Raw genomic sequence first — 144,179 nt, forward strand, 5'->3', positions numbered from 1 at the left:
AGAAGAAAAGGGGTCTGTTCTGCAATATCCCCCCTGATTATCATCCTTCTTCCCTCGGAGCCCTTTCTGTGTGGCAGAAGAAACTACTTCTGAGGCAACTTATTCCATTTTTAGATAGTCTTATGTTTTAAAACAAATTAATAAAATCTTCATCTTTTAAATTCCACCCAGGTTTCTAGATGCAAAACAGACTAAAGATTTCCATGAGTTGAGGTAGAATGAAAATTGACTTATCTTCAAAATCTTACCATCAAGAGTTGGGTCTGGGTTCCACCAATCCTCTATGGGCATGTTGTGTAGACAAAGTTATTATGTCTCACTTCAATTTGTTGTTGATTTATTGGTAGTCATATATAACTTGGTAATAAAATACCTAGCTCACAGGTTCACAGGTTGTTGAGAAATTTATATGTGAAAAGCTCTGCAAAATGTCTTAAAGATAGCATTCTCTTCCTCTTCCAGGTATTTTAGTGTTGGTCCTTAAAATACTTCATTAATTACAGCAATTTTATTAGGTATCCTTGTATTGCACTTTCCCAGGCTAAAATATCAATCTGTCTTACCTACACAGTCACTATGATGTCAACCCTAAATGCTCATATGCTATAAATATTTGTTTGTTTATGAATTTCCCAATATGAAAATGCCCTTGGAGAAGTAGCATAAAACACCACCAAGAGCCAAAAAAGATGAGTTGAAATCGATAGGAAATCAAGTAAAAAACAAAAGAAACAGAATATCGTATAGATGTTTGTACTGATAATTCAGGAAAAGGAAGAGGTAGGTCTATAGGCAATAATGAACAGGAGTTTATAGGGGGAATGAGTAGGCATCAAAGATAATTTTCATTTCTTTCAATTTTGCAAAGATCATATACTAAGTTATAAATCCTTATAAATATTTTCAAGGTCTTAGAGCTCATTTCTTTAGGCTCAAGCCTCCAATACATACCTATTAAATGCAAGCACACACACAGACACACACACAAGTAGTTAAGACACCTCTACTAAAAGTTATATGACAGATATATAAATTACTAAAACTAAATACCTACAATCCTCTTCTTAAAAGTCCTTTACCCTGAGAGTTGTGTTACTATTCTTATCCCTGTGTAGTTCAGCTTTTCATAAATTTTCTTATTTATTTTCTAGATGTTTCTTTCCCAATACCTACCTCCATTCTTCCAACCCTGGACTCTTCTCTCATCTCATGTCCCTGGTCCTCAGTTTTGTGGAGTCCCTCTTCTTTGGCTCATGACTGCTACTTCTAAAATCAGTTCTTCACCCTTGATCATGTGGAACACTTCAGCACTCTACTTTCAGATAAATTGCCTTACCTACTTTTTTTATATCCAAAGGTTTAGTAACACGCTAGGTGAAATAAAGGGGTCGATCTACTCTAAATCTCACCCTTTAGGCACATAAACGTGCTAGAGAAAGGCCTTGACATTTCACGTTCACCTTTTTTCTTCCCCTACAATATGAACTTGTCATTTGGCCCAACCCAACAACACAGGGCAAGGAAATGCAGTTCTATTCTGTGCCTGGGAGGAGAATAGTAACAATGACTACCATGATTAGCAGAGATTATAAAATTGAGTGATGATTCAGATTCACACTTCATTCTGTGGGCTCCAATCACTAATATCCTATTTCTCTATATGAGAAAAAGATATTAGCTCAACCTCTAACTTGCTGTAGTAAATGTGAGCAAATCTTAGAGCACAGGTGCCTAACTTGATTATGCATAATAATCCTCTGAGCAGTTTTTCAAAAGTGCAGTTCCCAGGCCACCTCCCAAGAGTGCTATTCAGTAAAGTAAGAGTTTTTTGAAAAGACACCTTGATCCATAGCTAGCTTTGGGAAACACTGATTTAGTCAGGCTGTGCAATTTTTTTCTCATCTGTGAAAATAAGATCAGAGTTACAGAACACAGCATGATCAAACCTAGGGTCCTCATAAAAAATACAGTTTATCCGATCCTTTCCCATAAAATTAGATTCAGTACATCCTTGAGCCTTGGTACTCAGAGTGAGGGGGTGAACCAGCATTTTCACCTGAACATTAAAGGTGAGAATCAACCTCCAGCTCAGAAGCGTTCAGGAAACTATTTTGGAAAAGCACGTCAGGAAATTCTTATGATCAGAAATTTGAGAGCCCCATCTAAAGTATTGATTATTTATTTGTTTGTTTATTGCTCCTAAATTGTATAACCAGCTGTTTTTCTCTCCTATTAGAATGCAAATTACTTAAACACAGGGACTGTACCTAGTATTTCTTTTCCTCCTTACTTGCCAAAAATAGTGAATTGTGAATGGTCACTGCTGAATAAATATTTATTGTTGGGAGTGGAGACAGGGATGATGAAGAGAGGGATTTTTTCACCATAGGATATTTTAATAATAATTAATATTATTAAATAATATTAATAAGGCAGACATGGAAAGACAAGGGTGGATTTTTTTGTTCCTCCCTATGATGCCACAAAATGGGTTTATTTATAGTGACTATTGCATAAATATTTGCTCCGTTAATCATGATGGAAAGAATGAGTAAGAGAGATAAGAAAAAGGAAGTATTTACCATGCTATGAGCATTTTGCTTATTGGGGGTATTTTCATTACTGTGGATAGTTGCTTTTCAAAGATAAATTAACATTCAATTTTCAATTTTTTGTCAGATAGTGCAGGAGATGTAAAAAAGTAAATTTTGTGTACATCTGAAGTTTAAATAGGCATGGTGTTAGAATATTCAATAGGGGAACCATGATAGATAAGTTGTCAAAGAGAACTTCAGAAAGCACTCAATGATTTTTTTTTTAAAAAGATAAATATACAGTTTTATCTTCTGATGTGAAGACTCTTTCAACTGCACTTTTAAATGTGTGTGACTAAAACCTTACTGCTTTATCCTAGTCAAACCACAGGAATGGAAGTTCCTTTGCAGAGACTTGTAAACCAGCAGACTGAGAATAAAAATGCAGTCAGAACTCATCGGAGTATTGGGGGAGGAGGTGGTTGATGAAGGATAATGAGCTAAAAGCAACCTCTTTCAAGGAAAGATTTCCATGGTCCTCTGTAGTCCTAATGTGCAGAATTCAATGTAAAATGTCTTACTCATCTTTGAGTAGCTAAATAAAGAAAAAAAAAGCCCTAAAATCTGAGTATTTCTTAATATTTAAATACTTGGAATTGTTTGAGGCAGGGTGGGAAAGCTAAAGTTTGAAAGGCTTTACTTCATTCTGGTTTGGAAGTTTGACCTGAGGTAGACACTCAAAGGACAGCAGAGTTAATTAACTAAAGATGAAAGGGTTAAAGATACCCAACACATATTGGTCCAGTGTCATTATGTTCAGGGACAATTTTAACTGTCTAAAGTGAGCAATTTGAGGAGCAGTTTAAGTGCAAAAATGATATTTTTTCCCTTCACAAAGTCTCTAAGCTGCAAAATTGAACATTTCTGTGAAAATCACATTTTTCAGCACAGTGATGCAGTTGTGAAGGACAGGGCAATTGAGTGTGCTGTGAAAAGTTAATGCGTTCTACTGACATGGCACTCAGAGGCCAAGTAGATCAACCTCTTTTACCCTGAAATTTAGTACCATCTTTCTGTAGGCCTAGGGAATTTTTTACCATTTTTAGGATGCACAGGTGACCACATATCTCTGAATGTGAAGTAGTGTGCATTTGGGTAAGGAAGGCTTTCACCTTGTCTCCACCTCTTAATCTCCATCTCACAGAGAATTTAGCATCTCTGAATACCTAGGCAGGTAGTAGAATCTAACTACATAATAAATGTGAAAAACCATTTTTTCTAATCAGCTAGTTTGACCTCAATCCATTTTTTCTAATCAGCTAGTTTGACCTCGTGTAGTCCTCTTCCATTCAATGTTGACCTTTTTCTTTTTTATACATTCCTTCCTGAATCAGATCCCCTTTCTTTGTTTCATCTCCATTCAACCTAGGGCCAAACATTTTAATGTCCTGATTCAGGATAGAAAATACTGATGCATTCATTTAGCACAGGCAAAATATAGAAAAGGAGGGAAAAAGAGTTGCTATTTAGGAGTTCCTCTTACATAAATACCTGAAAACGTTTATTGTCTATAACATAACATTTGCCTCTTAATCATGTACTATATTTTCATGTTAATAGTTCAATGAAAGTGGATTCTGTTTTTCTAAGTAAAGAACACATTTCATAAAGGCAAGTGTATTATGGGGTACTTTTTGTTTTAATTCCTCATCAGGTCTAGCTCATAATGTGGGATTTTAAAAAAAAGTTTTTGTTGAATTCCACTCAATTACCAAACCATATTTTAAAATACCACTTAAAAAATCTGTGTATTAAACATTTGGATAAAGAAAACTAAAGTGAAGTATTTTTAAAAATAATAGTAGAATAAGTTTCAGTACATAACTAATGCCAATTAAAGCTAGCTGATTTATTCTTTGTTATAGGAGAAATTGTCAGGTAAAACAGTGTTTTACAAAAATATGTGCAGGTTATTGCAGGTTAAGTCTCCAGCATGGAGAGAAGCATACACGTAAAATACCACCTCAGGGATTTTAAAGTAAGAGGAGACATTAAATTTTAATGAAAAATTAAGTTTAGGATAAATGGGTGAAATTTTTTAAATGAAAATGAGGTACAACAAGGCTTTTTTTTTTTTAAAAAAAAAAGAAATTTCTAATAAGTATTGTTCAGATGTGGCATACTGGAAAAAAAATAGTTTAGAGCTTGATTTTGATGGAACATTTTTTTCAGTTGGAAAGAATATACCATTATAAAGAGTTGGTCTATGAGCTATACCTTAAAGTAACTTGCATTTAAAGCAACTTGCATTCCTGCAGAAACCTCTGACTTCTGCTTAGAGAGGAGGTAAATCAAGAAGAATTTACTCTTTGATAAATTGACTGTTTTTGTATCTGCAATTAAAGGATGCTAATGGCCTTGGTAAAATCCCAGCTCTTACAAATTTCCAGCACAAAATGAATGCATGGAACGTAGTTAGCTGTAGACTAATATCCGTTTCTACTTAATTTATAGTAATAGCATTTTAGCCAGGCACATGGCCATCCAACTAAAAACTACATTCCCCACCATCCTTTTCTGCCACTTATAGTCATGTGACCACGTTCTGGCGACAGAGATTAGGAGAACTAATGTGTGTCAGTCCCATGTATTGCCCTGAAAAAACCTTAGCCATGTGCTTTCCTGGCTCTTTATTCCTACCAGCTGCTCAAAAATAATGAGAACTTGGGAACTTCCACTTGCAGAAAACACTTGTGAAGAACTACAGTACCACTGTCAACCCTGGACTTCTAGAATATAACTTGACTGGGAAACGATTAGAGAAATAAACTTCTGTTTCAGACACTGTATTCAAGACACTGTATCTTTTTCTTTCTTTTCTTTTCTTCTTCACAAACCTTAGCTAATATCCCAACTAATGTCAATAGTTTGTTTGCTTTAGCATTTAATATAATACAACACAGATTTTCAAGTGTGTTAACTGAGTACACTGTTATTCACGGAAGACTGAATGATAAATACATCCGTATATGGCACACATGTATTGTACTACATCACATACCGAGTAAAGTCATATAATTTTATTTGAAAGTAAGAAAGTAGCAGAGACAAAACAGATCAAAGGAAAAAAAAAATCAAGAGGTTATGAGGAAAAGACTAAGATTATGCTAATAAAATACACATTATCAAAAACTGTGAGCTGTTTTGAGACAAAATTTAGGCCTTGAAAATAGTTGAGATAAAGCACATGAACTGTGGTTAGATGTTAATGCTCACCATTTCTTATCAATAGCTAGCAACAGTGTCTCCTTACCTTCTGTTGAGTTAGGAACCAGGTGGTATACTCCTACACACTGTGGTCATTTTTTAAATTTGTGAGAACTTGAAAACATTATGCTTCTGAAATACCAGTTGAGGGTAGAGAATTGGTTTGGAAGGGCAGCAGATGGGCAAGAAGATTGGCCGAAACCCAGCTGAAAAGGGTAATATCTCAGACCCCTGAAAGCTTAGGCCAGTTTAGATAATAAGAAGTAGAAGTCAATCTATTTGTTACATCTATTGTCAAAATTTCTGTGGGAAGTCAAAAGGATGACCCTCAAATATTCTGTAGGAGAATAAATATTTACTTCATAGAAGCAGTAAAACAAAAGAAAAGCCAGCCTTTTACTTTTCTTGGGATAGACAACATAATGGTCCCTCTTAGTTTCTCTTTTCAACATCTATTAACTCATCATATATTTGCACATGAGACTGTGGATACCCACTATTATGAGCATTGTACTTGAGCCTGAAAAATGCATGACAAAATAAATATTTTCATGTCACCTTGGAAGCAATGTGAAGTAATGGCATCATCTCTGACCCTAATGAACAACAGGTTTCTCTTGCAGCTTTCTGACCTTGTTCTGATTTTGACTAATACCTTTGTACTGCTCATGAGCAGCTTTTGACTCAACTCACATGCCAACTTATTCAGAAACATTGATTCAATAATTCCATGTGGATGGAGTTAGATCCCCCAAATGAGCCTATGTATTCCCATTACATTGATAAAAATATTTTAGAGTTCTAAAAGGGGTGATTTTCAATTAATTCAATTTCATGAAAAAATATTTTCCCACAAAACTTAAAATACAGGATACTGAGCAGCTATTATGAATAAACAATAATTTCTTAAAATATGATGTTCCTGTTTATGTGGCTTTAAATTTTAGAGTAGGTAAAATTTATGTTCAAGAAAGGAAATAACTGAGCAACAGAGAGCTTAGGGAGAAATATAAATTTCTAACAATTACTTTAACCTGCTGAAGCCTCATTTATTAAGACTCAGCTCACCTCTCATCAACATCCTGAAACTTTTCAGCCACATTACATGCAACTTTTCTCTTTTCTGTGAATTTCTATTATTAAATTTTCTTTACCTTTCACATCTCCTTTCTCAAAGTGGATATGGTGGAGACTGAAAATTGACTACCTAAATCTGCTCTTCCATAGTAACAGAGATGAAAACAGAACATGGTAACACTACCTGAAGCTATGATTTCCAGCCTCTCTTTCTGCTAGATCTCTTCATATAAGCTCTCATCAATGGAATGACTTGAGAAAACATGTGAACTTCCACATAATTTTTTTTTAAGATGCTTTTTCTAGTTCTGAACTTTCTATCTTTTCCCCTCTGGGTTAGTGGGTATGCCAATAAGGACAGTGACTTTGGAAATTGCATGTTGGAGACAGTAAAATTCCCATCATATTTGGTCCCTGGAGTTGATCTACTGACATTCTGAAATCCTCACTTTTGACTGCTGTGTGAAAGAGAAATACACTTCTGATTTTGTTTTATTTTTTAATCACATATTTTAGAGCATTTTGATTATAGTAGCTTCACCTATAGTACTACAAATAATGTGTAATAAATATATGCTCTTTGAATAAAAGGATAGATGTTTTCATAGATGGACCATGAATTAAAGTATTTTGAGCCTAAATACCTGGTTTATGCTTAAAGAAACAAAAGAGGAATGACATTATAATATTGATTTTCCAGAGGTGCTTGAAGAGGAGAATAGAAAGACTAAGAATGAGTTGGAATGACAAAGTAGACTTCTTAAATAGAGAAACAGAGGACAGTCTGTGCTCTAAATGGCTATTTTAATAAAACTGGAAGAAATTAATTGTTATTAAATTTTCCAAAATACTGTTATCCCATATATAAACCAATAACCATGATAATATGTATATCTAGAAATTTCTCACACATTAATGTAAAGTCCCCAAACTGGATAATTAAAGTCTGATGTTAATAATAGTTTCACAATAATTATATAATACTCTTTAATAGATAATGGACAAGGACAAAAATTCTATGTTAGGAAAACATAACACACACTTAAATGTTTGGATAATATACAAAAAAGAGAACTAATCTCACCTTAGGGATGAGGAAATTTCCCTGAAGAAGTTTTGTTTAAGCTATGGATTATAGGATACTTTAGGAAGGAAGATAGAGAGAAGAAGAACTTTTCAGGGATGATGTATTGTACAAAGTCCTTGAAATAGAAAAGATGGAATGGCTAAGTAAAGGAAGATAGGTGTGGCTATCAGGAGAGAAAGAATAACAAGAATCGAAAATGGCAATATCAACAGAATCCAGAGTTTGCAAAAGCATTAAACTATAATTTACAGTAAAAATTACATTTTACATTGGAAGCCCATAACCGTGTACATGTGAAACACACACACACACACACACACACACACACACATACTTTTCCTAAAATAATAATTACCTAAATTTGAATTATATTCTTTGGTATTTTCTATTTTTTGTTTTTTAAAATAGTATATTATGGTTCACTAACAGGGTGTTCTCCAAATATTTAAGATACTATTTTAAGGGGAAAGTGTCCAAGATGGTGGAGTAGGAAGACCTTGCATTCACTTGCTCCCATGGGAAAACCAAAATCACAACTAGTTACTACTGATGAGAAAGACCAGAAGAATAGCAGAACAGATCTTACACAATAAAATATATAAGGAAGGAACAACACTGAGATGGGTAGGAAGGGTGGAGATGCAGTACAGTCAAGAGCTATACACCATTTGGTCAATACACAAACAGAAGAATAATTGGGCTCTCCCCAAGGAGCAAGGGGTCCAAGTCCCACATTGGGCTTCACAACCAAGGGGTCCTGTACTGGAAGATGAGCCTTCAGAATGTTTGGAGGCCAGATACATTATTTTTGGGAGAACCAGAAGGCTGTGAGAAATATAAACTCCACTCTTAAAGAGCACACATGAAATCTTACATACTCTAGGACCCATTGAAAAAGCAGTAATTTGAAAGTATCCTAGGTCAAACCCACCTACTCATCTTGGAGAACCTCTTGGAGAGGCAAGAGGCAACTGGAACCCACCCTGGGGACATAGACACTGGCGACAGCCGTTATTGGGAGTTCTTTCTACCACAAGGACACAGGTAATAGCAAGAGCTATTTTTAAATCCTCCATCTAGCTTATTAATGTTGGTACCCATCCCTGTCCACTAGCTTATGAGCATCAGTACTAGGATGCTTCAGGCCAAGCAGCAAGCTGGGCAGGGACACAGCCCCATTCACCAGCAGACCTGCTGCCTTAAGATCCTTTGAGCCAACAACCACCCTGGGACCTGGCCCTGTTCACCAGAAGGCCCAGGAACCAAGCCCACACAACATGTACTGGCACTAGCTCCAGGACCCCAAGGCCCTACAGCCAGAGAGGCCAGGACCCAGTGGGCTGGCACTAGGCTTAAGACTAGCCTCACCCACCATTGGGCAGATACCAACCCAAGGACACTCTGGGTCCTGGCTCCACTCACCAGTGGGCCAACACACCAACTCCAGGACCCTCAGGGTCCCACAACCAGATACCCTGGGACTTGGATCCTCCTACCAGTAAGCTGACATTAACCCTCTGTCCCACCTACCAACAAGGTGACACCAGCTCTGCAAAAGCAAGAGTTCAGCATCACCAAACCAGATTTACAAGAAATGTTAGAGACTCCTCTAAGCAAGAAAGAAAAGGCCACAATTAAAAATACAAAAATTACAAAAGAAAAAAAATCTCATCAGTAAAAGCAAATATACAGTAAAGGTAGAAAATCAATCACATATAAAGCTAGTAGGAAGGTTAAAAGGCAAACATAATAAAACCAACTATATCCACAATAAGTATTTAAGGGAGAAACAAAACAAAAAGATAGAAAATATGGTGTCAAAACAGTAAACATGGGAGAGGGAGTAAGAATGCATGGTTTTAAAACTATGTTTGAACTTAAGAGGTCAGCAAATTAAAAGAATCATGTATAGGTAGATAGATCGATAAATGATAGAATCATGTATAGGTAGATAGATCGATAAATGATAGATAGATAGATAGATAGATAGAGCATTCCATCCAAAAGCAACAGAATACATATTCTTTTCAAGTGCACATGAAACATTCTCCAGGATAGATCACATGCTAGGGCATAAACATGTCACAGTAAATTGAAGAAAATTGAAATCATATCAAGCATCTTTTTGGACTACAATGATATGAGACTAGGAATCAACTACAAGAAAAAAAAAAAAAGCCCACATATACACAGAGGCTAAGTGATACACTGCTAAACAACCAATGTGTAACTGAAGAAATCAAAAAACACCTTGGAGACAAAAGAAAATGAAAACACAATGATCATAAACCTATGAGATGCAGTAAAAGCAGTTCTAAGAAGGAAGTTTATAATGATACAAGGCTACCTAAGGAAACAAGAAAAATCTCAAATAAAGAATCTACACTTAGACCTAAAGGAAACAGAGAAAGAAGAACAAATTAAACCCAAAGTTAGTAGAAAGACATAAAGTATAAAGATCAGAGCAGAAATAAATGAAATGGAGACTAAAAAGCAATAGAAAAGATCAATGAAAATAAGAGATGGTTCTTGAAAAGATGAAATTGATAAACTTTTAGCCAGAATCATTGAGGAAGAGAGAGGGCTCAAATCAATAAAATCAGAAATGAAAAAGGAGTTACAGGGCTTCCCTGGTGGCGCAGTGGTTGAGAGTCCGCCTGCCGATGCAGGGGACACGGGTTCATTCCCGGGTCCTGGAATATCCCACTTGCCACAGAGCTGCTAGGCCCATGAGATATGGCTGCTGATCCTGCACGTCCGGAGCCTGTGCTCCACAACAGGAGAGGCTGCAACAGTGAGAGGCCCGCATACCGCAAAAAAAAGAAAAAAAGAGTTACAACTGACACCACAGAAATACAAAGGATCATAAGATATAACTATGCACAATTATATGCTGATATAATGGACAATCTAGAAGAAATGGACAATTTCCTAGAAATGTATAATCTCCCAAGACTGAACCAGGAAGAAATAGAAAACATTAACAAACTACCAGTAATAAAATTGAATCAGTAATTAAAAAAAAAAAAAGAAAAACAACTCCCAACAAACAAATTCCAGGACCAGATGGCTTCAGAGGTGAATTCTACCAAACGTTGGAGAAGAGTTAACACTTATTCTTAAACTATTCCAAAAACTTGCAGAGAAAGGAACATTTCCAAAGTCATTCTTTGAAGCCAGCATCACCCTGATACCAAGATCAGACAAAGATATCACAAAAAAAGAAAATTACAGACAAATATCACTGATGAACATAGATGCAAAAATCCTCAACAAAACATTACCAAACCAAAGTCAACGATACATTAAAAGGATCATTCACCATGACCAAGTGAGATTTATCCCAGGGATGCAATTATGGTTTGATATCCACAAATCAATGTGATACACCACATTAAAAAACTGAAGAATGAAAACAATATGATCATCTCAATAGATGCAGATAAAGCCTTTGACAAAGAACTTATACACCTCAAAAAAAAAAAACCAAACAATCCAATTAAAAGATGGACAGTGGACCTGAACAGATATTTTTCCAAAGAAGACATACAGACATCCAAGAGGCACAGGAAAAATGCCCAACATTACTAATCATCAGGGAAATGAAGACCAAGACTGCAATGAGATATCACCTCACCCCTGTCAGAATGACTAATATCAAAAATACAACAAATATCAAGTGTTGGCGAGGATCTGGAGAAAAAGGAACACTTGTGCACTGTTCATGGGAATGTAAACTGGTACAGTCACTATGAAAAAATATGGAGATTCCTCAAAAAATTATAAATAGAACTATCACATGACACAGCAATCCACTCCTGGATATTTATCCAAATAAAATGGAAATGTTAACTCAAAAAGAAACATTTAGCCCTTTATTCATTGTAGCATTGTTTACAATTTCCAAGATATGGAAGCAACCTAAGTGCCCAGAGATAGATGAATGGATAAATAAAGAGTGGTATATATATATATATATATATATATATATATATATATATATATATGTATGTATATATTGATAAGATGGATTATTACTCAGATGCCAGAAGGAATTAAATCTTGCCATTTGCAACAACATGAATAGACCTAGAGGGTATTATACTCAGTGAAATAAGTCAGAGAGAGAAAGGTAGCTGCTATTTGATTTCACTTATATGTGGAATCTCTAAAACAAAATAAATGAACAAGCATAAAACGGAACCAGAGTTATAGATACAGGGAACAAACAGGTAACCACTAGAGGGGAAGGAAAGAAATAGGTGAGGGAGAGAAAGAGTTACAAATTTCCAGTTACAAAATGAATGAGTCATGGGTATGAAATATACAGTATGGGAACTTAGTCAATAAATTTATAATATCTTTGTGTGGTGACATACTGTGACTAAAATTATTATGGTGGTCATTTTGAAATATACAGAATTATAGAATCATTATATTGTGTAACAGGAACTAACAAGTGTTGTAGATCAATTATACTTCCAAAACAATCAAACAAACTCACAGAAAAAGAGATCAGATTTGTGGTTACCAGCAGTGGGGGAGGGGGCATGGGAATTGGATGAAGGCAGTCAAAAGGTACAAACTATCAGTTGTAAGATAAATAAGTGTACAACATGTTAAATATAATTAATATTGCCATATGTTATCCATGAAAGTTATTAAGAGAGTAAATCCTAAGTGCTTTAATCACAAGGAAAAATCTTTCTTGTTTTCTTTTTCTTTAATTTTGTACCCATATGAGATGATGGATGTTCACTCAACATATTGTGATGATTATTTTATGATGTATGCAAGTCAAATCATTATTCTGTACACCTTAAACTTAAGCAGTTCTGTATACCAATTATATATCAAGAAAACGTAAAGCAAAATACTATTTAAATCATGGTAAGAAATTTTAATTTATTCTAAGAACAATAGGGATTTTTGAAGGTTTTAATGTGGGGATGGGATGGGGATTGGCAGAATCAGATTTGTTTTTAAAACAATCTCTCTATCCCCATTATCAGAATGGACTGGATCCATCAAGAATAGATTCAGAGAGAAAATTTTCAGATGCTTTGACAAGAGATGATGGTGGCCTTTTATAGCGTAAAAGCATAGATGATTTGTGTGAATAGATAAATGAGAGAAAAAGGCAATTCTGAAGAGTATTAAGCTACTGAGCTATGTTCAAATGTATCTTTGAAAGACCTCTCCATACCATTTGGGTAGAGACAATCAAATATTTTTGTATGCGTTCATTAAATCCATTGGTGTATTCATTATTTCTGCAACAATGACCTATGCCTTCAAGGAGCTCAGAGTTGAGGAATGTAGATATACACTGAAACTGCTTACAAATAGAGTGTGATATGTCACAGACAAGAGCCTTGCATTTGATGAAATGAGAGCACAAAAGGTAAAGAATGCTACCTTTTTAAAACACAGGAAAGAGTGAGGTGACTTCTTTCTTTGTAATCCCTTCATTTCAGCTTTATGGAATACCAGAATTTAAGAAGAATGCAAAGAAGAAGGTCCAGCAAGGAAACATACACTATTGATTAGGGAGGTTAAGAAAGATAAAGAAGAATATATTCTCAATGTTCCAAACAGAAAAGTTCAAGAAAGTGAGAATACTACATAAATACTCTTTGGAAATTAAGTATATACACCACATGCCATGGAATCTGATTCCCAGGAAAAGACTGAAGGGATTCCATTCTTCCCTTGAACAAATGTCTTGTTCAAAAATAGCAAGTTTTTAACCTAATCTGTGGCACAAGTCTTGGATGCTTTCTTTTGCCTTTACATTTCTTTAACCTGTCTGTGTGTTCCTGGGACCAGTCTGACTTCCAAACTTTTTAACTTTGATTCCATCTTCTGCTTGATTCCATCTTCTGCACTCTGTGGACCATATGATAGATTTTCTTTATCAGATTTGAACCATAAATAATTCCCAGGCACACATTTCACTCATTTTTCAGCTTTTCCTCTTCCTAATCACCCAGGTAACCCACCACCCTTCTGTGCCTTGCAACGATACCTGCAACTACATCTTGACATAACCTGCTTTGAGGGGAGGAGAAGAAAGTAACAGGTCTTCTGTGTGTAACACTCATCCTGTCACCACAACAGAGCACCCACAGGTGTATCCACAGATCTATGTGATTACCAGAGAGTGGGGGGAGGTAATGGTTGAAGTGTGTGAGGGTAAGGCAGAGTCCATTGGTAAAGACCATTAAAAAATTCAAGAATCAGGTCACTCCAACATCATAAGGACATGGGGAATGAGCATTCAGAACATGCTTGATGTCTCTTTCATTTCTGTAATTCTGCCTTCTTCATGCAGTCATATTTCTCACTGCTCTCATCTTTCATACTCAGCACAATTCCTCTTCAATCCAGGTCTGTCTGGTAGTCCTTCTAATACCACTGATTGGTGTTTCACTGTTTTGAACTTGGGGAAGATGCTCTCTGCAATCCTCTCTAGCTAATAAGATATTCTAGGCTCAAGTCAATCTTCACTCTCAGGAAACCTCCTACAGTCTTTTCATCCATCATCGAGCTCTCTTTTCTTAGAATAACTGCACTGCCTACATCACAACCCAATCTTTAATCCACAAATTGTACACAGGTCTATTGTTTTTGTTAATAATGTAATATTTATACATATTTTAACACTCAGAAAGAAAAGAATGGGTATGGAAGTTTAATACCTTTATTTTTACAAATGATCAAAATGGTGTTAAAGTTCAAATGCCTTGAAAATTTCACAAAACTATTTTAAAACTGAGTCTAAAGCCCTAAACTCCTGTCTTCCTCCAGAGTGCCCAGGACATTGCTGAACACATGATTAAACTCTTAGTGTTTAACTGTTGGTTTGAATTTAATAGCTCCAAAATAAAAATGAGTTTGCTTGTTTTACTTGCCTTGTGGCTTGGACACAGCTTGGACATCTTGGCCTAAAGATGGAATGGAAGCTGATTGATTTGGGATGTGGACAACAACTTTTGAGACAGGGGTTGCCCCTGAACCTCTACTTGCCTTTGTCCCTTACCATATAGGCGTCATGCATGAGGTTTATGAGGTTTTAGCCCCCTTTCTTTTTTTTTTCTCTTCTTTCTGTGTCTCTTCTCTGGCTCCCAGCATGTAGCCTCACTTCCTATACTCCCATTGCTTTGTGGATGGTTGATTCATTTCTTTGAAAAACACTAACACCGGTCCTTTCATTGTTTATTAATATTATTGTTACAAATAATGTTATTATTTGACTTGCTCTCAGGGAGGTTTCAAGTTCTGGAGTCATTGCACACAAGTTTCTGCCTGTATATCCACTTGCTAGAATAATCCATATGCTTCCTTTTCTGAAAATTCCCACTAGGAATGTTGGAAACCTTACAAATTTTGATTGAGCTGCCCCAGGTCAAATTGAACATCTGGGAAAGAACTTCTGCATCAGCTGCAATTGTGCATCCTTAAATACCCTAGTGACCAAGTTCTAGGGGAGGATTAGTTTGGGGCTTCATTTTGTACAAAATGTATGGATATATTTAAACATTTCATTATATGGTCCAATTAGAGTGTGTCTACATGGGCACATAATAAAGTAAAAATTTGGAAATTATCTGGTTCATTTCATCAAGCCAACAGCCAAAGGCACATATCTAGTCTGGAAAAAAGGTTTAGGAAGGGAGAAAGAGAGAGAGTCAAAATTTTATGAATTTGGTAATTATATTCCTTATATAGGTAAAAATAGATACTGAAATTATTTTGCATTTTCAAAATAGAATATTATATCTTGCATAGTACAATGAGTCTTAGTGACCTCTACCACAATGTTGTATATTTCAAATAAATAAAATGCATATTTTAAATTCTGCTCTTATTATTTCAAGTTCTCTTCCATTATCCAGTGCATATATATCAAGTCTGAGGCAAAAACAGCCACTGGAGATCTAAACTCAACCATGTCTAAATCTTATACAAATGGATATTTAGATCCCCACCCAAATGTTCAAATTCACGAATCATAACAGTTATTAGCACAAAAGGAAGGAAGGAAGGAAGGCAATACATTATGTTAGAGTTAGGGGTCCATGTTATCCTTATGGGTACTGTTTAAAGATATCTGCAAAAGCCACCCACTCAGCATTCTTCTTTTTCATGCATTTATCTATACTTCTCACTTCCTTTACCTGCCTGTTAAGCCCTATTAAGCGCTCCTTCCTTTCAAGAAAAATTATGTCTCTAGGTTCAAAATTCCAATGGGAATGAGTCTCAAAATCATAAAATAAAGAATACTGGATACCAAGAGGGTTGAACCAATTACACATCCTATGTTAAGCGTTTTCCTATTGTGTCTCTGAGGTGAAAAATAGAGATGGATGAGCAATACAGATATCCAGAATCGTTGAGTTCACGTTTAAATATGGCACAGTTGTTCTTCCTGCCTATCCATTTAGAATTTTTTTTTTAAATTAATGTGTACGTGGAAATATACTGATCATGTCCTAAATTAACAATAGAATTGTAAATCTCTTTGCTGCAAAGCCATCACCTATGTGTCAAGAAGGATTGATTTATGAAGAACCAAGTAAAATGCAACCTTCACAGCTCAAGGGAAGAGGGATATGATTATCATTTTCAAACATTTGAAAGGATTAAAGACTGGTGATGGGTGAATCTCAGAAGGCTAGAGTTGGATGCTTACCCAGAAAACTTTGGAATCACATCTCAGAGTCTGCAGAAATTGGTGGAAATCTATTGAGGATGTGCTTATGACATTTTCTCTACTGTTTGCTTCCAGCCAGCCTGGAAGCCCCTGCCTTAAGGTCTTGGCACTGAAGCATTAATACAGCTCCTCACAGGGATTAGTAAGGGGATTTGATAATTACAAGTGGAGGTAGCCTGCAGCAAAATTGTAGAATGGGTGAAGTTTCCTTTGGCAAGTTTCCACCTACACTCCTCAGTTATTCTAAACTCCACCAAGTTCTTTGTTTACAAAGGAGCTTTGATTAACACACATTCCAACTACATTTGCATTTTAATGGGAGGCTCTGGGAGATAACAAAAGACTCAATGAAATAAAGCACTAGAGAATGGACTTGAGGATATGGGGAGGGGGAAGGGTAAGTTGTGACAAAGTGAGAGAGTGGCATGGACATATATACACTACCAAATGTAAAATAGATAGCTAGTGGGAAGCAGCTGCATAGCCCAGGGAGGTCAGCTCAGTGGTTTGTGACCATCTAGAGGGGTGGGATAGGGAGGGTTGCAGGGAGGGAGACGCAAGAGGGAAGAGATATGGGAACATATGTATATGTATAACTGATTCACTTTGTTATAAAGCAGAAACTAACACAACATTGTAAAGCAATTATACTCCAATAAAGATGTTAAAAAAAAACAAAAGAAATTATAGGGACTAATACGAAAAATAAATAAATAAATAAATAAAGTTCAAATGATATAATACAATAATAGCAAGTGGTAAGTATTGGGGTTGTTTTTGTTATTGTTGTTTTGTTTTTAGGAGACACTTTTCTAATGCTGTCCTTCACTCCCGTGATCCCTGCTTTGTTTTACACATTAGTCTGAACCACAATTTCCCTCCAGTCACATCTCAGCCATACTAAGTTTCCTGAAACTAACATGATTTCTTGCCATTAACATTTTCTTATGTACATCTCTCCTCCTATAATGCTCTTCCTTGTGCTTCTCTGTGGAGTTGCTCAGGTTGAGTTGGCACTTAGTCTGGGAAGGCTTCCTGGACCATCCAAGCCTAGTTAAGGACATGCCTCATTCACAGAGTAGCTGTAAACCAGTATTTTAATTACCTGTTAAGCTCTCTTTTTGTCCTATATGCTCACTGAGAGAAGAAATAATGTCCCTTCCTCTTTTTTACTTTTATTTTCTAAGTGCCTTACATTGTATTGGATATAAGGTAGGTTACTCACTATTTTTGGAATATATGAAAAAAAGATCTGCCTCTTCTCCCCCTATTTAATGCTTCTCAAGCTTACCTGTCCTTTTATATTCTGAAGAAGCATACATGATTTCAGGTAAAGATAAGTTTTAACTGAAATATCATCCTTGTCCCTCCTAAATAGTAAATTTTGCAGGCAATTAAGACAGAGAGAACAAATTTGAATGAGGTTGGATGAAAGTATATAGAGAAAGAAATGACAATTTTGGATAATCCTCAAAAACAGAAGCTTAGTCATGAAAATCTCTGACTGTGAAATAATGTTTTCCTTGAAGCTAGTATATCAACACCTTAGGACAATTATAAACTTGATTGGCCAAGATATTGAAGAGCATCACGCAGAGTATGATGCTACAGTAGGAGACCCAGGGTCTATCACTTAACACTGGAAATTGGTAATTAGGTGACCTCAATTCTCTTCACATATTTTGAAAATGGTGGATCTGCCTTATCTTTGCTTTCTTTGACTAAAGTTTAGTCAGATGTTGATATCTGCAACTCCCTGCCAGTTTACCATACTATTTGTATTGTAGCACTTGAAACTCCCAAAGTTTCTTAAAAGTTTTAATTTATAAAAGGTAAAAAGCATTATAAAATTATATAAAGCAAACCCAACAATTATTTTTTTAAAAAATAGTTATGATTTGTGATAGAAAAGACCCTCTTCTAGGAGGAAATATCCTAACATAAATTCTTAATAGTTCATCTTTTGGCAGTTTGTTTAATAGTTCTGAGACTAATTTCCTTGTCTACAAAATCAGGATTTAATACCTACTTCTCAAAGTTATTTTGAAGTTTAGTGATAATGATTGTAATGTACTTGGCATTTATAAATATATTTTAGTGTTCTTGTGCTAGTGATTATTATTTTATAATGTTTCTCATGATTTCATAAATTTTATTATACTAATAAATGGACTCTTCCTTGTTTTTCTGAGGGCAGAATTTATTTGATAGATATTTTTGGAGAAATTTGAGGGACACAAAATATCATTCATTTAATAAAAATGTATAACATACTGTCGACTGAATGAAAAAGCACAATGTGTGAGTTGTGACTTAAGTTTTTTGGGGGGCAAAATGAGGACTATATCTCAGGAGACAGCATCTCAGATAGCTCTGAGGAACTGCTGTGAAGAGGTAGGGGGGAAGGTCAGTATTATATATGATTTTAGTGAAGGGGGGTTACATGCAGTCAAGCACACATTTTGGCAGAGGCTTCCTGCTAGTCACAAGGAGCATGTATCACCATTAATAATTTTAGTGTTTTTCTAGATATGCAAGAATTTGGACTCATAAAATCTTCTGAAAATATCTAACTATCTGAAGGCCTGTTCTGCCAGTTTTTCCCAGAACATAGAGTGCCTCATTCCTGATCTCCACCCTGAACTTTCAGGGTGTCTTGACGCTCACTGGCTGCAATGGCTAGTGACTTAATCCTTGTAGAGGCAGATGGCAAGTCACAATTTTTAGCTGGCAATACCTACCTACTTTGTTCCAGCTGCCATACCAGGAAAGAAATGCCTGTTTTTAAGGAACACTGGTATTCATGAGAAACAGATAAATATGTGTCCTGTGTTACAAAGGTTATAATAAACATTCAAAGGCACTAATACTATAGAGGTCCAAGGGGTCAGGTCACTGGACAGGGAACATCCATGACTTTAACTAGACTGGAGGCAGGAATAAGGGCATTCAGCCCACAGACTATTTTTGCAAAGGCCGAAGAATAATTAATCATTTGAAGTTTGGTGTGGTGTGTGAGGTAGGATGAGGGAAGAGCAGAGAAGAAACTTCCTATATTCCATAATATCAGAGGAAAAAGTATTGTTGAAAACCATACTTGCCCTCTAAGGGGAGAAGCATAATGACTCTTCATTTAGATAAAACCCTTGACTAACTGATTTAATTACAAAAGTGGAAAATCCCAGGGAAGTATCTGGTGTTTTGGAATATGGATTTCTACCATACGATACACATTATTTTCTGTGCCACACTGTGATTGATAGAATCTTTTCATTGCAATCTCCCAAAATTAAAAAAAAAAATTGTGACGCAAAATCATATATCAGTGGTATTTGGGGAAATAGTTGTATCTAGTGTGGTATGGGGGTGTCAGAAGAGGAAAACACAGATGAAGATGGTAAAACAAAATGCTGAGACCAAGAAACAAGTAGAAGACACTGAAGTCATAAAACAAATAAGGAAGTGGCAAGATCAGATATGAATCTGAGAAAAAGTTATTTAAGTGATTTCTATGGATAGGAGGCAGGCATACCAAGTTACAATTGTCCTGGTGAATCAGTGGTGACAAAAACAGTGAGTAGGCAGAAAAATTAATGAGCAGAGAGATGCAAAGAAAGGAAGCATCAATAAGACATGTTTTCAAATGTGACTCTGAAGTTTGCAGGTTGAGAAACCAAGTGAGTGGATTTCAGTACCAAGAAGATGAGTTTGAGCAATATCCAGGAGAATTAATTAATTTAGAAGATAAAAATTAAGGAATTCACAACGAATGCTGATCATAATTTTACATCTTATTGCTTCTTTTATTTTATTTTATTTTTTTGTGGTTCGCGGGCCTCTGACTGTTGTGGCCTCTCCCATTGTGGAGCACAGGCTCCGGCTGCGCAGGCTCAGCAGCCATGGCTCATGGGCCCCGCTGCTCCGTGGCATGTGGGATCTTCCTGGACCAGGGCATGAACCCATGTCCCCTGCATTGGCAGGCGGACTCTCAACCACTGCGCCACCAGGGAAGCCTTTATTGCTTCTTTTAATGGTGATTGTCTTTCAGAGGAGTATTAATTTTGACTCTCTGCTCACAGGTAATCCTTTATCAACAAAACTTCCCATGGTACTTAATCCCCATGATCTATTCGCAGTTGCAGGGTTGATTTGATTTATAAAACATACAAGATGCCCCTCCTTTCTTCTGTTAAAAATTTCCTAAGGCCACTATCAAAAGATGATCTTTACCTCTTCCCTAATTAAATTATCAATATTTCGACTATAAGCTACTCCAATATGTTTTCATTTGGTCAATAAGGCTGCACTGGTTTACTCATCTAGATTAGTCTCTGTCTTTACTCAAAATCACTGAAAGTGCCAGCGTAACACACTACTACCAATACTTACTTTACTTCTGTTACCACTGCTACTACTCCATCCCTAACAGAAAATGGCAGAAAAGTTATAACTAAAGAAACAATGGCTGAGAAAATTCTAGAGTCAAAGAAAAATGTATGTCTTTAGGTTGAACTGTAATATAGTTAACCAAGTAAGATGAGGGATCCTCCCAATCTTGAAAAATTAGATCTTGGATAAGACAACTTTAAAACAGGGACAATATTATCACTGGGATTGTAAGGGGTAGAGAATGTCTCTAAGCTCCCTGACATTCAGAAGAAAGAAAGGAAAGAAAGATAAAAAGGAAAAAGAAAAAGAAAGGAGAAGAAGGAAAAAAGGAGCTGTATCCAGTGGCAGAACGAAGAGTGATTAGTGCTAAGAAAAGGTGGGCAGACAAGAGGGCATGGTTGCCCTGAAAGTAGATGCCAATAGCATCACTGAGATCTTGATAATGAGCCATTGTCAACTGAGCCAGCATTATATGGGAATTGAGCCCAGAACATCTATATTGAGCTATAACCCTCAGCTGGGGACTGAATTGGTGCCATTAGCATTCTCTGGTGCCCAGAAGAATTGTATGCAAATTCAATCCTGAGGAAAGCATCCTTAATGTATGCAACCAGAGATTCCATGGCTTACTATCATCCAATCAGTCCACAATAAAAGATCAACAAGAATAGAGAAGTAGCAATGTATGAGTGTCAGAAGAAGCAAAAACAACTGTGCTCAGAATGAAATTAACAGGATGAAAATATAGAAATATGGAGGAAAATTACAAGATATAGAGGATGGGATGAAGAGACTCAAAATGTTTCTGATTGGATCCTCAGGAGAAGACAATAGAGAAAATGGACAAAGGGAAATATTTATAGAGACCATTATTCAGAATATTCCGGAGTTGACTAAAAGTGTGAATACATAGATGCAGAAAGTATAATATATTCAAAGCAGAATAATTATAAAGAAATATATACAAAGATACATTAAAATATCATGGAAGGACATGAAAAATAAGGAACTATTAAAAATAGTCACAGAAGAAAATGCAGCTCAACCACAAAGGACTTTTCAATATTAAAATTGGTAGCTCAAAGACAAAGTACATTCAATATTTTGAAAGAAAATAACTGTCAACTTAGAAATGTGCTCACATCAAAATTATTTTTAAAGAATGATGGTAAAATATAAATATATAGTTAACAAAAAGTGTGTCAGAAAATGTCTTCTACCAAATGCATTTCTACTAGGCATAATGTGAGAAGCACAACTGGAGATTTAGTTAGAAATGGTGTGCAAATAATATATATATATATATTATATATATATATACATTTATATATATATTATATATATACATACATACATATACATATATGCATATGTATGTAGATATATAAACAATTTGTCACTTGTGGAATTAAAATATAGATAGAAAATACTAAAATGGTACAAAAGTAGTAGATTGTATAGTCAGCAGAGAGTAAACAGAAATAAATTTCTACAGGGTCCTTATTTTTTTGGAAGTGTGATAAAATATTTTGTGTACTTTGGACTTTAAATATTTATGATTATAGATAAAGGATAATCTCTACAAAATATGATGTGTAAAATACAAAAGTAAACAATAAGAGCAAAGCTAAAACAGTTAACTGAAGAAAAATAAGAAAGGAGAAGGAAGCGTAGAAAAGAAGAATAAGCTAATATTCAAGAGTAGAATAGTCAGAAACATGTCAATCTCAACATTTATGAAAAACACGGTACATCTTATTTGTTACATAAATGATATTCTAAAATTATATAATAGGAAAGTACAGCTATATGCAATTATAAGAGGTACAATTAAAACACAAGGCTTCGTAAACTTTGAAAAGAAAAAGATACACAAAGTTACAACAAGCAAATACTAATCAAGGGAAAGGGGATACTACAGTTATGCCAGATAGACTTTTTAAAATTACTTGTTACTAGTGATAGATAGGGGCCATTATATAATAATAAAATATTCAACTAAATAATAATAAAATATTCTCAAAATACATGAGAAATTTTAAGAGAAAGACAGGAAGAAATTGGCAAATTCTCCATTATACTGGAATATTTCAAGATCATTCTGAAAAATTGAAAAGTCAATCAGCTTCCTACACCCCCAAAATAAAGCTGCAGATATTTTGAGCAATACAATTAACAATATTCACCTATTACATATATACAGAAGTCTTTACCCACAAATAGTGAATGCACATTTTTTCTTGAGTACCCACTGAACAGTTATAAAAATCAACATGAAATAAGAGAGAAAATTGTCACACCAAATGTCAAAAATGTCTTAGTACATAGACTTACTTTTTTTTGTACCACCATACAAAGTAAAGAGACAATACCAAAACTATAGTTTAAGATACCCATTTAAGAAAAAAAATAATAATAATAAGTAATTCTTGGGTTACAAAATAAATAATAAAACTTTAAAATTATTAAAAACCTAAAGGCTAAATACACTACATAATTTGTGGGATGGAGTTAAAAACTTTACTATGTTTGACATTCAGCCTTAAATTCTGATATTAGTGCTAAAGAAAACTAAACATAAATTAACTAAGGGACAATTGAAAAGGAACAAAAACCAAGGAAAGTAGTAGGAAAGAAAAAATTAAAATACAGAAAACATTGGATAACAGAAACCAAAATTTATTAACATAAACAATAGAAAACAGAAGTTCAAGAAGGCCAAAACTTGATTATTACAAAACTAATGTAAGATATACAAATTTAGAATTAGATTAATGAAGTAAAACAGAAAAGACAAGAAACATTTAGAAAGTAAAGTAGTACAGAATAATAGATAGAACAAAGATCCGGGACGCGGATTCGTGCCCCGGTCTGGGAATATCCCACATGTCATGGAGCGGCTGGGCCCGTGAGCCATGGCCGCTGAGCCTGCGTGTCCGGAGCCTGTGCTCCGCAACGGGAGAGGCCACAACAGTGAGAGGCCCGCGTACCGCAAAAAAAAAAAAAAAAAAAAAAAAAAAATTCCCAGAAATAAAACATTAGTTACAATAGTTTTATAGAAGAGATCAAATAAATTTTCAAGAAAAATGTATCAATGCAACAGGTAGATAAAATTTTCATAAAATTCAAAATTATTTTATGAATATAATTTTTAATGCACTCAATAGGAAAGACTCTTGATTTGGTAAAGTTATATCTATTTTTGTTTTAATGGGAAAAATATTAGAAGTTTGCACATTGACACTGCTTCTATTTAATCAATGTTTAACTGGTGGGCTTAGCGAGAATTCCAGCCTCTGTTATTTTTATTGTATTTTTTCCTCACCATTTTGTGATTTTCATTATTTTCATATCCTTATAATCTGGCAGTGTCCACATTTCTTTGAAGACATAATCTCCATAATGTTACTAAAGTCTCTTCAGCAAGTTGGTCATTTATTTTTATATTGTTAAATTAGCAGGTGAAGCTAGAAAGTGGTTCCATTCTTGGGAAAATCAACGACTTTTGCCCTTATTAATTTCTAATCTAGCCTTGAATCTTACCTTACATGTCATTTCCTTCTCAGGCTTATCACAAATCTTCTTTGAATCTAAAAGTATGAGTCTGATAAATACAGTTAGATTCTCAAAACCTTATATATAATCAACTTTTCAGCACCTCATTTAAATCTACTAAATAGTTAACAAAAAACCCTGTCTTTTCCTTGATATTTTTTATTAGCTTTTAATATTTATGAATTGGACGTCTTCTCTTTATAAATTTTTGTATGCATTTAACACACACACACAGGCACACAGACACATACACACACACCCCTGATGGTAGTATAATGAATTTTATCAATTCAATATAGCTCACCTGGACTATACATTTTCCAGATATCACTTTCCCTATGTAGTTCCGAAATTGCATGGGCTTTGAGCAACATTTTGAGATTTGAAAATAAAAAGTCAAGCTGTAGTTTTAAGTTTGGAAGGTCAATGCAGAAGTACCAGGGACTGCTGTAACTCATGTTCACTGTCACTTATGGATGGGTGAGCTCATCCTGTTGGTGTGGGTGGGGCAATCACTGGGCCAGCAGTTCTTTCGGTTTCCACTTGTTCCTCTTTAGTTTTTTTTTTTTTTTTTTTTTTTGTGCTATGCGGGCCTCACACTGTTGTGGCCTCTCCCTGTTGTGGCCTCTCCTGTTGCGGAGCACAGGCTCTGGACGTGCAGGCTCAGCGGCAATGGCTCACGGGCCCAGCCGCTCCGCAGCATGTGGGATCCTCCTGGACCAGGGCACGAACCTGCGTCGCCTGCATTGGCAGGCGGACTCTCAGCCACTGCACCACCAGGGAAGCCCCTCTTTAGTTTTTTCAACTTCTGAACCACATGTGTTTTGTTCCATGACAAAGGGGACCAGGTTTTCCGTAAGGTCACTTACATCATTGAAGTTTGTGGTTTAGATGTAGTGAGAGATAAACATGTGTTCCAATCCATCCTGTGGGTTTTAGTTCATCCTCATGGTTTCTAGTTTGTCCCTGCCTTCCCCTAGTTCCCCGATTATTTCAGGCTCAGTTGCAAAGAATTCAGTTCTCAAAATTGAATATGATCAAGTCCCTATTGAATCAGTCTCTCTCTCTCTCTCTCTCTCCCTCTCTCTCTCTCTCTCTCACAGACACATACATAGTTCCTAGCAGTTCTGTTTTACTGATCAAACCTTGACTGATGTAGTTGGGGAATATTTTACATGCTGCTGTAAATCCAGGAATATTTTGCATGCTGCCTAAAACCTCATCCCACAACACCAGTAAATACCCTGTCTCAAGGCTCCTCTGATCTGTGCCCCCAAACATAACTACTATCCTCATATTTTATTATTTCTCTTGACCTAAGAGATAAACACCCACTCATTCACTGGTTCTTAGGTGGTTTCTCCTACTATGGGTGGCTGATACATATATCTATAAGATTTGTTTAGGTAGAAATTTAGGATGATAATGCATATCTTATTTCAGAAGACTGTTGTGAGGACAATCAGGACAGCTTATTTGTAAAGAAATGTTTTAATGAAAAATAGTATATAAATACACAGTTTTATACATTTTCTTTTCTGTAAGCTAAAAGTTTTCTGACTCTCTACTTACTAAGCTAAGTCTCAGAGACTTGGGGAATATTTTTCCAAATCTTAAATTTGTTGAATTTAGGAAGAAAAGAAAAAGCTTCAATTGCCTACTTATTGTTATTGATTTACTTAATCACATTTAGAAATAGGATCTAGTTGATTTGAAATTGACTTCAAATTGCTGGAGTGTGGCATGAGTCTTAGAGGAGAAGCTAAAATGAATCTCAGAAAAATATGTCCCACCAATCAGATAAATAGAACCAAATTAGATGTATTTGGGGCTTGAACCAATACTACTGCCTGCTTCCAGGTGGTCTGAATACTACTTTGACTCAGTTGATTATAATTGCAACTAAAAGCCCCTTAATGCAAGGAGAAGAAAACCTGAAAGACTGTTGGGAGAGTTTTGATCAAATCACATCCTTTGATCTACTTTGTTTTATAGCTTTTCTCTCCCAATTGTTTTCACCTTGGCTTTGGCTTATAAAACTAGCTTGGTGCTCAGGATAAAGGTAAAGAGGATAGAATGCTTTTCTTAAAGCTCTCACATTCAATGAGAAGACAATTACAAGAAAAGCATTTTATTATAATAGAATGTACACATTCTGCTGCAATAGAGATAAGTCTAGGAAGCTACCAAAGACAGAGGAAGGTAAGTCAACTCATGCTGTGTGTACCTGAGAGATTCCCAAGAGGAGGTAACTCTAGTGGAAAGTTGAAGGATAAATAAACCTTGCTATTGAGTTCCTAATATTAACCTTTCCAAAGTCCCTTTCCTAACCTTGGACCAGAAGGATTATGTAGAAAGATATAGCAGATACACAATAATAGTATCAGGCAATTTCTACAGGCTATCCACATGATCTCCTCCTTTGTTTCTGTCAAGAAAGATGAAGCAATAAAAGCCTTTCTCCTAGAGGGAGGCAACAGCTGGGCTTGGAGAAGTAAAGTGGTAGATAAGAAGGTCTTAGAATAAGGTCTTATAATTCACTCTTCAGTAAATTTGCTTTGGGGTCTTGGAATTTTAGATACAATGTAATAGTGTGAAAGTGGTCAGAGTGGGAACACCATGAATTCTGATCCTTAGCTTCAACCTTACAACCTTAATCTAGAGCTTCAGTTTCCTAATTTCTAAAAAGACAATATCAATTGTTGAAAACATCACAGAATTTATATAGGAATTAAGTGAGTCTCTTTATGCAAGTTTCTTTAACTATAATGAATAATAAAATTTTAAAATGTTGCTATTATATTGTTATTTTTCATTATTAAAGTCTACTAAAATTCTTGAAATGAGTAGACTTCTGACTTAACCTGCAAAAATTACTCAATCTTCCCAGTCACTTTCCAGATCAGGCACTTTCATTCAACACTGACTCTTTTTGCTCAAGGGCAAGAATAAAGCTTCTTTAATTAACAACAACTAATGACTCCTATAGAAGCAGCTCTGTGGATTTAAGAGGTACTTTGGAATATCATACTAAGACCAAAAGAAGAAAAGAGAGAGATATCAGCCAAGAGGAAAATAATTGAAGTTGTAAAAATATTTGAGTCCCAGCTTTAATAATGTCAGTATTTCTTGCTGTTAATATTATTTTAGTTCTTAGTAAATATTGTCTTATATCTTTGTGTACTGTTATGCTTTTCTTATTCTAGGTTTTAAGCCCTTTAAGAGTAAAGCTTTTGTCTGCATCTTTTTATACTACTTAATTTTCACTGTAGATGCTTGCACACGGTAGATGCCCAATAAAATTTTGTAGCTGCTACTGATGATAGTCAGGAGCACATGAAAATTAGCAACCACTGGCAAAGGCTATAATGTCCAAGGAAGTACATATATTGAATGTGTATTTTTAGAGGAAGTACTATTTTGCTTGAGTCTAAAGCCATGAAAGAAATTATAAAATCTTCCTGCCATTCTGCGGATAGACTTACGAAAACAAGTTGAAAGCAGCTGATCAGTGGCATCTGTTAACTGGCATTGACACTTTGATGTGTAGGGCAGCTGTGAAGCAGTTCTACTTTCCTCTACTTTTCTTTTTAGAATTAATTAACACTGTGAGACATTCAAATACTCACTCACTTGCCAAGAAGAACTTGGAAGCCAGCTCCTCAGAGAATAACATGGAGAAGATCTACCCTTTCACAACTCATCTTTCTCTAACCCACTTCTGTCCCCACTGGCTCCACTGGCATCAGCTCTCTTTGGGTTTGGGATGAAGATAAAGTGTTGAGATCAAATTTAAAAGATGAGATAGATAAAACTAAACAGAGACTGAGCTCCTTAGTGATAACAATTGCAACATGGCTGTGCAAACATGAGACATGAACCAACCCATGTGACCCCGTGTAAAAAAATGGTGTCTGTCTCCAGTTGTAAAATAGGAACAAGCCTGCTTTGTTTAGGTTTGTAGCAAAGAAAAAAATCAAAGTAAATGATATAAGTTATTTGAAAAAAATAAGAATGTTTCCTAAATGTAAAGTGTAATTATGTATACAAAGAAAAAGTTTAACCAAATAAAAAAGTTTAAACAAAAGTTGAATCAAATGTTTCTGCTGTGTGTGTATTTTATATAGTGTCTGGATATTACATAATGTCCAGAATAAAGGGGAAGAGGGAAAAGTCTGAGGCAATTAGCTGAGGTCAAATTGTAGAAAAAAAGAATAATAAATTAATTACTTGGAGTTCTCTTTTGACAAAGGTGTCCTTAATGTTTTCCTCAGCTTGACTAAACTTTATTTTTTTATTGAAATATAGTTGATTTATAATATTATATTAGTTTCAAGTGTACATCATAATGATTCAGTATTTTTATAGATTGTACTCCATTTAAAGTTATTACAAAATAATTGCTATATGTTCTCTGTGCTGTACAACATATCCTTGTAGCATATTTACTTTATATATAGTAGTTTGTATCTCTTATCCCACACCCTTATCTTGTCGGTTCCTTTTTCCTTCTCCCCACTGGTAACCACCAATTTGTTCTCTATATCTGTGAGTCTGTTTCTTTCTTTATATTCTGCATATAAGTAATAGCGTAGAGTATTTTCCTTTCTCTGACTTATTTCACTAAGCATAATACCTTCTAGTTCCATCTGTGTTGTTGCAAATGGCAGAATTTATTATTTTTATGACTAATATTCCATTGTATAAATATATATCACAACTTATTTATCCATTCATCTGTTGATTGACACTTAGGTTGCTTTCATATCTTGGCTATTGTAAATAATGCTGCTATGAACATTGGGGTGCATGTATCTTCTTGAATTAGTGTTTTCATTTTCTTTGGATATATACCTAGAAGTGGACTTGCTGGATCACAAAGTTGTTCTATTTTTAATTTTTTAAAGGAAACTCCATACTGTTTTCCATATGGATGCACCAATTTACATTTCCAACAACTGTGTACAAGGGTTCCATTTTCTTCACATCCTCTCCAACATTTGTTATTTGTAGACTTTTTGATGTTAGCCATTCTGCCAAGTGCAAAGTGATATCTCATTGTGGCTTTGATTTACATTTCTCTGATGATTAGCAATGTTGAGCACCTCTTCATGTGCCTCTGGCTGTCTGTATGTCTTCTTTGGAAAATGTCTATTCATATTTTCTGCCCATGTTTTAATCCAGTTGTTTGTGTTTTTGATTTTGAATTATATAAGCTGTTTATACATTTTGGATATTAACCTCCTATCAGTCGTATCATTTGCAAGTAGATTTTAAAACAAAGTCTGTAACGAAAGACAAAGAAGGGCATTATATAATGATAAATGGATCAATAAAAAAGAAGATATTATACTCATTAACACATATGCACCTGGTACACAAGCACCTAAATATATAAAGCAAACATTAATAGACATAAAGGGAGAAGCTGACAATAATACAATGATAGCTGGGTAGTTTAATACTCCACTTACATCAATTGACAGATCACCCAGACAAAAATCACTAAATGTCATACAAAAGCAACAGAATACACATTTTATTCAAGTGCACATGGGATGTTCTACAGGACAAATCATATGTTAGGCCACAAAGCAAATTTAAGAATATAGAAATGATATCAAGCATTTTTCCAACCACAGTGGTATGAAACTAGAAATCAATTACACAAAGACACATGGGAGAACCACAAACACATGGAAACTAAACAACATGTTACTAAAATCCAGTGGGCCAATGAAGAAGTCAAAGAGGAAATCAGAAATACTTCAGGACAAATGAAAATGGAAACAACTTTTCAAAATTTATGGGATGTATCAAAAGCATTTCTAAGTGGGAAGTTTATAGTGATATAGGACTACCTTATGAAATAAGAAAGATATCAAATAAACAACCCAACCTACAACCTAAAGGAATTATAAAAAGAACAAACAAAGCTGAAAGTCAGCAGAAGGAAGGAAGTAATAATGATCAGAGAAAAAATTAAATAGAGACCAAAAAAAAAAAGATAGAAAAGATCAATGAAACCAAGAGCTAATTTTTTTGAAAAGATAAAAAAGTTCCTATCTTCAGCCAGACTCCTCAAGAAGAAAAGAGAGAAGATCCAAATAAACAAAATAATAAATGAAAGAGGAGAAATAACAACCGATATCACAGAGATACAACAAATTGGACAACCTAGAAGAAATGAACACATTTCTAGAAACATAAACCTTCAAAGACTGAAACAAGGAGGAATAGACAATCTAAACAGACTGATCACTAGTTGTGAAATTTAAGTTAAAAAAAAAAAAAAAAAAGTCCAGGACTGGACAGCTTCACAGGAGAATTATATGAAACACAAAAAGAAGAGCTGATACCTATTTTTCTCAAACTATTCCAAAAAATTGAAGAGAATGGAATACTCCCAAATTCAATTCTATGAAGCTACAATTACCCTGATACCAAAACCAGACAAAGACACTATAAAAAATGAAAACTACAGGACGATATACATGATAAATATAGGTACAAAGATCCTCAAAAAAATATTAGCAAACTGAATACAACAATACATAAAAAGGATCATACACCTTGACTAAACTTTAGATAGGTTTCTTCCTAAAATGTCCTCCTTTTCCTTAGAACATTTACTTTAGAAAACTTTCAATTATAAATTATTTCTCTGTCCCTTTGAGATGCAAGTCTTCTACAATCCAGAAATGTTTTTCTCAAAGATCTGTGTCATCTTTTTGAAATGCAGTCATTGAAGGATACTGCATTCCTTAACTCCAAGTCACTGTGGGAGAGTGAGAGTCTAACTTCAGTAAGGGACAATTACCAATACCTGTGGACACAAAGTCCTCCAGTATTTTTCCATTAACTCACTTAGGCTTTTAAAAATCCTCTTCCATGAGGTATTACCTCACACTCATTAGAAGGACTACTATCAAAAAGACAAGAAATAACAAATATTGGCAAGAATGTGGAGAAAAGGGAACCCTTGTGCACTGCTTGTGGGAATGTATATTTGTGCAGCCACTATGGAAAACAGTATGGGGTTTCCTTAAAAAATTAAAAATAGAACTGCAATATGATCCAGCAATTCCACTTTTGGATATTTTTCCAAAGAAACTGAAAATATTCACTTTAAAAAATATATGTACCTACATGTTCATTGCTGCATTATTTACAATAGTCAAGATAAGGAAACAACCAAATGTCCATCTATGGATGATTCTACAAAGAATGATACTATAATATTATTCAGCCATAAAAAGGGTAAAATCTTGCCATTTGCAGCAACATGGATGGACCCTGAGGGCATTATATTAAGTGAAATTGGTGAGAAAGAGAAAAACAAATGATGTATGATCTCACTTGCATGTGGAAACAAACAAACAAACTAAAAGCTCATAGATACAGAGAATAGATTGGTGGTTACCAGACTGGGGATGTAGGGGGTGAGAGGTGGGCAAATGGAATAAGGGAGTCAAAAGATACAAATTTCTAGTTAAAAAATAATTAAATAATGAGGATGTAATGTACAGAATGTCGACTACACTTAATAACAATGTATTGAATAATGGAAAGTTGCTAAGAGAGTGGATCTTACAAGTTCTTATCATATAAACAAAAAAAAAAAATCTTCCTTTTCTTTTAGTGGTATTGAATTAACTCTCTCTGCCCTACTGAAATAGTCTTAAATAAAGTCTGTCCAATGCCATGCTATTTGATTTTTCTTCTACACTCTGCAGGGTAATGAAGAAAATAATAATGATGATATAAAGATAATATTTGAGGGAAAGGTATGCCAATTATTTCCACTAAATAAAAGAAACTCGGGCCAGTCATCCCTCAGTATCCATGGGGGATTGGTTCCAGGACACTCAGAGCCCCCATACCAGACCCTTATATAAAATGACATCCTACAGTTGGCCCTTCCTATCTGTGAGTTCCACATATGCAGATTTTACCAACCCCAGACCTCTCAGCAGTTGGTTGAATCTGAAAATGCAGACTCCAGTGTATATGGAGGGCAGACTGTATACTCTCAAACATCCAAGGGCAAATTTAAAGTTTGAGATTCCTGGACCCTAAGCTATTTCTAGTCAACAACCAGCCATTCCTAACATGGTCTAAATACTCAAAGTAATCAGTTTTGGTTTAGCTCAGAGTGTCAGGGTCAGATCTTGGTGAATTTGGAAAATTTTGGAAAGACATTCATTGATGCTACTTCACTTCCCTTTTTTACCTACTGATCCTTAAACTGCCCTACCAAGGTATTGTTGTCTCCAATGTGCAACTCTCTCCCATCTTCAAGTTTTCATCGCCTTCTTCAAGTTACTACTTTCCATCTTCTAAATCAATAATTCTGTCATATACCCTGTTTTCCTGGATTTACTCTAGCTCTGTGTCAATGTTATAAGCCTAACTAAAATGTAAATGACTATAAATGGCTTAATGTTCCATTACTTCTAGGTAAATTATTTGCATTTTTACACAGACATTTTAGAAATAATACCCAAAGGAATGATTCTCTAATATCAGCATGGCAGTTTAGGAGATATGCATACATTTGGGCAGTGAGATTACCTGTCACTCCTCAATCATACCAGCAGACAGGTGCTTACTCAGCCCTTGCCTGTGGCTAATTCTACAGGGTTTTTAAGTCCCATTCAAAAACTCACTCAATCACAGCGTTGGATCTCTCTTTGCAATATGCTTCTCTAGATCTCTACTGGGGTGATTTAATGCTCCCGCCTTTTTCATAGGTCAATACCTATGGGAAAAAAAAAAATGCTTGAACTTAGCTATAATGAACATCAATATATCCAGACGTTATATCTGGAATCTAAAGAGAAAATAAATTTAAAGTGGAAAATCTTTGAAATTTATTTGAAGTAACTTTGGTTTAACCTGAGCAGTCAAGGCAGTGAATGTATATATCAGATCAGACAGTGGTATGCATTAAATGGTAACCTGATTGGATTAGCTGTACTTCAGCAAAGGGTGGGTCTCCCACTAGACCGAGAAGCCAGGAGGCTGATGTCCTGTACACCACATACAAATGATCAGACTTGTAAAAGCTCTGCTTGGAAGTGTTCATGATGCTTTAAGAGAATTCTTGACCAAGTAGAAGGCTATTGCCAAAAGGGTTCATAGGAATATCTGAGACCAAACTTTTTGCAAATCTTGGCAAATATGTGGAAGGAATTTCAGGGAAAGTGTTTCTCCTGAATAGTCAGAAGTGTTTGAGTGGTGGGAGTCTAGCAAGCAAGTCTCACTAAAAGTGTACCTTCTTGGTGAATTCACAAGGACTGAGATCCATAGCTGTGAGAGACATGAGTAACTACTGCATGTCCCTGGTGGTATACTGGAAGTGGGGTGGGTGGGCAAGTTCACCTTCAAGAGAGAGATTTGTGTTTAAACTTGATGCAAGACAAGGGTTAGAGTCAGAGGTGGAAGGTTATGGATTACATGGTAGTAAAATGTCACTCACATTTTCTTGTGTCCTTGCTTTCTTCAGGTCATAGTGAGTTCAAAGAAGAAAAGGTAGCAACAAAGGTAAAATCAGGTGGAATTCTATACCACTGGAGCATATTTGTAAAAAATGAAGATACACATCAGTTTTGCTCTGTAGTATAAGGCATTTTGTTGTGAGAGGAGCATTTCTCATCAATAACCCACAGACAAATCTGCTGGTTTAGAAAGGAAAACACTGGACATTTTTAGTGGGAAGTCAGGTGAATTGGACAAGAGCCAGTTCTTTAATAGAGAAACCTCCAAGTGTAAGAGGAAATTTTCGTCAGTGGTATTTTCTAGGGCATATGACCTCATCATTGGAAAGACAGCTCTGCATTAAGAAAATATTTACTATCCTTTGGGTCCAGCCCCCTTGAACTAGAAGAATAAAGATGAAGGAGTCTCCTGGGCAAAAGGGTGTGTTGGAGAGCACATGAAGCCACCAAGTTGCTACTACATTCCTACTTCAGAGACATTTTTATTCTCTACATGCTGACTTGGCATAAAATGACTCTTCCATACAGTAGAGTTGAGCAAATTGAGTGTGCAGAAACTGGAAAACAGAAGAATGTTAAAAGACATCATAATTATCTTTGAATAGTTTTGAGGACATTTGATGGAAAAGATAGATTTATTCTGTTATTCCAGAGGGAGAACTTATGACAATGCAGACTTACAGACATATAAAACTGATAGATCTACCCCTCCTAGCATAAAAGTCTAAATGAATGAATAACTACGAACATATTTTGAGGTAGAAGTTGCTCAAGAACAAAATCAAAAAGTGAATATCATTTATATCTAATACATTCTTCTCTGCTAGATGCCTTCATCCAAACCACAGCTAACAGACAAATTCCTAATCCAGTCTGAAGGAGAACAAAATAAAATAAATTTGGTGATATTTTGGAAATATTATAATCAGAAACTTAAATTTCAAAATTAACAAGACAAACTAAAATATATTTCTCTTCCTCCTCCTCCTCTCCTTTTCTTCTTTTTCTGCTCTCTTTCTTCTTTTTTCTTCTTTAATACTAGTGTCAGGAGAGAAATAGCATTCATTTATATGGTAAGATGAGAGGTTATAGTGTGGTTTTACTGTTCATAATTTCATAATTATAATACACATTAAATAACACTATATTAGATAACTAGATGAATGTATAATGGAATAAATCAATTATTTTTATGAAGTGCTAAAATAGATCTCAAATATATGTGTAATCAAACTCCATATCCTACAATCTGTTAGTGTATATAACTCCACATTCTAAGAACATTTAATTATTTTCCAAATATGTAATTAAATGTAGACATAGAAAACCCACAGAGAGAAAGGTAACGTTGATAAGCTTTATTTATATAGCTGTATATTTCACCAAGTTTGGTGACCAATTTCCATTTATTTCCTGTACAAAATATTATTTTAACAAAATAACAGCTCTACAAAAGGACAAACTTTAACATTTGTCTTAAATACTATGGATTTGAATTTTTTCCCTTCTCTCAGTGACTTTCCAATTTAATCAATTGCCAGTCTGTAAACATACTTTGGCTGAACAATCTACTGTATATATGATGCAAAATAAACATTACTATAAGTTTCAACTGCCTCATAGAAAAATAAGTGTTTCAGCAGTCCAAATGAGAGAATTCTCAAGAAATACAATCTATTCTTATACTATCTTAAGAGATTGAAACCTTAAAAGACTGTATTCAAAAAGAAAGAATGTGAAAGCCTAGGAATAATACTGATTAGGTATGCAGAATCAAGAAGTCATAGCCACATGGGCAAATTTGTTTATTTTATTAATATTCAGGGAGAAAAAAATTATAGCCAATATTTTGACTTAACCAGGAATTTAGTTGACAGAGTTGATCAATTAGTCTCACATGGAGTCATATAAAACATCATTTTTACTCATGGTTAACAGTAAAAAAAGAGATGCTTCCCTAAGTTGTTCTAAACATGAGTCCATATTTAGTTCCAGAAGACAATAATTTCCAAAGAACTAGTTCCAATACTTTATAGTATTTCCATCATCATGCACCATTGCTAACATATAAAAGCAATTTTCTCTTCTAATTATCTGAATTCTGTGTTAGAGCAATTAAACTCCAGAAAATGTGTTTACTTTAGGGTGCAGCACAATCTTTGAGAAAGCACAGGAAGACATAGGAGCAACAACAATAAGAAAAAGATTCCCCTGCATTCTTGCAATGCTGTTAGTAAGCATACTGCTTTACAGCAGAAGCAGGCTGTCCCTGTCACTTCTAGAAGTCCATTTAGAAGATGTGATCATGCATATGGGTTTCAGCATGTAGCAACCTCCAAGCATCCATTAATAAAGGGACTGCACCACTTCCTAATAAACTTTATCTTGAAGGGCTGGTGATAGATAATGATGTACTTCCTATACTCTTCACTTCAGCCCTACTACTTTAAAATGTTGTCCTCAGTGGAATTATGTCAGAAAAGGGAAAACACACAATCAACTATCCATGACCCTCAGGATTTGAAAATGTCACAATTGCTGAGTTGCTCGTTTTAACTGCCCTTCACTTGTTCACTGTCTCTCCCACACCACCCCCTTCCTCCTAAATGTGTGGGTACTTGGTGTTACTTAGCTTCTGATTTTTTTTTTCTCTCCTCAATTTCTAGGCCTAATGAGGCTGAGCTGAGTTAATAATGGATGTAATAAGTAATGACTCATTGTTTGGGGGCCCATGAGTCTTTGTGTGCTGCGGAGCAGGAGCCAGGACTCTGATGCTATTTGTTCTGCTATGTCACTTGCCACCAAGAAATGCCACTCATCAATAAAAGGCAAGATGATGGATGAGTTCATTTAATGGAATTCCTCCGAGTGAGCTACAGCCCAACTCTTCAATCGGTCTGCCACCATGTTCTCTCCCTCCCTTTCTCCCTCTTATGGCTCTTTTTTACTTCCTCCTAAATTCAGGACAGTTGGAAAGTATGCTTGGCTAAGAGGGCCACCATTTGCGCAAGCAGTTCCTTCTGCTCTTAAAAACTGCTACCCTAAATGAAATCAGCAGCTCTGTACCTGGAGACTAAATCTGTGCCACCAGATAGCAGTGGTATCCTATTACATTTGACCACATGTACTCCCTGCCTGAACTCAATTCTTTATTTTCTTAGAGGATGGTTGTGTTGAAGGAGGAGATACATCTCCTGGGGAGACAAGGTTTAAGTGTTCCGTTTTGGTCCTTTGCAGGATAGACACCAAAAACCAGGCTCTCTGGGAAAGTCTATAGAGTAGCCTTCCTCTTCATCATGGCGACCCTCAGTTTGTATAGTCCCACTAGTTAAAGCATGCTGCTTCATTCCATGATCTAGATTTCACCCACAGTGAGGTCAACATTGATGACATCTTACCAATGACAAGCCAACATTTTTTTTGTCTGCAGGAATAGAGGTGACATTTAAGAAACTGGATATCCTAAAACATCAAAGTGTGAAAATAAATCATATACCCAAAGAAACAACAGGTGTTGATGTCAACACACTCTTTTAAAATGTCAAATATTTTCTGTTTTTTATGAAGCATAAAGATCACAAATATAGAAATCAAATATAGCCACCTTGTAGAATTAAGGAAATAGAAAGTTGAAAAAGAAAAGGATATTGGTTAACATATCTGAAGTTGAGCTGGGATGGTAGACTGTAGCCTCAAGATTTTCCATTATGCAGAAGTGACATGAGGAGGAAATAAAGTGGCAAGATGGAAAATAGAATTACAGGATGTTACAGATAGCAAGGTTTACAGATGATAAGTTTTTTTAAAAAAGGAATATGGCTAGATATTGGGACTAACACGTTTTAAATTCCTCTTATTTCTAGAACTGAAATGAAGTTCTGTTTATAAGCTTAATTTGAACATCACTGACAAAGAGCTAACAAAGAGTCATTCAGGTCTAATAGCTCTCTTGACAAATTTACATAAACAGATCTGATAAATTTTGCCTATACACACATATGTATTCATATTTAAATCTGTGTCATGGATATTTAAGGGCATGAGGCATTTCTCTACCCCAGAAATTCAGAAATTCTCTGCATGGCTTTGACAGTGATCTTTTCCCGAGCATCTATTGGAGATGGTTCTAATATGCACTATCTATATCTAACATTGTTGATTTCATATGAAGCAAAAAGCATTGATTCTCTTGATGCTGACATTATATTTCATATTCAGGCCCATGCAGAGTTGAATCTATTCACAATTAAAGTTAATGTCAAAATAGGAAAAGTGATGAGAAAGGAGGAAATATAGTTTAAGGAACTAAATGAGGAACAAAAGTGTATTTTAAAAACCTACATAGTAAGGACAGCCAAGAAATAGATTAACAGAGCATTACATTTTATTGGAGAGCACAAATGTTCCATTCCTTTCTCTGAGCTCCTCATCAGCATTTTTCATTATTTTCCTTCCACTGTATCTGACTCTTATGCATCAGTGTCCATAGCAACACCTCTAGTAGCACTAAAAACTTCCTCTCATTCCAGCATTCCCCAACACAACCAGCCATGCCAGGGCTTACCTTCCCTCCAGTTAGACTTCCACACCACTTCTGACATGGGTTAGGAAAAGAATTCTCCCTTTGGATGCAAATCATTTGAGGAATGATTGGCCCATTCATGTATAGGAAAGAATGATTTCCTTCCTATATATGACAGAGTTGTGTTTCTGCGTTGTTATTAGGTAGGGTAGGCTGTCATCTGATCAAGCTTGCATTCTTTAGGAAGGGACTGCTTTCAAAATCTCATATCAAGTGGCCTTGAAGGATACTCTAGTGTGATTGCCACCACTTCGCCCCTTCCATTTGGTCCATGGACTTCACAGCTCCCAGGGTTCTGTGTTAAATACAATTCTAAGCTGGTTACAGCATTAATGGTAATAACACCATATCCCTGAAAGACAGCATCCATGACTATTTTTGCTTAAATGTGGTAAATATGAACTCAGTGATTTTGATGTTCTCATACAGTTCTTGCCCTATGAACACTGTATTTGTAGTTTCTGTAATCACAAGGATGAAGGGGGGAATCACATCTTCATAATTCAGGCCAGAGCTGTCCTTAAGCACCTTCACATCACCACAGCACTGAGCACAGAAACTTTGCAGATTAGACACTCATTATTGTATGTTGCATTAAAATGGAATGAGTAAAATCTGGTCTTTGGCCTCTGTGCTTATTTTCTCATCTCCTCTTCCAATTATTGTATAAATATGTTTTCCCTTGGTTTTAGAAATTTGGCAGGTAGTACTTTAATCTATTCTTAAATATTCTGGCTCCAACATAAATTAAGGCCATATGTGTACTGTGGCAGGCTGAAACCTGTAGTTGTGAATCCAATTTGATTTTGCAAGTGTTTATTGATCACTTACTATGTGTTTAGTATCATACACAGCACAGATGTGATGATCAAAATACTATCCATAAACAGAAGGCAATAACAAATTATTTCTGACCCTACGGTTCAAGCTGATTAAACATTGATGTTTAGAGCTGGACTTAAGGAAGGAAATTTCTAGAATTTGAGCTACAAATTGAAATTGATTTCTTTTGTTTTACAAAAGTCTCAGAGTTATAAAGAATATAAGGATTGTGTTAGCTCTGATTCAGGCTCCATCCTATACAATAATCTTGAATGATAACCTTCACAAAGGTTATTTTGCCTGTCTGAACACACCAGGATTAGGAACTTGACTAGCCTGCAGGAAACACAGGTCTCCTGGTCAATGTTTCCCCTCCCTACTCTGGGATGGCGGTTCCATCCAGGTGTTCCACAGCACTCTGTTTCACAAGAAAAGCAATATTAGCCTTTCCTTTGCTTTTTCCCTCCTCTACTAGGAAACCACAAGCCAGATGATAATGAGAGCATGAGAAAAATTATGATTGTAGAAATGCAGTACACAGGAGAAGAAACTGATATTACTACTTGGCAGAGTAAAAGGGATACTTATTTCACAGTTACCACAACACAGCTCAGATCACTGTGAAGGACTTCCTTCTGTCAAGCATTTAAGATAATTGTATATCATTTATCAGGAAACTTTCTGCACTTTACAGATTTAAACTTAGCACAATGAGGGTGGGGACCTAGTGATGAGACACAAAAAGGATGAAAGAGAGGTCTTCAGTGGGTGACCATGGGCTGGTCTATGTCACAGGCGTGTTCTATTTGGCCTCCAGTGAAACATTATTGTTTCTGATTTGTGGGATTTATTTGCCAATATATTAAAATAGGGAGCTATTTCAACTACTCTTGACATGCAGAAGATGCAGCAGCACTGGATTAGCATTTCCAGGGGCACAAGTCAACTGCAGTTGAGGGCATGTGCTCCTTGAGATAGAGCACAGACTCTTTTATTCACCACAGTTTCTATTCTTTTTCACTTTTACTGCCTGCCCTCTACACGCACTTGGACTCTGCCCTGACCACATGGGATTCCTACAGGTGATAAACCAACACCGGTAGCAAAAAACAAAAAAAAACTACCAAAGCAAGATGAAACCAGTAGAAGAAGGTAGACAAAAATCATACACTTTCCTAATGAGTCCAAAGTAAACTACTGTTTTTTGGATGCCTTTTGATTTCTTGAATGTTTGTAACTAGCTAGCAGTAAGTCCCTGACACAGCAGGCTCTAATGCTGGGTTACACCAGAATTTATCACTTCCATTGTCATTTTCTGTTCACTTGTATATTAAATACTGTATATATCAACAACAAAAATTTAAAGCACAGTACTGTTCCAAGTACTGTGCTAACCTCTGGGTGTACACTGTTGAATGGAATAGACATGGTTACTGCTCATCAGCCACGCTAGCTCCACCCCACACCTTGCCTGTTGGGTCTGGTGGAAATAGTGGTGCCTGGCACATGCAGTGATACTGGCTAGTACAAGGGGAAATTGTACTCAGGAATGGCAGTGGAGAGTAAAGGACCCTTTATTAAGAGAACAGGTAGAGCCACTGAAACATGGGTGATTACTCTGTAGGCAATTTGAACCCAGAAAGCTTATGTGACACATCAAAGCATGTGACAGAGGAGTAGTTCTATTTTACCTTTATCATTGCAAATTCTGACCCTGTTCTTTCCATTCAAACAGATGTTTTAAAAGCCCTGTTAGTGGTTCTTTGCACATATTCACAATCCTCAGCCAATTTAGGCCTTAGTATTTTTAGAAGGAATTATACACATATTTGCATTCACATCTGCACCCGCATCTTTTAATAGATCATTTTAATTTTCTGATAATCAAACAGTGCTATGACAGTCTGAGTATAACTGGGTACAATAACTTTTGAAATAAAATTTGGATGTATATGCTGTTATAACAACTGGATTCAATTTTTCTAAAAAGTCAGCTATTTCTCCAATTTTGTTCTACCTTGCAGAAATTAATTTTCTTATTCTTTATTAATATTTTCATGTATATAGATGTGATATGCATACATATGTGTGTGTATATATATATATATATATATATATACATATATACATATAGACACACAGAGAGAAGGAGAGGGAGATGACTACATTCTAAGAAATTATTTAAACAATTTATCCAGTATTTCCCTGAACAAGTTTACACCAATGTCCACAGAATAGCTGAATTAAAAGTACTTTTTAAATAATAATGAATTCCCAGTTTGAAAATTCATTTTCAGCAGGTGGATCTACTATATTGCACTGCAATGTATAATATGCAATAAAAATTCAATTTCAAGAAATGCAGATCAAAACCACAATGAGATATCACCTCACACCTGCCAGAATGGCCATCATTTAAAAAGTCTACAGGGTTTCCCTGGTGGCGCAGTGGTTGAGAGTCCACCTGCCGATGCAGGGGACACGGGTTCGTGCCCCGGTCCGGGAAGATGCCACATGCCGCGGAGTGACTAGGCCCATGAGCCATGGCCACTGAGCCTGTGCGTCCGGAGCCTGTGCTCCGCAACGAGAGAGGCCACAACAGTGAGAGACCCGTGTACTGCAAAAAAATAAAAATAAAAAAAGTCTACAAACAACAAATGTTGGGGAGGAGGTGGAGAAGAGGAAACTCTAGTACACTCTTATTGGGAATGGAAATTGGTACAGCCACTATGGTGAACAGTATGGAGGTTCCTCAATAAACTAAAATTAGAACTACCATATGATCCAGCATTCCACATCCGGATATATATCTGAAGAAAAGGAAAACCCTAATTTGAAAAGATACATGCACCCCAATGTTCATAGCAGCATTTTTTACAATAGTCAAGATATGGAAGCAACCTAAGTGTTCATCAGCAGATGAATGGATAAACAAGTTGTGAGATAGATATCTATATCTATATATATATATAGATATAGATATATATAGATATATATATAGATATAGATATATATACACACACACACATATGTATATTATTATTACTCAGCCATAAAAACGAATGAAATTCTGCCACTTGCAACAGCACACATGGACATAGAAGGTACTATGCTTAGAAAAATAAGTCAGACAGAGAAAGACAAATACTGTATGTTATCACATATATGTGGAATCAAAAATAAAACAAATGAATAAATATAAAAACATAGAAACAGACTCCCAGATATTCAGACCAAATTGGTGGTCATCATTGGGGAGAAGAAAGGGAGAGGAGCAAATTAGGGGTAAAAGATTAAGAGGTACAAACTACTATGTACAAAATAAGTAAGCTGCAAGGATTGTACAACATGGGGAATATAGCCAATATTTTGTAACTTTAAATGGATCATAGTCTATAAAAATATGGAATAATTATGTTGTACACATGAAACTAATATATGATTGCAAAACAACTATATTTCTTTTTTTTTTAAAAAAAAGCCAGTTTCATTTGCTTCTTTTTCTACTAGCCAAATCCTATGCAATATGAAGCAGTTCATTCTTTTCTTTGACACCTGAATTCTATAGATCAAGTAGTGTAAGAGAATAGAGGATTAAAACCAGTGCCTATTACCAATGCTCTGCATGTGTGTAAAAATATACATATTTTTTATCTCTAAAAGACCTAACAGTTTCAACAGAAATAATGAGTATCAAAGGTAATTCTTTCAATTTACATATGCCATGCATAATATTGGAGTTTTGAATAATGAGATACAATTTTCTTTGTAGAATTTTAATGATGACTGTAATTTGAGATACATTTTTTCACCTTAAATTTGTATCTAAATTTTTGGAAAAAAATGAGAAACTGCTGGTCACAATCTTCAGAAAAGACATTTATTTGACCATGTTTCCTTTTATTAAAACATAATCATGTCAAATTTAGAAAAAGAGTTACTTCCTGAAGTAGCATACCATCTCCAAAGTCAGAACAGGAAGAGCAGCCCATCAGCATCCAAGAGCCACAGTCCAATTGTGCAAATTTTATCCTGTTCGGGCTGGCTGGTTTCAAGTTTACACCCCTGACCACATTTGCACAAACACACCGACACACACTCACAGTCATGCTGTACCATGACCAAACAAACCTGTTGTTTGAAGAAGAGCTCATGGGCTGATGCTGTTGGAACTGAAAGAGGTCTTCATGTGACTTTGGTACAGTTTGATCTCCCTTTTACAGATGACAAAACAACACCAAGAGATATTGTTATTTTTGCAAAATCAAATTTATTAAATATTTATTGAATGCTGACAAAAAAGTAATTATGATTGAGAAAATACAGCACATAAATAATGTGATTAAAATTGAAAGTCAGAACTGTCACATCTCACGATTAAGGATCATAGTTATTTAATCCAATCTCACTTCCTTCATCTTCACCCAATGCCAGTCATCCTGCTTAATATAGTAAACATCTATGTGGATCCAACACCTAGACACTCACTTCTTTGGCCTCTTCTACCACGACCTTTCCCTCTATTCCACTTTACCTACTTACTCTCAGGGCAAATGCCTTAACTTTATCAAGCATCAGAAACCACCCATTAAAATCAGGAACCCAACCACCCACTTCTCTACAATTACTTCTTATCTTTCCAACTCACTTGATCAAGGATCTGATCTGGAATTCTCCTTTAACTTATTAAGAGTTCCATTTCACTCCTTTCTATATATCCGTTGTCTCTCCATCACCTTGTTTTTATCTCTCTGACTATTGTTTCCACATTCCATAGTTAATACATACAATCGACGTCAGTAACCCTCTCCATTCACAGTACTTACTGATAAAAGCACACACGTATATGAAATCAACCACCTGCTTTTTCTTGCTTTTTTTTTTTGGTTTCTGCACATATGTTCTCTGAAGCACTGCTTGAGACTGTGGCTCATTCCAGCAGATGGGTAACACTCAGTAATAATTCATTATAACCAACTTCAAAAGAGCACATAAACTACACACAGAAATACTGTACTATTTATCTTCTAAGTTTATTCTCTCATCATCACTAATACTTTTGTATCTTCCTACACCCTCCAACCTGAACAAGCTAGATAACTTGTACAAAGGGCTTTGCTAACAAAATAGAAGCCATGACCATCCTATCACCATCATCTCTATCATATTTCTCCTTCTTCCTCCTTTTTACAACAGTGAAAATGACCCTGCTCTCATCAGAGGTCAGCTTCTCTGAATGCAGACCTTGTTTTCTCAGCCCATTTGTTCCTTCAGTTACTCCCACTGTAACATCTTTACCTTTCTCTGTCAACTGGATAATTCCACTGATAAACAAATAAGCTGTAGTACCTCACATGTTAAAAAGATTACATATTTCTTGAAATTACTGTTTACACCAATATCTACAATTATGTACTCCTATTATCATTGTCGACTCTTTTCCATATGCCTATTGCTCCTCCCACTCTATTCACATACCTCTTGCCAAGGATTCAATAGGTATTTTTGGTCCTTACTTTTATAAACCTTCCAGCATCATTCAGCAGTGTTGACTGTTCTTTCCCTCCTGAAATATTATGTACCATATTTTTTGATTCTTCTTTCTCACTACTCTCTCTCAAAATCCTTTCTTGGTCACTATTCTTTCACCAGTACTTTAAAAACTGTAGCCCTTTTTTTTCTCTGAATCCTCTTATAAAATCTAAATAATTCAACTACCTTGTACTTCTCTCTCATATGCTCTTAGAAAATCTCACCAATTTCCATATATTTGGGGATTATAAGTGTACTGATGACTCTGAACACTGTATTTCTTGCCTCAGACTTAAATGTCCAAACATCTTCCTGATACCACTCTGCAAATATCTCAAGATAATCAGAAATTTGGCATGTTCCAAAGTATTCAAATTTTGATATTCTTGCCAGCACTCTTTCCAGAATCTTTGCCATTCCTTTTTAATCTCAAAAAAAAATGTTATCACTCTCTATCAAAGGCAAAGAACTAAAAGTCATTAGTAGAAAATTTGTCTCCGTCACCCCTGATGTCCAATACATAACAAATTCTATAAAATCTATTCCCAGATACATGTGAAATCAGTCATTTTTTTCTACTTCTATGCTTATATACTGCCATATATTTTTTTCAAGTCCCAATCATCTGTTATGTAGACCATTATGATCACAGAGTAAATGGCTTTGGGTTATCCTGTTTTGGTAGCTGCAATCCATTATTGCATTTATTCATTTACATATCTTAACTCATGTTACTCTCTTGATAAAAATGTCTCAATAGTTTTCTTTTATATTAAGAATAAAACCATCATTTAGCTTAGCCTACAGTAAATGCATGATCTCACTTTGCCCTGGCCCTCTACCTTATTGCTTGCCTTTACCTACAATTCTTAGAGTCATACCTGTTCTCTTAAAATTTATCCAACACACAAGGATCCTATTTCTTCTTTTCATCTCTACCTACCCAAACCTAGCATAAATTTGATGCATATTAATTGATGGATTGAATTAGTTATTCTATTCCAAATTGTTATCAAATGCTTAATTTTCCTCTAAACCATTTCAAATGAGTCAAATCTTAGAATTGTCCTATGACTAAATAACAAATAATTATATGTTATATAACATTAACCTATAAATATTATCCTCTCTGAATCTTGAAAGAAACACTGGGGGAAATATGAGAATGGTAGCTTTAAAAGAGAGCAGAAAATAGACTATGGAAAATATAACATTGAACTTTTAGTCACCTATGTCACATTAAACATACACATTTATTTCTAATCTTTCTCAAGCTACAATATAATAACTGTGAATGAAAAGATGTAATATCATGAGTGCAAAATGAATAAGAATGGATGAGAGATGTCAACTAATTTTTGGAAGATGGAAAATGTTGTGGCATTATTAATAGATTTGGCAGGACACAGAGTGGTAAGATCTTTCTGTGCAGGCAGAAGATGTTTCCAAAATAAGGCAACTCACAGCTAAATCAGGAATGGGAAGCTCCAATCACCTCAAATGATGAAAGAGAAATATGGGATGAGAAACAGTGGATTAATTAAAATATGTTTCATAAGATACTACACTTCCATGTCCCTTCCATCATTTCAAGCAGTTAAGCAGTTCCCTTTTCAAGAACTCAGGGTAGACAAGAGATTTATTGTCTAGAAAAATCAAATCAGATTGCCTCCAGCCTCTTGGGTACACCAAGCAAAGGAAAGCTGTGGGGAGAGGGTTTTATACTGAAATGGAGATACTATATGAAAATCTGGAATGAACAGTAAGACTCAGCTCATCCTGCTCAGCAGCATTGATTCCTTCTGCCAGGTTGGGTGCTGGAGGGTTCTTCTTCAGAAAAATGGAATGTCCCTAGGAAAATAGTCTACAGGCGCCAATATTTAAAGCTCTTCCATTATATATCTGGGTCTCTTCCTGATCATACAATGATAAAGTCCTCCAGTCAATAAGACTGATCACACAAAACAGCTTCTAATCAATAAGTTTTTACCACTCTCCAACAGGAATCTACCCAAGGATGCCTTGATATTTTTAAAAAATCCTCAAATATGGCCCTAAACTGAATAATCCCCTTTCTCATATCATAAATTAAAACTTGTCTAAGATTCAGGAATATACTTTGGAAAGCAGGCCATATTATCCATCCTAATCTGATATGCAGACACAGTTGGTTCTCACTTATAATCCTAAATGTTGTAGAAAAAGAGCACAGGCTTTGGATTAAGAAAACTCTTAGTTTGAATGTTAATTCTGTCACATAACAGCTGAATACACTTGGGCAAAATTCTTAAATTAGTTAGCTTATGTTTCAGCCTGAGTTTCACAGAGAACATGGCCTAAGACAGAAGGTTTGTATTCTATTACTTCACGATGGATTGCTATGCCAGATAGCAAGAGTGATGGATGAGGAGGAGGATGCAGGGAGAGCCACAAGGAAGATACGTTATCAAGATGGTTGCCACTAAGTGAAACCAGTTGCTCAGTCATATGGAATTGTCCCCCAGGGAGCAAAGTCAATGGCATCACAAGACTGTTCATCAAAGAGGAGGAAAGGAGAAAATTACCCCTTTCTTATCTCTTATGGATCAAAATTTGACCCACACCTTTCTTGATTGTGAATGCATAGACTTCAGTTAAGGTTTGATAAAAGGTATCAACAGGGAAGCATGAGAAAGAGAAAAAATGTCTGAGACAGGGGCATGAGGGAAGGGATATTCAACTGGCACCTGTGCAGAAGCCCAAACCCAGCTGGAACAAAGCTGAGGCAAGAGCTTTAACAAAGATCATAAACTCAAGAGGACCTGAAGTGGCACACAAGCTTTTATAGCTTCTTATCTGTAAAATGGTAATATAATTATCTTGGTTATGGGTTATTATAAACACTAAATAACATGCAAAGTGGCACCCTGGCACAGCATATTCTTAGTACACATAATTAATATTTTCTTTACTAAACTCTCTTGTCAATAAAAGCATCTCTAAAACTTGTGTAAGAGTCTATATGACATGAAATTGACCATGTTTGGATTATTGTTGAAGCTGGATAATAGATAAATAAATGTATAATATATCATGAACTCTACTTTGACATATATGTTAGAAAATTTCCCTAAAAGTATTTAAAAACAGTATTTATGAAATTTCAAAAATAAAAACATATGTAACTCTGATTTCCAAGTCATCTAATTGACTCTGAGTCATGTAAAAATATCAATGTCTGTCTCATAACTCCTGGTCAGAAATATAAATAATCCAATACTTTCCCAGTCCTCACTTTCTATAATTCTGGATTGTTTATTTCCCCTTTTCTGAAATTGCCTATTTCCTTCACTAAAGTTACTGAGATAAAATTCACATATTACATTTCAAGTATATTTACATGCATTTCTTCCCCACTAGGTTGCAAACAAATTGCACACAGAGCCTATTTCATCTTTGTTTTACCCAACTATTAGTGCAGTATTTATCATGTGATAGATCAACAAATAATCACTGAAAGACTAGGACTCACAGTAGTAACTTCTGATTGTGTTTATCCTAACATCAGGGAGCAGAGATAGCCAACAGGCAATTTTGTCAAATTTGCCAATTTACTAGATTAAATTAAACTAAGATTCTAATCCAGCTTCATATGAGTATGATTAAACATCCTTACTACTAAACTTTGACTTTCCTACTGATTATGTGGGAAAATAAATGGTTGACCATTGTTAGCCACACTTTTCTAAATAAGAATAATTTGGAAAAGTTTCATTGTGATTGACAAAGCTGGGAAAGTGAAGTCCCATATTTTTTTATAAAATGGATGATTTTGAGTCAACCAACTTTCTTCCAGTATAGTATTTTCCAGTTTGCATAAATTATTCTTTCTCCTCTTTATTTTCTTTATTGAAGTTGAACATAATTTTTTATAAAGTCAACATTAGAGTGTTTGATTCTAAATTGACCTGAGTATCTTATATCTACAAGCTAGTCTGCTTTCCTGAATCGTTTTTAGAATTTCCAACTGATTTTATATTTGGGAAAAGTAGTGAAGAATTATGCTTCTTGCATAAAATGAAATCTAAAGATGAATTTACTCCATTTCTTCTTAAAAGCTATTTCTTCGGGTGGTACAATGTGTGAACTTATTTACTCATTTATGATTTTCATATTTCCTTATTTTTAAATAATTACTTGTAATACACGTCCTCCCTTTTAAAAAAATATATAGGCCAAAAATATAGTTGCTCAGGAAGAAAATCACAGCACTATTATAATTTGCAAAGAGAGTATTTGAGAGTAAGTTTATAAATAGCCACAGAAAAAAATTGAATGTATAACTTAACAAGTAATTCAATAAATACTTTGATGAAGGTACAGATAGATAAATTATTAATATGCCTTTAGCATAATCTTTTTTGAGCCTAAAAACAGGTAATTCAGACAGAAACTCTACTTAAGGCTCTGTTGGCCCACATAAAACAAAGTGAACAGTAATTAGATAATTTTCATAAATTCACCTTATTCAGGTGTTTAACATTATATTTAATAACTTCAGTCATTCACCATTAATTTTCTGTTTTCATGGTCTTTTGAACAATTTCTTAGATTTGTTAACCAAATAGACTCTAGGATGGCTACAAATCTCAAATGGACATTAAATACAGTCAGGACAATTCTAATAAATTTCTTGAGAACACACACTTGTCCCCATTCCAAGATAACTATTTCATATTTTTTTCCATTTCTTCCTCCTTTAGCTCATCTGATGACCTCATCTCATATTGTGTTCAGAAACCAGATATAGTCAATTGAGAAGCAACTCATTTTCTCACTAGAAAATACAACCCATATTTGAATGCAGACCTTCATAATCTGTCTTTTCTTCTGTAATGAAACATATGCCTCTCTTATATCTAAGAACAACTGCTTATGTGTACTCTACATTCCATCTCCTCTCACCTGTTTCAGAATGTTTCTCTAAAATCAACATTTTACTGGTTCCTTTAGATGATTACTATCATCACTGTATAAACATTTTGATTTTGCCTATTTTATATTATATTATATATATATATACATACTATATATTATATATATACATATAACTATGCCATATATATTTTATAATATATATTAAATTTCAATTTGAATCATATACTATGAAAGTGAGCCAGCATGTGAATTTTGAGCCTAAACAAGTTGAGTACCTGCTAAAGCACAAGATTTAACACAAACCAGAGTCCCATGACATAATACTCAAAATACTGAGCATACTGTCCAAGTATAACATACTTGTTATACCACAAAGCAGGAATATCTCAACTCAAATGGGAAAACAACAATCAATAAGCAATAACAATGAGGTGACACTTATAGTGAAATTATCAGATAAAAATGCTCTAACAAGCTATTACAAAGACTCTTGAAACAAACAGAAGAAAGAAATCAGTAAAATTTAAGATAGAGCAATAGAGATTATTCAACTTAAGCAACAGAGAAAACTTAGCTTTGGGGCAATTTTTAAAAGATCTAGTATTCATGTCATTGGAGTCTCAGATAGAATGGGAACAGATATAGTACTGAAAAAATATTTGAAGAAATAATGAGTAAAACTTTTCAAATTTGGTGAAATATATAAATCTACAGTTTGAAGAAGCTGAGTGAGTACCAGACAAGATAAACTCAAAAAACAAAAAATCCATGTTTTGACACAGTGTAATCAACTTTCTGAAAACTAGAGACAACAACACAAAATATATTGAAACCAGCTAGAGAGAAATTAAAATAACATTACCTATAGGGCAAGGTTTCTCAGACTCAGCACTACTGAAATATTGAGCCAGAAAATTCATTTTGAGGGAGGCTGCCCTGTGTATTTTAGGATGTTTATCAACATACTTGGCCTCACCCCTCAGTTCTGATAGTGAAAAATGGCTGCAGACATTGTCAAATGTGCTCATGTGGACAAAACAACTCCAAGCTGAACCACTACTTTAGAGAACAATTCAACTGAGAGCAGATTGCTCATCAAGAGTCATAAAGGACAGAAGAAAGTGACACCATATTTTTAAAATCCTGAGAAGAAGAACTAGCAACTCAAAAGTCATGACCATTTGACTTCTATGTGAAGCTAAAATATCCTTCAAAAATGAAGGTGAAATATATTCTCAGATGAAGGAAAACTAAGAGAATCTGCCTCTAATATAACTGCTGCTAAAAGAATGATCAAAGAAATCTATTCAAGCAGAAAATAAATAACAGATGAACATATAAACTGAAGAAAGAGCAATGAAATGGTAAATAAATGGGGAAAATAATAAACCTTTCTTTTTTCTTCAGATTTTTGTATTGTGTGACAGTTAAAAGCAAAACAAATAAATCAAATTGTTTGATGTTCTCAATTCAAGTAAAGTAATATTTAAGACAATTATAACATAAAAAAGAGGATAAAAGGACCTAACTCATAAACTACATATGTATATTGTAATCTCTAGAGCAACCTGTGGGAAAAAAAAAACTATACTCAAAAACTATAAAACAAGACAGAATATAAAAATGTTCAAGTAACCCAGAGCAAGAGAGGGACGGGGAAATAGAGGAACAAAAAACCAAGGGGACAAACATAAAATAAGTAATAAAATGACAGTTTTAATTCTAAAATATCAATAATTTCATTTAATGTGAGTAGTCTAAACAAACCAATTAAAAACCAGAGATTGTTGGAATGGATTAAAAAAGTTATTCAGCTAAATGCAGTTTATAAGAACCTTACTTCTAATATTATGCTATAAGTAGGTAAATAGTAAAGGAATGTAAAAAGTTATACCAAGCTAATCAAAAATATTTGGAGTGGCTATAATATCAGATAAAGTAGACTTCAGAAGAAAGAAAATAGAAACAAGTATGACAAAGAGGAATGATTAAGAACATTACTAAAATTATAAAATATTCAATTCAGCAAGATGATATAAAAATTTTAAGCACTCAAAATATGCTTGATAATACAATGAAATCTCAGGTTTGAGGTGCCCTGTTTCCATATATGTCAATTAGGTTAATGTGTTAATTATGTTTTTTTTCTCACTGATAAGTTTCTGCTTCTTGTATTCGTTGTTATTTACTAAGAGAGTTGGTTTAAAAAAAAATCTCCAAGAGTGAAAATTGGTGCTTTCCCATTGTATCATTTTGTTTTATGTATATTAGACATCGACAAATTTGGATTTTTACACCATCTTGATGAATTTAACATTTTAGCGTTATGAAAATGGCTTTCTTCATTTTTAATAATTATTTTTACATAAAAGTGTCTGAAATTAGTTTTAAATTTTTCTTAGCACTTTCATGGCATAACTTTTCCATTTTCCATATGTTTATATTTTAGATGTGCCTTTTTTTTTAAACAACAGATGGCCAGATAATTTGCCCAGTTTGACAATATTTTTCAGTTGGAGCATTTAATTTTCATTTGAAGTACTTACTGATACACTGGATTTTAAATTTACCATCTTACTATTTGAATACTATTTATCCTGCCTGATTGATGTTCTTCTCCCCTAATGCATCATTACTGGAAGCAGAAGTTGTCCTCTTTGTCTCTATTCTATTCTTAGATTATTCTCATTCAGATTCTTTTGAACAATATACTATTGATTTCAGATTCTAATATTTGCCTTTAAGGCCTTTAACATTTTTTTCTCAACTTCAATTGTCATGCCACAGGTCCACTTGGATGTCAAGCATTTATCACCAGCTTTATATGTAAAAAACACAACCCTTAAACCTCCACTCTACCACCACCCCATATCTAAACATGGTCCTGCCTCAGTTCTGTCCTTCTTAGTAAATGAGAACTTCTTCCAGCCACTAGCTCATATCCAGAGCCTGAGAGTAATATGATCCCTTTTTTTCACTCATGATTAATATACCTTGCAAAACCCTGTACTGTCTCTAATCCAACCCCTTTTACTGGCTCCCCCAAATCCTAGTTCTAGATTCTGTCTTTTATTGCTGGACTCCTAGCTGTGTTCTCTGTGTTTGTTCTTTTCTTGTATCCATCAGTTCACCTTAGAACAGCCAAAGTGGTCTCTCAAAATGTAAATTAGATCATATCATTTCTGGATACAATTGTGCAAATAAAATAAAAGCAAAACTCTTTTCTTTGGCTTACAAAGCCTCATGTCATCTCATTTTTAATCTGGTAACACCTCCTCATTGTTTTCCATGCCTAAAAAGTGCTATTTTGGTAGAATTTTTGCACAGCTGACTCTTTTAATCATTTAGTTTCAGGTCTCTTTTCAACAATGCAGTTTTTTCTTGACTACTATAGCAAAGGTGTTCCCTTCCCCCACTGTTCTGTTGCTTATGGCCCTATATTTTTCTTTATGTCATTTACTACTATCTGATATTATATTATTTATTCTTTCACATGTTTATTATCTCTGTCCCCCAGGGTATATCTGAGCTCCATTAAGTTAGGTGTTTTGTGTGTCTTTCTCTTCTGAAATCACAGCACTCATTGTTGGACTCATTAAAGCTCATCTTTATTTCCAGCTCTCTTCTTCCTTGCCAATGTTAGTGTTGCACCCTCCTCCCACCACCATGACCACATTTAAGACAGGAATGGCCATGTGACTAGAATTGACTTGCCACTTTGAGAAAGAAGTCTTTAAAATCTATGTGTACTTTCCCTACTGCAGAAACAAAGACCTCCCAGATTTTATGGATTCTGTCTATGCAGCTTCCTGAATGAGGATCACTTGAAAAGAACCCTCAGACCTAAAATGGACATGTAGCTTGGAGGAAGAAGTAAATGTGTGGTGTTTTAAGGCGCTGTGGTTTTATGGTTAGTTGTTACTGGAGCATAACTTAGCCTGCTCTGACTTATGTGATAATGACATTTAACAAAACTTTATAGAATGAATATATTCAACTTAACTATAACACCTACAAGATTATGTACAGTCAAGAATCAATTGTAATGCACCAGATATTTGGTATTCATTATGGAATATAAAAGTGGTGATTTCTCAAATAATTATTGACATGCTGAACATCCATTGTCTTAACATGCCTCTTCATTACCACTGTGCTTAACGTTCCTGAATTGAGACAATAATCAAGACCAATGGCCAGCACAGCTCTGTGCATCTGTCTTAGGATGTAATTTAAAGCTTCTTATTTTCTTTTTAATGTTATTGTAGGGTTTTGATGTTCAAAGTAAATATGGTTTCCTATTCCCTCCTTTTCTTCTCCTTTTCCCCTTTCTCATTCTTCTAAGAAATGGGTAGTATCAGAAGCTTAACGAAGAACTGCTATGCAATTAAAAACAGACTTTAGCATATCAATCTATTGTCCAAAATTACATAAACAGCTTATATTTAAAATATCCCTCAATGGATATGTTAATTCCTCTTTCAATCATTTAAGCTATTCTTGAAATATCTAAAACATGCATGCTTCAAATCCCAAACACTACATTTCTGTCCAACTAGTCCTCTCTCCCTGAAGCAAATAATACAATAAAATAGTAATTCACAGCTACATCTTTCCAAATCTAAAAACGTTCTAATCCACTATACAATGCAGGATTTTTCACTGTTATGAATACCCCTGCACTATTCCCTCCTCTGGAATGGCCTTCTTCTGTGTTTCCGCATTCCAATGGCCATCCATTTTACAAGAAACACTTCATATTTCCTACTTTATGGTGTATCCCATGATAATTCTAGTTCTCACTGATCTTTACCTGTAAGATGCAGTAGTACTCAAAATTACTAGTAATAATAGTCTGTGCATAGAACAGACTATTCTATGCACTTTGGCAGATTTATGTTCTTTCTGGTAATGGTCTGTAATTGCTTCATATATGATAACCTTGCCTCCAAAACTAGTTTTTGAAGATTAATGAGACAGGAGTTTGTCTTTTCCTTTCTGTGTAACTCCCATAGCAGCAAGAAAATACTAGACACACAGTAGGCATTCAAGTAAAATGTAGTACATTTGAATTAAACAGATTTGAATTTACCAAGATTTAAATGAAACTGTCTATCTTGTGAAAAGTGGAAATTTACACCTACTCAAAACATTAAAGGAGATCAGGCTTTCTTACCTAAATTTTATGTCCAATTTGTTCCAGTCTCAAACCCCTCGACAAAAACAAAATCTTTTAATCTGTTTGCAAAATATTCCCTCCTTCCTCCCATCTTGCCACTGCAATTCTGTGATACACTGTCCTTGCCTATTACCCCTTTATAGCTGTTTTGTTAAAGTTCATACCACAAAGACCTGTAAAATAAATTTACGGCTCTAGGGACTTCAGAGAATTCTAAATAACCATAACAGGAACATGAAGCATTAATTAAAGACACGAGTCTAAGTTATAACAGGAATCCTGACATTTAAGGCCCTGGTAACATGTAAATTTAAAACGGTATGACAAACAGAGAGTAATTTGATGGTCAGGGGGTTAAAATGGATACCTTAATACCTTTGTCAAGAAAAAGTGCCTATCCTTGTTCTAACCCCTACCCAGAGGCTTCAGGGGCTTCCTTCATAAAACATGGTGTTGCCTAAATATTTTTGCAATAACTCATATATAAGCCAGTCTTTTCTTTAAGTACACTAGAGATTAAAAAGCAACCCCCAGCATTCATATACTGATTTTCAAATAAAACACTTTAATATTTAACATGTATTTTGCTACAAATTATCCATTGCTTAGTCTATTGAAGGGCTATATTTAAAGCCAGGGCACCAAGGAACTTGCCACGGTACAGAGGAATAATTTTTCTCCAGGGAATTTTCACATACTTATCTAAAGGCAGAATGATATTCCTGACTCACTCTGTCAAATCAAGCAATGGAAAATGCTTTACTTATTTTGAAATAATAAAAATGGAATAATAGAGACTCAACTTGTTTTGCATGTTTAATATTAATACCTAGTACCCTTCTTAGAACATTGAAAGTACATATGATACATATTTGTTTAATATATGTTGAGAAGGCAACACAAATTTGTCCTCAAAGCTCAAATATGCAGCAAATATCTGTCTGTCCCATCCCCAACTGTACCTAGAAGAGTAGACTGTTTTCTCTGTGTGAAATTCTATAGCATATATAGTACCATTCATTTGTGATGTCTCATGTTTTGTCCTGCATTGCTGTATTTTATGTGTATAGAGTAATTTCTCAGGTAAATTGCAAGATAAGTACTATAATTTATTCTTGTGTCTTCTATAACACTTGGCACTGACTTTGAATATATTAGGTTCTTAATAAATATTTGTTGGTTGATTAATTGATTTACCACTCCTGCTAATTGCAAAGTGACATCATTGGTCATTAACAGACACATAAATGGATTACCAAAAATCATGTGAATTTAAATATAATCAGATTATGCCCAAAATTAGTATCAGAGGAGCCAACCACCCTCTCCTTCAAGCCCTCCTCACACTTTTTATCTACTTACTCCTCACTTACAATTCAGCTACTTGCTTGCCTTCTTTCCCTTTTCAGCTTTGTGCTGTTATTTAATATCTCACCAGCTGTGTAATTTCAGCTCCCAAATGGAATAAGATGTTCCCTCTAGTGGAACCCTCACCTTGACAAATAGCCAAATAGTAATTATTATTCCTTTCAGGGGTTGAGCTATGGAATCATGCCTGCAATATCCCAAGCTTGAGCATGTAGAAATTTATGCTATACATCCCTATGTCGGAGTTTCCATCTGAGATCGTATTTCAAGCCCTCTCATTTTTTTTGCAATATGATTAAATTAATTCCTTTATAAAGTTGGAGGCTTAGAGAGACATTCAGAAAGAAACTTGATGTTTCATATTTTTGCAAACTTGCTCTCCCTATTTCCTTTCCTATTATTTTAGCCACACTAAGAAGGAGAATTAATTTTGCAATGGTCTCTAATTTTTTTTCTAAATGTGTAACCTCCATATTAATAGGAGCCAGAGGACTCATTCATCATATCTGGTCACTGTGAAACTGACATTTACAGGGTGGAATGTTTCTCGCTCAGGACAAATGGGTATCATTTGTAAAACATGTCTCACCCAATCGTAGGCTCCCATGGCTCTCAAACTACATTTTTAAGCAACAATATAAACCATTCCCCAAACTGAAAGGTCTTTTCAAATATTTACTGCCTGCCTATGGAACTTTTATTCTGCTGGCTGCTGCCATCAATAATCCTGGAAGCTCCAAGCTAAGAGTTGTGTCTGACCTCCAAGGAAAGTCAGTGCCGCAGAATGGGGATGGTGGGTTCAGCATCCTGCGTTCCTCCTTCTGTCACTTCCTAAGGCTTATTACAAAGAAACTAAGGACTGCAGAAGACTTATTTTTAGGTTCATTAGAAAAGCCCTCAACCCTTACATTTGTAAGTTGGCTCAATGTTTTTAAGTGTTTTCCACATAAAATGGGATTTTCTTGCCCACTTCCTCCCTGAAGAATTTGAATTACCCCATCCCACAGTGGTCTCAGAACCAGCATTTTGCTTTTATTTTTCTAAAACCCAGTTGCGATTTCTGGTCATTTGGTCAAGTTGGTGATCTTTGTTCAGGCTCCTAATTCCATTGTGGGGAACAGACAAAATCCCTCCTCTAGGATATCTGCAAATTTTGAATTTTTGATTTCTTATAATGTGCTCTGCCTTGTGCTTCTATATTCACATGCTGTTTGGCCCCATGTCAATGCGGGCCCAAAGCTCAGCCCTTCAAATTGTTTCCACAAAAATTTACAGTTTCTGCACTAAAAATTCTGTAAGCTTCAGTAACTTTATTGAAAAATTGCAGATTCCCTCCTCCTCCTTCCCCTCTTCTGTCCTCATTTCCTGCCCCATCTCTCCCCTTCATTCATCTTTTTTTTTTTTTTTTTGCTGTACGTGGACCTCTCACTGTTGTGGCCTCTACCATTGCTGAGCACAGGCTCCGGACACGCAGGCTCTGCAGCCATGGCTCACGGGCTCAGCCACTCCACGGCAAGTGGGATCTTCCCGGACCGGAGCACGAACCCGTGTCCCCTGCACCAGCAGGCGGACTCTCAACCACTGCGCCACCAGGGAAGCCCAATGTTTTTTATATATCATGATGTTTTGACATCTTAAGACATTTTCTGGTTGGGGAGAGATTTCCTCTTCCAGGGCTAGCCAATTTTTAGAATGGCAAAAAGCTCAGATAAGACCATGCCTTTGACATGCAAACTAATAACTCCAGAGCTAAACCTTCTCAATCTAGCCCAGACACCCCAAGATTTAGTAATCCCAGGGCCAGTTACCAGGCTACCAGGGACTACCTCTGTAGTTTAAAGCCTGCATGTAGTATTCACACTAGCCAGTCCTAAACTGTTTACCCTCCCTTGCCTTGCCTTTCCCATAGAAACTAAAAAGTATGGCCTAAGCTCTCCCCTTCTTCCTGACCCTTCTGCCTCCTGACTTATGGTGGTGCTTCTCCATGTGCTCTGTCTGGAATGCCATGCCTCCTGTTTCTAGGACTTGTGAGTATAATAAACTTTGTTTTCTTGAGTATCTCCTATGTTTTCTCTTATGACCACAACTGACTGACCATCACATAAAATAACATAGAACGTTATGCATATGTATATATTTTGTTTCACTGCCTCAGATTTTTCATATAATGTTGAATAGAAATGTTGACAGCAACAACTATCCTTATTTAATCTCATTCTCATAGAAAATGTGTTTGTTTCACCATTAATTATGGTCTTTTCTACTGGTGTGGTTTGTTAGTTTTTTACAGAGACCTTTATCAGATAGAAATAGTTTGATTCAGATTAGTTCTCTTCTAATCTTAATTTGCTATAATAATAAGTGGATATTGAGTTTATCAGTTTTCCTCTATTTGTGTGATCATCTGATATTTCTCTTTAAACCTGTAAATGGCAATTATTGATTGATTTTAAATGTTAAACTGACTTTACATTTCTGAGATTAACACAAATTGTTAATGATGCTTAGCTCAGTTTATATTGTTAGATACAGTTTTCTAACATTTTGTTGATGATTTTTTCCACTTGTATTCATGAGAAATATTGGTCTGTAACTTACCTTCTTTACCAATTTGTATAAAGTTTTGGTATCAAGTTTAGGAGAGTTTTCTAAAATATATTGTGGAAAATTCCTTCTTGCCAACCCCGCCCCCCACTTAGTCTATAGAAGAATTGGCATAATATTGGAATTATTTGTGTTTTAAATGTTTAGTAGAATTTAAAGATGTAGTCATCTGGACCCATAGGCTTTTTATTTTTCTTTCTTTGTTTTTCTTTCTGAAATTATTTTAATTATAAATTCAAGTTCTTTAATAATTATAAGACTATTTAGGTATTCTATTTCTGCCTAAGTAAGCTTTGGTAAGTAATTAATTTCTTTATTCAACATCATTTTGAAGTTTATTAACATAAATTTGTACATAATGCTCTCTTATATTTGTTTAATTGTTCCTGTCTACAGGAACTATACTTATGCTTCCTTTATCACTCCTGAATAAGTTAAGTATATGAATTTTATTAGTCTATTTAAATACAGCTTTGAGCTGTGTTAAGACTTTGTAATACAATAAATACTTTCTATTTTATTAATATGATTTATTTTTACCATTTATTTTCTTCCATTTTTTGTGTTTATTTTGTTGTTCTTAAATAAATTTCTTGAGATGGATACTGGCCTCACTAATTTTCAATTTTTCTTCTTTTCTAATATATACACTGAAAACTTAAAAGAATGTAAAGCTAAGCCACAAACTCAGAGAAAATATTTGCAAAATGTATATCTGATTAAGGTCTTGTATTCAGATATGAATTACTCTTACAGTTTAATATTAGGAAGATAGGCTGATTTAAAAATGAGCAAAATATTTGAATAGGCACTACTACAAAGAAGATATATAAAGGGCAAGTATGCATTGAAATATACTTATCATTAGCCATTAGGGAAGTATAAATTAAAACCACATGAGATATAATTCTACGCCCACCTGAATGGACAATTAAAACAGAAAAATGTGTTTGTGAGTATGTACAACTTGAACTCAAATATGCTAGTGGCAGGAAGGCAAAATTGTAGCTCACTGCTTGGCAATTTCTCATAAAATTAAACACATTTTGTGTGATCCAACAATCCAACTCCTAGATAATTTTCTAGAGAAATGAAAATATATGTCCATATAAAAACGTGCACTCAGGCTTCCCTGGTGGCGCAGTGGTTGAGAGTCTGCCTGCTGATGCAGGGGACACGGGTTCGTGCCCCGGTCTGGGAAGATCCCACATGCTGCAGAGCGTCTGGGCCCGTGAGCCATGGCTGCTGAGCCTGCGCGTCTGCAGCCTGTGCTCCGTAACGAGAGAGCCCACAACAGTGAGAGGCCTGCATACCGCAAAAAAAAAAAAATCCTGCACTAAGTTGTCTTAGGAGCTTTATTTGTAATAGCCAAAACTCGAAAATACTAATGGCCATCAAACTGTTTTTCTTTCACTGAAATATGCATGACTTAAAATATGTTAGTTTCATAATTATTTGATATTTGCATACGTTATGAAAAAATGATTACCACAATAAGTTCAGTAACCATCTGTCTCCATACAAAGTTGTTACAATATTAATGATGGTTTCCTTTATGTGGTGTATTACATTCCCATGGGTTATTTATTTTAAACTGGAGGTTTGTACCTTCTAATCCCCTTCACCTATTTTTCTCCCACTCCCACTTCCCTCCCCACTGGTAGCCACCATTTTGTTTTCTGAATTTATGAGTCTGATTTCACTTTGTTTTGTTTTGTTTGTTTTGTTTTTTAGTTTCCACATATAAGTGAGATCATATGGCATCTGTCTTTCTCTGTCTGACTTTTTCATTAAGCATAATACCTCCAAGTCCACCTATGTTGTTGCAAAAGGCAAAATTTCATTTGCTTTTTATGGCTGAAGAGTGTTCCATTATATATAGTCTTCTTTACCCATTCATCTGTTGATGGCCACTTAGGTTGCTCCCATATCTTGGCAATTGTAAATAATGCTGCCATGAACATTGGGGTGCACATATCTTTTCAAATTATTGCTTTTGTTTTTGCTTTTTGGGTATATACCCAGCAGAGGAATTGCTGGGCCATATGGAAGTCCTAACTTTAATTTTTTGAGAAACCTCCATACTCTTTTCTCTGGTGACTGGGCAAATTTACATTCTTATCAAGAGTGCACAAGGGTTCGCATTTCTCCACATCCTTGTCAACACTTGTTATTGTAATTTTGATAATAGCCATTCTGACAGGTGTGAAGTGATAGCTCATTGTGGCTTTGATTTACATTTCCCTGATAATCATGGGATGTTGAGCATCTTTTCATGTGCCTGTTAGCCATCTGTATGTATTCTTTGGAAAAATGTCTATTCAGATCTTCTGTCCATTTTTCATCACGTTGCTTGTTTTTCTAATGTGGAGTTGTATGAATTCTTTGTGTATTTTGGGTATTATCCCCATATCAGATATATTGTTTGCCAATATCTTCTCCATTCAGTGGACTGCCTCTTTGTTTTGTTGATAGCTTCCTTTGCTGTGCAAAAGCTTTTAAGGCTGATGTAATCTCATTTTGTTTATTTTTTGCCTTTGTTTCCTTTGCCTGAGAAGACATATGCAAAAATATGTTGCTAAGACTGATGTCAAAGAGTATACTCGCTAAGTTTTCTTCTGAGGGTTTTGTGGTTTCAGGTCCAACACTGAAGCCTTTAATCTATTTTGAGTTCATTTTTGTATATTGTGTGATAAAGTAGTTCAGTTTGATTCTTTTCATGTAGCTGTCCAGTTTTCCCAACACTACTTTTGAAGAGGTTGACCATATAATTTACCATATCTGTATAGGTTTGTTCTGGACTCTCTGTACTATTCCATTGATCTATGTCTCTGCTTTTGTGCCAATACCATAATGTTTTGATTACAGCAGCTTTGTAGTATAGTTTAAAATAAGAGTACATGTTGCCTCCACCTTTGTTTTCCTTTCTCAATATTGCTTTGGCTACCCAGGGTTTTTTGTGTTTCCATATAAATTTTAGAACTATTTATTTTATTTCTGTGAAAAATGCCATTTGTACTCTGATAAGAATTGTACTGAATCTGTAGATTGCCTTGGGTAGTTTGATCATTTTAAAAATATTAATTCTTCCAATCTATGAGCATGGTATATCTTTCCATTTGTTTGCATCATCTTTAATTTCTTTCATTAATATTTTATAGTTTTCAGAGTACAAGTCTTTTACCTCTTTGGTTAGATTTATTTTACATATTTTATTCATTTTGATGCAATTGTAAATGGTTTTTTTTTTTCCTTAATTTCTCTCTCTGAAACTTCATTATTAGTATATAGAAATGTAACAGATTTCTGTATATTAAGTTGGTATCTGGCAATTTTACTGAATTCATTTATTAGTTCTAATAGTTTTTTGGTGGTGTCTTTAGGATTTTCTATTTTCTATATATAGTAAAATGTCATCTGCAAACAGTGACAATTTTATTTCTTCCTTTCCAATTTGGAGTTTTCTTATTTCCTTTTCTTGTCTGGTTGCTGTGCCTAGGACTTCCAATATTTTAAATAAAAGTGGAAAGAAGGGGCATCCTTGTCTTGTTCTTGATCTTAGAAGATATTCTTTCTGCTTTTCACCATTGAGTATGATGTTGACTGTGGATTTGTCATATATGGTCTTTATTATGTTGAGGTATGTTCCTTCTATATCCATTTTGTTGAGAGCTTTTGTCATAAATAGATGGTGACATTTGTCAAATGCTTTTTATGCCCATTTTTAATGGGATTGTTGGTTTTTTGTTGTTGAATTGTATGAGTTATTTGTCAAAAGCTTTTTCTGCTTCTATGGAGATGATCATACACTTTTCATTCTTTACTTGATTAATGTGGTGTATGACATTTATTGATTTGTGGATAATGAAACATCTTTCATCCCTGGGATTAATCTCACTTGATGATAGGGTGTAACCATTTAATATATTGTTGAATTTGATTTATTAATATTTTGTTGAGGGATTTTTGCATCTATATTAATTAGTGATATTAGCCTGTAATTTTTCTTTTTTTGTGGTGTCTTTTTCTGGTTTTGCTATCAGGGTGATTCTATTATCATAGAATTAGTTGGGAAGCATTCCTATTTCTTCAATCTTTTGGGAAGAGTTTGGGAAGAATAGATTTTAATTCTTTAAATGTTTGGTACGGTTCACCTGTGAAGTCATCTGGTCCTGGACTTTTGTTGTTGTTAGAAGTAATTTTTTGTTACTGACTTGATTTAATTACTGGTATCAATCAGTTTAGATTTACTATTTCTTTCTGATTCAGTCTTGGAAGATTGTACATTTCTAGGAATTTATCCATTTCTTCTATTTTGTCCACTTTATTGGCATATACTTTTTTATAGTAATCTCTTATGGTTCTTTATATTTCTGTAGTGTTGTTTGTAACTTCTTATTCATTTCTGATTTTATTGATTTGGGCTCTCACTTATTTTTTCTTCATGAGTTTTGTTTATTAATTTATCTTTTCAAAGAACCAGTTCTTAGTTTCATTGGTATTTTCTATTATTTTATTAGTTTCTAACTTATTTATTTCTGCTTTGATATTTATGATTTCTTTCTTACTAGTAACTTTGGGTTTTGTTTCTTCTTTTTCTAGTTCCTTTAGTTATAAATATAGGTTGTTTATTTGAGATACATGTTGTTTCTTGAGGTAGACTTGTATCACTATAAACTTGCCTCTTAGAACTGATTTTGCTGCCTCTCATAGATTTTGGATAGTTTTGTTTCCATTTTGTCTCCAGGTATTTTTTTAAATTTCCTCTTTGATAGAGAACTAGTACATATAATTTTAAAATTTGTATGGAAACAATGAAAGACTGTAAATAGCCCAAAAAAGTATTGAGAAAGAAGAACAGAGCTGGAGGGGTCATGCGCCCTGTTTTCAGACTACACTACAAAACTAGAGTAATCAAAATAGTATGGTACTTGCACCAAAACAGATACATATATCAATGGGAAAAAAAAATAGACTGCCCAGAAATAAACCCACATAATTGTGGTCAGTTAATCTATGACAAAGGAGGCAAGAATATACAATGGAGAAAAGATAGTCTGTTCAATAAGTGGTTCTGGGAAAACTGGACAGCTACATATAAAATATTGAAATTAGAACATTCTCTAACACCATATACAAAATAAACTCAAAATGGATTAAAGACCTAAATGTAAGACTCAAAATGGATTAAATTCAAAATGGGTTAAAGACCTAAATGTAAGACCAGAAACCATAAAACTCCTAGAAGAAAATATAGGCAGAGCACCCTGACATAAATCTTAGCAATATTTTTTTGGATCTGTCTCCTAAAGAAAATGATATAGAAGCAAAAATAAACAAATGGGAATTAATTAAACTTGAAAGCTTTTGCATAGCAAAGGCAACCATCAATAAAATGAAAAGACAGCTTACTGAATGGGAGAAAATATTTGCAAATGATATGACCAATAAGGGGTTAAGATCCAAAATATATAAACAGCTCATACAACTCAGAATCAAAAAAAAAAAAAAGATTAAAAAAATGGGCAGAAAACCTGAATAGACATTTTGCAAAAGAGGGCATGCATATGGCCAACAAGCACATGAAAAGATGTTCAACATCACTAATCACCAGGGGAATGCAAATCAAAATCACAGTGAGCTATCACCTCACACCTGTCAGAATGTCTATTATCAAAAATACAACAAATAACAAGTGTTGACAAGGAAGTGGAGAAAAGGGAACCCTCATGATTGACCACTTTATCATTATGTAATTTCCTTCTTTGTCTCTCATTGCAGTTTTTTTTTTTTAACATCTTTATTGGAGTATAATTGCTTTACAATGGTGTGTTAGCTCCTGCTTTATAACAAAGTGAATCAGCTATACATATACATATGTTCCCATATCTCTTCCTCTTGCATCTCCCTCCCTCCCACCCTCCCTATCCCACCCCTCTTGGTGGTCACAAAGCACTGAGCTGATCTTCCTGTGCTATGCAGCTGCTTCCCACTAGCTATCTATTTTACGTTTGGTAGTGTATATATGTCCATGCCACTCTCTCACTTTGTCACAGCTTACCCTTCCCCCTTCCCATATCCTCAAGTCCATTCTCTAGTAGGTCTGTGTCTTTATTCCTATCTTGCCCCTAGGTTCTTCAAGACTTTTTTTTTTTTCTTAGATTCCATATATATGTGTTAGCATATGGTATTTTTTGTTTCTCCTTCTGACTTATTTCACTGTGTATGACAGACTCTAGGTCCATTCACCTCACTACAAATAACTCAATTTCATTTTGTTTTATGGCTGAGTAATATTTCATTGTATATATGTGCCACACCTTCTTTATCCATTCATCTGTTGATGGACACTTAGGTTGCTTCCATGTCCTAGCTATTGTAAATAGAGCTGCAATAAACATTTCGGTACATGACTTCTTTTGAATTATGGTTTTCTCAGGGTATATGCCCAGTAGTGGGATTGTTCGGTCATATGGTAGTTCTATTTTTAGTTTTTTCAGGAACCTCCATACTCATTACAGTCTTTGTTTTTAGTCTATTTTGTCTGATGTAAGTATAGCTACTCCAGGTTTCTTTTCATTTCCATGTGCATGGAATATATTTTTTCATCTTCTGACTTTCAGTGTGTTTGTGTCTTTAGATCTGAAGTGAATCTCTTGTATGCAGCACATAGATGGGTCATTTCTCATATCTATTTAGCCACTCTATGTCTTTTGATTGGAGCATTTAGCCTTTTTACATTTAAAGTAATTATTGATAGGTATGTACTTATTGACTTTTTATTACTTGTTTTCTGGTTGGTTTTATAGTTTTGTATTTTTCCTTTTGTCCTCTTTTGCTCTCTTCACTTGTGATGTTATAACTATCTTTAGTGTTATATGTGGATTACTTTTCTCTATTTTATGTGTGTAGCTGTTATAGGTATTTGGTTTATGGCTACCGTGAGGTTCATGTATAGCAACCTGTGAGTGTGTGTGTGTGTGTGTGTGTGTGTGTATGTATTTATTTATTTTAAGTAGATGATCTCAAGTTCAAATGCATTCTCAGCCTTCTACATTTTCACTCCCTTGCAGTCATGTTTAATTTTTTTTGTCATATTTTATTTTGTTTTGCATATGCCATATCTGCCCATTGTGTTATAAACTATTTTACTGCTTTGGTCCTTTAACTTTCCTAAGTAGCTTTATCTGTGCCTAAATTACTAACTTTACTGTATATTTGCCTTAACCAATGTGATTTTTCCTTTCATAATTTTCATGTTTTTAGCTGTGGCCTTTTCTTTTTTGCTTAGAAAAGTCCCTTTAACAATTCTTGTAAATCTGGTTTGGTGGTGCTGAACTCTTTTAGCTACTGATTGTCAGTAAAACTTTTGATCTCTCCATCAAATTTGAGTGAAAGCCTGGTTGGGTAGAGTGTTCTTCATTATAGCTTTTCCCCATTTATCATTTTAAATGTATTTTATCAATCCCATCTGGTCTGCAACATTTCTGCTGAAAAGTCAGCTAATAGTCTCATTGGAGTTCCTTTGTATGCATCTCTTTCCTTTTCTCTTTCTGCTTTTAAGTTTCTCTCTTTATCTTTAATTTTTGTGATTATAATGTGTCTTGGTGTAGACCTCTTTGGGATCGTCTTGTTTAAGACTGTGCTTACTGAACTAGGACTTTTGTTTCCATCCCCAGGTTAAGGACATTTTTAGTTATCCATCCCTCAAATAAGTCATCTTCCTTTTTCTCTTTCTCTTCTCCTTCTGGGATCCCTATAATATGAATGTTAGTGTACTTGATGTTGTCCCAGAGGTTTCTTAAACTATGCTCATTTTTAAATTCTTTTTTTTTTTTTCTGTATATCTTGGGTAATTTCCACTACTCTATCTTATATATTGCTGATCTTTCCTCTGTGTCCTATGATCCACTGTTGATTTCTTTTAGTGTACTTTTTACAATTACTATGTTCTTCAGTTCTGTTTGTTTCTTCTTAATATTTTCTAACTCTTTTTTGAAATTCTTACTGTGTTCATCATCCATTCTTCTGCCAGTTTAGTGAGCAAGTTTATGATCATTATCTTTAACTTCTTATCAGTTAGATTCCTTATCTTCACTTTGTTTAGTTCTTTTTCTAAGGTTTTGCCTTGTTGCTTCATTTGGAACATATTTCTCTGTCTTATCATTTTTCCCAGTTCTGTTTACTTCTATATGTTAGGTAGGTTGGTTATATTTCCCTATCTTGGAGATGTGCCTTATGCAGGAGACATCTTATAAGGCCCAGCAGCACACTCCCCTCTGATCACCAGAGCTATATGTTTTAGAGGTTCCATCTACGTGGGCAGTGTGAGCTCTCTGCTGTAACAGGGCTACTATTGTGGGTGCACTAGTAGATGGAGCTGGCTCCCGGCCTGGTTGACTGAGGCTGTGCCTCACGCAGTGGCTGCAGGTCTACTAGAGGCCTAAGATTGATCACTGTGCACCTGTCTATGTGTCCTGGGGTTCTCCAGAGTGGTGCTGGCCTGCTGAAGGGAAGGGCTGAATCCTTATCACTAATTGGTTAGAGGGAGCATTCCAAAATTCCGCTTGCCAGTTCTTGTGTTATCACAGTAGAATGAGCTCCCCAAAATGGCTGCTTCCAGGGTCTCCATTCCCAGGAGGGTCTCAGTTGCCTCTTACCTCTCCAGGGGTCTCTCCAAGATTAACAGTGGGTATGACCCAGGATCCTTTCAAGCCACTGCTTCTGCATTGAGACTCAGAATGTGTGAGATGTTGTGCATGCCCTTTTAGAGCAGATCTCAGTTTCCTACAGCCCTCTTGCTCTCTTAAACATAAGCCCTTCTGATTTTCAAAGCGATGTTCTCGGGGCTCATCTTCCCAATGCAGGACTCTTGGGCCTGGGAGTCCATGTGGGGGTCAAAACAATCTTTGGGGAAAAACTTTACAATTTGATATTCCTCCTGTTTGTGGATCACCAACCCAGGCTTGTGGGTTCTGACAATATTATGTCTCTGCTCCTCCTGCCTTTCTTGTGCTTCCATCTTTATGTCTTTAGTTGTACAAAATCTTTTCTGCTTGTCTTCAAGTCATTCTCATATATAGTTGCTCTGTAAGTATTTGTAATTCTTTTGTGTCCATCAGAGGAGGTGAGTTTAGGGTTTTCCTATTCTGCCATCTTGGCCACATCTCCACCAGCTGTTGAATGGGTTATCAAACTGTGGCCTAATCATTGAATGGAATATTGCATATCAATTAAAATGAATTAATTTTGATACATGGCTGAACCTCTTGAGCACTATACTAAGTGAAATAAGCCAAACAGAAAATTGGAACACTCCTAGTTACATGAAATTCACAAAAGATAAAACTGTAATGACTGAAAACTGACCAGTGATTACTAGAGGCTCAATGGGAGGGGAAAATGGGTTTGGCTACAAAAGGGTATTGTGAGAGCATTCTAGGAAAATTATAAAACTGATTTTGGTGGTTATATGACAGTATAAAATAAAGCTGATTATAAATAGAGTTTAGATTTTGTATTTCAGAAATTGAGTAAATGTAGGTAAACAAAAAGAGTGAATATACAGGATGTTATGTTAGATAATGCTTTTTTAAAAATTAATTTACAGAAAATGATTATTAGTGTTTTGTATGAGTTTAATCAGAGTAGACAAGAAAGTAAGAGCTTATATCTAGTTCAGGCAAATTCCTCTTGCATAATTCCCTGCTAAACTACTTTGATAACGTAGGCAAGGAAATTTATTATTTATTGTATCCACTTAATGCCTTTATTATGTGCTCTTCTTCATTCATATACAGTACTACGACAAAACTGAGGTCTCTGTTTTCCATGATCAAGTCATTTTAACAGTTTTCTTCTAAGTTATTCTAAGTTTAAAAGAATAGAATAGAGGAACATGATTTTAACAAATTGTACAAAATATCCAACCTAATATATAGCAACTATGGCAGTTGAACTACATCAAATTTGTTTATCTGGAATGGCAGATCCCAGAAACCTCTGCACTACATAGTATCATCTTAGAATTGGCCAAAAGAGGAAATTGCATGAGATTTTGAAGGTGAAGTGGAGCAGCTGCCATTACTCTCTGAAGGTCATCAAAGTTGGACTTGGTGAGAAACAGTTGCAGAGATGGTGGCAGATTATTGGTGCCTTTTCCTTTACTTTGTATGTAGCTCTTCTTCCTCACTGTTGACCCTGCTAACCAACCTCAGTCCGAGTCCCACCCTCGGATCCTTGTGGGGAGACCTATAGAGGTATTATCACAGTATTCCATAGTTCTCCACATCAACCTCACCTCCGTAGTCCCCTGCAGTGGCTTGGCTTCTCATTGGTTGGCAACTCCTTTGATCCTATCTTTCCTCCTGAACCTTTACTTTCCAGTCCTTCCAATAATTGAGTAATATCTAATTTTTATAATAAATCACTTACTCTATAACTCGCAAGGGTTCTTTTTCTTTGTTTGACCCTGAAAATGTGGTAACTTTAAATACCTAAGAATATCACTACTGCTATGTAAAATCAGTCCATATTGTTTAGGAAGCCAAGTTTTTTGTCATCATCTGAAGGAATAGATTATCAAATTGCATGAGTAAACTGATCAGGCAGAGAGGATTTTAACTCTCCTATATTACTAACTTAGTTTTCTTAAACCCTCCCAGGTTTAATAGATTGCATGTTGACAGGTGCCTGGTTGGTCTAGAGAGGACCTCTGCTGTAAGTTCCTAAATCTTCTCCCCATAATCTCTCATCACCCATTAGGTTGGCGCAGAAGTGGTCTTGGTGGTAGCAGGGCTAATAAAAGAAAGAAAGGAAAGCATCCAAATCCCTTTGAAGCTTCAGGATCAAAATCACACATTTCTTTTGCTCCATTCCATTGGTCAAAACAATTCAGAAAGGCTGCCTAGATTCAAGAGTGAAGGAATTGACTCTAAGCCTTAATGGGAGTAACAAAAGTATTGTGGCCATTTTTTTCTTTCTTTTTTTCTTCTTTGCAAACTACCAAAATAATTTGTATGGTGAACTCTTTTACGGATGGAATTATAGAGAAGACATTTTAAAATATTTATTTTTTAGTAGGTGAATGATTTCCTGACATCAACACTTCTTCATCCTGGGAGAAAGAAAAAAAAAAGTCCACTGCCCTTCTCTCTCACAGTGCTTGAAAACACCCCATCCTCAAACTCCCATACCCATACAGTTTTCTACACTGAGATATCCAAATAAGTGTTAGAGAATCTATTGGGAGAAAACAAAAACAAACAGAGAACAGATGCCTTTTCTACACATTTCCTTGCTGTTATTCAACTGGAAGTGTTTGTCCACTCAGAGGGGTAAAAAGACAGTCTGAGTCCATTTGATGCCCTTTAATAGCTTCCTCTCTACCTGCATCTAAAGCTGTGACTCTAAAAGAAAGGTTTCGAAACATTGCTGATTATCAGATGCATCTAGGGAATTTGATAATACACAAGTTCTTGAGCCATAACCTCATACACACTGAATTAAAAGCTTTGTGAATATGGTCCAGGCAGCCATATTTTTAGTACCATTGGTAAATGAAGAACTATGCTGCAGGTAGTTCAATTTATATGTCCAAAATCAACAACCATCACTGGAAAAATTGGCAATATAACCCAAGGATCTAGACTCCCAGTTCAATGTTCATTTCCAATATGCTTCTCAATTCATTCAGTACCCATAAGGAATCAAATTTAATTTATTTACATCAGGTCCTTTAAATGCAATTCCAAATGATTCTGACACCCTATCCTTGATTATACATCATTAATATGACATGATCCATGAGAATTCCAGAATATGTTATCTAGAAGTAATCTGCTTTCCATGTACATTGATTTTGCAATTTTCAATCTTTACTGTGGCTCTATACCTAAATCCATTTTCAAGAAATTTGCCATGATCTGCAAAATTTAATAGACTTATGATATGACATGCTATATTTATCAGTTATATGACATCTCTTAAATAGAAAAGACAAAATATTATAATTTCGGTTACTCTGGACCATTGTCAATATTGTCAGTGTCTGACAGAGCATTGTTCTCTCTCTTTCTCACTCCCTTTCCTTGTCCTTCAAGTAAAATTGCCCTTTTATTCATTTTTGCTTTACCCAAGACTGGCAGCTGATTTTGAAGTGTCAGACCATTATTTGTTTTCTTTTTATTGCAAGGAGGATAAAATCAATGTGACATTTCCAAAACAATGATAGATGACAATAGTGAGTGGTCTTTAAATGCAGAAGACTAATTTTTAAAAATGTCACCAGTGTACTCTTTCAGACTTTGTCAAAGATAAAGCAGTAAAGCTTATAAATGTAAAAACTAATAATACTTCACCATGTTACTTGCAGATAAAGATGCTATACTTACATTGTTATAGTTTATCTAAATGCTACCTTACTACTAGCTAGAATAGCCACACCTATAATCTTATAGAAGTCCATTGATTTGGGCCATTCAAAAACAAAATTGTATTTGCTTTGTTTGAGTGAATATGTATGTATGTGTGTTTGTGTTCACTTACACATTCAGTCTCTGATTGTGTATAGGAGGACTTTAAACCTGTAAGCGTGGTTATGTACTCTGCATAATTTTTATGTATCCCTGTCTGTGTGACCCTGAGCAAGCTATACACCCTTCCTGTGTTTCACTCTCCTCATCTTTCAAATAAAAATATCACTAGAAGTTAACTCATAAGTTAAATGGAAAAGATAGATAAAAGTCTTAGAATAGTGTCTGGCACACAGTAAGCATTCAATAAGTGTTAGTTATTATTACCATTGTACTATCAATTTCCACTTGTTTTAAAATGATACAATGTCAACACTCATTTTTTTATACTATCAGAGATTCTTACATTACCATTTTGTTATTAGTGTTGTTGTTCATGCTTTCTGATTGGGTTTTAAATTAATTTCATGCAGGGCCTGGTTTGCATCTTATCTTGTGTTTCAGTGAATCTAAAATAAAATTGTGTGAATTCTACAATGGATGGTCAAGACGTGGTTGAGCAGGAAGCCAGGAAGAAATTGCACAATTCCCCTTGATAAGCCATTTTAATAAATCTGATTTGTGGTTAGAGGAACTAAGTGTAAATCACAATCTGGGATTTTCTCTCTAAAGATTCACCACCTTTTGGTAGAGCCAGAGGATTAAGCAGGAATTTAGAACAAACTTGTATCAGAGAGGCACTTTCTCTCTGCCAGATTGAACTCCAGGAAGGAAAAAGAACAGAAGGGCAGAAGAACAAGGGGAGAATTCCTGTTGCTTTCCATGTTGACAGGTAATAGACACCCCACTGACACCCAGTTACCACTGCACTGATTATTCCATCTGTATGAATATTGGGAGCTTCCCGAAATGGAAGTTTCCCTTCCCTTAATTATATATGATTTATAAAAACCATCTTGAGTTCTAGAATTTTCAATTTTATTAAGGAGTTTAAGTAGTAAGTCATAAGTTCTAAGTAATATCTAGATATCTGTTAACATTCATAAATTGGTTGACCCATGAAATATTATGTTTGTGAAAGAAAGGCCTGTTTGCAAATTTCAACCCTAAAACTTATGAACTTTGTCATCTTGAGCAAGTTACTTAATATCTCGGCATCTCCACATTCCTAACCTATTCAATGGAAGTAATAGTATTTATCAGTGCTAGTGCTTTGAGATACCTTGAGGATTACATTGCTACACACACACACACACACACACACACACACACACACACACACAGCATGCTTGGAATAACTCCCAGGAACCAAAAATTTCTCAAGTTATCTCTGATCTTTTCACATTCTTTTCCCCACCTCCTCAACCCTAACATTTTTGCATAGTATTTTTTAGTTTACAAACCTGCCTTATAGGTCACCAATGTTAATGGTATTCAAGATGAATAGAGATTATGAAATATCAGGGAAATGGTGTCCTAGATCCCAACAGATGCTTTTGCCACTGCCATCATACCACAGTCACCTTTGCCTTGCCCCACCACAATTATGAGGCTTCAGAAGGAGGGATGTCTTCAGAATAGGCCAGAAAAAAAAAAAAAAATCCTAGTCAGAGTTTCTGCCCAAAACCCATATGAAAGCTCCTCAGCCAGACCTTCTGAAGTAATAAATAATCCTTTGATCAAAGCAAAGAACAACAATAACAACCAAGAACAAAAACAAAAACACCAGCACAAACTTCTTTCTTCTTTCTGATTGGTCCTACCTAAGAATCTCTGCCCACTGATTCTTCCCAGTCTAGTTACCAGGTAAAACCTATCAGTCCAAAGAAAAGTGTGCTAAAGTTGTACAAAAAACCTACAACAACAACTGAGAAGCTTTCAGGTAGGAGAAAGCCTGGACACTATTTTACCCACTTAAGTTCCATACAAAGAAGAGCTAAATAATCCCATTGTGATGCCAGTCCTTTATATTTTAATTAAAGTTTCACCTCTAACCTTGTGACAAAATAAAACATACAATCCTTGATTCTGACTCATTGTGAGGGGAGAAGAAATAAGCTGAGGATGGCATTGGGTAGGTAAAATGTACAGAGAGAAGATCTTTGAGCTACTTCTAGAGGTCAAAGATCATTTTATTCACATTCCAGAGATGATAACCTCAAACCAGGACTTACTGTTATGATCTTAAGCACCTGCTGTTCCAGGTTCCAGTAAGAGTTGAACACAGAGAACATGGTCAGGAAAATGAATGTTCTCTATCGCCTTGCTAGTGAATGTGTGGTCCTTGAACTAATAGCATTGGCATCTTCTGGGACTTCATTAGAAATTCAAACAGCAAGTTGTTGGTTGTAATCTCAGGATATCCCCTGGTGAAATTCAAAACTAGCCCTAAACTCAGAGGGCAAGGAAAGACCAAAGAAAGAGGCAGCCACTCCATATTGGTTAAGTGGCGGGTTTAATAATGACTTGTGACTTGTCTTGGGTGCTACAAGATGAATAGATCCCACACCTGCCCAGCAGAATCTTAAGAGTTTATATAGAGGTCTATATAACACATTAACAACACATTGTTCTCTTAAGGTCATGCCCTTGAAAACCACTCCCATTGTGGGAACTGTGGGCAGAGCATACATTCCAAGGATGGGGGAGGGAGCAAGGCACATCTTGACTGCAGGTCAACGGGGGGTTACATCCTTTGGCTGACTTCCTCCAACACAGGCCCACCTCAGACCAGAAACTCAGGGCACACAGGCAGGATTCTGGTTTTAGCAAGATTTCAGGTCATTGATTTACTCATTAAATTTTGAAAAGCACTGCTCTATTCTTATGAGGGTTATATTATAAAGTTTAAACCAGTCACAAGAGAGGACAGCTGGCTGAATCCAACCAGGATCCTTGCAGAAGATTAAAAATATGTCTGAAGCCTAGACCAGTGGTTCTCAAAGTATGGGTCCTGGACCAGTAGCAGCAGTTTCCAGCATAACTTGGAAACCTGTTAAAAATACAGGTTCCTTGTCCCAACCTAGAAGTGCTGAATCAGAAACTCCAGGAGTGAAGCCTAGCAATATGGGATTTAACAAGCCCTGAAGGTAAATCAAATGCATGTGAAAGTCTGAGAACTACACACTTAGAACTAAAAACCGGTCACTAGACCGCTTCTAAGCCTATAACAAGTTTTTTCTGCTGTTTCTTGATTTACCACACTAATAGTGAAAAAACAGGTCGCAAATGTCACTCAAAACCCACAAAAGAGCCAACCAAATAGCCGAGGTGAAGTTTGCTAAAGGTTCTTATGCAGCAGTAACTCCCTTACATCCTTATTTCTGGAAAAAACTGTCCCCCAAAGAGTCCATATACAGGAAGGCCCAAAGCTTATCTACCTAAACTCTAGTCTTCTATTAATCCTGGATTTCTGGTACGCTCTAAATTCAACGATGGGGGGAGGGAATAAATTAGGAGTTTGGGATTAGCAGATACTACTAGCAGATTGCTACTACAGCAATCCCCAACCTTTTTGGTACCGGGGACTGGTTTTATGGAAGACAATTTTTCCATGGATGGGGGTGGGGGGGTATGGTTCAGGCAGTAATGCGAGCAGTGGGGAGCAATGCGGAGTGGCAGATGAAGCTTTACCCCCCCCACCTGCCTGCTGCTCACCTCCTGCTGTGCTGCCAAGTTCCTAACAGGCCTCAGACCTGTACCGGTCCACAGCCCAGGGCTTGGGGATCCCTGAACTACTATATGTAAAATAAACAACAAGGTCCTACTGTGTAGCACAGGGAAATATATTCAATATCTTATAAACTACGGTGAAAAAGAATATGAGAAAGAATATATAAATATGTAATATATGTGTGTGTGTGTATATATATATATATATATATATATGAATAACCCTGCTGTACACCAGAACCTAACACAACATTGTAAATCAGGTATACTTCAATAAATAAATAAATAAATAAATCTAATGATAAATCTCCTCATAGGGAAAAAAACAGAAGTGGATTTGAGAGAAAAGGTAAGAAGACCCAGAAAAGAGGAGAAGGCAGTGTGACTATGGCAATAGTGATTGGAGTGACTTAGCTGCCAGCCCAGGGATGCCTGGGATCACCAACACCTGGAAGAGGTAGACAACAGTCTCCGGAGAGCCTTCATCAATTTCTTTCACCCTCTATGTAGTCAATACAAGTCAGTTGTGGGCTCTGGTCTGTGGCTGTGAGTCCAGTATTCACACTATCAGAGCAGCTGTCATCGGGAAAGTTGCTCAGCACTGTGGCAGAAGGCAGATACTACCAGAAATTAAACGCTCCAGACCAGCCATGACATATGCCACTTTGACTTCCAGATCATTGACAGGACATGTAATCCTACTGTGTTCTAGGAAGGTGAAACTCCAGAAATTCTTTGTGAGTTGCTGTACTGATTACCACAGCTGGTTCTTTTGGCTCACTCCCCCTTTCATAAGCAAACTACTCTCATACCCTTCATGAACAGACAATCCAGAATTTCAGTGATTAGGTGTGGGATGGTTAAGAGGTATGCCTTTCTTCTGTAAATTAGAAAAGATGTGATGGTGGAGGAGATATACAGATTGCCAACAAACACATGAAAGAATGCTCAACATCACTAATCATTAGAGAAATACAAATCAAAACTACAATGAGATATCATCTCACACCAGTCAGAATGGCCATCATCAAAAAATCTACAAACAATAAATGCTGGAGAGGGTGTGGAGAAAAGGGAACACTCTTGCACTGTTGGTGGGAGTGTAAATTGATACAGCCACTATGGAGAACAGTATGGAGGTTCCTTAAAAAACTAAAAATAGAACTACCATATGACCCAGCATCCCACTGCTGGGCACATACCTTGATAAAACCATAATTCAAAATGAGTCATGTACCACAATGTTCATTGCAGCTCTATTTACAATAGCCAGGAAATGGAAGCAACCTAAGTGTCCATCAACAGATGAATAGATAAAGAAGACGTGGCACATATATAGAATGGAATATTACTCAGCCATAAGAAGAAATGAAATTGAGTTTTTGTAGTGAGGTGGATGGACCTAGAGTGTGTCATACAGAGTGAAATAAATCAGAAAGAGAAAAACAAATACCATATGCTAGCACATATATATGGAATCTAAAAAATAAAAAAAAAATCATTCTGAAGAACCTAGGGGCAGGACAGGAATAAAGACGCAGATGTAGAAAATGGACTTGAGGACACGGGGAGGGGGAAGGGTAAGCTGGGACGAAGTGAGAGAGTGGCATGGACATATATATACTACCAAATGTAAAATAGATAGCTAGTGGGAAGCAGCCACATAGCACAGGGAGATCAGCTTGGTGCTTTGTGACCACCTAGAAGGGTGGGTTAGGGAAGGTGAGAGGGAGATACAAGAGGGAGGAGATATGGTGATATATGTATATGTATAGCTGATTCACTTTGTTACAAAGCAGAAACTAACACACCATTGTAAAGCTATTATACTCCAATAAAAATGTTAAAAAAAGAAAAAAAAAGAAAGGAAAGGTAAAACTGAGTTGTCCACTGCAGCAGCTCTGCTGTAAGAAGGCAAAAGTTTGCAGTTTGAGGATCTGGCAGTTAATTCCCTTAAAATTCCTCATGTCCAGGGACTCTTCCATAGTTTTCATAGAGTCCTAGTGTAGACAAAACAAGTTTGATGCATACCGACCAATTCCAGCCCAACAGAGAGGAAATCATAGTATGCTAATGTAAGCAGACCAGATTTATATGCTTTTTACACTGAAGAAACAAAATTTTGGAAGAATTAAACAATTTTTCTAAAGGGTCATTACAAAATTAGCATAAGAGAAAAATAGGATTAACGTAATTGTTACCGTGTGTGTGAGACTGAGACAGAGACAGACAGAGAAAGACAGAAACTGAGAACAAATAGATATATACATAATTTTGGTTGTTGAGCCTGTAATTTCAGATCCTTTCCTTAGTAAAATAACTTTCTTTCACAACTGCATCATGCATGGCTAAACATAAAAAAAAAAAAATAGCAAACATGAAGTGAGTAATTTTATGATAAGGTGCCAAAACTCTTGTCATGATATAAGCCAAACTTCCTCCCCAGATCTATTTTGTTATGGTTAGGACATTGAAGAAAGGTGGCATTTAAATAACTTCTCTTGAATTATTTGTATTCTTATTAGTACGGATTATGAGTAAGCATGTACGCAGCTTGTCAGTTCTTCCATTTTCTCCCTGCCTTATTGGGAAAACAACACATGCCTACAGACAAAGCTTTAGGGCAATGACTTACTGCCATGATATAAGGCATTCATAATTGTTTCCTTGAGAGTTTCAAGACCCTAGCTCCCAAGGTCATCTATTATCTGCACTTTGCCATCTGCCCATTTATCTAGTGCATTGGGATTGTCACTTCAAAGAACTGACCTTGCATTTTGATGACATGACTGCATATGAAAAAGTAGAGTAATCTTTTTAAGGATTAGTAAATCACAGTAGGAATGCAAAAAAAACAGCAATAATTGATTCTAAAGAAACAATTGTTTACTTACCTGTAAGTTTCTATAGTTCAAGGTTTAGAATAAACTGACAAGGTTTGACAGATGCAAAACTGCTGGAAACTTTTATTACTAGGTAAAGATGAATCATTTTTCTTTTTTGTTCCAGGAAAATACTCTCCCCATAAGGGAAAAAATGAGCTCATTTCAACCTAAGAAAATCAATGAGCCAAAAAAAAGAAGATGAAGTAAGAAAAATTCAATGGGCCATATTTCATATAGGAAAATGATACCACTGATATATTGTCAATAAGACATGCTCTTTGAACTTCTTTCTATGGGAGAGAAAGTTATCACTAAATTACCCACAGTTACTCATTTGGTTTCTTTTTTTGACACCTGAGCTGGCAACAATTTTTCCTCTATGAAAACTAATTCATTTAGCTTCACTAACTCTATTCTCTAATCCATTGATCCTCCAATATTCATTAAATGTCCCACTTTCTCCATGTTACCTTTCATGTATATAAAGTCCATTAAATTCTTCTAGAGTTATACTCTGTCATCTAATATACTGCTTGCTGTTAATTACCTCCTGCTTAATAATTGATAGTAAGTTCTCTTAAAAAAATATGTGGAAAAGATCTCAATTTTCTGAATTTTCCGTGGATGTTCAGAGTTGCCAAAGGAACTCGAGATAAATAGAGCCCAAATATTTGAAGGAAAGCATGATGCTTTATTTCTGGCTGGTTGTCCCAAACCGTTAAAGAATCTCCTACCAAGTCAGTTCGGAGTGAAAACAGGTATGAGCTGGGAAGGCTTTTTTTTTTTTTTTTTTTTCCCATTAGGGCTAATGGCCTGGAAAGGAGTAGACTGAATGATTGATTATTTTCCCTTGAGCCCCACCCTGAGTCCCTTGGCCTAATTATTCAAAGTTACTATTCATATACTAGTTACTCAAAGTGGGTTGAATCAGACACTTTGTTGCTACATTGTCTTCAAGGAAGTGGGAAACTTTACAAGAAAACCTTCCTTGTAGAGAAGTATTTTAGTATGTCTCCTTCCGTCTTCATCCCTTGTATCATCATGAAATCAGACCGTCTTCATCCCTTGTATCATCATGAAATCAGAGCACACTATCACAGATGTTCCTTTCTTTTTTTTTTTTTTTTTTTTGCGGTACGTGGGCCTCTCACTGCCGTGGTCTCTCCCGCTGCGGAGCACAGGCTCCGGACGCGCAGGCTCTGCCGCCATGGCTCACGGGCCCAGCCGCTCCGTGGCATATGGGATCCTCCCGGACCAGGGCACGAACCAGCGTCCCCCGCATCGGCAGGCGAACCCTCAACCAATGCGCCACCAGGGAAGCCCCAGATGTTCCTATTTAATCACCTCTTCCTGTAGCCTATTTACTTCATCTCAAGGCATTCATCAAAACCTGAAATAATATCTCTGCTTACTCTTTTATTGACTAAGATCCTTAAAAGTAGGGACTAGTACTGTTTTATTTTCAATTATATACCCACTTCTAATTTAACAGCTGATGCATCACAGGATCACAATGAAAATGTGGTGGATAAATGACTGAACAGAATACTCACCAGATATATTAGAGCTTCTCTATCTTGGTGAGGACTCCAGAACTTTTGGTGAACCTATACTATGCTTTCATATTATATCACTTTATTTACCTTCAGTGAATTGATCAGTTAAGCCTGTGGCTTATTAAGATTCTTTCTGTTCTCAAATAAAGACATCAAAACAGGTATCAGATAAAGCCTCATGAAGTTTTAAACAAGAATTGACTCTATAACTGTTTCTATTTGACAAACTGGAGCTGGTGAGTATAGCAACTCATATTCATAATTGAAATGTTTTGTTTTGCTTTGTTTTGTTTTCTCTGTTGCTCACAGGATACCCTGAAATGCTTTAGGATTTTTATATGATTGCTGATATTCCTAGTCCTTATGATATAGGGTAGTGTGTATCACAATGACTTGGGAAGATATCTATTATATATGCATCTACCTCCAAACCCCAATGTGTTTTTTGTATTCCCAGGAAAAAAAAAATGATCCTATACGTTTTGAAAAAAACATCCAAAGTGATTTTGATAAGCACTACTATGTAGACAACACTGCAATGAAGTGATGAACTACCATATATTTTATTTCCCATATCAAATTACACCCAGCTATGTTGCTAAACATAGTCCATTTTATTAATCTCTAAAAGAACCAAGTCCTTTTAATTTTGTTATTGAAATGTAACTGACTTACAATATTATATTAGTTTCAGGTGTACAACATAGTGATTCAATATTTTTATATATGATCAACACAAGAATTATAGTTACCATCTGCATCATACAAAATTATAGCAATATTATTGACTGTATTCCCTATGGTGCATATTACATCCCTGTGACTTATTTACTTCATAACTGGAAGTTTGCACATCTTAATCTCACCTGTTTCACTTATCATCTCTCCTTCCCTCTGGCAACCAGAGGGATGGAACCAGTTGGTTCCTTGTATCTATGAATCTTTCTGTTTTGTTATTTTTCTTCATTTCTTTTGTTATTTAGATTCCACATATAAGTGAAATCATATGGTATTTGTTTTTCTCTGTCTGAATTATGTCACTTAGCATAGTAACCTCTAGGTCCATCCATGTTGTCCAAATGGTGAGATTTCATTCTTTTTTATGGCTGAGTAATATTTCATTACATTGATTATATTATTTCAGGTTTTGATGAATGCTTTGAGATTAAGTAAACAGGCTACAGGGAAAAACATGATTAAATAGGCACATCTGTAGATAGTGTGCTCTGATTTCATGATGATACAAGGGATGAAGATGGAAGGCACCAGATACTAAAATACTTCTCTACAAGGATATGAGGTATAAAAAGCAAGAAACCTGAACTTCTAAGAGAAATTGAAAAATGTACAAAAATAAAAAAGAAATTCACAAACTATATCTGAAGTAAAGATAATGCAGAAATTTAAATGAGCAAGTAAGTAAAATATAATACATTGTTTTCAAAAAAGGTAGAACTTATATAATGTACTGAGGCCATAAAGGAAATCTCAACAAATACCAAATATTTGATATCATCATGCTTTGTTGATATAATAAATATAAAATAGAATAAGTTTTTTTTTTTTTTTTTTTGGCCACACTGCATAGTTTGCAGGATCTCAGTTTCCTGACCAGGGATTGAATCCTGGCACTGCAGTAAAAAGGCAGGAATCCTAACCACTAGGCCACCAAGGAACTCCCAAAATATGAAATTTTTAAAAAGTCAAATATCTGGAAATAAAAATTAAAAACTGAAAGTAATGTTATTTTACATACAGTAGAAAACTTAGTGTTACCTGGTGGAAAGAACTGGAAAAGTAATAGAGAGAGAAAAATGGAAAAAAAAAATTTCTTGGTATTTTCAGCTTTCCAGTCCTTGTGAAAAGTTTGTAGAAATTTAAAAATCAAATAGTGTAAAACTCCCTTCAAGAGGTTATATTTGCTATTACAGGTGTGATTTGGGACATTTTTCATAGAAATGTCCAACAAATTGTTGTTATATAGAGATGTTGCATTTCTCTCGTGAAAAAACAACTTACATCTTTATTTGTTCAAATGAAGGTTTTTATTTTATTGAGATTTTCAGGTACCACATCATATAGTATGAAATAATATTTTCCACCAACTCTTCACTCTATATGTTCTTGAATGATGTAATTGCATTGAATGTACCTTCAAAATATTATACAAGAGTATTTTAGGTAGATAATTGTTTTTCTTATTTTTAATGGTAAAGACTAATATTTCTTCATTAAATATAAAGGTTTGGACAGTTATTGTATTATTCTTGGAGTTTTTATTGGGATTATATATGAATTTTATCAAATGCTTTTTGGAACCCCTTGAAAAAGAATATGTTTTTTTCTTCTCAGGAATATTAAAATAATAAAATATATCAATAGAGTTTTCTTTTGCTAATTGGGATTAAAGTCTCCTTGGTCATGGTATATTATCTACAGTGATTAATTTATTTGACAATATTTTCTTTAGGTTTCTTTCATGTATCCTGCAGTCTTTTTAACTTCTGTGTTAGCAGAATTTTCTCACTTTGTCTTCCTCATTTATTATCTAAGTGTTGCTTTAAAAAAGAATATTTCCTACTTTTTCTAAGCTCTGTAAACATTTGAATCACATGAAAATTATGCATTATTTTTAGAGTATTCATAATTCAATAGTGTAGACTTCTGAAATAGTCTGGATCATCAACATTTGTAGGAGTCATACCTTGACTATTTCCCCTCCATTTTCTTCATGGTTATTTAACTCGTAAGATATTATACTTCTTTTTAAATTTTATTGAACCTGAGTTATACTCAATTATAAGACACATCTTTATTTTCTGTATCTTCTAATAAAAACACTGCTAATTAATCTATGACACATGTATTTCTTTTTTAAATTTCTTAGAATTATATTCTCCATTTAGTGGAAGAGCTTTTTAATACTTATTTAGATGTAGATGTTTATAATTTACTTCCTCTGCATGTACAAATATACAAATTATAAACCCCCTTCTGTTCCATGATGTTAAGTTATTACATACACAGTGACTTGAGACACAGCTCTATAACTTGTATGACTTTGGGTCAGTTATTTAACTTCCTTAAGTCTCATGTTTCACAAGCAAATTTGATAATAATTATTCTTAAGGGATTAAATAAAATAATGTATGTGAAGTATGCAACATACTGTCTGATGCATAAGAATTTCTCAACAAATGATAACAATTGTTATTTCTCCTCTAGTATATGAGGGCAGCATTCATCTCTGTTTTCTAGCTCTGATAGTTTTCTTTATTTCAGTTTTTATTTTTTGATAATTTGAAAAGGGTACAAGAGAGAAGAAGTTAAAATGTATGTTTTGGTTAGCAATTTAGAAAGAGAAACCTTGACTATACATTTTAAACACATAAATCTAGAGTTTATTAATTATTGTTTTAATCATATGCCTTCTGTTCTTACCAAACTGTACCTAAGAAATTGAAATCAGGTACCACATATTCTTTACATGTTATTCTCCACTGTACTTGGCATACAGCTAGGGATATAGCAGGTGCTCAGTGAATGTGTGTTGAGTTAAACCACAACCAAAGCAGTTAAAACATGGTAATTTTCCTCCAAGCATTAATACTCAGGTTCAGGCTCAAGCTAGATGAATAGTACAGTAGAATCATTACCTTCCCAGGCCTGTTTCTGGGAGGCATGTGAAACATATCAGGGTTTCAACTCTGTTCCCGATAGACCAAGCATACAGATCACAAAACACATTCACTTGCCCTTCTAGTTGTCAGCCTATGCAGATCTAAGGATGAAATAGGCCCCAAAGGCAAAACCATCTTCTCATTTTCAGTGACACCCAAGGCCAAGGTTGAAGCCGATTAACAGAGGTGATGCAGAGCTAGTGCAATTGTCCTCTAGAGAAAGAGAAATTCATTTCCAAGACTTGTCGATCACACTAATGAAAGATATATCTGCTCCTTTTAAAAATAGAATATCAACCTATATAATTTTCTGATATTTGGTTTCAGAAGGACCAATTTTCTATGAATTTTAATGTATGTACTTCAATTCAATAAAGTAGCAATAGCCTTAGGGTAAGGCTTTATTGTGTGTGTAATGTTTTATTTTTACATTATTTCACACTTAGAGAAAATTTTCAAGAAGAATACAGGGAACTTTATTACACTCTTTTTCCAGAATGACCACTTTTCCTTTTTCCTCACTTGTTTTATCATTCTCTTTCTATCTGCATATGTAACTGGTGTGTGTGTGTTTGTGTATGTATACACACATTTATTTTCAAAATAATTTAAGAGTAAAACTGTGATTATCATTATCCTTTACCACTGAATATTTTATTTATTTTTTTATTGAGGTATAATTGACTTACAGTGTTATATTAGTTTCAGGTATACAAGATAGTGATTTGGTAATTTTATACATTATGAAATGATCACCATGATAAGTCTAGTTACCATCTGTCACCATGTAAATCATTTTAATATTATTGACTGCATTCCCTATGCTGTACATTACATCTCTATGCCTTATTTATTTTATAACAGTAAGTTTGTTCTTTTACATTACTAATGTACAATTTCCAAAATCAGAAAATTTAACGTTAATCACAATACTGTCATCTAACCCACAGTTTATGTTTACTATTTTTAAAATTTTCTCATTGATGTTCTCTATACCTGTTCCTTGGTATAGGAACACATGCAAGATATATTTGTCAAATTTTCTTTGTTTTCTTTAATCTCAGTATTTCTTTTTATTTCTTAAACTTGCTAATTATGAAGGGTCAACTATTTTATAAAATATCCCACAATGTGGGTGCATCTATGCTCCTCATGAATAGATTTAGGCTATGTATTTTGGGCAGAATATCACAGAAATGAAGCTGTTTCCTTTACCACAAATCATATCAGGAGGCACATCATGTTAATGATGTCACTTTGATGATTTTGTTAAGGTGGGGTCCATCTGGTTTCTCCACAGTAAAGTTATGATTTTTGCCCCTCGTAAGAAATAAGTAATTTGTGTGAAGATACTTTCAGACTACTTAAACATCTTCTTTCTAATCAAACTTTCACCTACTAATTTTATCAACCATTGAAGATTATCTATAATTTCTTCTGTATTTATTAGTTGGTACTCTACTGAATGAGTTTTCTCTTCTCCCATATTAATTCATTAATTAATTAATTTATTCACTTGTATCAGTATGGGCTTATGAATTCCTATTTTTATTCAATAGACTTTATTGTATTCTCATTACTATTTCTTTGAATGATCAAATTGCCCTAGATTTGGTCAATACAAACCCCTTCAATCTGGCTTCTGTTTTCTTCTAGCAAGTCTCTAATTGCCTTAAGATTTTCCTTAACACAGGGTTCATTATCATCTTTCCACTTTCGATTACTTGTCAATCCCTTCTCCAACAGTGACAAATATGGTTCCCACTAACCTTAAAATTTGTATTTTTTTTCCCCAAGACCAAAATAAACCTAAAGTTCTTTCCAAACTGCTAACCCATACCATTATTCCACTGGAAAAAAGCAAACCTACAAACTAGAGTTCAGTAATGAAGATATTAACATTAAAAAAAGTTAACATTTTTTGTAAAATTTATATACAGTAGATGCATAATTCTTGAGTGGACAATTCAGTGAGTTTTGACAAATTCATAAACCCATGTAGTATATACCACTATCTGAATAAAGGACATTCTTATTGCATCATTAAATTCCTTCATATTATTTCCCACTCACTCCCAAACCACCCAAAAGCAACCAATGATATTTTCATTAGTTTTGCCAGTTCTAGATTTTCATATAAATTAAATAATAATATTAATAATAAGTACTAATAAAAAATAATATAAAAATTGATAATCCCAATTGGTAATTTGTTTGCCCATTGCTGTAAAAATGCCTGCTTGCCTTACTAATTAGACTATGTTAAATCTATAGGCCAATTTGAGAAATTTGTTACTTCAACGATATTTTCAAATTGTCTATTCCTAGTACTACATATAAATAAAATTGATTTTGTATATTGGCCTACTGTCTGTGACCTTGCAAAATTCACATGTGTGTTCTAAATTAATTACCTTATAGAGTTGTTAGGATTTTTTTATGTAGACAATCATGTCATCTGAAAGCAAAGTTTTATTTCTTTTTTTTTCCAATCTTTATGCCTTTTATTTTGTTGTGTTTTCTTATTGAATTTTTTAGGGTCTTCCATATAATAGTAAATACAAGGTGCAAGGTTAGACAACCATGTCTTATCTCTGATCTTACAGGATGGTGTTGCAGTTACTACTGCTGCTTTATAATCCATGTCAAAAGATAGTGAAATAAAATAAATGTTTTATTATTATCACAGATTTTCTTGGTCAGAATATTAAACAGGGAGCGATGGCTTTTCTGTGTTCTGCAGTCTCAGGGACTTTTGCAAGGAAGACTCATGGTTGAGGAAAACTTAATCAGTAGTGGCTGAAATTATCTTGGTGTGCTTTCACTCACATGTCTGATGGTTAATTCTGCTTGTCAGCTGAGACCTCTGATGGAACTGTTGACTGGAGGACCTACACATGGTCTCTCTGGGTATCCTGAGCTCTCTAATATTATGATAGCTTTAGTGTAGTCAGTCTTATCTGTTCCCTCATAGCTATGAAAACTAGGCCAGCAAGCCTTTATGACATAGCCTTGAAAGTCAAATGGCATAACTTCTATTTTACTACATTTGTCAATGCAGTTATATACCTCAACAGATTGAAGTGGACCAAGTATAGGCTCCAACTCTTGATGGGCCAGAATAAAAGGTCACATTGTAGAGAATATGCGGGATGGGAAATTTTGCCACAGAAAGTATACGTAGCTGTTGATGTTTTGTATCTGTCCTTTATCAGATTGAGATAGTTCTTTTCCATTCCTAATTTGTTGAGATATTTTACCACAAATGTATGTAACATAATCATAGAGTTATTCTTTTATTCTTACTAATGAGGTTAAATCCTGTTGATTTTTCAATTTTTTAGCTATCCTTGAATTCCTTGGAAAACCACTACTTGTTCATAATGTTCTATCCTTTTCATATACTGCTGTATACAAATTGCTAACCTATTTTAAAGAAAATTTGCATCTAGGTTTATAAGATATATTGATGTGTAATTTCCTTTTTATGAATTTGGCATACTAGGCTTATGCTGGTATTATAAAATGAGTTAGGAAGTGTTCCTCTCTTCTATATTATCTGAAAAGGTGTTTTTAAATTGTTATTACTGGGCTTCCCTGGTGGCACAGTGGTTGAGAGTCCGCCTGCCTATGCAGGGGACACGGGTTCATGCCCCGGTCCGGGAAGATCTCACATGCCGCGGAGCGGTTAGGCCCATGAGCCATGGCCGCTGAGCCTGCGCATCTGGAGCCTGTGCTTCACAACGGGAGAGGCCACAACAGTGAGAGGCCCGTGTACCACAAAAAAAATAAATAAATAAAATAAATTATTATTTCTTCCTTAAGTATTTGATAGAATTGAACAGTAACTTTTATCTGGGCCTGGAGGATTATGTGGGAGAAGGTTTTAATAAATTATTTAATTTATTTAATGGATACTGGGATATTCAGGTTTTCTACTTCACCTCATTTCAATTTTTGTATGTTGTGCCTTTCTAGGAGTTTGTTAATTCCATCTAATGTCTCAAATGTATGGCAAAATATTAATAATTGTACTTTATTTTCTGTTTAGTGTCTAAAATCTATAGAAACATACAATTGTTCATTTTTGTTATTACACTTGATCAGTCTTGCTTGCTATTAATCTTTTCAAATAGTCATCTTTTGCTTTGATTAACTTCTCTAATTTCTCTTCTATTTATTACATCTTTTTATTTATTTTGGTTTTAATTTACTCATAAGATATAAACATTGACAATTGATTTCAATAACTATTCTTTTAATTCTTAGGATATTTAAAACACAAATTTTCCTCTAAACACTGTTTAGCTGCATCCCACAAATATTTCACATTTTATTTTATCATTTGTTTGGAATATTTTTTTTAAATTTCTCTTGTGATTTCTTATTTGCATGTAAATCATTTAAATTTATGCCATTTAGTTTGAAAATACTTGGGGCTTTCCTTGGTATCTATTTACTTCAGTGTAGTCAGAAAATATACTTTATAGAGTTTGAAGTTTTTCAAATATATTGAACCTTCTCTTATGGACAAGCATATGGAATATCTTGGTGAAACACCAGTTTTTTTCTGTTGTTTTCTGTAAATATCAAATAGGTCATAGTGTCTAACTGTGTCTTTCAGATATTCAACCCTTACTGATTTTTGTATCTAAAGTACCATACACATTACTGAGAGATATGTCTTAAAACAGGGGTCCTCAACCTCCAATACCAGTCAGTGGCCTATTAGGAACTGGGCTGCACAGCAGGAAGTGAGTGGCATGTGAGTGAGCAAAGCTTCATCTGTATTTAAAGCCGCTCCCCATCACTCGCGTTGCCACCTGAGCTCCACCTCCTGTCAGATCAGTGGCAGCATTAGATTCTCACGAGGGCAAACCCTACTGTGAACTGCACATGCAAGGGATCTAGGTTGCATGCTCCTTATGAGAATCTAATGCCTGATTTTCTGAGGTGGGGCTGAGGCAGTGATGCTAGTGCTGGGGAGTGGCTGCAAATACAGGTTATCATTAGCAGAGAGGTTTGACTGCACAGAAACCATAATAAATCAATTGCTTGCAGACTCATATCAAAACCCTATCAGTGAGTAGCAAGCGACAATTAAGCTGCATCTGGTGACAGGCTTTATAGAGACAAGTGAGTTGATGTACTTCAATTGTACAGCTGCATCTGGTGGCAGGCTTTAAGTCAGAATCTGACACTTATTTTAGTCTGTGTGTGGCCTGCCCATTATTTTATTTACCACTTCCATCCACGCCTCTTTCCCACACTGCATACTTGTCTCAATTACAGTTTTGGTAAGCCCACAAGCTAACACTAGACAAAATGAGTAACACACAAACATCTCTGGAGAGCTTCTTTGAAAAGGGGGAGAGACCAAATGATGAAACAGCAGAAGACTCTAAGACTGCCAACAAAAAGAAAGCTTCATTTAAAAGAAAATACCAAAAGTCCTACTTAAATTACGGGTTCATTGTAACAGGTGGTTTACATCCTCCAAGCTCACTTTGTGTAATATGTGGCAACCGACTATCCAATAAAGCCATGAAACCTTCAAAACTGCTTCACCATATGGAGTCCAAGCACTCTGCATTAAAAGACAAATCTTTCAGGCTTCCCTCGTGGCGCAGTGGTTAAAAATCTGCCTGCCACTGCAGGGGACATGGGTTTGAGCCCTGGTTCGGGGAGATGCCACATGCCGTGGAGCAACTAAGCCTGTGCACCCCAACTACTGAGCCTGCGCTCTAGAGCCCGTGAGCCACAACTACTGAGCCCACGTGCCACAACTACTGAAGCCCAAGCACCTAGAGCCTGTGCTCCTCAACAAGAGAAGTCGCTGCGATGAGAAACCCACGTACCACAAGGAAGAGTAGCCACCGCTCACCGCAACTAGAGAAAGCCCAAGCACAGCAATGAAGAACAAACACAGCCAAAAATAAACAAATAAAATAAATAAATTTAAAAAAGAAACAAATATTAAAAAAGACAAATCTTTCTTTTTTCAAAAGAAAAAAAAGTGAACATGAAGAATAGAAGCAATTATTGAAGGCTACCACTTCATCAAATGTATCTGCACTGAGAGCATTATTTTTAGTGGCTAACCACATTGCTAAAGCTAAGAAGCCCTTTACTGTTTGTGAAGAGTTGATCCTGCCTGCTGCTAAGGACATTTGTCATGAACATTTAGGAGAGGCTGCATTTCAAAAGGTGGTACATGTTCCTCTTTCAGCTAGCACCATAACTAGACAAATTGATGAAATAGCAGAGTATATTGAGGCACAATTGTTAGAGAAGATTAATTAGTCACTGTGGTATGAAATCCAGGTTGATGAATCTACCGATGTTGATAACAAGGCAAAAATGCTTGTTTTTGTGAGATATATTTTTCAGGAAGGTGTGCATGACGATATATTATGTGCATTTTTGTTTCCAACCAACACCACAGCTGCAAAACTATTCAAGTCTTTGAATGATTACATATCAGGAAAACTGAATTGGTGATTTTGTGTCAGTAATGCACAGACAGAGCGGCTGCCATGACTGGACGGCTTTCTGGTTTCACTACTTGGGTCAAAGAGGTCGATCCTGAACGTGAGTCTATGCACTGTGCCATCCATAGAGAAATGCTGGCTCGCCAAAAGATGTCACCTGAATTTAACAACGTTTTACAGGATGTGATTAAAATTATCAACACATTAAAGTACCTGCCCTTAACTCATGTCTGTTTGTGCAGCTCTGTGAGGAGATGGACTCAGAGCACACATGTCTTCTCTTGTGCACAGAAGTGAGATGGCTTTCTAAAGGTAGATCACTGGCCAGAGCTTTGGAGTTACGAGAGGCGCTCCAGAGATTTCTTTTAGAAAAACAGTCACCACTGGGAGCCCATTTCAGTGACACAGAATGGGTTGCAAAACTAGCTTACTTGTGTGACATATTCATCAGGGGAGAACGAAAACTGTGTTCAAGTTGGCAATTAAAGTGGCTGCATTCAAAGCCAAACTGGAATTCGGGGGGCAATGAGTGAACACTGTGAATTTTGACATGTTTCAAACATTAGCAGAGATTTTGAAAGAAACTGAATCAAGGCCTTCTTTCTCCCAGTTGGTGCATGATCACCTATCTCAGCTTTTAAAAGAGTTTGAACGTTACTTCCCAAACATGAAAGACCCCCGACCTGGGAAGGAATGGATCCGTGACCCATTTGTGAATAAGCCAGGTGAATCAACTTTCTCCGTGCTAGAAGAGGATCAACTGCTTGAGATCGCAAATGATGGTGGCATTAAATGTATGTTTGAGACACTTCAAATTTCCATATGCTCTGGATTAAAGTCAAGGCAGAATATCCTGAGATTTCCACAAAAGCACTGAAAAGCCTGCTTCCATTTCCAACATCCTATCTTTGTGAAGCAGGGTTTTCTGCAGTGACAGAAACCAAAACAAGATTACAGAGTAGACTGGACATAAGCAACACACTTTGGGAGTCACTGTGTCCCATCACCCCAAGATGGGACCATCTAGTTGCAGGAAACCAAGCTCAGGGTTCCTACTGATTCTGCATTGTGATGAGTTGTATAATTATTTCATTATGTATTACTATGTGATAATAATAGAAATAAAATGCACAATAAATGTAATGTGCTTGAATCATCCCAAAACCATCCCCCTGGTCCGTGGAAAAATTGTTTTCCGTGAAACTGGTCCCTAGTGCCAAAAATGTTGGGGACTGCTGTCTTAAAATATTTAATTCTAATAAAGAAATTTGTGTTATTGTGCAATATTTCTCTTTATCCCTTGCAATATTTTTTGTCTAGTAGTTTATTTCATCTGATAGTATTTCCAGCTATGGGCATAATTATAGCCCACTAAAAAGTCCACATACTAATTTCCAGAGACTGTGAAAAGTTATGGAGAAGAAGAATTAAGTTATTTAATCAGCTGACCTAGGCATGGACAGATTATACTGAATTATCTGAGTGAGTCCAATATAATCACAAGGATTGTTATAAGTGAAAGAGGGAGGAAAGAGAGTCAGTCAGAGAAGGAATAGTGACACAACAAAAGCAAAGTTCAGAATGATTTGATTGCCTACTTTTAAGATGGTAGTCAGCCATGAGATAAGATATGGCGTCATTTCTAGAAAACGGAAAAGGCAAGGAAAAGGATTTTCCCCTTGAAGAGTTGCAGACCTGCCTACACCTTGAATGAGCCCAGTGGGACTCATTTTGGATTTCTGACCTCCAAAACTACAAGGTAACATATTTGTATTATTTTAAGAAACCAAATTGGTGATAATTTTGTTACTGTAGTGGTAAGAAACTAATAGACCAGACTTCTTATACTTGTTTTTTATGGTATATCCTTTTTATACTTTTATTTTCATCCTGTGTCATATTTCAGAATGCTTATGGATTAATCTTAATTTATATCTTATTTGACAATATCTACCTTATAACTGGAGTTTTCAGCTCAAAGACACACAATGTAATTATTGATACTGTTGGATTTAGTTATTCTATTTTGCTATTTTTTCTAACTTTTCTTCTATTTATTCTTTATACTTTCTTTTGTGTTAAATATTGTTTTTATATTATATTTTAATTTGTTTAGTGGATTTTAGATATGGCTCATTTCATTCTTTAGTAGCTGCTCTGGAAATTTTAGTGTATGCTTAACAAAGCACTCAATTTATAGTAAATGTTGTAGAACTCTATGTATATTTAGACATCTGTAATGGTATTGTTGCATTGTCCATTGTTAGACATCTGTAATGGTATTGTTGCATTGTCCATTGTTAGACATCTGTAATGGTATTGCTGCACTGTCCACTCTTTCCACTTTTTGTGCTATTGTCATATGCACTGCATTTACATATGTTGGAAAAATCATCATTCACAAGGGAATGATATATCCTTTTTTAAAAAAAAGTCATATGTGTTTTAAAGAATCCTTCAGGCTGGAAAAAAATGGTATCAAATGAAAACTTGAAACTATAGAAATGCATAAAAAGTACTAACAGTGGCAAATATACACATAAATATAGAGGAATGCAGGATAATTTTTAGTTTTTAAAATTTCATTTCTTCATATTACATCTTTTTATTGAATTTTCTATGCACATTCACTTGGTCTTCTCTTTTGCTTTCATGAGTATACAAAGTCAATCTGGGAATTTTTCTTATACTTTTCAGTTCTGAGAATTTCCATTTGGTTCCTTTTTTATAGTTTCCATTTATCTTTGAAATTCCCCCATCTGATCATTTATTAAAACTATATTTTTATTTAAGTCCTTAAACATATTTGTAATAGCAGTTTTAACACTCATTTCAATATCTGGGTCATCTCAGCATATGGTTCCAATAATTGCCTTTTCTCTTGATAATTGGTCACATTTTACTGTTTCCTCATATGTTTAGAACTTTTGATCTAATACTGGAATTGTAGATAATATGTTTTAGAGATTCTGGATACTGATATCTTCTTCTGAGGAATGCTGATGTTTTATCCTATCCAAGATGTTTAACTTGACTGCACCTAAACTCCAAACTCTGTCATACTTATGATGGGCAGTAACTGAAGGTCATACTCACTTATTTTAGCTGTTATTTTCTGCAAGACCCCTTTGTTCTATTCTGTGGATCTCTAAATGAAAAGTCACATATGGAATTAGGCAGAGTTCTATACAAATTTTGGGACACCTTTTTTCTTCAACTATTTCTATTCTGGAATTTATCCTTCATTCTTCAGACAGTCTGGAGGCCCTGAATTTATTCTTCTAACTTCTTATTCCATTAAGAGTTTGGCTTTCTGCTTGAGTCCCAGTTACCCAATACAGCATAGAGTTTTATTCTCAAATACTTAGATATCATCTAAATTAATGACTATATAATACTGATAAGACAATACAGAGCTTAGATCAGATAATCCTTCTTTTAGAGATGTTAGATATTAATATGGCCATTTCAGCAGAGTTAAGCATCTTAAAAGACTGCTTCCACTCTTCCTATACAGCTTCACTTTAATATGTGCAATAATTTATGACAAAATTAATTTTTAAGACTAATCAAAAACAAAAATCATCTTTTACATGTTCACAAAATTGTGTCTGTTAATTTGAGGAAGAGAATGGAAGGCTAGAAAAGAGATGTCAATTAAGAAATTGAAGGGTTAGAGAACAATGTCTGATAAGAAATCATGTTACTGCTCTGAAAACCTGCAATATAGTGTCATCATTGAGAGGAAATTGCTAGATTATTCCACAGGATGCCAATAACTAGGTAATTTACTCTGTGGATATACTGTAATTGCCATGTAATTAGAATAATTGCATTTTGGGAGCAGGATATGCACTTATGCTAGGTTGTGACCTCACTCAATAGTCAGCCTTTGCAATTTGGTTTTCAGATGTTGAAAATTTAAGATTAGGTCAAAACTTCTTTTTAGCTCTAGCTACAGACATCTTTCTCATCGCTGAACTGACATTGTTTTGAAAATCTTATCCTTCTGCTTAGTTCCAGGGTATCCTCTCTCTGTATCACCAACAGCCTTTGGTGGTGAATACCCTAAATTCCTGTCTATTTTTTGTGTTTCTTCTAAGTTTCATTTATATGTTTCTTACTCCAGAATTTATATCTTTCTGCCCCAATTTCTTTCCTAAGTTTCAAACTTAAGTGTTCCAATATCTTCTCAGTGTTCTCCACAGAAATATCTAATAGACGTATCAAAATTAACATGCCTAAAATTCTAGGTTTTTTCTTAACCTACCCCAACCTGCCTTTCCCAGTCTTTTGCATTACAGTAAATGTATCATTAACACAGGAGCTTACACAAAATATATACAGGTTATTGTTAAATCCTTCACCTGTTATTCCCTCATATTCCATATAAAATATTTTCAAATATGTTCCAAACCTGGGGAATTTTTGCCACCACCACTATTGCTACCTTAGCTCAAGCCATTATCTTTTCCATTCTTGGTTTCTGCAGTGTCTTGATTTTAACCTCCCCTTTATAATTTGTTCTCTATACAACAAAACCAATAATCTGTATAACATATAAATTATATCACAATACTACCTATTAAAATCCCACCGTTTATTTACCATAATGTTTAGAATCAAACCCTAACTTCTTAACATGGCCTAAAAACTCTAATTTCTTAACATGACCCTCATAATCTTGTTTCTATTTATTTTTCTAACATCATATCTTGGCTCTTCAAAGCCAAGATTTTTTGAACTTGCTAAACAGAATTCTGTGTTAGAGCCTTTTACTTCTATTCCTGCTGCTTGAAATGTTCTTATCCTAACCCTTCTAATTCTTTACTTCCTTGCTTCATTCAGCTTTATTTCAAATGTTAACTCAACATCAATGTCTTTACTATCTAGCCTCCCCGACCCCATCTTCACCCCACCATGCTCCATCACTTAAGTCTCCTTTATTTTTCTTTGTTACTTATCACTTAAAATGATAGATAGATAAACAAAGATATATAGATATGTTTAAATATGTAGATTCATAAATAGATATAGTTTTGGATTTTTTTTTACTTGTTTCTTTTCAGACTCCTTTAATAGAATACAAATTCTACAAAAACTGAAATTTTTTTCTTATACTTACAAATATAATCTATATTTATGGAAAGCGATTTTGGAAAATGTAAAACTTAGGAGAATCAGGAGGATGAAAATTACTTATAATCTCATGATTCTAGAAAATTACTTACAAGCAATTCTATAAATGTCCTGTGTTTTCAGTCATTTTTTTATGCATTTGTTTATTTAAAGTTGTGCCAGTTCATACACAGAGTTCAGTTATAATTTTTTTTCATGGAATTTTATATCATGAGCAGTGCCTTATACTATTTATTCCTTAAAGTATGAGTTTTGATGAAATATATTATCTCGTCTTATACATATCATACAACCCTGTGTTCCTGATCCCTTATTTAGGGGTATTTAAGTTGTTTCTAATTTTTAATAAGTAATGATAGAAAGAATATTCTTTGACAAGCCTTTGTAAGTATAAATATATATATATATATATTATGTATCTGTTAAGACATTGAAATTGTGAGTATATTCTTCTGGGTGTCTGTTATTGAAGTAGAAACTCACACACATATATATGTATATATAATTGTATAATAAACTTCATATTTCTAACATGGGGGGAAAAGAGACCAATCTCATGACTTGAGCTTGTTTGAATTTGCCGATTTTTAAGTGACTTACATTTAGTGAGAAGCATTGATAAGTTACACCTTTTTGTGTGTCCCTGGTCGTTGGCTGATACATTTAACTCACCTGAGTGCAGCTCACCTGCTATCTGTCATTTACATGAGACTTTGCCAAAGTTTGAATATTGGAACAAAAGACAACATTTTTTTAGCAACCCTTATTTATCTTCATCATAAATGCCTATATTTATTTCTTACAAATAGAAATGGAAATTCTTCTTTCACAAGCCAGTTTCCATACTATTTCCACCTTCTTTTTCACTATGAAGCTCTATTTCTTTTATACATAAGAAAATGGAAATGGAAGAGAATTGATTTGTTTTCCATCTATAGTTTCAAGAAACAATGACTTTCTTACTTTCCTACATGTGCTGAATATGAACCCAGAGATTTCAGACACACTTCCTAAACTTTATAAATGTAACTCTAAACTAAAATCCTTGCAAATAAAAAATGCAGACAATATATTATGTACTTATTGCACAATGACCCAGAAATGTTTATTTTCCAAAAGCTCTGTTGAGTTATATATGACCTGATACATCAGTTTTATGTTTTTCACAATATTTTTATCAGTAACAGACTTTGTTTATCAATATATCAGTATTAACCTAATTATACATGACTTAACATAACTGTGAAGTAAATGAAGAACTTAAGTATCAAGAAAAGGATATAAGGCAACTCTATCTAGCTAAAATATACGTTTTATACTGTGGGATGCTCTGAAAGAGTAAACCATTTAGGGAAATCTATATACAGTCTCTGAAGAAGCCAAGGGATTTCTTTTTGAAATTGAAAAAAAAAAATCATCTTTCTAGACATTTGAGAATCTGTTAGGTCTTTAAGTTTTGCTTCTTCAGGGAAAGTTTTGACACATCACATTTATAACACATTGCTGATGCTAGCAGCTGCCTCTGTGTAAGAAAGATGTCCATTTGCCTCTTCTCTAAGGCAAGCTTCAGGCTTTGCTTTATCAGGAGTAAGGTAGGCAAGTTTTGGGGCTCCCTTATGTTATGTTCTCGTTAAGCTTCTTCTTTATCACAAATGCTGCAAATAGGTAGTTTCTCCAGAGTGGCCCAATTACACATCATGGCTCTCCAATAGGCTGGGTATTACCTAGAATTATGGAGAATTGTGCTTTTCTTTTCTCACACTAAGAAAGCCTAACCAGGGCACCAAAACCAACTCTGTCTGATGGGTAACCTCTGATTGACTTCTCTGGATATCTGAGTAAGATCCTAAAATGGACAAATATTGTTTTAGTGATTGGATTTTTATATCACATATGTGGTAAAAGAAAACTGGATATTTCTATCATATTTCAGTTAAATATCACAGGAATCTGGTGAGTTGCAGGGATGAAAATGATTGATTGAACTATTATTGCTTGACTGACTGACTTGATTCTCTTTTGAAATAGAAATTAATTAAATTAAAAGCAGATTCCATTGCCTCCCATACCTTAAATTAAATTGTGAAGTGAGGGCTGTGAGCTTGAGATTATAGGGATATGAAATAATATTAGTAGCTTGTGAGAAATCATGACTCTGTTTATTATAATCCTTACCTCTTAATGATAATATATTCTACGGTCCTGGAGTCTTTCAATTTACCAGTATACCAAATGGTTTTACATGTGTTACCTTATTTCCAACAACCAACAAAAGAGAGAGAAAAAAAAAAGATAGAAAAAGCTATGTTCAAGTACAGATTATTTTTAAAAATACTAATCATTTTTTAAAACTATTTACTTAAAGATTTGGTAAAATGAGATGAAACAATGAGCTAGCTTATGGTATTGCAAGTGTCATTATTTTGTTTAGTTTCCTAATTTTTAAGATAAATTAAAACTGGTAATTAACAATGTTGCAAAGCTAAAAATAACTGCAGAGTTAGAGATACATAGGTAAAGAATGTATCTAAGGAAGAATATCAGTTTGGAAAGCAACAATTGCAATCATAGGTGTATCCCCTTCTGGCTCTGCCCATGGTTTCTGCCATGTAACAGCTATACATTAATTCAAATTCATTGAATCATGGAGAAAAGGTAAATTTATTAAGTTTTATTGATTTTTTTTCTTAAGAAATATTTTTTATTTTCATGGCAGTGATAGAAAATTTACTCAGAATGGAAAACATGAGTTTTAAGCATGGAAGGCAGAAAGCCAGGGGAAAATATCTTTAGTCTCATGATTTTTCTTCTGCTCTCCTCCAACGTCTCCTTTTGCTGTGACTGGCTCATGCTTCTACCAATGCTATGATTACAGTAGTGAGCAGTGCTGGGTTAGAACCACATAGTTAGGCTAACTCCTGGTGCAGACACACAAAACTAACAAACAGTTCCTGATAAATAGGCCAAACCATGCACTTTTCTGTTTCTCCTGATATAACCACCGGGCCCTACACAATATCTTGGACTTCCTCCCCATGACATCACCAGAGCTCTCAGGAACAAGATAAGCATAGCATGTATGCCAACCAAATCAATGTGTGAACACACAGAAATATTACTCATAGAGCTCTAATTGACTCGATGATGCTTAGCTCTGAACTCTCAAATGGGCAGTGATTGAAAAGAGCTAAAATTAAATATGCCCATCAGGGCTTCCCTGGTGGTGCAGGGGTTAAGAATCTGTCTGCCAATGCAAGGGACATGGGTTCGATCCCTGGTCCGGGAAGATCCCACATGCCACAGAGCAACTAAGCCCATGCACCACAACTACTGAGTCTGCACTCTAGAGCCCATGAGCCACAACTACTGAACCTGCGTGCCACAACTACTAAAGCCCGTGTGCCTAGAGTCCGTGCTCCTCAACAAGAGAAGCCACTGCAATGAGAAGCCCGAGCACTGCAATGAAGAGCAGCCTCCACTCGCCTCAACTAGAGAAAGCCCTTGAGCAGCAACGAAGACCCAAAACAGCCAAAAAGATAAAATAAATTTAAAAAAAAAAGCCTATCCGGCTACATGTCTCCACTTCATTCATAGCAGCACATGAATTGCCCCTCAGATGCACCGTTGTCCTGTGTGATGAAGAGTGAGGGGGAGAGAAGCCCCAGTAAACCAATGTGGACCAAAGTAAACATGGCCACAGAAGAACCCAGGAGAAATAAAAGATGCTGGGCTCTAGAGAGGTGAGGTCCAGAGAGTGGACAAGAAAAACAAAGGCACCGCTGCTGAGGAACCTACCTGAGATATGAACGTCTCTTTGAAGCTTGGAATACTCCCCCTATAGGCCTCTATGTTATCTAATAGTTTACTATTTTTACTTTGTATGTTTGGTTATTATTATTTTTTTTTAACATCTTTATTGGAGTATAATTGCTTTACAATAGTGTGTTAGTTTCTGCTTTATAACAAAGTGAATCAGTTATACATATACATATATCGCCATATCTCTTCCCTCTTGCGTCTCCCTCCCTCCCACCCTCCCTATCCCACCCCTCTAGTCACAAAGCACCTGAGCTGATCTCCCTGTGTTATTCAGATGCTTCCCACTAGCTATTTTACATTTGGTAGTGTATATATATCCATGCCACTCTCACTTTGTCCCAGCTTACTCTTCCCCCTCCCCATGTCCATTCTCTAGTAGGTCTGTGTCTTTATTCCCGTCTTGTCCCTAGGTTCTTCATGACCATTTTTTTTTTTTTTGGTTATTATTTTGAATCAGGGACGGTGGTATAATCTCTCTGAACAACGTCAGTGTATAGCAGCCTAGAGCCAAAATGTTTTATTCATGAATGATGTCTTTTTTTGATAAACTATAAAAATGTGAAACTATAAAAGTGACATATACCTAATAATGAGTGAACCAATAAACCCACCAGGCAACTTTGCTCTGCAAGTGGAAAACACTGACTTTGTATAACAAATTGCAGAACTATTAATCCTGTTTGAAACCCTTTTTATATCATACCATTTACTTTAATTCTTATTAGTTTGACCATTATCATACATTATGCATTTTTCTTTGTACTTTTTGGGAGGCAAAGTGGTAGCTAACGTGTACTTTTGAACTTTCAAGGCCTCCGAGGAAGTTCAGGGGAAGGCCCTGACCGGCTGGCGAAGGGAGGGGGAGGGAGGCCCCGCTGCTGCAGAAGACTCTTTCGACATCTTGATTGACAGAAACCTTCAGTTTTCCTCTGGAAGGAGGTTCTTTCTCCAGGCAGGGTAGAAGAGAAACAAACACTAGAAATAAGCAGGTTTTTGTCTCTAGTGGCTTCCAGTAAGTTTATCATCACATCTGCCAAAGAATATTCTTTTATAATTAAATAAATAAGTAGGGATGATATCAAATCCCTGAGATTTTAAAGGAATTCTGAGAAAGAAAACAACTATGTAGGTGTTGAGGCCTGTATTAAAAAGTTAACCCTGTAAGGCCAACTGGCCCGAGGCAGGGGACCGCAATCAGACTCACAGGTTGCATCAGACCGAAACTTTCCGGACCACCCAGTTCCAGAAACTGACCTGGAGACTTTCCGGACCACCCAGTTCCAGGACTGACCTGGGGACTTTCCACCTGGCCCAGCCTTCCCGCTTTTCGAGGGGCGGGACTAACGGTCCCAAGACTGATGCGACCGGTACCAGATGTTGCCACCCGAAAAGACCACCAAATAAGGAATACCCTGCACCCTCCCGGATTTGCCACACCCCTTTCCCTTCTTCCCCTATAAATTCTGCCCAAACCCTCCCCCCAGGCGCGACTTCTCTGGCCCCTTTCTCTCGGACCAGTGAACCTCGCCCGGGAGCGTCCCCAGATAAAGCTTGTTTAAGCTCTCCTCCGTTTTTGGTGCCGTTCCTTACAAACCCCCTTGCAAAAGATTACCCATATTAGTGAGAGGAAAAAAGCATCATTGAAAACCTACAATGTCAACACACTTTGAGGGAGGGCTATTAGCAATGCAAATATGAAACCACCTAAACTTGCATTAATGAATTAGAATGAGAGAAAGATAGCATACTTGCTGGCTTTCTATTAAAATATTTAAATGTTTTGAGAGATGTAGACCCATCCACCTATTTTAGATAACATTCTTAGCTGGAACGTCAATTATGTACACACTAGGTTTTAGGTTTTTATCAGATACATGTTATGATGAGCAATTCTGGACTCACCCTCCCACGTGGAGGAAAAACAAGAGGATAGTATTGGTACAGGAAAATAGGTGGCACAAAATATGTGCCTGTTTCTCAGATTCTCAGAATTGTGGGGTAAATGGGTGAATAGGAGAAAGGGATAATTAGAAGAGTATATTTCACTACGTTCCCTTTGGGGCATTGTCAGCACACAGTGCAGTAACATTGATGTCTCTAGCTGTGAGGGGCTCAGTCCTGTCACCAGGGCCCTGGAGAAATGACATCCCCTTCGGTGGGTGTTCCCATATTGCAATCACTATGCATCAGAAGGGATGCATCATACACCTAGAGTGGAAGAAGTAAAAATGGAAAGATTAGCACAGGTGGGTTCTGTGAGGGCTTTCTGGAGCAAAGTTTTGAAACTATTATGGAATATATATTTATTGCCATAGTGTTGTAGCCTAAGACACCTGTACTACATACTGATGGGGGGATGGGGCCTGGAGGGATGACTTAACTTTTAAAACCATCACCTGTCCAGACAGAGACAGCTCTGAATAGATTTCTGGCCTTCTGACTTAATCAAAGTTTTTCAGTACGCTCTTCACACTCTAGATTGTATATAGGTACAGTCAAATTTATTGACTCATTCAGCCATTGAACTAATATTTACTTGTTTGTTTATTTATTTATTGAGCATCTATTATGAACTCTGGGAAAACAGTGTTAGCATCTTATAATTTATGGTCTAACTGACAGCAAAGCAACAACAACATATAATTATATAATATGTTAGGTATTGAAAATTTTTATGCAAGAAAAAATAAAGCAAGATAAGGAGTTTGAGTGTTACAAGATAATTTTTTTTATATTAACTAATCAGAGAATCTTTGATCACAAAAATTCAGCAGAAACATGAAAACGGTGAGAGAATAAAACCTGCAATAATTTTTGGAGACAAGTCTGCTAACCAGAGGGAAAAGCAAAGATAGGGAAGCAGGATGGAGCTGAAATTTACCTGAGAATCAATCAACTTGGAAGCCAGTGTGGTCTGAGCAGAGAGAGCATGCAGAGGATGAGGAGAGGAAGTTGGAGGATAGACGAGGCCTTGTAGACAACCATTCAGTGTTTGGATTTTATATTAAGAGTTACAGGAAACTATGGTAACTTGGGGGCAGGACATTAAAATTATGTGATAAAGATTTTAAAAGAATTACTTGAGCTCCTCTGTTGAGAGTCAGGAGGTGAAGAATGGAAGTGAGGAGACCAGTTAGAATGCTAGTACAGTTGTGCAGTAGAGAGAGACGGAGATGATGGTGACTTACATTAGAAGCAGCTATGTAATTGGTGAGAAATGAACAGATTCAGGATGTATAATGGGAAAAATAAGCCAACATTATTTGTTTATTGCTTTGAGGAGGGAAGTGGTGGGGGTGGTGAAGTTTGCCTAAGCTAGATGAATGGTAGCACCATTTACTGAGGTAAAGATAAACATTTTGGGGGTCTAGAGAATATACATTTTATCTCACATATGCTATGTTTCTGATTCTTGGGGACATCTAAGTAGATAACTTACCCATGTACAAAAGGGCTGATTTTCATACATGAATGATAATCGGTATTTCAGTAATATTTTAGGTTCCTGGCAGAATAATAAATTCAAATAAAGACAATCCATACAAAATATTTCTGAGCAGACTACTCTAGTTATTTCACTAAATATAATCCTCCATTTCTGTATAACCTAAAGAGTGTTTTCTCTTCCATCTTCCTTTCTTGTTTGGAAGGTGGAGGCAAGATAGATGGGAAGGAACATGCTCAGTAATGCGCTGCAACCTCTGTGCATAATTCCCAGGAGACTGTCATTATGAAAGTATGTAAAACACAATGCTATACATAGTATCACAGATGTCAGTAGAACTAGAAAAAGAATGTTTAATGGACTTTCAAGTTGCACAAGTATACTGTGGCTGATTAGACTGACCACAATTTCTATGGGTGTGATCGTCTATTTGTTGTGACATCACAGGCATTTCAATGCCACTTAATCCCCACCTCACCATTCTCAGGTAACTTGTTTACCTCCATTCAGTTCTTCTGGGGATTTATCTTGTCCCTTCATTTGGAACATGTTCCTCTGTCACTTTATTTTGCCTAATTTGCTTTTTTATTTCTATGTATTTGGTAGATTGGTTATGTTTCCCAACCTTGGAGAAGTGGTCTTTTGTAGCACATGTCCTACGTGTCCTAGCAGCCCACTCCCCTCTGGTAACCAGAGCTAAATGCTCTAGGAGTGCCCCCTATATGGGCTGCCTGTGTCCTTCTGTTGTGGCAGGCTGATTAAGGTGGGCAGTTGGTAGGCGTGGCTGACCCCAGTTTGGGTTGGTTGCCAAGCACTGCCTTGGGTGGTGGCTGCCAACCACTGGAGGGCAGGGTTAGGTCATGAGGCATCTGGCTGCAGAGCCCTGGGGATCATGGAATTGGTATTGTCTCACTGGTGAGTGGTGCTGGGTCCTGAGGTATCTGGCTGCAGGATCCAGGGTTCTTAGGGCTGCTGCCTTCCCACAGGTGGGTAGGGTTAAGGCCCAGGGTGTTCCGGGTCCAGTACTGGCCCAATTGTGGGCAGAACTGTGTCCCAGGATCTCTGGCTGCAAAGCCCTGGTGGTCCCAGAGTTGATGTCTGCCTACTGGTGGTTGACGCCTAGTCCTAATGGATGTGTGCAGGGCCCTGAAGGGGTCCCAGAGCTAGTACCAGCACACTGAGTGTGGGGCCATGTCTTGGGCCCTCTGGCGTACAGGGCCAGGTCCCAGGATGCCTGTGGGCTCGGAGGGTCTTAAGGAAGCCAGACTGTTGATGGTGGAGGCTGTGTCCTTGCCAGGCTAGCTGCTTGGCCTGAGGCATCCCAACATCTGCACCTACAGGCTGGTGGGCGGGGCTGGGTCCCAGTGCTAATAAGCTAGAGAGAGAGTCCCAAACTGATGCTTGCCAGCACCAGTGTCCACATGGTAAAACAGACTCCCAAAATTGTTCTGCCAGTGTCTCTGTCCCCAGGGTGAGTTCCAGTTGCCTCCTGCCTCTCTGGGAGATTCTCCAAGATCAGCAGATGGATCTGACCCAGGCTCCTTTTGCCCTGGGTCCTGGAGTGTGGGGTATTTGTGTGTGCCCTTTAAGAGTAGAGTTTATTTTCCACAGCCCTCTGGCTCTCCTAAGAGTAATCCCCACTGGTCTTCAAAGCCAAATGTTCTGGGGGCTTGTCTTTCTGGTCCAGGACTCCTGGGCTGGAGAGCTCAGACTGCTTGCTCCTTGGAAAGAACTTCTGCAGTTGTAATCACGCTGCCATTTGTGGGCTGCCCACCCAGGGGCATGAGTCTTGGCTATGCCATACCTCTTCTCCTACTTTTATGGTGATTTCTTCTTTATAGCTTTCATTTTAGAAGATCTTTTCTGCTAGTCTTCTGGTCTTTCTTGTCAATAATTGCTCTGCAAATAGCTGTGATGTTGGTGTGCCTGGGGGAGGAGGAGAATTCAGGGCCTTCCTATTCAGCCACCTTGGCCACTCTCCCTATGATCTTCTTGATGCTTGATGGAGCAAAAAATGTCTTAGCACCCTTAACAGAAAGAATTTTGAAAATGAACCTGTAATAAGTAACATGAATTTAAATGGCATGAATTTAATAAACATGTTGAAAATAAGTACGTGCAGAAATAGTTTAGATAGGTTAACTGATTCAATCAATATTTTTTAAAAATATTTATTTATTTATTTGGCTGTGTCTGGTCTTCGTCGCCGCTCGTGGGACCTTTGTTGCAGCGCGCTGGCTTCTCTCTAGTTGTGGCATGCAGGTTTTCTCTTCCCTAGTTGAAGCGCGGAGGTTCAGGAGTAGTGGTGTGCAGGCTTAGTTGCCCTGTGGCACGTGGGATCTTAGTTCCCTGACCAGGGATCAAACCCATGTCCCCTGCATTGGAAGACGGATTCCTTACCTCTGGATCACCAGGGAAGTCCCCTCAACCAATATTATAAATAAAAATTTAAAACTAGCACCAATTGTCCAGGATTTGTTCCAACTATGTGAGAATAATTTCAGAGAAAATATAATACTAGGCCTTCCAAGATATAAAATTCTTCTCTGAATGGACATTGGGTTTGAACCCTTGTGTAATTTCTCCTTTTATTATGTAGCACAGGGTAGCAACTAATTCCTGTGATTATCATACCAATCATATGCCTTTTCTTATGCCTTTTGCTTTATGAAATATCCAGACCTCAGTTATTTCTTCCTCATCCAGTGTCAGCTTTGGGTGAAAGTAAAGGAGATATTTTTCAACTTCAAAGCTTTTATATCCTTTGTAATCTAATATTATTTATGGTGCAGGGTTAGTCTGGCTTCTCAGAATATAGTTTCTAGAAAAGATGCTAGAGCAAACATTACCATGTTGTACACCAGCCTAGAAGACACAGATTTACTTGTTTTACTTTAAAACATTCATTTCCAAATGCTGGGGGGAGAAAAGCACAAACACTTTCATTTTAATAACTGCCTTGAAAAGGTACTTATTCAACTTTTCAAAAATACAGAGTTGAGGATGACATTAATTTCCTGAACTGCCGAAGATTTAAGGGACTGAATCTATCCCTCTGTAGGTTTCATTCTCTCACCTAATGGTCTTTTCTGGCCCATTTCGGCCATAATTGGGATAACCTGAGGCAGGGACAAAGCTGAACAATTTAAGGTAGTGACCTTGCCCCTGGACAGAAGTGGTTCAGCACCTTGTATCAGCAGCTAAAAGGATTTGTATGTATTTCCCTTTGGATATAGTAGACAGCTGGCAAAATCGTATGCATATTAATCTTGCATGGCACACACATCTTCTCAGGTACAACAAATATATTTTTAAAATCTTTGGTGCATCAAGCAAAAGATCATCCTACTCTATTTTTTAAGGCCTGATGAAAAGTACTGAGTGATATATTAGATTTCTGAAGTTTTCGGGGGTGGGTAGGTATTGGGGAGCTTACCCTGCCAGAAGGAAGAGGATAGAATGCACTTCCATTGCAGCAAAACCAAAATGCTTTATGGTTCTTAAAGTTCCTAAGGGAATCACCATTAAACCCTGGAAATTATTTTTTATCTACATCATGAGAGGGGAGTAAGGGCAGAATGGTGTTTAATGCTTTTCCTTTCAGGAAAGTTTGTAGCATTTCAAAGCCTTTGGTGTCTCCAACTTAAACTGAATCAGTACAGCCACAAAAGTGTACCTCCTCCTCCACAGACCTTCTCACTGGATGTTTTAAAACCTACTGCTGTGTGTAACTGGAGAATTTAAGGCATTTTATGTGTTTGGACAATAAGCTTGAATGCAGAGCTTTATAAGGCTAGAAAGGTACATGAATTAATAACTTTATAATTTCATGACTTGGTAAGGAAGGTATATAGACCAAGGCAAGAAAATTCATGACTAGCATTTAAATCCCTGATTTTGGATGTCTCTCTCACATGAAAGTAAAGTACAGATGAAACTCATGGGGGAAAAAATATGTTGGTGTTATTTGTGGATTAATTTCAAAACAAACTTCTTGAAACACTTTCATCTGTTTAAATCACATTTTTACACCCTGTTACTTCACACCAGTGATAAGAGATGTGTTGGAAGGAATAGTGAAATATAATCTTTTCCTTTTAGTTAGGAAATATTTCCAACATCTCTGAAACAAAGGATTTTGTATGAGAGAGGCTGGTCTGCTTTCTGTTTGCCCTTCTGACAATCTGCCCTCCTGTCCCATTTAGATGTGCCTACCCTTCTCTTTCCCTGCCCTCCCATGCAGCACTCACTGAGAGAGTACCACATCTGAGTTACCACACCAGTCCTTATATTAGTTCCCCTCCATGGAGCTCCCTTCTCCCTGAAATCCAACTCATCCTTCATTTCTGTCTGAGGTTTTCTTAATTGTAATCGAAGATGCACACATCCAATATTTACTGACTACCTTCTATACTTATGTCACGTGTCTTTTACAATGTAGCTATTACAAAACAAGATCTCAAATTATATGTGTGTTATATGTATACATTATCTATATATTATATACATTACATAATTATATACATTATATGATTCTATAACTAGATAATTACATATATATGTACATATATATATATGTACATATATACACACACACACAGGAGAAAGAAGAGAAAAATTTGTCATTTGTATTCTTCATAACAATAATTCCGAGAAGTATCATGTTATACAATCGAGAACCCTGTTTCCAAGGCAGGGTTTTTTCTTAACTAAGGATCAGGGACATTAGTGTATCTAGATGATCCAGAAAATGGAACAAAAATCTAACAAACACATATACACATACATACACACACACAAACCACATTTTTCTTGTATATGTTTTTAGAAAATTAAAATGGGAAAAGTACTAAAGATCAAATTATGTTATATTGTGTTATTAATGTATAGTTTCTAACATTCAAAAGCTACAGTGTTAGGTGTGCTGGTCATCACCACCAAAGTACAATGGCAGGAAGGGTTACTGGGAAGGGGGAACATTGTGATTGTAGATGGGAGCCCCAGTTTACATCCAACCCAGCTAAAGTTATAAAATGTCAGAAAAGGGGTGATTGTTGATGTTTAAAAATCATTTAATCGATATAAGTTTTTCATCATTGTTTCAAATGGGATCCTAGATCAACAGTGCTTCTTGTGTTGAAATATCCATAACAAGGGAAGCATTTAGTTAATAAAAGTGCTTCTCTCCATTTTTACCATGCACTAAACTGAGTGTGTGTGTGTGTGTGTGTGTGTGTGCATCTGTAAGTGGTGGGAGATAAAACTTGATTTTTAAAATCTTTATTTACACATACTTGAATTTACCCCAAGACAAAGAAAGAAAACTATTGTGCAGCATCTTAGATTGCTACTCTTACTGGCAAGAAAAGGAACTATGCAAAATTGGAACAATCTTGAGGAAAATATGGAGCTTGAAAATTATCAGACTGCTCTGTGGCTTGAAGCAGAGCAAGACAATGTAAGCAGGGCTTCTGTCAGATGATATCTTCCACTCCATAGAACAGGTTATTTAGTTCAATTTTTTGAAGCAAATCATGGAGAAATTGTCAAATATGCCATTTGCCTTCATCTTATAACAGTATTAAACTATTGTGAGCTCAGATGGCTTCTATTCACATGCTTTAGTCACCACCATGGATGTCCTAGGAGAAAAAATATCCATTTCCTTTTGAAAAAGATGCTTTACTGGAAGGTTATATTGGTGATGAAATTCTACTGGAACTGTCTTAGCAAAGTATTTCTTTTTATTGATTTCTCTGCAGGCAGAAGATTCACAGATAGCTGTAAACATTGAGGAACAGTTTGGGAATTTCTCTTTAGAGGACCTTATTTGTGTTTTTTGACACAGACAAAAAACACCTCCCCTCCTTTTGCAAAGTGAGATTTGAGAACCCTTACTTCTTTTTCTAATAGTGACCTTAGTTTTATAAATCTTGGATTACCAAAATCAGATTGATCAAAATTTGCTGTCGTCAAGTGTAAGGTTGGCATTAATTAATTGTCTGAGGTGACATGTCAGTTTGTATGTCAGAGGTCATATGAAAATTTTAACTTTCACTCAGGCAAGTTTAAAAGTTAGGTTCACTTAGAGTTATTGCATCTGATCTTTTATTTTATTTGCATAATTTTGTTATATGCTTTTCTTCAAAAAATGGCAATATCTTAATAAAAATGAGAGAATATATGTACAAATTAAAGCTAAAAATGACAGTACTTATGACAGAAAATAAAACAAATATCTGAGTTCATACTCATATCTCATAAATGCTGATATGAATTCATATTTCTTTTAATAAATGAATAAATGAGAAGGAAAAGGCAGCTCTTCCTTACAGCAGAATTCCATAAATAAATGTAATATAAATGAGGGAAGTATAAAATCACTATAAGACAAACATCATAGTGAAATTTGTCACAATTAAGTTCCAGTAAACTATTCTAAAATTAATGGGTTAAAGTTTAAGATGAAAGGGTATACATATTATCAAAGTAATTTCCCCAACATATTTATAAACTACATTGAGAAAGATGGTAACTTTACCGTAAAGAAACCAGAAGACACCACCTTAATCAAGTGATCACAGTTAACATCCCCAGGAGTAAGAGATATCAGCCTCATGACCTCTTTGATATGATTTATTGGGGAGGACACAGCATAATTTCTGGGGTATTGCTGCTAAAATACATGACCTCATCCCAATTAGGATAAAATATCAGATAAATCCAATATGAGGAACATTCAAAAAAATAATTGTTTGGTACTCTTTAAAAGCATTAAGATCATAAAGGACAAAGAAAGGCTGCTGAACCTTAAAGATTGAGGTGACTAAGGAAAAAATTTGGTAAATGTGATGTGAGGTCCTGGTGAGACTCTTGGAATGGAGAAAGGACAGTTTATTATTGAACTGGTAAAATTCAATAATGTCTTTAGTTTAGTTAATAGCACTATAACAATTCTCATTTTCCAATTTTGAGAATTGTTTAATGGTTGTATAAGATATTCATATTAGAAGAAACTGAGAAAGGATAAATTGGAGCTCTCTGTAATCTTTTGCAACATTTTTTAAACTTAAGTTTAAGGTAGTTAAAAATGTTCATTTGAATTAACCTATCAGTGAAAAAAGTTTAACATTGTGTATATGTCTGTCTGTGTATACTATAAACCAGGGGTCCCCAACCCCCAGGAATCCTCAGCGTGTTAGGAACCTGGCTGCACAGCAGGAGGTGAGCCTCAGGTGAGCGAAGCTTCATCTGCTGCTCCCCATTGCTTGCATTACCACCTGAACCAACCCCCTCTCCCCCGGTCTGTGGAAAAATTGTCTTCCATGAAACTGGTCCCTGGTTCCAAAAAGGTTGGGGACCACTGCTATACACCATCTACCAATAGATAATATACAATTTATTTCCATTTTACTAGAGATATGTTCTTATTTTTTTATTAGATTTAGAAATTGATCCTGAAATTTTTAAAATCACATCTGTAAAAACTTAGGATAACCAGTTCCTTGTTTGGCTTTATAGAACAACTTTTCACATTCTCCAGCACCTCCTCATCTTTTCCTCAGTCCTTACCTTTCCTCAAGTAATCTCCCATGTCTGACCTTGTGAATTACTGAACCTAGACCAAGAAGCAAACTATGGGTCAGTTTGTGTTTTATTTTTTAGATTTCCCAGAAGTCTAAAAAAAATGTGCTCTATGAGAAGACCATGTGGATCCAGAAGAAATTTTTTTACTATCAGGGAGCAAGAAAACTCAACTAAAAATCCAAACTAGATTACAGTGCTGGCTCTACCTCTAATTTGCCATTTAACTGCAAATCTCTTAAGATTTTCTACTTTACTATGCAACTGCCAACATCTTGTAACTCTCCAAGGCTTCAGTTTCCTGTCTATTAAGCAGGAATAATGCTTAACTTGCAAGAGTATTGTGAATATCACATGAGAGATGAGAGAAAAAAACAGTGTTTGGCAGTGGTGAGTGATAAGTAACAGTTGTCGATATCTCCATTTGGTATTCTCAAAGACAAACTAGGTCAGAGCAAAATTAATAAGGCTGGGACCACTTTCTAATTGGTCTTCAGGTACATTTGGCAATACTTGGTTGACTGCAAGAGGACAAGAAAACAGTTTGGGGACATGTCAAAAAGGAAGGATATTCAACATTAGGATGAAGAGGCTTCTGTGACCAATCAGTTCCTAGAACAAGTGTGTGGGGGGGGTGGATGGGGTGATTTTATGGGGTCAAACTGTCATAATAATCTTTATGAAAGTGGCTGCCATAGCAGGTAGTGTCTCAGTCTCCCTTTTGGTCATTTTCCTTACTGGAATCAAGAGATCAACCTTGGGCTTCCCTGGTGGCACAGTGATTGAGAGTCCGCCTGCCGATGCAGCGGACATGGGTTCGTGCCCCAGTCTGGGAAGATCCCACATGTCGCGGAGCAGCTGGGCCCGTGGGTCCGTGGGCCATGGCCGCTGAGCCTGCGTGTCCGGAGCCTGTGCTCTGCAACGCGAGAGGCCACAATAGCGGGAGGCCACAACAGTGAGAGGCCCGCGTACCACAAAAAAAAAAAAAAAAAAAAATCAACCTTGACTCAGGCTACTGTGCTATCATCACTAGATCATCATCACTGACTATGTTGGGTGCCATCATAGGCATCCTGCTTAAAGATTTTATCCTCATAGTCTATCTTGTTGTGTACATCTGTTGTACAGTCCGTCAAGACAGCAGCTGCCCTACAGCATTTAACATCCTGGAAATGACACACTTGATGACTGATATGCACCTTTCCAACAAGATTTAAGAGAGCAGTCTTTCTTTGATGTCTCTCCCAGTAAGCAAAATCTCCCATTTGAAGATTATGAAGAGGCTGTTTAGGAAAATGTTGCTGAAGGGTGGTCTTGACCTACTAGTGATAACAATGGTGTACATGAGTCCTTTAAGTTATTTTGCCATGTCTGCATGTGGCAGAGCAGATTCCAGGGTGGGAGGTGAACTACCTGCTGTGCTTTCCAGTCAGAAATTCATAGGCAGATAACTCACATGGCCCCAAAGGGATGGCTTGGATGGCTACAATAGCTAGGGACTGTGGTTTTGGTCAAAGGAGTTCAAGAATTTCTGAGAGGTTTGCCAGTCTCTGCTTAAGAATGCTTTTGTTTCCTTCAACCTTTCTAAGTGAGGTGGAGTATGGTGGGGAGGGCAGTGTAGTTTTTGAGAAAGAGGAACTACTTAACAGATTTCTTCTATGATAGTTCCTGAATAATGTGTGCTTCTATCAACTTGGTGTAAAAGTCTGTCTGTCCCAAGTTGGAATCATAAAATAAAGCAGCATTTTAGCAATGGTGAGGACTGTAGCTTTTCACTACAACTCCTCCATATCTTGCATTTGAGGAGTATACTAAGACATGGATTAATTGATGAAAAGTCAGGTAAGCCCGATTTGTAGATCCTGAGGAGGATTCTAAGGTTTTCACTGACTAGTTGTCTGTCTTTCGCATGCTTAGGAAAATTCCTAATATTATTTCCAGGACCAAGGTTTAAATCCAGTTGTGGAGGACATTCTAGGCTTATGAACTGAGTTGACCTTAAAAGGAATTGGCAGATGAAAGTGGTAGGAAACTTATGAGGAAAAGGTTCAGGGAACAGAGAGGAAGAAGGTGGACCTGAAGAACTCTGTATCTCTAACTAAGGGTAGAGCGGGGTATGAGGAAATATGAGGTGCACAGGAGGTAGGGTTCTAATGGGGAAAGCTGTCCCTTCTTTAGTGTCATCAAAATCTTTTCTTACTTTGGCCAAATAATCTTTTAGAGAAGTTAATCTGAGTCAGAATTTCACTTAGAAACTTCAATGTACCAATTAATTTTTTTCCCATTGGGCTAAGCAATTGTATTCCCCTTTTCCCTAAGTTATCTCTCAAATGAGTAATTTTTGCTACATCAAGTGCTCCCCAAAGTGGTATTAGAGACTCACTTCACTGGCGTTTGCTAAATGACGTTGGTGAAATTCTGCCATTTAAAGAAATAGGCACAAGAGTTAGTATTCTAAAGTCATATAGGAAGGTAGGAGTTTTCTCAGAGGTGTAGGAGATTTAGATTAAGGAGAGCCCATAAGATCTGGTCAGTCAGTGGAAAGTGCATTTTGTGTCTCAAGCCCCTTACCTTAAGTTTAATTACATCTAAACACAAATTTGACAAGGTCTACCCCACTCCCACTCATGGAAAAACAAGGAGAATAATCCCTGTGTGCAAGCCCTCAGGCAAGCTCTCAGGATGAATAGTCAGGATAGGAGGGGAATCTCTTCCAGTTTTGTTGGTGACTAAGAGCAAAGTTTGTCGCCCTCAGAATACACAGGTCTGGAGAAAACCACAAACTCCTCAGCCTGGGAAGCTGGTTGGAACAACAGACTCATACCTTGAGACTTCCTTCCTTATAACTAAACAACATTTAAAAGTACAGCAAGCAGAGGCAGATCACCAAGGATGTAAACAAAAAAGGAATTTCCAACAAATGCAAATACCTAGGAATGAACAAATGAACAAAATACCAGAACTCTTAGACAAAGAGGGTGGACCCAGTGAAGAAGACTTACTATTTTGAGCAAGTGGAGAAGCAGCTGCAGCTCAAAAGACCTGGGTGGGTTCAGCTCCTGCTCAAGAGCCGAAGTCCACATCACAGATCTGGTGGTGTCCATGTGTGGCACTGAGATAACTGTCAAAGACAAAACTAAGTCAGCGACAAAATTAATGAAGGTTATTTATTCATAAACTTACTGTTGGGGTCCCTGTCTTCCATCACTTTTGTTTCAGCAGGAGTTCAAACGTATTAGAAGGGTGAATACATTTTATAGACCAAAAAAGAAGAAATACTGAGACAGTCTCTGACTGGCAAGTGTTCTATTACAGTGGAATTTTTAGAAGTGGGGAGACTTTTTTTTATTGTTCTTAGGAACATGTGTTTGTCTTTAGGATGCAAGAAGGCAAGCTGTTTGGGAACATTTCAAAAGAGGAAAGATTGTTCAATGTTAGGGCAGAGGGTTTTCTGTGGTCAACCATTTCCTGGAATAAGCAGGGGGTGCTGGGGTACATTTTGCACTGCCAAAATAGTCTTTATGGGGGTGGTATCTGTGATGTTGGGTAGTTTCTTTATATCCTATTATGATAATACTACATGCAGTTGTAGAGGAGAAGTAAACATCCAGAATCTCAACTCCTTCACTGAGGACAATTAGAATACATAGATTTCTTCTTATTTTGGCTATATATTTCTTTCCATCTGATGAACTTGTCATATCCTCTCTAAATTAACATCTTCCTTTGGTTTAGCTTTCACATGAAAAGAGGATGCGGATGTGCTTTTTAGGACATCTGATGAGATCTTGCCTATATCCCAGGAGTTTGTACAAACTTTTCAAAGGGCCATATTACTGTGTGCTGACAAATCCAGTGGCCACAGCTACTTGCCTAGATGCCTTCCAGCCCACTTTCAATTAAAACCAACCTGATCATAAATAAGAGACTAAACTTTGCTAATGTGCTCACTAAATACTCCATCTTAAAATGATGTACTCTGGAGGCTATATTTCTTGGACAGCATATGCCTTTCCTGAATGATGAAGCCCCCAAGTATAATGTTACAACATGATTTATTCATAATACTATTTTACATTTATTATCATTTCATAAATCTTTTGGTTTGTTTGTTTTTTTCCCCTAAGTAAACTGAGATTGCTTAAACCATTTCCTCTCACAATGTTTAACATAACACCACCTATCCTTGGCAAAGAACCATGTATGGGGAAAAAATAGTTATTTGAATTGTTGTTACTTTTTTCTCCTATATTAATTTTATATAATTGGCTTCTTTTTATTCAAACTGACAAAACAGGTGACTACCTTTAATATATTTTTCTTTACAGCATTCAACTACATCATTCTTTTTTTCATCTCCACAGTTGAATTCTGTTTCTCTATTCTGTCTGTTCGGGAACTACATTTCTACAACCAAAATTGAAGCAGAAACTAACTCTGATAGGATTTTATTGAAACTGAAGAAGGGTTTATAGACTTTTTTCTCATAGAGAATCCCAAATTTTTACTTGCTAGTATGTAATTCTTGTAGCTTAAGGTTTTTTTTTCCCTTCAAAATACAAAGGCTATTTCAAGAAGTAATGGCATAAGAGAAAGCATAACATTGTAGATAAGGGATACCTTCTGCAGCCACATGGTCTGAGAACATGTCCTGAGCCTCTCTTTGTATTTGCCTCTACATAATATATTGTTTGTGCTAATTAACACATGTAACTATAGATGGTTCATGTAAAGTTCTTAGAACAGTGACTGACATGTAATAAGTGTTTATGGCAGACATTAATGAAATTCATTAGTATATCTAGTTCTCCTTTCAGCATAAATAGGACTGAGCTTACCTCTCTTTGAATTTAGGTGTGACTGCATAACTTTCTTTGGATAATGAAATACAAGCTCAAGTGAAGTATATCTTTTACAAGTAAATGTGTCTTAGAGCCAACGCAAGAATCTCTCCTCATAGCAATCACCGGAATACATGTTGGCATGCTCTGTGCCATAAGACCAAAGTGGCCTGGAATGCTGACCAAGATATGCTGGAGGTTGACTGTCCTAAGGAGTTACACAGTCACACATTAAACTTGGAGTGATGAAGACTTTTTCTTTTTAGTTAGTTCACTAATATTTTATGATTGTTTGTCATCATAGTATAACTCAGACTATCATAACTAATATTCTAATAAATATAAGCTACTATTTTTATTTACACAATAGGTTTTGGAAGGAGAGAGAGCATAGAAAGGGAAGGACTTGTGCATACAAAGTAATAGCAAAAGGAGAAGTTAAAGTCTGGGGCATTCAAATATGAATTTCTTTAACATCAAAATGGTTTCAGGAGCTTGCCTCACTTCTTTTTAAATTATGTCATAATTATTAATCAATTATTCAACAGTTATGTGTATCAAATGTTTTCCTCTGTCCTTGTTAGATTATTTTTTCTCTATGTTCATTAAAATCTCCTTCTATCAGTTTACTTCACTGCTTATTCTTTGTCCCTTCTTTGCCAAATTCACATCTTTAGTGAGGATCCACATTTAATTTTTTTTCTAGATGAGGACAGTAATGTCCTACTCACAGAACAGTAATGGTTCACGAGTAAAATGGGATGGATTCCAAACTCCTTATCCTTTACACAGATCTTTCAAATTCAGACTCCCAACTTGCCTTTTACATCCTATTTCCAATTATTCTCATTCTACATTTTTACTTGAACTCACAACACTTCTCAGAACAATCTGATCAAAGATAGCCAACTTTTATTCCATTTTGTGCTATCACTTGTTCCAATACCTTCTATTGTCACATATTTGATTTATCATCTTTCTAAGTAAACTATATCAGTATAATATCACTTTGCATGTCTTATCATGCCTAGCCTACCCCTTGTATTTAATAGATTTTCCTTATTTTAAAAATATATGCCACACATTTATCAATTGAATGAAAAATGAATATGTATGTTTATAAATGAGAGAATAAATGGATTTAAAGTTCTCCTAAAAGTTCTCTAACTAAAATTTAAAAACTTCTGGCATAGTATTACCAATTTATCTCTCTGAATTGAAATTTAAAACATCATATTTATTTTTTTATTTATAAATGATGGCAGGGCAATATCTAAAAAAAACAAAACAAAAACAAAAACTACTGCAATGACCTAAGGTAGGGAGTTTAGTAAGCAAAAATCACTAACACTCAGAAATACTTACAACTGAGAAATAAGACACAGTTTCTTAAATTTCAACTCCTAAAGTCATAGTGAATCAAATTGAGGTGTGCTAATTGATCCACCGGCTGTATGCTTGAATGTGTATATGGCATCGTGGCACATAAAACCTAAGGGTCTTTACTCCAGGCCCGTGTTCCTTTAGTGGTGCAATATCTTCTCCTGTAATTGTTTTTCCTTAAGTCTGAACTACAGATTATATTTGACAAAGTCAATTATTAATTTGATTTAAAACAGCTCTGATCAGCTAACAGGGAAGAATTTTACTCCCATTTTACAGATCAAGAAATAGACACAAAGAGATCAAAGTCACTGGTCTGAGTATCTTAATCATTGCAACCATTCTCCTGAAATACGCTCATTGTTTGTCCTAACCTGTCATTCTGCTTGACTTTTTTTTTTTTTTTTTGTCTTGCGTAGTTCCCGGACCAGGGATTGAAGCCATGCCCTTGCCAGTGAAAGCGCAGAGTCCTAACAACTGGACCACCAGGGGATTCTCCTGCTTGACTTTCTATGAGGAATTTTATTCATCTTGGGGCCAAAGGGGAAGATTCAGCTAATGGAAGAGCAAAACTAAGAACAGAGACTGACCTCCATGACTATTATTCTACCATTTCAGAAATTAACTAGAGGAAAGGTAAAATTTAAAATATTGCAATGTTTCTTTGCCTTACTTTGCATATATTTGTGGGAACTGTTCAATTTCCAGCTGTTGACCACCTAGGAAAGCCACCATGACTTCCTCCCCTTCTCACAATGAATCAGTGTAAACTTATTGAATAACTGGAGCAAGATGGAGAGAAGGAGGCAATTCTGCTGCAACAAAAGTGATATAATGCAATCTGAAGACAACTGTGAATAATCTTTTTTTCTTTAAATCAATCATGCAGCGGTTCCTCTCTATTAGCGCATGTAATTGAGAGACGAATATATATGCAAAGAATCACTATTTCAACATTGAAATTCAGATTTTCTCAAGTTACACTCTTTTGGGAATAGAATACAATAACCACATATAGTCACCAACACAAGTATAATAAGAACAGTTAAAATCAATTAGATTTTATGACTTAATTTGGTCTTCCAGAAACCTCTCAATCCAAAGTACTCAATGCTTCCAAAAGCACATTGAGGAACTGGAAGTAACTCTTCCGTAGTTGTATTATAATATAAAGGAGGAACAATTTTACTCTAAACAGGTCCTAAAAATATGTACCTCAGATGATAGACATTTTTAAAATATTTATGAAACTTTTGGTCAAATTTTCTATCCCTCTATCTGTCCTCTTACCTTCAGGTTATAGGACATCAACTACTTCTTTTTCATTTATTAGAACTAGGTTAACACTCTTTCAGTCAAGCACATTTTGGGTAAAAACAGTAAAAACCCTCATAACACATGAAAATAACTTTATAATTTAGTCAAGAGAACTATGCTTTAAACAAGGATTCTTCTACCCCTCTCAAAGTCAGAGAGATTTATTTATGTTTTCTTGATTTAATTGGCAAGTTCCACAGTGCTTCAAAAGTTTAAAAATGACAAAGGAAAAAAAAAGAAAAAACGAGAGCTCCAGGATGACTTTTTGCATAACTTCACACAACAAGCAGGTGTTTGTAAGATCAACATACAACAGGGACCACACTGCCCACCTAGCTTGGACAACTTCCAACCCACTTCCAATTAAAACTTACCTGATCATAAATAAGAAATAAAATCTTGCTAACCAGTACAGTAAATAATAGATCTTAAAATAATGTATTTGGGGGCTGTTTAAAGACAGTAAATGAATTCCCATTAGGTTAGAAAATGTTAGAAGAAGATCTGAGGTCAGGATTCCCAGGAAGCCCATAAAATATTATCTTTTTCAGCATTGACTCTGATTGTTTTACAATGTGAACTGCTGAATTACTAAGAAGTTTACAACGTGGGCTGTGCCTGTCAGATGCCACAATGAGGTGACTACTTTTCAGCCCCTATGAAAGGTTCAATAAATGTAGCTGTCTGGCAGTAAACAGTTTGGAATGGACAGCATGAATAAGGTGATCAAGTTGGGCATGAGGCCTGGACATACTGTCTGCTATAAACCAGAGCATCCTTGTATAATTGCACCACCCTATTCAAAATAGGAGTTTTTATGCTTTTCATGGAGGAATTTTGGCTTATGACAAAGACCTAGAGCAGAAATTTAGGCAAAAACCTGCTTCCTTCCATTATATTAGTTTTGGAAGCTGGAGGAACAATGAGTATCAAAAGGAAGGAACAGAAGGAAAGTGAGACCTTACAGCATCCATCCTTCCTGTTATGGGTTGAATTGTGTCCTCCAAAAAGATATGTTGAAAACCCTAAGCCCAGTACCAGTAAATGTAACCTTATTTGGAAATAGGGTCTTTCAGAAGTAATCAAACTAAGATGAGGTCACAAAAGTGGGTCCTAATCCAATCTGACTGGTGAGCTTGTAAGAGGAAAATTTGGGCACCGACACAGACACAAAGGGTAGGTTGTTATGTGAAGGTGAAGACAAAGATTGGAGTTATGCTGTCAAAAGAAAAAGAATACCTGGGGCAACCAGAAGCTGGAAGAAGCAAGGATGAATTCCACTTTAAAGAGAGTTTGGCCATGGTAACACCTTGATTTCTTACTTCTAGTCCCTAGTACTGCAAGATAATACATTTATGTTACTTTAAGTCATCTATTTTTTGTTATGTTGTTATGGCAAACTAATGCAACTCTCTTTAATAGTCTACAGAGTTTAGAAAGACTGGCACAAAGACCTACCCTACTTGACTGAAGTATTTCAAACCACCTTTCTAATGCCACAGGATTTGGTGGTTGACATTGCTTTAGAAGTATTGGAATAACAGGTCACCATCAAACAACATTCCAGCTTGTTGTCTAAATAAAGACATAAAAAGAGTTGTTACTCATTCATCTTTTTCCAACAGGAGTTGATAATTGAAGGCAAAGAAGCCAATGCTCATGTGTTAGCCAGAGCGCTATCTTGGAAACATAAACTTCTATGTGTTTCAAATGAAGGGAATTTAATACAAGAAACACATTACAAGGAGAAACATGTTATAAGAGATAAGGTGCAAATTACATGATAGCGAGGCAATTCAGAGATCAGTAACAGTGGAAAACTGCTACTAGCTCTAGACCTAAAGGGACAATTGAATAGATGGTACTGAAGCTGGGGCTACCCAGTTGAAGCCAGAACCACAGAGATCCTGCCTAGTAGGGGCTGGAGCCATGAAGAGGAGATATACTCTGAGGCTTCCTTCCTCTCAGCTATGCATTCTTGGCCAGTGCCTCCTGTTAAGCATCCAGATGAGCTTAGAAAATTCTGTCTGCAGTGGCAGAACCCATAAGAATGAAGTGGTAGGGCCAAATCATGAAGAATCCAATGACTGTGGTTTGCAATCTGGATTATATTCTACCCATAAGGGATAAATCATTTAATAGTTTAAGCAGGGAAATCACTTGACCTGAAATCAATTTTTAAGAAGTAATTCTGGATGTAGTGAGGAAAAAAAATATATAGAGGAAAGAAGTATGAGTTGAAACAAACAGACTAAATATCAGATATTGCAATTACCCAGAAAGATGATGGTGGGTAAAACTAGGTTGTAGAATATGAAGAGAAGTAAAGAGTTGAAACATTTTTTTCAGGTAAAATTAAATAGGATTTGATGGATCCAAGTGGACTTCATTATAGTCAAATTCATATAGTCAGTATATAGTCAAAATTTTCAAATTTTCCAAAGATTCTAGTGTTGCTGGTTCCTCACAATGCTCTTTTGGTTCCACATGGTACTAGTTCCCCAGCTGATCCAGTCCATTTAATCAAATCATTAGTTTTTATCAGTTGCTTTCCCTGGACCAACCAACCATTTAACTGATTGCATTTAGTTTGCAAATAGTAAACTTGTAAAAATATTTGTTGGTTTGAACCAGATCAATTTCCAAAATTTATGCTTCATTATTATGTGATCATCCATGCCCACAGGTCCTTATATTGTAAAAGATCATCAACCTAAGGTGTTGTACATCTCACAACAGACTTATTCAAACAGCTCAGGTTCTATGTAATTGTGGAATCAAACTGGGAGCTAAATGCATTTTATTTCAGATTTCTCATGGATGTATTTAACTAGTGGGAAATCAGTTATGCTTGATCATATTGACACCAGATATCACAGAGGTAGATTAAGTGCTAAAAGTAATAACTGGCTTCAGGGCATCCTACCTTCCTTCCACCAGAATTCTCATCCCTTCTCTTGCTGTCATTCCCTTTTCTTGCCCGTATCCCTCTTCTCTCTCAAAAGTAACCATAGACCCAATAATCAAAACCAGTATGCAATCTCTTTCTCCTTATACATTTGTAATTTTCACAAATGTATGTGATATATGTGTAAATTTCCTTGGGAAAATTATATTACCCATTGATGACTGAATGAATGAAAGAATAAAAGTGGTTCAAAATAAAACAATCTATAATAGTGATTTACCAACTACTGGTAGCTTCAAGTAGATGCTTAGGCTTTGGTGGAAGGTATTATTCACTAATAAGGAGTTTAGAAAGATTGCTAACATTTTTTCCCAAAGAGTCATGTTTTATGACTCCATGACTGAGAAAAATTAATCAATGCAAGTTTAAACACACAAAAATTAGATAGTTAAAAGAAACAACACTTCTATATAACTTATTAACATAACTTGTTAAGGAACAAAAATAAGGTTAAAGGGAGGCATTTTTCAGTGTTTTAGGCCAAAAACTATCTTGACAACTCTTTTTTATAGAAATAGTCTTGATCATTTACTATCGAAGTTGTTGATTCTATAACCTGTAAGAGATATTTACAGATAATTAATCTCATTTAATCTTAAAGAGCATTCCTGATAAATGCATACTGCAATTTTCAACGTAATTATGAGAAAATAGGCTAAAAATGATTAAGGACCATCTTCAATATTCAAAGCATGTAAACTGTTAAGGCAGCATATGAACTCAGATATCACATCATGCCACAGCTGCCTCAAATACAATGCTATCATAAGGATATTTTTGATATAAATCACATTATTTAAACTAATAAAATTTACATGTGGTGAAATTCTAATTTCCAACATTATATAAAAAAACATGCATTCCCATGTTATGTGTTTCGAAAGGAAATAGAAAATATTCACAGCTATGTTTTGGTAGAAACAAATTTGAAATTATTATAGTCTACACAAGAATAAATAAAACTTTAGAATTCTTATGAGGTGAATTAGCCTTAAGAATTTTTTCTTTTAAGATCCTTATATTGATTGCCATTTTCATTTAGATGCCTCTTTAAAATCTATCATTTTGCTAGATGTGTCATCTATTCCACCTCCTCTCAGGTTCTTTTTTCTATTTCTTTTTTAGTATTTAGCTTTTTATTATTATTAATTTTTAGTTTTTTGGTTTTTTGAAATATTTACTTTATTATTTAGTTTTTTATTTGTTTTTTTAATTTTTATTGAGCATTTTTATTTAGTTTTATCTCTTTTACTGTCTTTATGCTTTTATTCCCTTTATTTAATGATTACTCTAGGGCTCAGACATTTTTAATTAATCTTAGATTACCTTCAAATAATATACTGCTTCACATGTACTACAAGGACCTTTAAATAATGTATTCTAAATGGTTCCCTTACATTTTGTGTGCTGTTGTCACATATTTTGTTTTTACATATGCTAGAAAACTACTAATTCATAATTTTGTCTTAGGAAGTCGATACTTTATGGTATTTATATAAGAAAATAAATTTTGTTTTACTTTTATTCTTTCCAGTGCTCTTTATTTCTTTGTGTTTTTCTATTCCTATCATAATTTTTCCTATTGGAGAATTTCCTTTAACATTTCTTGTAGAATAAGACTACTTGCAATGAATTTCCTCAGTTTTTGTTTGAGCATGTTTTTATTTCTCCTTTACTAATGGATATTTTTCCTTGGTCGAGAATTCTGGGTTGACAGGGTTTTTGTTCTGTTATATTTTTCATTTCAGCAGTTTAATATATCACTTCATCAAAGCTTCTTTGCATGTTTCTGATAAAACATAAGCTATAATCCTTTTTCTTATTCCTCTATACTGTGCCCTTTTTCCTCTGTCTTTTCTCATGATTTTCTTTTCAGGTTTGATTCTCAGTAATTTGAACATAATACACCTAGGTATGTGTGGAAAAGGGGAAATTTTATTCTGATTCTAGTTCTCTGAGTTCTTAGACCTGTAGTTTAATCCAGTCATTAGTTTTGGAAAGTTCTTGGCCTTTGTTTCTTCAAATACTTCTCTGTTTTCTACCTTTTCTTATAGAATTTCAATTATATGTATATTAGACCATTTGATATTGCCCCACAACTCTAGGATCCTTTCTTATGTCTATGTTTTTTACTATTCACCCTACCCTGTGTGATTTAGATTGCATAATCTGTATTGACTTGTCTTCAAATTAATTAATTATCTCATTAGCTGTGCTGACTTGACTGATGAGACAACCAAAGATGTTCTTTGTCTCTGGTAATATGTTTTTCATTTGTTGTGCTTTCATTTGATTTATTCATATAGTGTCCATTTCTCTGCTACAGTCATCCACCTGATGTTGCATGTTATCTACATTTTAAATTAGAGGGTTTTTTTTTTAACATTTTAATAATATTTAACTGCCTGCTTATTCTAATATCTGTGACATGTCTGATTTTGGTGATTGTCTCATCTCTTGAGACTGCATTTATGTGTCATATTGGGCTGACCAAAAAGTTTGTTTGGGCTTGTCCATAAGATGTTACAGAAAAACTGGAACAAACTTTTTGGTCAACATATTATTATACCTTATAGTTTATTTGTTTGGTTGATTTTTAATTGAAAGTATGACATCTTATGTAAGACAGTAGGTACTCAAGTAAATCTTTTTTGTAATGCTTGGAGATGAGCATAACTTTCCTATTGCTACATTTTTAGTTTGTGGCCTTATTTTAATAAAGTCAGGAGTAAGGCTATGTTTGAACTTTGTGGTGCTATTGTTACCCTCAGGTCACTACAGATTTTATATTCTTCTAGTAATTACTTATATTAGGGTGTTGGTTGCAATCCCAAAGTTTATTTCCTCATTGTCTGACCCTTACCCTTGGCTTTGTGTCTTCTTCTTTGTGCTTTATCCCTGAGATAATGTCTCTTGAATCTCTCCCAGCTGTATCCCAGGGCTGTTTTTACTCTATGCTTGTTAGTCTGGTAGTGAAGAGTTAAAGAGGGGAATATTCCTTGCTGTTCGGATTAGACCTCCTTCTGAGTCAAACACCATGTCCCTGAGTCTCCAGGTGAAACCCTCACAAGTTTCCCCTAACTCCTCTTTCCCTGTGGAGTTAGGCTAACCTGTATCCCTGTCTGTCCTCCAGGAAAGCTTTTCCCCTGTTCCTCTTCCATCAGTGCCCTAAGGCTTTTGTTCTGTATGAGAGATAGAAATGATGATTCAGGCAGTTTTCCTTCCATGGCTGCTGTACCCCTTCCTCAAGCAGCTTCCCACACCACAAGGTGAGCTGACTCAGTATTCTTCCCAATCTTCCCTGTGAATTCCTGGTAAAATTCTTGAGAGAATAAGTCTTCAAGAGGAATACAAACACCCCTATATATCTCATCCACAGGGACTTGCATACTCTGGCTCTATCTCACACACAATCTTTTGTAATTCATTATAACTTTAGCTGAATTCTTCCTGGCCTATTTGGCCTCTGGCATCTGTCCTAGGTAAGCAAATGATCAAGATCTGTTTCCCCTTGGAGGCATCAGTCTTTCCTCACACTTAGGGTGAGTGAGTTACCCTGCCACCCTAGTTGTCTAACGGATTCAAGAAATCATTACTTTGCAGTTTTCTCAGCCTTTTTCTTGTTTTAAGAGTAGGAGTGATGCTTTTTCTGACTCTCTGTATCTTTGAGCTAAAAAAAAAAAAAAAGAAAACCACTGGATACCTTTTTAATATCAATTTAGACGATAAGCAAAAGGGTTTGTAGGATCCATTTTCAAATAAAGAGTTCTTGGTAACAACAAGACTCACCTTTTCCCACCACCCTTCGTATGTTCATGTTTGAGCAATCTAGAAATCATACAGCCAGGTACTAAAATCTTCTCCAAGCCCTTGCTTTTTCTTGTTCTATGTTTGCTTATCTCACACCTCTCTGAGATCATGTGATGTCTGTCAGTTGCAGAACCTAGGATAAGAAGGACAGACAGGGACTATTTATCTAAGGAGAGCAGAGGTGCTTTCACTTTGGCATCTTTCTTCTCCCAGATACTGTTTTGTTTTCTGTCATCACCTGATGACCTTGTAGTTTTCTCTGATTTTCATTCACATGCCACACACAATTTCAGAGAGAAAGGCCCAAAAGTGTCTAGAGGTCAAAGCACTTTCAGTAACCAAAAATTAATTTTTACTAGGAGTGTTCTCAGTCACTGACAGGAACTCAAGAGATACTACAGATATGACCAACAAAGTATAAAAACAGCTTTGAGGGCTTATATAAAATTCCTTTTTTGTTTTTGAATAGGAAGGGAAATGACTGAGCCAGTAGCAGTTGCTGTGTGTGGGTTTTGAGAGCTTTGTCCAGTAGTAAGGACAGACAGTCTGTGTCCTCTACATTCTCTTAATTTATCTGCTGTGTGACCTCTGTCATTTGTGAGTTCAGTGGGTGAGGGTGGAGTATGGTTTGAACTCATGAAAGGGAACTGAACTGTAGCTGTTACTTCATTAAGCTCAGATAAGTTTCTTCAAATATAAATATTGAAATGAAATATTATTTTAATTCAAAATGCAAATCTGGCCAGAGTTGAAGTCAGCATATCCAGACCTTGATTTTACCATTGGTTTAAACCAGCCGATGACCTCAAAAATTTAATTAATCATTCATTAAATTTGCTTCAAAACTGATCAAATGAAAAACAAAAAAAGCTTATCCTTTCTTCTGTTTTTCATACATCTTTATCTACATGATGCTGGAAATGTGGATGAAGAGTAAAATGTGAAATATACACATACTTTAAACACAAATACTGAACAATTTGTAGAGCCTCAATTTCTACTCAGTGAATCCTTAAGGTATGATTTTTTTGGTATTATGGAGACATAGTTTGCACTGGTTATCAGACTAGATTCCCAATCAATTTATTTCCTAAAAATTCTAGAGACAGTGAGAAAGGAAATTTAACTACTTTGTAAAAATCTTAATTCCAGCCAAAGTAGAAAAGAGAACAGTAAGGTACATATGTCAATAAAAGGGGATGTCTTTATTATCAAAAAAACTGCACAGTTTGAGAAAACTCAATGGAAACTAATTATTGGAAATAAAAATTGCTACATTACAGTTTTTCACCAATATTGAATTTTCATAAGAAGCAATTCATCAACAAGACAAATTAATTCTAAAACACATAATCCTGCCATATTGAACACATTCATGCAAAAAGCATTATCAGGATTATTACCTTCTGGTCCATAATCTGGTTATGCCACTTAATAATTCACTATCTTTGATGAAGCAAACCAATGTTCAGAAGAAAGAAAAGTGGATAATAGGCGGAAGGCTTTTGTGTTCACAGTGTGGAGGCATGACATTTATAGATAAACACACCTGAGATGACCATGCTTTCTCTCTAGTATATCCACTATAAAGAAAAGCCTCTCCTTCACTTTGCACCCATGCTGTGATTGATGGGCAGTACCAATCACTTCATGGAACTTGTTGATGTTTGCTGTCATGCCCTGACCTCTGTGAAGTTTGTAATAGAGTACAGGCAGGATTTCAGTTTGTTGGTGGTTTTCCTTAAGTAATGTGGGATCTAGTGATACATGGGACTTAAACAAGAGAAAGCACCATAAATTCCAGTAGAATTTTCCTCAAACCAAGTCTATATCCACACTGAAACTGTACTAAGGCAAAGTAGGTACGATGAAGAATCTTTTGACATCAGCAGCTGAGGTGAACTATTATCTTGGAATTTTTAAGAAATTTGATTAATAAAATAAGTACCCCATGACCTTTATATGTTTCAAAAGGCTTAGTTACTTGAGATCCCATGCCCATGACTTATTGCACCAACATTAAGTTAAAGGGTTCTTCATACTTATTTACTGACTGATTATTAACTGAATGTTTACAACATATCAGGGACTGGGGTGTACCCAGTTTTTTGTGCAGCTCAGCTGATCATGTTAATGAGAGTCTAATATTTGGAAGAGATGTACTAGTTGTACAGATTGTCTCCTTCAGACTGGGTGGTTGTGATTTGACTGACCTGCTGCCCTCTAATAACACAGTGCAACTAGTTTGGGGAGAAACCAGCTTTTACTGTTTAAAATCACTGTTTCACCCTGTTAATATAATGACGAAAGGAATGACTGTGCCAATAAAATGCATCTCCTCCAAAAAAAAAAAAAAAAAAGAGTAGAGAATTACCTTATACAGATGGCATGGTATGGACAACTAAGTGGGAAGGTATCAGTACTAGGTATAATAGAAATCCTGGGAAAAAGTAAGCCAAAAAACAGAAAAGAAAACAACTAAATTCAACAGAAGAAAAGTAATTGACTCATGAAGGTGACGATTATTAAATTTAAGATGTCTAGAGACTGGAACTTAATGGAACAATTCTAGGGCAGATAATACTTGGCAGAAGTTAAGATCTGATGGAACGTTTACTTTGTTTACTGTCTATATGCCTTTTAGAAATAATCTTGTTATGCAAAATTAAAAAAAATATTTTAAAACTCACTGATTATTAACTGAATGTTTACAATATATCAGGGACTGTGATAAGCACTTTGGTAAATGTATACGTCATCATCTTTGTCTTAAAAGCATTCACTATCCAGTAGTAATAAGATGTATGTAATAAATGGTATGACATAAATGTATTTCTATAGAAATGAGACATATAGAATAAGAATTTGTTAATTCTTTGTAAGAACTGGCTTGCTGGTGCATGGGGTGTGTATATTTGACCTAAACAAACATCATATCTTAAAATGTGGAAGTCAAAATTTGTATGAGTTAGGAATGGCAAACTAAATTGATATGATAGGTATACGTGGAACATAAAAGTATATTGACTATATATATAATATATATTATATATAATATATATTTAATATATATTATATATATATATAATCTAGTCATTGTTGAGTATCATGTTTTTTGTTCAGAAAATAAATGGAGTTGGTATATAAGAAAATAATGGTCAGTGAGGTCAAAAATTTAGTCTAGAATTAAACTGTGAAAAATATTGACCTCAATTCCAAGAAGTTTCTAACATAATTCTGCAGCTAATGGGCAAAATTATTGAAGGAAAATTTTTGTCTTAATAGCCACTCTGCACTTGTAAGTTCCATCAATTTAAAAGAATGATCCCCTACAACTCCAACATCTAATATAATTCCTTTCTCCATGGCTCTGATATATTCTTTGCCCTATTTTCAATGGACTTCTCGTCTCAGCAAATCTCAACTCCTACTCATCTTATGGGACCTGATTTCAACATCCAATTCAGGCAAAAAGCTGGTATCTTCTCTACATCCCTCCCCCAGAATATAGATCCCATCACCAGTGTGCACTAACAAAAAGTAGTATAAATGGAAAGTGTACATGGAACTTTGATGTGTGGACTGAAGTAAAGATATGCCTACAGAATTTAGTGTCACTAGCAGTATACTCCAGAGGCAAGAGTGTATTAAAAACAGAGCATGAAGGTACAGAAGATGGACTGGTAGGGGGCTCTCTGAGCCCAGCACTCTAGCAGAGCAACAGGGACTCTGAAAATCCCAAATTCAACTTGGCCTTTCAGTTTGTTATGAATGCTTAGAACTTTTAAATACATGATAAATGGGTCTTCATTGGTATGACTATCCTTGGCCTTGCAAGTAGAACATTGGTTATTTCTATGCATAACAAATAATGTTTATTCTTATACTGTTGTGTATTATAACTGATTATGTTATAATGTCTATTACTTAGGTAGAGCTAATGTTCTTTGAAGGAAGAAACTAGGCTATTCCAATCCCAGCAAAATATTATGCATACAATTCTTAATCAATAGCTATTTTTACTGAATTGAGAAAATTATTTCAATAGTCAAGAGCCAAATTGTACAACTATGCTGTATTGTGCTGGGAACTTTCCTTCTGTGTTATAAATACATTGGAACATTTCCTGTAAAGATTGCATCCAGGAAAATTCCCTATTTGTTTAAATAAAAATAAACATAGCTTCTTATTATCTTAGGGCATTGAACTAGTGGAGAGGAATCTTAATAGAATGAATCAAGGCTTCTAAGTGTCAGGAGGATAGCACTTAGATTAACATTCTTTTTCAGTTTGATGGAATGAACATTTAGATTAGTAAAGATATGGTTTTTATTAAAATTCAGCCTCATTATTCATAATACATCCTCAGTTTCTATTAGGACCATTTTAAATAAGAGGGACTAGGTAACTCTGCAGGTCATTTCAGGGGCATTTTGAAGGACTTTTTCAGAAATATGTCATAGAGTTTAAAAATTTACTATTTCATATCTTTCAGTTAATCATTATATTTTCTCTGCTGTCCTCCTTAAAAAGTACAGGCAAGAGAAAAATACATCACAATGCTACTCTTGCCTTAATTTAAATATGCTTATATGTTCTCACTCTCTTGAGGAAATTGGAGATCAGTGTGCTTTAGTTGAAGTTATACATAGGCATTGGCATCACAGGAGTTAAGCAAACCTGGTGGTAAGTTCAATTCACCATGGTGTGTCTAATTTCAATCTCTGAGACATAGATGAACAAGGAATGTATGTGTCTAACAAGGACATACAAATATGTACACACATGTTTTATTCACACACACATTTAATTCTATTCATTTTTGTTTGACAATTCTTTATTATTTAACTTAAAATTCTTTGACACATTTTCGATGTCAGTATAATGGCTATTTTTATAGGTCAACCTATATAGATGGCAAGGACCTTCTATATGTCCCCTGAAATAGTCACATTGCTTTTTCCCAGGGTTGGTACAGTTTATAGAAATGCCTGTAAGGCTACCCTATATAGCTTCAAAGATTAGAAGTCTACCACAGCTATCACTGAGTGATAAGGAGACCTGCCATCCTGCCTTATTCTGCCCATCTTTCTGGACTGGAGAATTTCCTTTACCTTCCCTAGTGGCTTGGAGAAAATAGATGTATTATATTTCCACAAAGATGACTGCATACCTGCTAGTCTTCCAAGTCCAAGCTACCACATGGATTTTTGTTTTCCATGACCAGAAATGTAAATTTTGGATTTTTCCTGAATCATGCCTCACCTTGTCTTTTCCTTAGAGTGCTGGACCTCTCCTGCTTATCTATGTCACCAGTTTGTTTTTACATGTGGATCATTTCCTATGTCACTACCTTGTCCTAGGAGGCAGGTAACGTATCAGGATTTAACTACTTTCCCATCCTTTCCTGACCCATCCTTTTTAACAGTTTTAGGTTCACATCAAAATTAAGAGAGGGTACAGAGATTTCTCATATACCCCCTTCCTCCACACAAGCATAACTTCCTCCATTATTAACATCCCCCACAAAATGTTAGATCTTTTATCAAGGCTAATCCTACATTGACATACCATAATTCCCAAAATCCAGAGTTTACATTACAGTTCATGCTTAGTGTGTGTTATCTGGGTTTGGACAAATGTATAATGGCATGTATCCATCACTATAGTATCATACAGAGTGTTTTCACTGCCCTAAACAATTCTGTGTCCTGCCTATTCACCCCTCTGCACTCAACCTCTGGTAAAAACAGATCATTTTACTGTCTCCATAGAGCTTCTTTTTCCAAAATGACATATAGTTGAAATCATGCAAATTATACTCTTTCAGATTGGCTTGTTTCACTTAGTAATATGCACTTAAGTCTCCTTCATGTCTTTTCGTGGCTTGATAGCTTTTTTTTTTTTTTTAGTTCTGAATAATATTTCACTGTTTGGATGAACTAAAGTTTATCCATTCCCCTACTGAAGGGCATCTTGTTTTTTTTCTAAATGTTGGCAATTATGAATAAAGCTGCTATAAACAGCTGTGTGCAGGTTTTTGCCTGGGCATAAGTTTTCAGCTGCTTTGGGTAAATATCAAGGAACATGATTGCTGGATTGTATAATAAGAATATGATTAACTTAGTAAGAAACTGCCAAACTGTCTTTGAAAGTGGCTGTACCATTTGGCATTCCCACCAGCTGTGAATGAGAGTATCTGTGGCTCCACATCCTTGCCAGCATTTCTGTTGTCAGTGTTCCAGATTTTGGCCATTCTAAGAGATGCAACAGTATACTTTTTGAGAAGTATGTTTGAGAGGCATGTTACATATTTGGCGCACATTGAGCCAAATGGTTTGCTTTATTGCTGACACATTGGCTTTTAAGTCTTCCACATTTATGATATACTTTTGTAGTTTACATTTGTATTTTAGCTAAATGCATTTGTTGTGGTTACATTTTGTGTGGGCCAAGCGTAATAGCCCCTCAAGAAGTTTTGTCTTCCTGCACTTCTTCTACTTCTCCAAGCAGCCCCACACCTGGAGAAAGAACCTGATGCTTGGACTTATATTTGATTTGCTTGTCTACCACCGATTTGTGGTGAGCCTTCAAAAAGTTACTTCTCCTTTTTGAATTGGTTTTTCTTCTTTCTTCTTTTTTTTCTTTGTTTAAAGAGAACTAATACTACCAACTCCACAAGGCCTGTATCAAGGCTTGTATGACACAACATATTCATAACACTTAACAGAATCCCTACTTAATAAGAGTGATGAGTGAAGAGTGATGATCCAACAAAGATATACACAACTGACATAGCTTGTTTCCAAAACTCTACACAGTCCTACCAAATATGAGTTATCCTCTTGACTTTATTTTCAAGACTTTATACTTTGGCATGAATGGGACCAGACGTGCCATCCCAAAATTATTCTGAGCTGAAGAGCAGACACAAGAAAAACTCCTTACCTTCATCATAATTGCCTAAAAACAGGGAATAAATTTCCCTTTTGTAAAGGAAATTTCCATTTGTAAAAGTGTCCTTTTATCCTGTACCAGGAAAAGGAGAATGAGTGGGAGATAACTTTTATCACCTGAGATGACTGGAATCTCCATAGCAAACCTGACTGAACTATTCTGTTTACCACATATTTCCTAGTCACCTTCCCACAACCCTTGCTCCCCTCCCCCACCCCACCCATTTTGGAAACACAAATCTCCTTCTGCATACTTTGTTAAAATGTTATCTAAGCCTCTGGATCTATCTGCCTCTTTGGATTTTCACTCCTTTTCTGTGAAGCTCCTCTGTGTATATGTGATAAACCTTTTTATCCTATTAATCTGTCTTTTAACAGTTTTATTTGTTTGCCCCACACACTGAACCTGTGTTTTCCTTCCCCTACAACCACCAGGGCTTGCTCTTTTCTTTACAAAGAAAATTGTGGTCTCTGTCTCCTTTCCAGTATTCAGGTTCTCCGCTTTGACTTTAGTGCTTACACTTTCATTTCTCAACCACTATTATCCAGCACATTTCTGTGACCTTCAGGATAAATAGCAGACCTTTTCATCCTGGATTACCTCTGTCATCAGTCTGGGCTTAGGTAGGTATCCCTCATCTAGTATTAGAACACAAGGTTACTAAGGTCTACAAGGAGGTGGAAGAGTGGGGAAATTATTCCAAAGTAATCTCAGATAGAGGATTTTAGAGTCTTAAAAACATGTATCAGAAATCATATTTATTAAAGTCTAGTCTTATTTATAGTCTTTTTATGGTTTCTCTTTCTAACATACATGGAGTTTACAGTACCAACATTTCCCATATTTCTGATTCCTAGTTGATGCACTTCACATAACTCCTTATTGAAAATCCAGCACGAAAACTTTCTGTAATAAACAGATGCAGGTGTGTCTGTATGAACATGAGTCCTCCCACATTCTGCCAGTACCTTGTCATCATTCAGTCTTTGACCAAGGCTGCATAAATGATATTGTCTTTTCTTACTCATGTACATCTTTTTTTAAGAGTATACAGTGTGCCTACTCAGCCTTTGAAGATTAGGAATTATTTTCTTAAGTGACCATTAATGAAAGAAGAATGCATCATTCTTCATCAACCTATCAGCTGAAAATTGCTGACGGCAAATGTTGTTAATAAAACCACATTAAATAAAGAGAATGAATTTGACAGTTAAGTGAATAATTCTCAGTGGCAGGGAGGACATATTTTTTTGGATGATTGGATAAATTGATATTTATCATATACAGATGGGTATTAGAAATGAACCCAAAGAGGGCAGCTTTTTTTTTTTCTTTCATTTTTTTTATATAGATGGAAAACAAAAATGTCACCTGGGAAACAGCTAACCCAAATCTTATTTTTTGTCATTGTTGTAGATATTAGTTTCAAAATGTTTTCCCCATGGGAGCCAGCAATCCCTCCCCACCCTGAACTACCAAATTTCAGACTACAAGTTTTCAATGGCAGCCAATCTGGAGAGTTGCATATATCTACACTTAGACAGCTGCATTATGGAACTAAAAGAAGTGCATCTAAATTCATGAGCCGATAAAAAGTAATCTGGTTAAAGTCCTTTTTTATACCAGAATATAGTGATAATCACACCCTCTTGAATTACAAATGTTCCATAACCATTCAAACCAGTACTGAGTTACTGACATTATTTGAAGTAATGACATAATAAAACACATTTTAAAAGACAAACCCATAATTTACTTACTTCTCACTTAAAAAATGTTTCAGAAATCTTTTGAGATCATAATTGATAGAACACCATGATTTCATAGACCATCAAAGACTTGAATAGGTTTTAATAAACCAGGAGAATTAAAGTGGCTCTAGTTTGCTTGCTAGCTATATTTATTCTCCACCTTCTCCTAGCATTCTGAATAATATAAAAGTACAGCTAAAAATTAATTAAAACATATAGTGACCTGAAGCTTGTTTAATTAAGTTTTCTTCTAGAGGGAATGCAATAAATCACATATATCTGTATTCTCTATTTAAATTATTTTTAGAGTAAATTTGTAAATAGTCCCTAGTCTAGACAAATTAAGCATCATAGTGCACAGAAGCATGGATTCAATAAATTGGAATGTAAGAGCATTAACAAAGACTATTTATAATTCCTCTTGTGTCCATATTTCTATGGTTCAGAATTCAAACCTTACTGTTAAATTATCTTTGGAAATGGCAAGTCGTGATATTGTATCACTAGCCACAGACTGTTTGGGGAATCTCTCATTGGCTATGTTGAGTTCATTGCCTGGTTGAGCTAATTAACTGTGCAAAAATATGCTTAATAATTGCTATTCTCAGGGATTTATTTTATAGTTTTAAGCTGAGAGTTTTACTTCAAATGTCTCTTTATTTTCATTCTAAATAAACCCAGTTGAACAAAATTACCTTCGCCAGGTCTTTAACCCTTGAAGCATATGTATGGTTATGGTGAACAATGTGTCATGTTCATGTGTCTAAATTCAAAGCAATAGAAGGCAAGCACTTGACACAGATAAGTCTCAAAATTAAAACCTATAATGTTAAAACTAAAAATCCAAATCAGTCATTTAAAACTAATAAAACACATATAAACAAAATAAGTATATGGGGAAACGGCAGCAGGTCCTTTGAGCAAGGACAATTAAAATATGAAATACCAGATTTCTGCTCAAGCTCTGCTGAGTAGTGCCAAATCAGTAACCAAGGCTTCAGAATGCTCAAAGACACCTGGGTAAATATGTCTTGAGAGAGAAAGGCAGCAGAAATCAAGATAAAGGAACCAAGATGTAAGACATGCGGGGCCAAAATGAAATGGATAAAGTATGAACATAATGGGGACAAAAAAATGGGCAAGATATAGTATAAATTTCAGATAGGGCAACCATCAATGCTGTCATTTACCTTAAGGAAGATAAGCTCTCAACTTCCGCTAATTTACCCCAAGGATTACAGGTTCCAGTGACAGAACAAAGACCATTTGAAAGAGTCAAGCAGGAAACTGACCCTTTTTACATTACCTGAGTAAATAATTAGAAAAGATTAATTTTAGCCACAAAATGGTAGACCATTTTTTCTAAATGTCTTTGAGGATTACCAAATAACTTACCAAGGATAATTAAACATCACTTACCGTAAGCCATATAAGTAATATAACTCACAATGAGAAATACAGTGGGGACTCCAAGATCTAACCAAAACTGGAAGTCATGGATTTGCATACCAGGAAGAGATCTTAGAGACAAATGAGTCCAGATCTCCCATTTTACAGATAAAGTAATTGATCCTCAGTCACAAGGTGCTTCTTAATATCAGAGACAGGACTAGATGTCACTTGGGTTGCTGTTACAATCATGGAGTTTAGAACATAAGATCACACTCAAGTTTTCACGCCATAATGCAATTGCCCTCTTGTGTAGGCTTTCTCCCTCCATATAAATCATAAAATTTATGAATTTCCTAAGCACTTTTCTACTATTTATTCTGTACTCATCATAGCTAGTAGCAAATACAGGGATGGGCGCACAAAGGAATTCTCAATTTCTCTTTAGTGAATGATTTAAAGGTAGATAGAGGAACCTAAGGGACAGGTGAAAACAGTGTCAGGATGTACTGGGCAGAAAACAAAATGTCAACTGAGAAGAAAAGAGGAGAATGAATGTCCTCATTAAAAATGAACTTCAGGCTCTGGTCTAGTGTCCTGATGTTTGAAATAGAGTTTTAAAATCAATTACATTGATTTTTAAACAGACACTTTGTATCACAACCTTCTACCCTCGAACCCACCTTCTAGCTCTATGTATTTGTCAGTCTGGACCTGTTCTTATATTGCACTGTTATTTTCCTTTGAGTGTGGAAGTTTGTAGATCTCTCCAATCTCCTTTATCTAGCATGAACACGTGGGTTCTCTGGGACTGTCCCTGAGAGAGAGTTGAAAGCAATGGTTGAGAGTACAGGCTCTGGAACCTGAAATTTGGCTGCAGATTATGACTAACTCAGTAAGCACTCTGAGACCTGTTACTTTAAACCTAGTGCTTCAGGTATTTCACTTGTAAAATGAGAATAATAATAACATTTATTTCACAGAAATGTTGTGCAAAATAAGTAAGTTAATACTGATGAAGTTCATAGCACACTGTAAACCTTCAACAAATGTTATCTGGCATCTTCCAAGAATTCCTAATATCTTCTGCCACTCTGATGGTAACTTTCATTTCTGGAAATTTATTTTTATAAAATAGCATTTCTATAATTTTCAAAAATTTCAGCAGTTAGGAAGGCAGATCCATGTCTTCAAACATCTTGGTTAATTTATCAAGAGAGAGAATGGACAGAGATCATTTAATCAAAAATGTCTGTTTTTGTTTGTTTGTTTGTTTGTTTGTTTGTGACAGATGAAGGAACAATTCCAGGGACATTCATGAGTTGGTTAAAACCACCCAGGAATCCGCAGCAGTGCTTCCTCCCATAAGATGCCATGTGTTCTCATGATCACAGTAAATTGCTAAATCCAGTATCTAGTTTTATTAGCCAAAAAGGATCAACTAAAGCAAAATTCATGAACCAAATTAAAGTGAGAAGATCTCTGGATTGTTGAGAGTTACAGAGATTGAATTTTCATTTTATGATAATGAAGAAAACCTTGAAAAACTTAGGTGTTTCAGGTTGCAGAGTACATTGACATGCTGAAGACTTCACTAAGCAAAGGATTATAATATTTCTTGTGAAGGATTTTTCTGCATATAAGATACAGAAAATAAGAATTCTTCACGCTTAAGGAGAAAACATTGGGTGAAGATAAATTGAAACATTAACTCAATCCTAAACACATTGAGAGTTCTGTGGAAAATAGATCTGCCATGCACAACAAGGTAAGGATTTGACTCCAGAAAATCTTACACAGCGGAAGGCATATTTTTTTTCTACAAAAAGAGGTAAACCTAAATCTATCCATTTTTATACACAACTTGGGTCTCCAAAAGTGAAGTATAGTTACATAGAAAGATTAATGAGAAGGGGGAAAAATTAACCTTTGAAATTTATTATTTCTCCATTTCCATTGAAATGTCAGATTCTAGGATTCTGTACTGGAGACATTTATATTTTTTTATGTATAAAGCTTAACAGATGCTTAGTAGGTATTTATTCTGTACACAGAACCCTGCTAGTGTGATGCACAGAAAGTATTTGATTAAATATATTTCTTTGTGATACTATAATAGCCAGAAGAATTGAATGACTTGGTCGGGGAAGGGGGCATGATAACAACATAACATTTCCTACGCAGTGAATTTTCTTCAGATCTCTTGTCATTTAAGAAATCAGAATGAGGATTGGAGGATAATCAGTTTCACATTAACTATTACACATTCAACAACTGCAACAATAATAAAAACACAATTTCATTTATTCTTGCTCTAAGTGATATTTAGTGCACACTCATTATATTCTGGGCATTGTACTAGGGACTATAAATACAGAGAGAAATACAGAGAAAGTAGGTGTTGTTTAAATTCAGTTTAAACTGTTAGGGGATGTTGAGAAGTATTATACATAGGCAGTTACTATGCGCAGTGACGTATTCTAAGCAGCTGGGTATAATGGTGGCAGAACCTCTTAGCTCCACATATATAGATCAGGGTATCTGGTAGGCTTCCCAGAGGAAATAAAATTGAAGTTGCAGTATAAAGTATGAGAAGGAACTAACCAATCAAAGAGAAAAGGAAAAATAGGTAATGGCCCAGTAAGAGTTATAATCTTGTGAGTGTACAGAGTTGGTAGAGAGATGAGACCCTGTGTCAAAAATTATCAATATGTTAGGCCATCTAGTCCAAAGTGGATGGATTAAGAGATGAGGCTAGAGTGGTAAGGAAAGACCACAACATCAGGAATGGTTTTGTACAGCCTGATTAGTTTAAACTTAATACCGAACCATTGCAGGCTTTTAATCATGGAAGGAATAGGACCGCATTTGCGTTTTAGAGAAAGATCACTCAATTCTATGCAGAGAAAAGAATAGAAATGAGTCAAAACTGGAAGAATGGGCACAAGTTGAGAGCCTCTTGCAGTAAGTACTCCAGACAAAAAAATGAAGAGCTGTTAGACAAGGATGATAGCAAGCTGGCAGTGGGAGTGGAGTTATATATTTATTGTATATCATGTTATTTACTAAAAGAGAAAGCATGTTATTATGTTATTATCATGTTATTTATCATGTTATTTACTAAAAGAGAAAACATAAGAGGAGGGGCAGGTTCATGGGAAGGAGGATGAGTTTAAGTTGGGGTCATATATGCCTTAGAAATGTGTATCTAAAGCTCAGCTTTAGAGATTGCTGAAAATGACAAAGGAAAGTATGCAGAGAAGAAGGTGGGTCCAGGGCTTAACCTTGAAGGATACAATTCCTTAAGAATATCCAGAGGAAAAGGAATTTACAAATAAGATCACTAAGGTTCAGTCATATACAGTAGTGGGATAGAAATCAGACATGTCACAGAGCTAAAGAAAGAAAGTATTTGAAAAAGGAAGAGAGGGTCAAGAGTGCCAAATGCTACCCAGAAATCAAGTAATATAAGAACTAGAATCGAGTTCTAATTTCGCAGCAAGGGGGTACCTGGTAATATTGGAAATGGTAGATTTATTAGCAGTGGTAATAGAATGAAATTCAATGGGGTAGCAAATGGGATATTAAGAAGTGGAAAGGACGATATTTCACAACTAAAGACTTTGGGCTTTAAAAGGGAGATGAAAAATAATGTTTTAAGGGAAATGTGTGGGTCTAGAGACGCATTCAGTTTTTCTATATTTTTAAGTATGAGACCTAAGAACATGCACATGCTTATGTTAAGAAGCTGGCAAGAAGGGAGAGGTAAAAACTCCAGGAAATAATGTGAGTACCTGATGGAACCAGGATGCTGAGGAGGAGGGAAGGCAGAAGTGGAGGTAAAAGGTTAGTGAGAAGAAGAAATGCATTTGAAAATGACTGTTCTTATCAAAGGGCCTCAAGTACATAGATGTTCATTCATCCCTTCTACAAATATTCTGAACCTGTAGTATGTCTTAAGCACTATCCTAAGTGCTGGGGAAACAGTAGTGAACAAAGCAGAAAAACTTGTCTGCTCTCACAAAATTTATTTTCTAGTTATGCTCAAGTGCAAATGGCAGAAGCCTTTGTAGAAATCATCCAGAGGGACAAGCTCATACCCTTTCCATGTAAGCAGTAAGTATTTTTAAAAAGGAGCTTCTTTACTTCTACCTCAGTTACCTAATTTGTAAGATACTTCGCATAATGAGCCAGGTGAATGGGAGAAGGATTTGGGAAAAACAGTGTTATAGCAAAAAGACAGCCACCAACTCTGTGTGCAGGACTGGACTACACTTAGAATGGGAAAAGTTAAGGGGAGCTTTTAAGAGTTAGCTGTTCCCCTTATAGGAGCCATAGTACAATTCACTGCTAATAGTATTTATCTAATTGCAGAAACAAAATTGTACTGCCTGCTCCATAAAAAAGTGAAAACCCATTTTCATTTTGTGAGCTAGTATATGGACAACTGTGTATCAGTGCAAGAAAATGAAGAGTGTTTTGATAATATTCAGAAAGTTTTACCCTGAAAACTGAGCACTCACATATCATTTTGCATATTTAATTGTCACACCGAAGCTAATGATGGGACCCCAGGGGACTTACTGATTCCACGTTAAGAATTCCTGACTGACCTATTGCACTATCTCTGCTTTTAGAAGTAGCAAAGAAAGATATAAATTAAAAATATAACAGGACTAGATGTAAGCAAAATGGATAAGAGAGAATTGCGAAGGAATGAAAAATGCAATAATAGAATTAAAATCTATATTCAATATGATAGAGCACATTTTAATCCAAATAACTCAAAACATTGCAAATTCAAAATGTTTGTTATGATACCCATCATCCTCTGCTCCTTATTCATGAACATAGCCAGTTTCTTTTCCTGATCTCCTAATTGCTTTTATTAGCACTCTTATAAACTGTCCAGATCTTGCTGTTACAAGATTTCTAAATGGTGAAGATACGCTTTCTTAGTCTGTAGTAACAGTGAAATCTTTTTTTTTTTTTAACATTTTTATTGAAGTATAATTGCTTTACAATGGTGTGTTAGTTTCTGCTTTATAACAAAGTGAATCAGTTATACATATACATATGTTCCCATATCTCTTCCCTCTTGTGTTTCCCTCCCTCCCACCCTCCCTATCCCACCCCTCTAGGTGGTCACAAAGCACAGAGCTGATCTCCCTGTGCCATGCAGCTGAGGGTATGTTCCAACACATTAAACAAACCAACAAACAAACATCTCAAATAATGTCTTTCTTTTCAGCACCGAGATCATTTCATTAGTGTTTAAAAATAAAGATATCAAAGAAAGAAGAGTTTATAATTCACCCCAAACATCAGCTCCCCAAGACAGAAATGTTTATATTGTCACCTGAATACTTCTCTAAGCCACAACTCAACTATGCACCATGAAAATAAAAGTTTACTCACACAGGCCTCCCAACTTTACAATACCTTCATCCATGAATCTGAGCTCTACTTATGCCTCTTACTGTTTGTTAAAATTATCTTCTCTTTCTTTTTTCAATTTCTGTCACCAACACTTTTGTACAAACAAGTGTGGTCTCATTCACAGAGGACCGAGCCTCTGCCCTGCCTTCCATTATTAGCCAGTCTTCCTAAAGCACTGACGAGATTCTTTCTCATCAGAAAATGTTAAGGGCCCTCCACCATTATTGCAAAACAATCTTTTAAGTCTCTTTTTCTTCACCTCAAAATGGACCCTCTGCATAAGCTTTTTTGGCCTATTTACATTTCCACCAAAGACACTAGCTCTCCAACCCACATTCTTGTTCACACAAGAACTGCTGCTTAGAATGCATTTCCTCCATCTCCCACATGGACCTATGCAGGTTTCACAGAGACATACTTATCATTTCTGTTTCCTAAAATATACATCAAATTTTACCTTTTTTCATGAAGCCTCCTTAAGTCATTCCAGTTGAAATAACTTCTCCAATCCTATGCCATTTATTAAACACTACCTTGCACCGAGCTACAGAATAAGAGTTTAACTATAGTTGCAATGTTTAATCTATAACTTTTATACATTTGCATCTTTCACTAAGAGGATGTTTTTATGCATATGCTAATTGAATCCCTTCCTATTTTATGAGAGCGTGCCAGTACTAATTCAGACTTGTATGAAACAGTTGTAGGCCTTTGACAAGCTGTCCCAAGAAAGAAGAACTAATCAGATAACTTTGACCCTTTACACTCCACTCATTCTCCACGGAATTTTAAGATCTGTGTTCAAAGATCTTTTCCTGCTGACCTACAATAATGATGGAACCATGGAAGCTTTATGTTCTTTACTGTGATGTCCTACCTCAAGGATGCTATTGGCATCCCAGATGGAATACCCAGTAGATTTGCCAAGAGTGACATAGTTTGTAATTGTAGCACAGGGTGCTATTGCATATTCTACATGCACTAAGTGTTCTTTTCATTGTGGTGGGAAACTGGGTGGTAGTAAGTTTTGTTTTTTTTTTTTTTTGGTGATAGCTATTCCCAAGTACAATTTATACTATAGCTTATGGACAAAGTTCTGACATTAATCAACATTTTTCCTGTATTAAAAACTATTCATGAAATAAATGGCTCTAGAGTATTAGAGGTTATGGAACATATTAAGTCATAATTAGTGACTTACTGTATCTTTAGGATTGGGTGATTTTGTCATTATGGTACCTTACTTCTATTCATGGCAAGCTGTAATGATATATACTCATATTTTGTTATTTTAAACATAGGAAGGTCTCTGAATAAATATTTAACTACTTCTAAAAAGTTTAATTTATTAAAAGCAAATTTTATGCTTTGTGGCCAAATATTTTGTGTATATATTTAGTATATATATATATATATATATATATAGTATTTTAACATTTAGAAATTGTAGTGTTTTATTCTTTCAAATAACTCTTTCTTCCTAAACAGGGCCAGACTTGAAGTGGAAAAGAAGTGTGAAATCCAGCCATTTTGATAGACACGTGGAATCCAGGATATTTTTCTCTTTAACATTTTAAGACTTGGACAGCCAAACTTGAATATGTTAACTGTGTAGTCATGTATAGCTTTTCTTTTATGGATATCAAGGGTGTCGTCACCTGAATGATGTCAAGGTCAGCTTGAAGATGTGGATATCTTGGGAAGGCTAGCTGTGCAGTAAAACCCTAATGCTGGAGAACTCACTGTAAGCAAAATTTACAAAGACTTTTCCAAGAAAATCTCACTGAGGGGAACAGGGTTAAGGCAATAGCATATTTTCTTAAAAGACAAACACTTGTGCCTTTGTTTGGAATTCATGACCCCTACTTTTTTTTTTTTCTAAACAGATCACAACACCATCAAAAAACTACATTCTCAAAAACTGGTTCATTAAATTCATAATTAAATGAGAACCCTCATTTTCACTTTATATGCAGAGTATTCCATAGGGTCAATAGGGCTTTCTCATGGTGGAAGTGGGGAAATTGAAAGGTATCAAGGTTTTGCCCCACTGTGTTCTTTCCAACTTTTCATTTACCCATCTGGACTCTCTTGATACTCTTTGGAATGGCTTGTCATGAAGAAAGCTTTAGGAAACCAAAACACACAAAGGTACCTTCTCCCAAACACCCTGTTATATTTAATAGAAAAAGATGGCAAGAGGAGGGATTAAAGTGAATATACCTGCATAGGGAAAATTTAATTCTGTATTTTAGAAGTAAAACTTTCTCTGGAAGTGTGTGTGTGTGTGTGTGTGTGTGTAAAGAGAAGCATTCAGAAAAAATTTTGTGTAAGCATATAACACCTCCTAGTGACTGTCTTCCATGGTCTCCTTTCGTGAGGGAGGTGGGATTGACTGATACTGACCACTGTCTGCTCTCCCTCAGGGAGACTCACCAAGAACCTTTGTGGAAGGGCTGTATCTGCCTTGCAAATCAGCAACTATAAGTCCCCTTGCTTAGAATTTTGCTCTGTGGCCTCTCATATCTTTTACACACATTAGAAAGAAACTCATTTTCAACATTAGAAAAAAGATGAAACAGGGTAACAAAACATATGTCATTAAAATCTCCACTGGAGATAATAGAAAAGTCAAGAATGGTTTTCCTAACTCCATCTCTTTCCCTCCCTCTGCTGGTTCTTCTGATGGTCCTTGCAGAGGCTCAGTTACATCCAGGCAACTGCTAGATCATGTGCCTGATTGAATGAGTATTGTTAAGGGCCTAAGTCTCTTAAGACACTTAAAACATATGACCATCACGGCAAAGACCAAGGTAATATGGGTATCCTCTAGGTGTCATTGGTGTCACATTTGAGAAAGAGTAAAAGATGACTGCAACATTTTGACCAGTCAATATTGCTTGAATATCCTGAAATTTCCTTTTAACTGCATTTTAAAAAAGGAATGATACCATCTTGCCCACAGAGGTGAGGCACCCCTAATCTAGACTGGCCCTTACATATTATCCACTAAGAGTATACTCAGTCCGTCCTGAAGCTGTGTTCTACACATCAAGTAACTGCAATCTTAATAAGGCAATAACGATATGGAAAAAAACAAAGAAAATATTAGACAACAAACAAAAAGCCCAAGAGTATTACCAGACAATAATTCATATTTTATGAAAGAGACATTAAAAAAAAATCTCTTTGATTGGAAGTTGGAAGAAATGGTACCTCAGCTCAATTTTATAGTAATAGTCAGTTTAGTCACTGCAAATAGTAGTTTGAAGAAATGTCCCTTGGGCTTCCGTGGTGGCGCAGTGGTTGAGAGTCCGCCTGCCGATGCAGGGGACACGGGTTCGTGCCCCGGTCCGGGAAGATCCCACATGCCGTGGAGCAGCTGGGCCCCTGAGCCATGGACGCTGAGCCTGTGCGTCCGGAGCCTGTGCTCTGCAACGGGAGAGGCCACAACAGTGAGAGGCCTGCGTACCACAAAAAAAAGAAAAAAAAGAAAAAAAAGAAATGTCCCACCTGAAATCATCACATTTCCCTCTAGCATAAGTAGCAGCCCCTATCTCTATATTCACATAATATTTGCTAACTTTTTTATGGCATATATCAAAATATTACATTGTTGTAGTTATTTTCTATTTGATGTTATAGGCCATCACTCTTTTTTATTACTCTCCACTGTAGATGGCCATAAACATAATAAGTACAACATAACATTTTGTTGAATTTAGTAGAATTACCACTAGACTGGGTTTTCTCCAGTCAAAGTGAAGTGGAGACATAAGAACCGATAAAATCCTTTTGAGTTCTAGTATATCTAAGATATATGCTAATATTTCATCTTAAGCAATAAATCTTTCCGTATAAGATTGGTACATAGATTTTCAAATAAAAGCTTTCACCTGTCTGATGAGACCATGGTGGTAATGGTGGTAAATGGAAAAATCTGAATCTGGAGCAGGTGGGCTATCTAGCATGTGTCTAGAGTCTGTCTAACCAGTGTGCTTTACTGTAATCAAAAGAAGAAAGTGGCAAGATTTCAAATCAATGAAAAAAATTAAAATAGCTTTTGTGGGAAACTGAATTGAGGCAGTTTAGCAGAAAGACAGGGAAATAATGCTCCAGTCTAATAAGGGACACAATTAGATAAAATCCTCTGTGGGGATTTATTAACCAGAACAGGCTGGGCAGAAGGAGAGGCTGAGCTGCACTATCAAATTTTGAAGCCAAATGAGTGAGAATAAAGTAGGATATAATGGAGATCTGAGGCCAGTAGTTTCCAAATGAGCTGCTACTACTGATCAGTTGAGTGTTCTTAGAAAAATTATCTATTTTTCATGGATTCAGTTTAATTGTTCACAAAATATCAAGTTCATGTACTTGAAGATGGACTCCAAAATAACTTTCAGCTTTAAAATTGCTTGAGTGTATAACAAAGGCAAGATGATTTCTACAGT

Source organism: Delphinapterus leucas, chromosome 14 (genome assembly GCF_059928025.1).
Source record: "Delphinapterus leucas isolate spDelLeu-1000000601 "Yukka" chromosome 14, BTC_Dleu_Yukka2, whole genome shotgun sequence".
In the NCBI taxonomy this organism is placed as follows: Eukaryota; Metazoa; Chordata; class Mammalia; order Artiodactyla; family Monodontidae; genus Delphinapterus; species Delphinapterus leucas.